General features: G+C 48.0%; 2 protein-coding genes across 3 annotated transcripts in view; one reads left to right on the top strand and one right to left on the bottom strand.

The window, feature by feature from the left end:
- The first annotated feature begins 12,304 nt into the window (after positions 1-12,304).
- On the top strand, positions 12,305-75,202 carry COQ8A (coenzyme Q8A). 2 transcript variants are annotated; one of them, XM_075339059.1, is made up of 15 exons: positions 12,305-12,420; positions 35,602-35,803; positions 35,956-36,330; positions 38,941-39,007; positions 40,875-40,952; positions 48,033-48,155; positions 53,309-53,394; positions 53,611-53,751; positions 65,583-65,664; positions 65,923-66,016; positions 66,130-66,271; positions 68,824-68,931; positions 69,911-69,976; positions 70,094-70,180; positions 72,558-75,202. In XM_075339059.1, exons 2-15 carry the CDS (start codon positions 35,627-35,629, stop codon positions 72,846-72,848), a joined length of 1,917 nt encoding a protein of 638 aa, XP_075195174.1. In that variant the 5' UTR covers positions 12,305-12,420; positions 35,602-35,626; the 3' UTR covers positions 72,849-75,202. The 2 variants fall into 2 exon arrangements, with proteins under 2 accessions (XP_075195174.1, XP_075195175.1); XM_075339060.1 differs by lacking the exon at positions 12,305-12,420 and adding an exon at positions 20,382-20,629.
- Positions 75,203-105,995: 30,793 nt separating this feature from the next.
- The window catches only part of CDC42BPA (CDC42 binding protein kinase alpha), a 165,393-nt gene continuing 145,163 nt past the window's right edge, over positions 105,996-126,225 (bottom strand). Inside the window, 8 exon segments of the mRNA XM_075341427.1 lie at positions 105,996-108,123; positions 109,443-109,597; positions 109,732-109,849; positions 112,224-112,409; positions 114,637-114,754; positions 115,921-116,044; positions 116,707-116,791; positions 117,033-117,130. Of these exon segments, the coding sequence (XP_075197542.1) occupies positions 107,992-108,123; positions 109,443-109,597; positions 109,732-109,849; positions 112,224-112,409; positions 114,637-114,754; positions 115,921-116,044; positions 116,707-116,791; positions 117,033-117,130 (1,016 nt within the window). The 3' untranslated portion in view covers positions 105,996-107,991.

Below are 126,225 nucleotides of genomic sequence, written 5' to 3'. Positions count from 1 at the left end.
TGCGGGCGGATGGCTGGCTAGCTTTGCGGGCGGATGGCTGGCTAGCTGTGGGGGCGGCTGGCTAGCTGTGTGGGAGGCTGACTAGCTGTGCAGGCGGCTGACTGGCTAGCTGTGTGGGCGGCTGGCTGTGTGGAGCAGAGCGGTGCGGCCGAGTGTCCTAGATGCTCTGGCTTCAAATAATGGCGCCTGGAGTCGGTGCGTGTGCAGAAGGAACTCTTTACTCAAGATCTCATATGCACACGCACTGCCTCTGGGTACCATTTCTTTGAAGCCTGCACCGCCAACAGAGCATCTGGGACACTCACTGCACCACTCTGCTCCACAGCCCCCACCGCTGCCATCACAGCCCCCACCGCTGCCATCACAGCCCCCACCGCTGCCATCACAGCCCCCACCGCTGCCATCACAGCCACCACCGCTGCCATCACAGCCACCACCGCTGCCATCACAACCCCCACCGCTGCCATCACAGATCCCACCGTTGCCATCACAGCCCCCACCGCTGCCATCACAACCCCCACCGCTGCCATCACAGCCCCCACCGCTGCCATCACAGCCCCCACCGCTGCCATCACAGCCCCCACCGCTGCCATCACAGACCCCACCGCTGCCATCACAGCCCCCACTGCTGCCATCACAGCCCCCACCGCTGCCATCACAGCCCCCACTGCTGCCATCACAGCCCCCACCGCTGCCATCACAGCCCCCACCGCTGCCATCACAGACCCCACCGCTGCCATCACAGCCCCCACTGCTGCCATCACAGACCCCACCGCTGCCATCACAGCCCCCACTGCTGCCATCACAGCCCCCACCGCTGCCATCACAGACCCCACCAATGCCATCTGGTAAGACACCACCAGAGTATAAGATGGACCCCATTTTTTTTTTTTTTTACCTTTTTCATCTTTAAGTTTGGAGTGTTTCTTATAATCCAGTGCAGCTTATAAAACGAAAAATACGGTAAGCCTATGGGACCAGAATATGGCACTTAAAAATTGTGGTGGAAAGGATAGGGGGATTGGAGCAGGAATGCCATACGTATCAAATCACCGGCGCGGGAGCAGGTGCAGAGACTGGTAAAGTTTAGCGCGCTTGCTTTATTTATACTTTATTTTTTTATTATATGAGTGCCAGATGCAGGTCAATCCCAGCCCGGGCCCGGCAATCAGCTACTTTTGAAACCCCGTGGGCCTGGACTTGGTCTTGCCATCACAGAAGTGCAAAAAAAAGCTGTAAAAACACCATAAAAACCACACCAAAAGCTGGGCCAAAAACCATACGAAAAATACAGAAAACCACCAGGAGACCTCTGCCACAAGATCAGGTTTTGGTGAGGAAAAAAAAAACGCACCAAAAACACCCTGTGTGAACATAGCCTATTTCTTCCCGTTGGGCCGCATTCAGATGTACGGTTTTCACATAATTGTTCTATCTCTGCTTTCATGGATTGAACATATACCCATTACCCTCTATGGGGATGTTCAGGTCTAGTATTTTGCGGACTGAGTCATTTGCAGAAAATAACAATTCACTGATTAAAATTACCCATACAAATATATGGGTCCGTGAAAATCACCAACAGCAAACATCAACTCTCGACTGTGATTAACATTACAATGTACAGGTGAAGCTTTACAAGTGTGAATGAGGACGAACTCTCACCAGCTCCTGAAGCTGAGATGTACGGAGCTGATTTTTGGGATCCATAGATTGTATAGAAGGATCAACTGTATCTCTGCTACCTGTGACATGAGGGCAATCTGGGCTACTGGCCGGGGACAGCTTGTCCTCGCGACATTTTTTTCATCACCATTAGGCGGGGAGTATCCAATGCCGAGTGCAGTGCAGCTACCGGGAGCCATTCTTGGCTTCCTTCCCGGCACTCTCTCTATTGCGCGGGGATCGTCTGGAGAGGTGTTATTGTGTAAAACATTATACTCACCCAATGAATGAGCATCCTACTTGTTTTTTGGGTGATCGACAACATGGGTACACAACAAGAGAATTATAAATATCACGATTATCTATCAGTTTAAATGCATCTTTACTTGTAGAGAGTTGATGGGAGTAGTTAGTTTATTTTTAAAAGAAACTCCTTTATTATGTATAGCGCCATCCCTTAGTATATAGCATCCCCTGTTATGTATAGCGCTGTCCCTTATTACACAGTGTCCTCTATATATGTCCCTTATTACACAGTGTCCTCTATATATGTGTTACGTCGCCACCGGAGTCTGCTCCAGCGACTTCTGCTCCGATCGCCAGGCAACGCCGTGTTCTTGCCGTGGATAGTGCGGGTGATGGGAGAGGAGTCGATGCCAGCGGCACCGGTGGGCGCAGGCTCCGATCATCCACTGGGCTGGGTTATCTTAGGATCTGCAGTACCACTGGCTGACTGTGGGTGGCGTGTGTCTTCCAGCTGAAGTTGCCAGCGTTCAGCTACAAACAATGGGAAGACACCACACCCTTCTTATTCCCCCTCCTGTCTGCTGACCTCTGCCAGAGATAGTTCTGATTTCCTGGTTCCTGGTCCGCCCTATTCTGTTTAGTGATTCCTGTGTGCTGACTTCTGCGTGTTTTCTGACTACCCTTCTGCCTGCTGTTTTTGTACCTCGCTGCCCGATCCGGATTTGACCTCTGCTACGTTTTCTGTTTACGCCTTTGCCTGCCAATTCTGTCCCTGTTCCACAATTCCTGGTTTGACCCTGCCTGACGACTACTCTCATAGGACTGCAGCCTTCCACAGGTAGTGATCTCCAGGGCCCTGTGTAATTCCAAATCCCTGTATAGGGGTTAAAGGGTTTCAGGGTTCTGGGGGTCTTGCTTGGTGAGTGGCTTCCCTCTAGCCTCCCCATTACAGCCCATCTGAGTCTGTTGATCCAGGCAGACGTTACAATATGTCCCTTATTACATAGTGTCCTCTTTTATTATATTTAGTGCCATCCTGTTTTACATTCCGTCTTATATATAGTGCCATCCCTTATTATATAGCTTCCACTATTGTATATGTATAGCATCATCCCTTAATACATAGCATCGGATCTTGTTGTGTATAGTATTATCCCTTATTACATAGTGTTCTCTCTTGTTATGTATAGCATCATCCCTTATGACATAGTGGCCTCTCCTGTTATATATAGTGCCATCCCTTATTACATAACATCCTCTCTTGGTATGTATAGTATCATCCCTTATTACATAGCATCCTCCCATTATATATAGCAACATCCCTTATTACATAGTGTCCTCCCTTGTTATATATAGTGATGCCCCTTATTCTATAACATAATCCCATATTACATAGTGTCCTTTCTTGCTATTTATAGATAATGCCATATCTCATTATATAACATCCTTTCCTTGTGTATGTATAGCATCATCCCTTGTTACATTGCATCCTCTCTTGTTATGTACAGTGCTGTCCTGTAATATATAGCACCCTCTCGTTATGTACACTGCAGTCCCTTATTACATAGCATCCTCTCTTGTTATTTATAGTGTTGTCCCCTACTATAAAGCATCCTCTCTTGTTATTTATAGTGCTTTCCCCTACTATATAGCATCCTCTCTTGTTATTTATAGTGCTGTCCCCTACTATATAGCATCCTCTCTTGTTATTTATAGTGCTGTCCCCTACTATATAGCATCCTCTCTTGTTATTTATAGTGTTGTCCCCTACTATAAAGCATCCTCTCTTGTTATTTATAGTGCTTTCCCCTACTATATAGCATCCTCTCTTGTTATTTATAGTGCTGTCCCCTACTATATAGCATCCTCTCTTGTTATTTATAGTGCTGTCCCCTACTATATAGCATCCTCTCTTGTTATTTATAGTGCTGTCCCCTACTATATAGCATCCTCTCTTGTTATTTATAGTGCTGTCCCCTACTATAAAGCATCCTCTCTTGTTATTTATAGTGCTGTCCCCTACTATATAGCATCCTCTCTTGTTATTTATAGTGCTGTCCCCTACTATATAGCATCCTCTCTTGTTATTTATAGTGCTGTCCCCTACTATATAGCATCCTCTCTTGTTATTTATAGTGCTGTCCCCTACTATAAAGCATCCTCTCTTGTTATTTATAGTGCTGTCCCCTACTATATAGCATCCTCTCTTGTTATTTATAGTGCTTTCCCCTACTATAAAGCATCCTCTCTTGTTATTTATAGTGCTGTCCCCTACTATATAGCATCCTCTCTTGTTATTTATAGTGCTGTCCCCTACTATATAGCATCCTCTCTTGTTATTTATAGTGCTGTCCCCTACTATATAGCATCCTCTCTTGTTATTTATAGTGCTGTCCCCTACTATATAGCATCCTCTCTTGTTATTTATAGTGCTTTCCCCTACTATAAAGCATCCTCTCTTGTTATTTATAGTGCTGTCCCCTACTATATAGCATCCTCTCTTGTTATTTATAGTGCTGTCCCCTACTATATAGCATCCTCTCTTGTTATTTATAGTGCTGTCCCCTACTATAAAGCATCCTCTCTTGTTATTTATAGTGCTGTCCCCTACTATATAGCATCCTCTCTTATTATATATACTGCCATCCCTTATTACATAGCATTCTCTTTTGTCATGTATAGCATAATCCCTTATTACATACGTGTGTTGCTCCCTCTGTCTCCTTACATCTACAGACGTGTACAAGAGTACCGGTGTGTTCATCACATGCTCTCCAAAAATATATTGTAACATGTCACATGATATATCAGGTGCTTGGGGGCCCATTCACTCTAAATTACGCATGGCCCCGGCTACCATAAATACCGCTATGGCACTCCATTATGGGTAAGCCATTTTCTTATGATATTATGGAGCGATGCTGACATACGTATAGTCATATAAACTCGATTTCAGCTTTGCTTTTAGTTACTACATCAATTTTTTGCACAGCTGTAATCTAGAATCATGTTATTCGGACATAATGGTGACATTTTGTATTGCGCTTGTCGGCCCCTTACACTTTGGATTTCTGTAGACTGCTTCTATTTGTGTCTATTGTTTTTTTTTTAGCAAAATTTAATAAAATTTAGTTTTTAAGCCATTTCTGCTGGATTAGGGCCTGTTCACACACAGAGTTTTGGCAGGGTTTTTTTTTTAGTTTTTTTGAGCTGCGGATGGTGCATGTCCATACTTTCAGTGTATTTGCTGCTTTTTTTTACCCATTAAATGTAAAAAATTGCTTTTTTCCTGCCAAGACTCCACAGTTTTCATGCACAAAAAAAATAAAAATAATAAAAAGTACCATGAGAACATAGCCTTAGTGTTTTTTTGTAGATTGCTATTTATGCTGGAGGATTCATCGGATATGTTTTCTTGTTTGTTTGCTTTTTTGTGCATTTTTAGCAGTTTGATCTTAGCCTTGAACTGTAAGATATGAATGGTGAATGTATACAAGTTGCACAAAGAGGAAAACTGGAAAAACAAAGCCTAAATCTGCACTTTCAGCTTCTCATTGGCAAAAATAAAATGTTTTTAAAAAAAACAACAAATAATACAAATAATACTGTAAAAAAAAAATGTCTTAAGTAAACACCTCTTCGTCCAACCTGCTGGACTAGTTCCCGGCCCGGGCTCTAATACTGGAGCCGTCATAATATTAGCACAAGGTGGTGCTCTGCATTATCTTGTGTGCCACGTCCCCGCCGGCCACTTATCTTACACGAGGCGCGGCAGTGGCAGCAAAAACAAAAAAACTTCCCAATCCGATGTAACTGTAGCAAACCCTCAGCTATAAGATGTATTCAGCCAGAACAGGTTTTAAGTCTTTAAATATAAACAAGACATTACCATTCACTGACAGCAAGCAGAGATCGTACAGTGAGAAACTGAAAGATGGGGCCATATGAAGACTGATCACGTGACCGCAGCGGTCAATCGCGAACTTTCAACTCCTGCAACATCAGTGCGCACAACAATGTACATCTTCTTGTGTGCGAGTGCCTGCAGCATCGGAGAGCGCGGTCTGGGCCGGCGGAGCAGCCATGACTCTGGTGTATACTGTCAATCATCAGGGGCGCAGGAAGAAGGGAGGCGGAGGAGCGGCGCTGTACTGACGAGAGAAGATGTGAACAACCCAAAATACAACCACTAAGGAGGATATTACCACCATACAGTGCCCATATAACAGCAAATATTGCTTCTATCGTACATCAATCATATACAGACCCTCTCTGTGCCTCCACATAACAATAGTACCCCTCTGTGCCTCAATATAGTAACAGCACCTCTCTCTGTGCTTCCATACAGTAATAGTGCCCTCTCTATGCCTCCATATAGTAATATTGCCCTCTCTATGCCTCCATATAGTAATAGTGCCCCCTCTATGCCTCCATATAGTAATGTTGCCCTCTCTATGCCTCCATATAGTAATAGTGCCCCCTCTATGCCTCCATATAGTAATATTGCCCTCTCTATGCCTCCATACAGTAATAGTGCCCCCTCTATGCCTCCATATAGTAATATTGCCCTCTCTATGCCTCCATATAGTAATATTGCCCTCTCTATGCCTCCATATAGTAATAGTGCCCCCTCTAAGCCTCCATATAGTAATATTGCCCTCTCTATGCCTCCATATAGTAATAGTGCCCCCTCTGTGCCCCCATATAGTAATAGTGCCCCCTCTGTGCCCCCATATAGTAATAGTGCCCCCTCTATGCCTCCATATAGTAATATTGCCCTCTCTATGCCTCCATATAGTAATAGTGCCCTCTCTATGCCTCCATATAGTAATAGTGCCCTCTCTATGCCTCCATATAGTAATATTGCCCTCTCTATGCCTCCATACAGTAATAGTGCCCTCTCTATGCCTCCATATAGTAATATTGCCCTCTCTATGCCTCCATATAGTAATAGTGCCCCCTCTATGCCTCCATATAGTAATAGTGCCCCCTCTGTGTATCCATATTGTAATAGTGCCCCCTCTATGCCTCCATATAGTAATATTGCCCTCTCTATGCCTCCATACAGTAATAGTGCCCTCTCTGTGCCCCCATATAGTAATAGTGCCCCCTCTGTGCCCCCATATAGTAATAGTGCCCTCTCTATGCCTCCATATAGTAATAGTGCCCCCTCTATGCCTCCATATAGTAATAGTGCCCCCTCTATGCCTCCATATAGTAATAGTGCCCCCTCTATGCCTCCATATATTAATAGTGCCCCCTCTATGCCTCCATATAGTAATAGTGCCCCCTCTATGCCTCCATATAGTAATATTGCCCTCTCTATGCCTCCATATAGTAATAGTGCCCCCTCTATGCCTCCATATAGTAATAGTGCCCTCTCTGTGCCTCCATATAGTAATAGTGCTCCCTATGTGCCTCAATACAGTAATAGTGCCCTCTCTATGCCTCCATATAGTAATAGTGCCCTCTCTATGCCTCCATACAGTAATAGTGCCCTCTCTATGCCTCCATATAGTAATATTGCCCTCTCTATGCCTCCATATAGTAATAGTGCCCCCTCTATGCCTCCATATAGTAATATTGCCCCCTCTGTGCCTCCATACTGTAATAGTGCCCCCTCTATGCTTCCATACAGTAATAGTGCCCCCACTGTGCTTCCATACAGTAATAGTGCCCCCTCTGTGCTTCCATACAGTAATAGTGCCCCCTCTATGCCTCCATACAGTAATAGTGCCCCCTCTATGCCTCCATATAGTAATAGTGCCCCCTCTATGCCTCCATATAGTAATAGTGCCCCCTCTATGCCTCCATACAGTAATAGTGCCCCCTCTAAGCCTCCATATAGTAATATTGCCCTCTCTATGCCTCCATATAGTAATAGTGCCCCCTCTATGCCTCCATATAGTAATAGTGCCCCCTCTATGCCTCCATATAGTAATAGTGCCCCCTCTGTGTATCCATATTGTAATAGTGCCCCCTCTGTGCCGCCATATAGTAATAGTAACCCTTCTGTGCATCCATATAGTAATAGTGCCCCCTCTATGCCTCCATATAGTAATAGTGCCCCCTCTATGCCTCCATATAGTAATAGTGCCCCCTCTATGCCTCCATATTGTAATAGTGCCCCCTCTGTGCCGCCATATAGTAATAGTAACCCTTCTGTGCATCCATATAGTAATAGTGCCCCCTCTATGCCTCCATATAGTAATAGTGCCCCCTCTATGCCTCCATATAGTAATAGTGCCCTCTCTGTGCCTCCATATGGTAATAGTGCCCCCTCTATGCCTCCATAAATTAATAATGCCCCTAGTCTGTGTCTCCATATAGTAATAGTGCCCCCTCTATGCCTCCATACAGTAATAGTGCCCTCTCTGTGCCTCCATATGGTAATAGTGCCCCCTCTATGCCTCCATACAGTAATAGTGCCCTCTCTGTGCCTCCATATGGTAATAGTGCCCCCTCTATGCCTCCATGCAGTAATAGTGCCCCCTCTGTGCCTCCATAAATTAATAATGCCCCTAGTCTGTGTCTCCATATAGCAATAGTGCCCTCTCTATACCTCCATATAGTAATAGTGCCCCCTCTATGCCTCCATACAGTAATAGTGCCCCCTCTATGCCTCCATACAGTAATAGTGCCCCCTCTGTGCCTCCATATAGTAATAGTGCCCTCTCTGTGCCTCCATATAGTAATAGTGCCCTCTCTGTGCCTCCATATAGTAATAGTGCTCCCTATGTGCCTCAGTACAGTAATAGTGCCCTCTCTGTGTCTCCATATAGTAATAGTGCCCCTCTATGCCTCCATACAGTAATAGTGCCCCCTCTATGCCTCCATAAATTAATAATGCCCCTAGTCTGTGTCTCCATATAGCAATAGTGTCCTCTCTATACCTCCATATAGTAATAGTGCCTCTTCTGTGCCCCCATAGAGTAAGAGGGAATCCATATAGTAATAGTGCCCCCTCTATGCCTCCATACTGTAATAGTGCCCCCTCAATGCCTCCATACTGTAATAGTGCCCCCTCTATGCCTCCATATAGTAATAGTGCCCCCTCTATGTCTCCATACTGTAATAGTGCCCCCTCTATGCCTCCATATAGTAATAGTGCCCCCTCTATGCCTCCATACAGTAATAGTGCCCCCTCTATGCCTCCGTATAGTAATAGTACTCCCTCTATGCCTCCACATGGTAATAGTGCCCACCTCTGTGTCTCCATATAGTAATAGTACTCCCTCTATGCCTCCATATAGTAATAGTGCCCCCTCTATGCCTCCATACAGTAATAGTGCCCCCTCTATGCCTCCGTATAGTAATAGTACTCCCTCTATGCCTCCACATGGTAATAGTGCCCACCTCTGTGTCTCCATATAGTAATAGTACTCCCTCTATGCCTCCACACAGTAATAGTGCCCACCTCTGTGTCTCTATATAGTAATAGTGCCCTCTCTGTGCCTCCACATAGTACCGTAAAATGTCACCCTCATATAGTATTAAAGCCCCCCTGTGCATCCTCATTTTAAAAAGTAAAACATCATATCCTTTTCCCACAATCGCGGATAAGATTTCTCCCGTGCCTCCCCCATACTCTGGAACGCTCTACCTCAGCATATCAGACTCTCTCCTACCGTGGAAAGCTTCAAGAGGAACCTGAAGACCCACCTCTTCCAACAAGCCTACAACCTGCAATAGCCCTCAGTCCAGTAGACCACTGCGCAACCAGCGCTGTCCTCACCTATTGTACCATCATCCATTCCCTGTAGACTGTGAGCCCTCGCGGGCAGGGTCCTCTCTCCCCCTGTAGACTGTGAGCCCTCGCGGGCAGGGTCCTCTCTCCCCCTGTAGACTGTGAGCCCTCGCGGGCAGGGTCCTCTCTCCTCCTGTAGACTGTGATCCCTCGCAGGCAGGGTCCTCTCTCCCCCTGTAGACTGTGATCCCTCGCAGGCAGGGTCCTCTCTCCCCCTGTAGACTGTGAGCCCTCGCGGGCAGGGACCTCTCTCCTCCTGTAGACTGTGAGCCCTCGCGGGCAGGATCCTCTCTCCTCCTGTAGACTGTGAGCCCTCGCGGGCAGGGTCCTCTCTCCTCCTGTAGACTGTGATCCCTCGCGGGCAGGGTCCTCTCTCCTCCTGTAGACTGTGATCCCTCGCGGGCAGGGTCCTCTCTCCTCCTGTAGACTGTGATCCCTCGCGGGCAGGGTCCTCTCTCCTCCTGTAGACTGTGATCCCTCGCGGGCAGGGTCCTCTCTCCTCCTGTAGACTGTGAGCCCTCGCGGGCAGGGTCCTCTCTCCTCCTGTAGACTGTGAGCCCTCGCGGGCAGGATCCTCTCTCCTCCTGTAGACTGTGAGCCCTCGCGGGCAGAGTCCTCTCTCCTCCTGTAGACTGTGATCCCTCGCGGGCAGGGTCCTCTCTCCTCCTGTAGACTGTGATCCCTCGCGGGCAGGGTCCTCTCTCCTCCTGTAGACTGTGATCCCTCGCGGGCAGGGTCCTCTCTCCTCCTGTAGACTGTGAGCCCTCGCGGGCAGGGTCCTCTCTCCTCCTGTAGACTGTGAGCCCTCGCGGGCAGGGTCCTCTCTCCTCCTGTAGACTGTGAGCCCTCGCGGGCAGGGTCCTCTCTCCTCCTGTAGACTGTGATCCCTCATGGGCAGGGTCCTCTCTCCTCCTGTAGACTGTGATCCCTCGCGGGCAGGGTCCTCTCTCCTCCTGTAGACTGTGATCCCTCGCGGGCAGGGTCCTCTCTCCTCCTGTAGACTGTGAGCCCTCGCGGGCAGGGTCCTCTCTCCTCCTGTAGACTGTGAGCCCTCGCGGGCAGGATCCTCTCTCCTCTTGTAGACTGTGAGCCCTCGCGGGCAGGGTCCTCTCTCCTCCTATACCAGTCTGTTTTGTACTGTTAATGATTGTTGTACGTATACTGTCTTTCACTTGTACATCGCCATGGAATAAATGGTGCTATAATAATAAATAATAATAATTATTATATGCTCCTGCCCAGACCCCACCACTAATTTCTCATAGACCTGCCCCTCATATGTCATAGACCTGCCCCTCATATGTCATAGACCCGCCCCTCACCTGTCATAGACCTGCCCCTCACCTGTCACAGACCCGCCCCTCACCTGTCACAGACCCGCCCCTCACCTGTCATAGACCCGCCCCTCACCTGTCATAGACCCGCCCCTCACCTGTCATAGACCTGCCCTTCGCCTGTCATAGACCCGCCCCTCACCTGTCATAGACCCGCCCCTCACCTGTCATAGACCCGCCCCTCACCTGTCATAGACCTGCCCTTCGCCTGTCATAGACCCGCCCCTCACCTGTCATAGACCCGCCCCTCACCTGTCATAGACCCGCCCTTCGCCTGTCATAGACCCGCCCCTCACCTGCCATAGACCCGCCCCTCACCTGTCACAGACCCGCCCCTCATCTGTCACAGACCCGCCCCTCACCTGTCATAGACCCGCCCCTCACCTGTCATAGACCCGCCCTTCGCCTGTCACAGACCCGCCCCTCACCTGTCATAGACCCGCCCCTCACCTGTCATAGACCCGCCCTTCGCCTGTCATAGACCCGCCCCTCACCTGTCATAGACCCGCCCCTCATCTGTCACAGACCCGCCCCTCTCCTGTCATAGACCTGCCTCTCACCTGTCACAGACCCGCCCCTCACCTGTCATAGACCCGCCCCTCACCTGTCACAGACCCGCCCCTCACCTGTCATAGACCCGCCCCTCACCTGTCATAGACCCGCCCTTCGCCTGTCATAGACCCGCCCCTCACCTGTCACAGACCCGCCCCTCACCTGTCATAGACCCGCCCCTCAGTCATAGACCCGCCCCTCACCTGTCACAGACCCGCCCCTCACCTGTCCCGCTCTTACCTGTCATAGACCCAAAAATGAGTTGGCAAATAATGTTTTTTTTCCCATAAAAAAACCCCCACTGTTTCCCATAGCAACCTATTACAGTGCAGCTTTCATTTTACCACAGCAACTTTAGAAATGTAACCTGAGCTCTGATTGGTTGTTACAGGCAACAAAGCCATTTTTACTTTTACAGTGTTGCTGGATGCGGCTCCACCTTCCGCGCTCCAGCGCTGGCTGACAACAACTCTCAGACCTTGTATTCCAGGCTCTGACAACTTTGTTTTTTTTTTTTGTTGGCACCTGGGGTGTTTTTAGAACCGCCGCTTTCTGATTGGCTCACGGACTTGTTGTTGCTCTCCCGCCTGACACGCCCATTTATGGTGACAGCCGACCTTCTGATTGGCTGAGCCGCCGTGCACACGCTCTGGACACGCACGTTCCGTGACTGACACTAGAGTTGACCAATTGCTTTCTGGCTTAGACTGTCTGCCGACCAATAGGATTGTTTAAAGTGAGAGAGAAAGTGGGCGTGGCCGCTGTGGAGGGACTTGTGTGGAGGACGGCTGGTAAACAGTGAGCACCTCGTGTGAGAGGGCGGAGGAGGACGGGAGAAGAGCGGAGCCGAGGCGGCGGGGCCCGGCGGTGTGCGCGGTACGTACTGCCCGGGGCTGCGGGAGCCTGCATGTGCGGCAGTGGGCCGGCGCTGACACAGGCTGCACTGCCTCACTCCGCCGCCCGCAGGGAGGGGCAGCACGTGGACTGTCACCCCCGCACAGCGCACAGTTATGCACTTTTTTTTTTTTGTAACTTTACAGACTGTTACAATATCAATATTATGTGTAAATGCAACATTGTAGCAGTGTTTACTGTACAGGAATCATCAGCTGCCGCAGGCGGAGGAACATTGCTGCACGTTCACACTACACCGGTTTTTCTATTGCAAAACTGCAGAATCTGAGTTATTTTACAGGAGCCAGAGACTGGTGATTGGGGGGTTATATGCAGACCCCCCTGATCCAGACTATATATTCTGTGCTACAGGAGCCAGAGACTGGTGATTGGGGGATTATATGCAGACCCCCCTGATCCAGACTATATATATTCTGTGCTACAGGAGCCAGAGACTGGTGATTGGGGGGTTATATGCAGACCCCCCTGATCCAGACTATATATTCTGTGCTACAGGAGCCAGAGACTAGTGATTGGGGGGTCATATGCAGACCCCCCTGATCCAGACTATATATTCTGTGCTACAGGAGCCAGAGACTGGTGATTGGGGGGGTTATATGCAGACCCCTCCTGATCCAGACTATATATTCTGTGCTACAGGAGCCAGAGACTGGTGATTGGGGAATTATATGCAGACCCCTCCTGATCCAGACTATATATTCTGTGCTACAGGAGCCAGAGACTGGTGATTGGGGGGGTTATATGCAGACCCCTCCTGATCCAGACTATATATTCTGTGCTACAGGAGCCAGAGACTGGTGATTGGGGGACTATATGCAGACCCCTCCTGATCCAGACTATATATTCTGTGCGATGGGAGCCAGAGACTGGTGATTGGGGGATTATATGCAGACCCCTCCTGATCCAGACTATATATTCTGTGCTACAGGAGCCAGAGACTGGTGATTGGGGGATTATATGCAGACCCCCCTGATCCAGACTATATATTCTGTGCTACAGGAGCCAGAGACTGGTGATTGGGGGGTTATATGCAGACCCCCCTGATCCAGACTATATATTCTGTGCTACAGGAGCCAGAGACTGGTGATTGGGGGATTATATGCAGACCCCCCTGATCCAGACTATATATATTCTGTGCTACAGGAGCCAGAGACTGGTGATTGGGGGGTTATATGCAGACCCCCCTGATCCAGACTATATATTCTGTGCTACAGGAGCCAGAGACTAGTGATTGGGGGGTCATATGCAGACCCCCCTGATCCAGACTATATATTCTGTGCTACAGGAGCCAGAGACTGGTGATTGGGGGGGTTATATGCAGACCCCTCCTGATCCAGACTATATATTCTGTGCTACAGGAGCCAGAGACTGGTGATTGGGGAATTATATGCAGACCCCTCCTGATCCAGACTATATATTCTGTGCTACAGGAGCCAGAGACTGGTGATTGGGGGGGTTATATGCAGACCCCTCCTGATCCAGACTATATATTCTGTGCTACAGGAGCCAGAGACTGGTGATTGGGGGACTATATGCAGACCCCTCCTGATCCAGACTATATATTCTGTGCGATGGGAGCCAGAGACTGGTGATTGGGGGATTATATGCAGACCCCTCCTGATCCAGACTATATATTCTGTGCTACAGGAGCCAGAGACTGGTGATTGGGGGATTATATGCAGACCCCTCCTGATCCAGACTATATATTCTGTGCTACAGGAGCCAGAGACTGGTGATTGGGGGATTATATGCAGACCCCTCCTGATCCAGACTATATATTCTGTGCTACAGGAGCCAGAGACTGGTGATTGGGGGATTATATGCAGACCCCCCTGATCCAGACTATATATTCTGTGCTACAGGAGCCAGAGACTGGTGATTGGGGGATTATATGCAGACCCCCCTGATCCAGACTATATATTCTGTGCTACAGGAGCCAGAGACTGGTGATTGGGGGATTATATGCAGACCCCCCTGATCCAGACTATATATTCTGTGCTACAGGAGCCAGAGACTGGTGATTGGGGGATTATATGCAGACCCCCCTGATCCAGACTATATATTCTGTGCTACAGGAGCCAGAGACTGGTGATTGGGGGGGTCATATGCAGACCCCCCCCCCCCCCCCCTCCTGATCCAGACTATATATTCTGTGCTACAGGAGCCAGAGACTGGTGATTGGGGGGGTTATATGCAGACCCCTCCTGATCCAGGCCAGACTCACACTATATATTTTCTGTGCAATGCCACGTTTACAGCTTTTCTTTCAAAAAAATAAAATGCATATTTTATTTTATTTTTTTTTTGCATTTTTATGGGTTGGAGCACACTTCATTCTTATGAAGGTGACTGCACTGCAGCTTTGCTTTTTTATTTTATTTTTTACTTATTACTGTGAATTTCCCATGTCTGTGGATTGGGCTCTGTTCACATGTCGGATGCATACGTTGCATTTTTTTTTTCCCTTCTAGGAACTGTCAAACTTTGCATTAGTTCTGCAATTGAAAGCAGTGGGCTCCATACGGTATTTGCCCACGATCAGGACTTGCTGCGTTCTGGATGCGGTGGGTCCTGACTTGCGGGGCTGTGAGTCTCTTCCACAGGAGAATGCAGCTGCTCGTACCCACAATCAGGGTTCAGTGCGCTGCGGTCTCTCACATTTGCAATTCCGCAGAAAACAATTGACATGCTGCGGTCTGGAAACACGCACCGCAGGTCAGTGATTGCTGCGGAAAAAAAGTAAAGTGGGCAGGAGATTTCTAGAAATCCCATCCTCTATGCTTCTACTTTACAACGCAGTGTTTTAGACGCAGCTGAAGCGTGCTACATCCAAAACGCTGCAAACACTGACCGTCGGCACGCAGCCATGTGCTATCTGTTTTTGTTTTAATCTGTGAGAGAAATAACCCGGTAGTGGAACATTTGGTTCCCTTTAAAAACATTAATTTATGCATTCAGAATTAACATGATAGACTGTCTGTGCGCACTGAGTTTTATGGTGCAGTTTATTGCCCAAATCTACATTCCTATCCTTCTCCCAGCAAATTGAATGCGAATTCTGTAGTGTTGTGCGCATGTTGCTTTTTATTTCCTTGCAGTTTTGGGTGCAGAAAAATCTGCAGCATGTCAATTGTTGGTGCGGGGTTTTTTTTTTTGTAGCCCTTCCAGCTATTTATTTCACACAAAAAAGCACCAAAAAGACAAGTGTTCTGTTTTGGGTTTTTTTTTGGTGTTTTTGTGCCACAAGTGCATTTTTTTTGGTGCAAAAAATTTCTGCACCTAATCTGCAGTGTGTGCATGGCCTTAAGGTGCAAATAAAATCCTGGCATTTTATTAAAAAAACACCAAAAATGAATATAAGGCGCAAACAATAAAAATCCTGTGCATTTATTATTTACACATTAAGGCCCCCTTCACACGTCCGTGATACACGTGCGTGTTTGGTCCGTTTCCGTATATACCGGAGACACGGCCAAACGTGCACCAATGTTAATCTATGATTGTGGTCACACGTCCGTTATTTCATTATGTCCGTGTGTGCGTGTCCGTGATCCGTATGTGTTTGCGTTTGGCACGGATGCATGTCTGTTATCTGCACGGAGCACGCACACGTGGACACAATGAAAGTCTATGGGTATGTGCACACACGTTAGTAAACACGTATGCATATACCTATAGTCCGTGTCCGTTTGGTGTTTTTATTTCTAGTGATGTCGGCTATTCTTTCTATTTCTGTGTATGTCGGTCAATCTCCCTGAGTCCGTCGGTCAGTCTCTCTGTCGGTCTCTCTGTCTGTCTGTCCCTCTCTCACAGTCTGTCGGTCAGTTTCCCCCCCTCTCTCATACTTACCGTTCCCCGATCTCCGGCGCAGCGCTGCACGGCATTCACACTGCTGCGGCGGCTTTTACTATTTTGAAAAAGCCGGCCGCCCATTAAACAATCTCGTATTCCCTGCTTTCCCCGCCCACCGGCGCCTATGATTGGTTACAGTGAGACACGCCCCCACGCTGAGTGACAGGTGTCACACTGCACCCAATCACAGCAGCCGGTGGGCGTGTCTATACTGTGCAGTAAAATAAATAAATAAATAATTAAAAAAAAACGGCGTGCGGTTCCCCCCAATTTTAATGCCAGCCAGATAAAGCCATACGGCTGAAGGCTGGTATTCTCAGGATGGGGAGCTCCACGTTATGGGGAGCCCCCCACCCTAACAATATCAGTCAGCAGCCGCCCAGAATTGCCGCATACATTATATGCGACAGTTCTGGGGCTGTACCCGGCTCTTCCCGATTTGCCCTGGTGCCGTTGGCAAATCGGGGTAATAAGGAGTTATTGGCAGCCCATAGCTGCCAATAAGTCCTAGATTAATCATGTCAGGCGTCTATGAGACACCTTCCATGATTAATCTGTAAGTTACAGTAAAAAAACACACACACCAGAAAAAATCCTTTATTTGAAATAAAAAACACACAAATTCCCTCATTACCAATTTATTAACCCCGACAAACCCTCCATGTCCGGCGTACTCCACGGACCTCCAGCGTCGCGTCCAGCTCTGCTGCATGGAGGTGACAGGAGCAGCAGAAGACACCGCCGCTCCGGTCACCTCCACACAGCAAATGAGATGAGTAGCGCGATCAGCTGCTGTCACTGAGGTTACCCGCGGCCACCGCTGGATACAGCGGTGGCCGCGAGTTACCTGACTGACAGCAGCTGATCGCGCTACTCATCTCATTTGCTGTGTGGAGGTGACCGGAGCGGCGGTGTCTTCTGCTGCTCCTGTCACCTCCATGCAGCAGAGCTGGACGCGACGCTGGAGGTCCGTGGAGTACGCCGGACATGGAGGGTTTGTCGGGGTTAATAAATTGGTAATGAGGGAATTTGTGTGTTTTTTATTTCAAATAAAGGATTTTTTCGGGTGTGTGTGTTTTTTTACTGTAACTTACAGATTAATCATGGAAGGTGTCTCATAGACGCCTGACATGATTAATCTAGGACTTATTGGCAGCTATGGGCTGCCAATAACTCCTTATTACCCCGATTTGCCAACGGCACCAGGGCAAATCGGGAAGAGCCGGGTACAGCCCCAGAACTGTCGCATATAATGTATGCGGCAATTCTGGGCGGCTGCTGACTGATATTGTTAGGCTGGGGGGCTCCCTATAACGTGGAGCTCCCCATCCTGAGAATACCAGCCTTCAGCCGTATGGCTTTATCTGGCTGGCTTTTAAATTGGGGGGAACCGCACGCCGTTTTTTTTTAATTTATTTATTTATTTATTTTACTGCACAGTATAGACCCGCCCACCGGCTGCTGTGATTGGGTGCAGTGTGACACCTGTCACTCAGCGTGGGGGCGTGTCTCACTGTAACCAATCATAGGCGCCGGTGGGCGGGGAAAGCAGGGAATAGGAGATTGTTTAATGAGCGGCCGGCTTTTTCAAAATAGTAAAAGCCGCTGCAGCCGTGTGAATGCCGTGCAGCGCCGGTGATCGGGGATCGGTGAGTATGAGAGAGGGGGGGACACTTCAGTCAATCGGGGGATTAGCGGTCACCGGTGAATCCTTCACAGGTGACCGCTAATCAGTACTCGACACAGACAGAGCCGTGGTATGAGGATGAAGTCGGGTGAAGTTCACCCGAGTTCATTCTCATCGCGCAACTCTGTCTGCTGTCAGCCGACATTTATAAACGACATTGTGCATCACACACACGGACATTACACGTACACATACACGTTAATTCCACACGCACACACGGACGTTCTGCACACAAACACGGCTAGCATACGCAATTCAAACAGGTGCCACACGGACCATAAAAACGGACACAAAAACGGGACACGGACCCGAAAAACGGCCCGTAACACACGTGCGTGTTTTTCACGGACGTGTGAAGGGGGCCTAAGGCTGCGTGCCCATGATCAGTGTTTGCAGTGTTTTGGATGTAGCACGCTTCAGCTGCATCCTAAACGCTGCGTTGTACAGTACAAGCATAGAGGATGGGATTTCTAGAAATCTCCTGCCCACTGTGCTTATTTTTTCTGCAGCAAACACTGAGCTGCGGTGCGTGTTTCCAGACCACAGCAGATCAATTCTGTGCTGCGGATTCACATGCATCCTCCGTAGGGAGAACACAAGCGCCCCGAACCCTGATTGTGGGTACAAGCAGCTGCGTTTTCCTGCGGAGGAGACTCACAGCCCCGCAGGTCAGGACCTGATTGAGGGCACATACCCTAAATAATAACTACACCACGGCCCCCCCGAGGAAGCTAACGAAACGTGCGCGTCGGGGCACGTTTTCCCACACTGGCATCCATCCCACTATGGGTGAGTGAATCCCACCAGCGAACAGCTTATTAGACTGTTGGTTAGTTTTATTGATCAATCATCATATGTTATATGAAATGTCATCAGTCTATTGGTAGAAATTTTAGTCCACCTTCTCATTAATATACCTAATTGGAAATACAGAGTATTAATGTAAATTTCAGTAAACGCCTGTTTATGGTTGTTGTTAATATTGATGGACATTCTGTGTTACATTTTGGATAGTTGAGATGATCATGTGGACTTCTATTGTCACCCCCACATTAGTGGTGATTCGACCATAGTTCTTTGGCAGGATCTCCCTCTTGTTAATTTACCTGTATTCTATGCACTTTATAATTTTCTCTATATTATTGAGTCTTTTACTATGTTAATTGTAATAAAATCTTTTATACTTTTGCATCACTCTTTGAATCATCATTGTTATTTTGGACTATGATTCCCATGTTCTCTGGTTAGTGATATGTTGTTGGGTTTAGTCCCATAATATGAGATAATGGTCCTTTATTCTGTCCCTCCTTGTTATACCTAAATAATTTTTGTAGCATTTGTTTTAATGCATATTATTAAATTGTTTTTGGGTGGACGTTAGATCTCTATGGAGGACTTTATACTGTAGTTTCTGCTTTAAAAATGATCAATGCACTCCCTCTGCGTCCGGTGACTGATGTTACAGATCACTTGGGCTACTTTCACACATCAGTTTTCTGCATTCAGGCACAATCTTTTTTTTTTTTTCCTGATCCAACGGATCCGGCTAAAAACCGTATCCGTTTAACGGATCCGTTATGCCGGATGCGTAAAAAAACCGTATCCGTTTTGCATCCGTTTTGTCCATTTTTTTTTTTTTTTTTTTTTGCTGGATCCGTTTTTTCAAAACATTGGAGCATGCTCAGTTTACAAAAACGGATTCGGCAGCCGCATCCCTTTTTTGCTTCATTACGCCGGATCCGGCGTCTATAGGCTTCCATTGTAAAACGTGCCAGATCCAGTGCGATGCGTTTTTTTTTTTAAGGGACCAAAAAACGTTACATGAAACGTTCCGGCCGCCGCATTAATTAATTTTGCCGCGTATGGAAAAAAAACGGATGCAACGCAAAGCAATCAGGCACAATTCGGTAACAATGCAAATCTGTGGGGATAAAACGGATGCGGTACCGGATCCGTTTTACCCGTTTTTTTTCCGGATTGTGCCTGTTGGAAAAAACCTGATGTGTGAAAGTAGTTGTCTGGATCAATGTGAACAGAGCCCAATATAAACTTGCTCTTGACTTCCCCTGATCTTTGAGATATATCACGTTGTGCAGTGACTTCCAGTCCCAAAAGTGCATGATACAGAAGGGGCTTCATACAGAGCAAACCTTATCCAGACCAGACGTGCCCTTTGTACAAAGACCCCCTTTTTATTGCACCTGTGATTGGGGGGGCTTTCATATTATTGGAAATGCTCAGCACCTGTCACTATAGCTGAGTTTTCGGTGGCTTTTTATTGTTGTTTTTGCTCTGGTATCAGTTGGTTGCACAAGTTTTGGCTGCTGGGAAGTTTCCCTCTGACTTGGCACAGACCCCACCAGCCGGAGGGAGGGCTGTGAATCTAGGACGCTCCATTGTCCGATCCCCGGGGACTTTCTGTTGCGGATCCTTCCTTCGTTTTTGCTACTGTAGGTGAATATAGATGACCGGAGGGGGTGGTGTGGACTGTGCCCCCTTGGTGCCAGCTGCACTCTTACACCTGTTGATGCCCCGTGGCCGTGACCTTGGCAGTGACCTTATTTATATGGCGCTCAGGGGAAGCATGGATTAGATTGTCAGCTCTGCATAGAAACGAGCAACACCCGAAAGGTGAGTTATCATTTTGGAATAGTTTCTGAAACACCCCACAGGCTTTGTGCTTTTTGTCACAGCTGTCATACATGACCACAAGTTTTTTTTTCTTGCACCAGAGATTGTGCCAAACTTTGCATAGATAATCTTTGCTAAATTACTTTATACACGTTGCAGAATAATTTTGCTCGTTCCAGCTTTGTTTGATATCAGTGACCGTAATCCGTGCATTCAATGGCAGAAATCCTGCGCAGCCCCTAATGTCACACAGTGGGGAGCTTGTTACAGTTTAACTAGTTTTGGATCCAATAACGAGAACTAAACAGTCTGAAGGGTAAACCTGCGCTGATACATTGTAGCAGACAAGAAGGATTGGGGGGGAATTAAGTGCCTGTGCACATTGTAGATTTGTTGCTTTTTCAGTACAGATTTGTCATAAAACCTAAAGGATTTCCTGGTCCCAGTAAAGTGAAGGGGAATCCTGAAGTCTCATGTCGAGCATTTTCTCCTTGAAGATGTTATCTGCAGCTTGTCATTTGTTTCATTGAGTGGGGAATAATCTGCACCAAAACTATGTAAAAAAATAAAATGATAAAAAATGCACTTTTGCCTAATGGTTTTCCTGCAGAAATGACTGCACCAAATACTTAATGTGTGCACATTGCCTAAGGATATGTTCACACAGAACTTTTTTGCAGCAATTTTTTCCTGACCAAAACCTGATCCTTTGGCAGGATGTCTGCTGGGAGTAATCTGTGGGTTTTCTACAGTTTTTCTATACTGTGGATGGTTTTCAGTGCAAAACCATGGCAAAAACACTGCATAGAATTGACATGCTCATTGAAAAACACTGCAAAAACCAAGGAGGTTGACAACAGTCAGTAAAAAGTGTGTGTGTGTCCTGAAATCTCAGACTTTCCTGGGACTGTGAAAGGCAGCGTTATAGTAACATGGATTTGCTTAAAAGAAAGGCAAAAACCATGTTATGCTGTGTGCCCACGTTGCGTTTTTTCATGTTTTTCAACTGCACCTTTTTAATACCAAAATGCATGCGTTTTGATTTTCCAACAGTCTATGAGAAATAGGGATTTCTTGTGCACACCATGCTGTTGTAAACGCTGCGTGAAATTTGCATATTTTTGGGCAAAAACTCTGCTTTTAAAGAAGCAACATGTCAATTGTTTTTGCCATTTTTGGCTGCGTTTTCCATCCATTTAATTTAATACAAAATTGCAGCGTTTCTAAAAGCACTAAAAACTCATGAAAACAGCAAGGTGCGCATAGGCTACTTTCTTTGCGTTTTACATGCGTTTTTTTTTTTAAGCTAAAAGCATTGCCCTTTCTGCCAGAGGATGCTTTTTGAACTGCAACTACCTTGACGCAACGTGGGCACATAGCGTTAGGCTATATGCGCACGATGCGGATTTGCTGCAGAAAATGTATCTAACATTGCTGCAGTCATTCCCCAGCAAAAGCTATGGGCATAAAAAAATGCTATGCACACACTGCATTTTTTTTTTTTGTTTTTTTTATACCTGTAGATTTTCCACTGAGTAATTAATGTGCATGTCACTACTTTTCCGCAGGTACCTGCATTTTTTTTTTTACGTAGTAGTAAAAATTTGCAGGGACCAACCTGTGGAAAAAACGTAGCTAAAACGCACTAAACCGTGGCAAAACCACATGCGGATTTCGTTGCGGTTTTGGTGCGTTTATTTACCGCTGGTGCTGGATTCTTTAAGAGGGTCTGGATTTTCCTTCAGAAAGTCACTTTGTGCACACATGGCCTTAAAGTGAACCTGTCAGGTGCAATATGCACCCAGTACCATGAGCAGTGTGGGTGTATCTAGTAGCATAGATAAAGGGATCATTAGAAAAAGTATTTCTAAAGATCTTTTATCTTCTGCTAATGAGCACGGGAACTAGTCCCAAGGGCGTTATATCCCCTAACTAGTCTCTTAGCATGTTAGCACGCCCACAGAGGGTGTACTACCATGCTATTCAATGCAGCGTCACCAGCGGTGAATGCTGGGCACTAATGATCATGTGCAGTATGAAGCTGGGTGTATGTGTCCCGGCTTCAGAGAGGTCCACTGCATATTCAGAACTGCGGTCACAGCAAACTGGTGACGCTGCATTGAAAAGCATACTCATGGTTCTGGGTGCATATTGCACCTAACAGGTTGCCTTTAAAAAAAAAAAAATGCTGCAAAAACACTGTGTGAACATGGCCTAAGCATATGAGCACACGTATTTGGTGCAAAAAGTTCTGCACAATTTCTGAATCTCTTGGCAGGAAATGCATTGCGTGTTTTTTTTTTTTTTTTTGCAGCTGACTTGCTGCAGATTTATTTCTGCACCAAATCTGCAAGGAGTACACAGGCAACATGTGCACAACACATCAGTCTTGGGCATGGGGATTTTCATGCAGTTTTGTGACAACTGCCCTCAAACAAACAATAAAATGCATAAGTATTTGTAGAAATTTCTGCATCTCTTGGTAGGAAAAACATACATTGTTAGTGCAGGTTTTTCCCAATCATTAATATATTGCAAATCTGTAGCAAAAAATGCTGAAAGAACTGACAAACTGTAGATAAAATCTGCAAGGAGAAAATACTCAGTGTGCGAGGCTTGAGTTTTGTCACTCACTTTGCAGGCATTAGGAAACCATTCAGATTGTCTGATAATTCCGCGCTGGGAAAAAAAGGCTTAAAAGAAAAAAGTGACAAATCTGCAACGTGCGCACGCAGCCTTAGGCTACAGGCTTATTATATACATTGCTACATAAACAAAGTTCCCATTCACAGGATGTAAACAGATCTTGAAAACTAAACTTAAACAGGTGGATCCCACAGCCAGAGCGATCTGGTATTGTGCGCGTGTCGCAACCTCCATGCTTTCTATGGGTTGGGGAGGGCACAAGGTCATGGCCAATGGCAATTTTGTCAGTTGCATTGCTAAGCTCAAAATTTACAAGACCTTTCATACAAGATCTTTCGACTTTTCTGCTATTTAAAAGGATGCGGAGATCTCCACGAAGAGGAAGTCGGCGGATTGCAAAACTGATCTGACATTTACAGCCGGTGATTCTACAGGGGGGGGGGGGGTTACTTATTATATGTAAACACCTTGTATATGGCTGATCCAGGCCGCGCACCAGTGTCCTCTCCACCAGCCTCAGTGCGATGCCTTGTATCTAGGTAGGATTCAGTCTGTGGGATTATACTAAATGTATGTTCTGCTTTTTGTGGCTTCTGTCCTCTTCTGTGTCAGGGACATCCCGGCTGTAGGAGGTGAGCTTTTGACAAGTTAATTGTTTTTTTTTTTTCCCTTTTTAACCTTTTCCGCTCCCAGAGAGTCTGCCCCTTCTTGTTCCACTTTTTGGCTGCAGGAGGCTTCCTTGTCTTCCAGGTCTGTATTGTTGTTGTTGGCTTGATGCCTTTTTCAGCTCATAAATGTCTCTGCTTGTTTAGATGAGATATGTTATAGCAGCATGTGCTACAATGTGCACCAGCAATTAGATTATCTCTTAAAGAAACATAATCTTTTTTTTTTATTTTATTTTAAAGGTAATCCTAATATTGCCCCTATGTACAAGAATATAGCTACTATAATACTGCCCCTATGTACAAGAATAGAACTACTATAATACTGCTCCTATGTACAAGAATATAACTACTATAATACTGCTCCCTATATACAAGAATATAACTACTATAATACTGCCCCCTATGTACAAGAATATAACTACTATAATACTGCCCCTATGTACAAGAATAGAACTACTGTAATACTGCTCCTATGTACAAGAATATAACTACTATAATACTGCTCCCTATATACAAGAATATAACTACTATAATACTGCCCCCTATGTACAAGAATATAACTACTATAATACTGCCCCTATGTACAAGAATATAACTACTATAATACTGCCCCTATGTACAAGAATAGAACTACTATAATACTGCCCCTATGTACAAGAATAGAACTACTATAATACTGCCCCTATGTACAAGAATAGAACTACTATAATACTGCCCCTATGTACAAGAATAGAACTACTATAATACTGCCCCTATGTACAAGAATAGAACTACTATAATACTGCCCCTATGTACAAGAATAGAACTACTGTAATACTGCTCCTATGTACAAGAATATAACTACTATAATACTGCCCCTATGTACAAGAATATAACTACTATATATACTGCCCCTATGTACAAGAATATAACTACTATAATACTGCTCCTATGTACAAGAATATAACTACTATAATACTGCCCCCTATGTACAAGAATAGAACTACTGTAATACTGCTCCTATGTACAAGAATATAACTACTGTAATACTGCCCCTATGTACAAGAATATAACTACTATATATACTGCCCCTATGTACAAGAATATAACTACTATAATACTGCTCCTATGTACAAGAATAGAACTACTATAATACTTCCCCCTATGTACAAGAATATAACTACTATAATACTGCTCCTATGTACAAGAATAGAACTACTATAATACTGCCCCTATGTACAAGAATAGAACTACTATAATACTGCCCCTATGTACAAGAATAGAACTACTATAATACTGCCCCTATGTACAAGAATAGAACTACTATAATACTGCCCCTATGTACAAGAATAGAACTACTATAATACTGCCCCTATGTACAAGAATAGAACTACTATAATACTGCCCCTATGTACAAGAATAGAACTACTATAATACTGCCCCTATGTACAAGAATAGAACTACTATAATACTGCCCCTATGTACAAGAATAGAACTACTATAATACTGCCCCTATGTACAAGAATAGAACTACTATAATTCTGCCCCCTATGTACAAGAATAGAACTACTATAATACTGCCCCCTATGTACAAGAATAGAACTACTATAATACTGCCCCCTATGTACAAGAATATATCTACTATAATACTGCCCCTGTGTACAAGAATATAACTACTATAATACTGCTCCTATGTACAAGAATATAACTACTATAATACTGCCCCCTATGTACAAGAATATAACTACTATATATACTGCCCCTATGTACAAGAATATAACTACTATAATACTGTCCCCTATGTACAAGGATATAACTACTATAATACTGCCCCCTATGTACAAGAATAGAACTACTATAATACTGCTCCTATGTACAAGAATATAACTACTGTAATACTGCCCCTATGTACAAGAATATATCTACTATAATACTGCCCCCTATGTACAAGAATATATCTACTATAATACTGCCCCTACGTACAAGAATAGAACTACTATAATACTGCCCCTATATACAAGAATAGAACTACTATAATACTGCCCCTATGTACAAGAATAGAACTACTATAATACTACCCCTATGTACAAGAATAGAACTACTATAATACTGCCCCTATGTACAAGAATAGAACTACTATAATACTGCCCCTATGTACAAGAATAGAACTACTATAATACTGCCCCTATGTACAAGAATAGAACTACTATAATACTGCCCCTATGTACAAGAATAGAACTACTATAATACTGCCCCTATGTACAAGAATAGAACTACTATAATACTCTTATCTAGTGTAATCTCTTATCTTGGCAGACACTTCCAGACCTCTCATAATAAACGTCCATTGTTTTATTACTTGGGTCTGTTCAGTTCTTTATGCTAAATATGCAAAACTTTATAGAATAAAATGGTAATACAGTAGTGACCTTCCAAGACAAATGGACAATACAAGATACTGTAGTTTTCACTCTGAGGTCAGAGATTTGACCGTTCTGTATAACTCCAGTCTGAAGTTTGCATAATTAATGCTGCGCTCCTCCATCTAGATAAACTGGTGACCTCATTGTGCGGATATCCCCTAGCCATGTTGGCCCTTGTATGTGAGGACCCCCATATTTATCCTGGGCGCTGCTGGTGGTGACGTCGCGGCTTTCTCTTTTTCCAATGCTTCGCATTCTTTAAATAGCCTGTAATTGTATAATTCCTGAATAATCTGACTTTGCGCTGCCTGATGTAAAGCCGCTTAACAGGATTACTGGGGCATGAGGGTTTTTTTTTTTTAATTGACTGCATAGTAATGAGGTGCAGGAGGCTCCCACATTCCTCCTCCAGGGGTGCAGGTAATTTTCACACCTTTTACATGTCCTGTAACATTTCCTACAGTATCTGGCGACTCCTAGGAAAACAGAACCCACAAAACATCAGGATTCCCATAATGATCGCACAATTCTGCTCACTCCTGTGACTCCTTGCAGTGTTTTCTTGCGTTTGCAACTTTGTGTTTAATAGTAAACATTTGTTTCTTCCTTACTATTTCATCCTAGAATTTGCAGTGACCACCTCTCTGCATGCAGCTCAATCTGCTATATAGGAGACTGCCTGCTCAGGATGCACAGACCTGCTTTAGTGCACAGATTAAAACTGAAAAACAGATCTAGACCTTTTATAATACCAAGTTCTGGCTGTTATGAGATTCTTTTTAAGTAGCACATTTTTTTTTTTTTTTTATAGGGCAATAGAGTATTGCAGCAAGTTTGTTTCCAATTAAAAACTAGTAGAGATTGTCACTAAACAAATGTGAATGATTGATCTTATCCTGAGTGGAAAATCATCAGTCCTGAAGGAAAGAGTTGAATGGGGACAATTATGGAATAGCTAGTAACTAGTGATGAGCGGGCACTACCATGCTCAGGTGCTAGATACTTGTAACTAGTGATGAGCGGGCACTACCATGCTCAGGTGCTCACTACTGGTAACTAGTGATGAGCGGGCACTACCATGCTCGGGTGCTCTGTACTCGTAACTAGTGATGAGCGGGCACTACCATGCTCAGGTGCTCAGTACTTGCAACTAGTGATGAGCGGGCACTACCATGCTCTGGGTCTCAGTACTCGTAACTAGTGATGAGCGGGCACTACCATGCTCAGGTGCTCAGTACTTGCAACTAGTGATGAGCGGGCACTACCATGCTCAGGTGCTCAGTACTCGTAACTAGTGATGAGCGGGCACTACCATGCTCAGGTGCTCAGTACTCGTAACTAGTGATGAGCGGGCACTACCATGCTCAGGTGCTCAGTACTGGTAACTAGTGATGAGCGGGCACTACCATGCTCAGGTGCTCAGTACTGGTAAATAGTAATGAGCGGGCACTACCATGCTTGGGTGCTCAGTACAGGTAACTAGTGATGAGTGGGCACTACCATGCTCGGTACTTGTAACTAGTGATGAGCGGGCACTACCATGCTCAGGTGCTCACTACTGGTAACTAGTGATGAGTGGGCACTACCATGCTCAGGTGCTCAGTACTTGCAACTAGTGATGAGCGGGCACTACCATGCTCGGGTGCTCTGTACTCGTAACTAGTGATGAGCGGGCACTACCATGCTCAGGTGCTCAGTACTTGCAACTAGTGATGAGCGGGCACTACCATGCTCTGGGTCTCAGTACTCGTAACTAGTGATGAGCGGGCACTACTATGCTCTCAGGTGCTCAGTACTCGTAACTAGTGATGAGTGGGCACTATCATGCTCGGGTGCTCAGTACTGGTATCTAGTGATGAGCGGGCACTACCATGCTCAGGTGCTCAGTACTGGTAACTAGTGATGAGCGGGCACTACCATGCTCGGGTGCTCAGTACTGGTATCTAGTGATGAGCGGGCACTACCATGCTCAGGTGCTCAGTACTCGTAACTAGTGATGAGTGGGCACTACCATGCTCAGGTGCTCAGTACTGGTAACTAGTGATGAGCGGGCACTACCATGCTCGGGGGCTCAGTACTGGTAACTAGTGATGAGCGGGCACTACCATGCTCGGGTGCTCAGTACTGGTATCTAGTGATGAATGGGCACTACCATGCTCAGGGGCTCAGTACTGGTAATTAGTGGTGAGCGGGCACTACCATGCTCAGGGGCTCAGTACTGGTAATTAGTGGTGAGCGGGCACTACCATGCTCGGGGGCTCAGTACTGGTAATTAGTGGTGAGCGGGCACTACCATGCTCGGGGGCTCAGTACTGGTAATTAGTGGTGAGCGGGCACTACCATGCTCGGGGGCTCAGTACTGGTAATTAGTGGTGAGCGGGCACTACCATGCTCAGGGGCTCAGTACTGGTAATTAGTGGTGAGCGGGCACTACCATGCTCAGGGGCTCAGTACTGGTAATTAGTGGTGAGCGGGCACGACCATGCTCGGGGGCTCAGTACTGGTAATTAGTGGTGAGCGGGCACTACCATGCTCGGGGGCTCAGTACTGGTAATTAGTGGTGAGCGGGCACTACCATGCTCGGGGGCTCAGTACTGGTAATTAGTGGTGAGCGGGCACTACCATGCTCGGCCACATTTTCCAACAGAGATCAGAATAATTTGAAGAGGTTCGGTGAGGTGTTACCGGGGTAAAGTTTCATCTCATGAGAGGTTTTGTAGTAATCTCATGGAGATTAGCATTTATTGAACTAGAATGTCACCTTTATTGCTTTCTGCCATTTTTCTGGGCTGAGCTGTGTATTGAGATCTTTCCCAGCTAATTATGCACTAAAGTTTAAGAATAAGGTGTCATTGTTGTGTAAAAAATATTCCTGGATTCCAGAGATTATCCAATTCTCTTAGAGAAACCATTTCTTTTGGTAATAAGGGGGAAATTATATTTGTTGCTTAAAGGGGTATTCCTATCCCATTATTTAGTAGGAATAATAATGCAATTAAAAAAATTAGTTCAAATAGAAATGTAGTATAGTTCTCCTAATTAGCTGTATCCCTTACCTCATGTGCAGGGCATTACAGCTTAGGTATCCATGGTTACAACCACTCTATTGATACAGTTTGCTACTTAGTTGCTAGTGGTCATAATTAAGAATAAATAAGATACTGCAATGCCCTGCACATGAGGTAAGAGACATGGCTAATCAGGAGAACTATACTATGTTTCTAATTGGAGGTATTTATTGTTGTCTTTATTCTATCTTGGAGATGGGGATACCACTTTACATTTATCTAGCAATCAGAAAATACCTATTTTTCTTCTTCGGGGAGGTTATACGCTGATTTTAAAGGGAACCAACCAGCAGGATTTTCATATATAAAGTAAAATCAGTGCTGTGCTGGGATGCTGAATCCAGGTATACCTTCAGTTCTGAGATTGGAGGTTTTATTATAATATTTGCAAATAAAGTTCCAGCAATGCACTGCTATTTGATTGGCAGGTGCAACAGGAAGGTCGGGTCTTGCTAACTATTCCCGCCCCGGTCTGGCCTTCCTCCCCTGCCGCCATCATAGACTTTGATTCCGGCACCTGCTTGTTAGCTTTTTATCACGATCATCCTTGTGAAGACTCTCTTCTTTCATGGGACTGATGGATGCACAATTTGAGGGTTGCGCATGCGCGCTCACGTCCACAGCTCTCATTGTGGCCGCGCACGCTCCCGCGGGTACAACAGAACTGGAGATTTTTCTCTATTGGCTCAACCAGTCTTGCCTATGGCTGGCTATAGATACAACCATATGGCTTTTGGTTGACTTCGCCCATACACATGCACTCTGTTTTGGAATGCACATTTTTTTTTTTTTTTTGTAGGAAGTTGAGTGAGCTGCTGTTGGACAACAGTGGCTTATATCAAACTATCAGCTCTTGAATTTTAGCATATTAACACCCCCAACCCCCCCCCCCCCCTCACCCTCCTATGTGCCTTCGTGGGAGGGTCCCTAGTCCTCGTACACGAGGTCTCTTGTATCCAGTGAAGTCAGCATGTTGTCCTATGTACATTTGATGTTTAACCAGATGAGGTCCAGCTGCAGTTTCTTGCTTTGCACCCAGTGGGGTCTGTTTGCATTTTTTGCTGTCTGACCACTGGTCATGAGCATAAAGGTACCGCAGCACTGATTGAGTAGTTTTTGGTCTTTTCTTGTGCAGTTGTGCAGGGGAACTGCGACCCCCTTCATTCTCAGGGTCAGCAGGGACCCAGGTGGGCTCCCATTATAGGATAGTAAATCCCTTCTTACCACCTCTGTGGATACAGCATGTCAGGGGAGTCTGTTACTATTCACCGACAGCAAGCAGAATTGTACCAGTGTTACAGTAAACCAGGACTGGAGCGTCTCTTATCACCAGTTAGTTCGGTCACCATCACTGCGCTTTATTTTCCTGCCGGTCTGACCTGGGAATATGGTGCGATGTGAGGCCGCTGCCTCTCACCAAGGTCAGCGGGGAAAAAATGGTTTACTTTAATGGAACGGTGCCACTTTTGGGAGCGTTACCAAGGACTTTGGTAGGTTACGTTTGTAACAGGTTGTTTGTTTTGTTTTTTCTTTTTTTTTTCTTGGATGCCTTGAGGATTAGTCATTGTGTAATGTTACGGGCAATTAGAGGTCCTCTATAAAGGACATTTACAAACTTTTAATCGGGGCACGTTTTCAGACACTTGTTTTCATTAAAAAAAAAAATTGCCATAAGATTTTCATGATGAATTTGACCAGTCCAGTGTGTGATCTGTCTGCAGTTTGCTCCAGAGCTCCCTCTAGTGTCTGACCAGTCCAGTTCGTGGTCTGTCTGCAGTTTGCTCCAGTGCTCCCTCTAGTGTCTGACCAGTCCAGTTCGTGGTCTGTCTGCAGTTTGCTCCAGTGCTCCCTCTAGTGTCTGACCAGTCCAGTTCGTGGTCTGTCTGCAGTTTACTCCAGTGCTCCCTCTAGTGTCTGACCAGTCCAGTTTGTGGTTTGTCTGCAGTTTGCTCCAGTGCTCCCTCTGGTGGCTGCCGGCAGACAGAATATTAACATTCAACCGTGTGGAGAATCAGCTGAGAACTGGTTTTGGACCTGACAAGTCCTCTTTAAGAAAAGTGTGTTTTCATTATTATTTTTTTTTTTTTTTATTAGGTAGACCTGAAAAGGAGGTTCTAGCATCTGTAGTGTTGGCAGAATCCTGAACAGCTGTGTGCCTTAAAAGTGGATAAGTTGTATAGCAGAAGAACTGTGACTTCTTCGTATTAGGCTGGTGTATGCACTATAAGCAGTTTTATCTTATTCTGGGGCATGAGGGCAGCAAGGCCACGCTTTGGATGACATGGGTGCACTTAAAGTGCTGCTCAACACATACTCTATTCTTTAAAATTGTTTTTTACATCTGTTGCTCAGGAGGCGAGAAAATGTTAAGACCTTAATGAAGCCTGTCGCGTTGTACATGCCTTCCTATTGGAGGATGGCGCGAGAAGCTGAGCAGAATGAGGCAGGTGTCAGAAAGGATGCAGTGTAACTTGGGCTTTATTCAGTCAAAGCAAGTCCTCTTTAAGAAAAAAAATGTTTTTTCCCTTTTTTTAAGCAGATGTGAAAAGGAGGTTCTAGCATCTATAGTGCTGGCAGAATCCTGAAAAGCTGTGTTGTCCCATTTTTATTAAGGAGGTTCTAGCATCTATAGTGCTGGCAGAATCCTGAACAGCTGTGTTGTCCCATTTTTATTAAGGAGGTTCTAGCATGTATAGTGCTGGCAGAATCCTGAACAGGTGTGTTGTCCCATTTTTATTAAGGAGGTTCTAGCATCTATAGTGCTGGCAGAATCCTGAACAGCTGTGTTGTCCCATTTTTTTTATTAAGGAGATTCTAGCATCTATAGCTCTGGCAGAATCCTGAACAGCTGTGTGCTTTGAGTGGATACATTACATAGCAGGAGAACTGGGACTTTTCCTGGTGTTTGCATAATAGTCCAATGGGCGGTCCCTGTATGACTGTGCAGGAGGAGATGGCTGTCAATCATGGATTAGGCCCGCCCCCTGGACATCTGTGAATATAAACACTGGGATGTCAAACAAATTACTGATTCGCTAACATCCCAGAGCTGTTCATCCCTAGCGGCCGGACTCCGAGCTTCGGGTCCTCCCTCGTGCAGTCACATCCGCCTCGCTTACCCCTCAGTTTGCAGACTTGCTGTCATACTTGCTGACTGGCTCCCTTTATTTGATTGATCTGTTTTAGGTTAAAAAAAAAAGGTAAAACCCCCCTCCCTGTTAATTCTGTCTGAGGCTGCACATTCCCGTTCAGCACAAGCCTTGGAGCCACTTTCATATGTGCATTTTGCAGAGGTCTCATATTTCAGCCCCTTGTAGACCAGGTAACCTGAAGTGACTCCCCATCATCCGGCCCCCCCATCATCCGCCCCGTGCACGGCCCTCGGCAGCGGAAAGGCTGCAAATTACAAGGAAACACACATTCCAGCCCAAATCTGTAACTCCCGTGGATCACTCCCTGCAGGTCTGTGTATGGGGCTCCGTGCAGATCTCATGCCGTCTGGTAAGAAGCGTGAATTGGGTGTAATAGATTCACTTTTCTTCTTCACGGGTTGGTCACCCAGCTTTCCCAGAAAATATGGGCTAAGCAAAGCCCATGTTAGATCTCCAGTCTGGTGCGGTGATTAATGGGAACTGGATTATCGTGACCGGCGCAGAAGGCTCCTGACTCTGCCTGCTGAGCACAAAGGGTTTATAGGATCTTCCTGAGGTCGGCGGAGCTGCGGGGAGACGAGGCGCTGGCTGTGTAAGTTATTATAACCCTCAGCATGTGAGCTCTGTATGTGGGTGTAGTAGTAGTTTTGACTCTTGCCTATAGCTAATGCATAGGTCATATCGTGCAGTTTGCAGTATTTCTAGTACGACCATGTTACCGCTCCATAGTGCACAAAATGTCCCATTTTTGACCAATGCACAGGTTTGTTCACACGGTGCAGATTTGTCCAGGGAAGTCCACAGCAGAATAGCAGTTTAGATTTTTTTTCACGTGTTTTTATATCTAAAGAAGATTTAAATCTGAATACATAAACAAATTTACTAAGCGCCTGCTGCAAAGTGGATGAAATGAGGAAACGAGTGGTGGAAGGAGAAAAGTGGAACAAATGTCTCATACAGTATAGGATGAAATAGGGGAGGGGGTAGAGGGAAACTATGATAAATCTTCCTTAATTTTTGGTGGAAACTCATAAAGGGTATTTCAGTCTTTTTTTTTCTTTTTTTCCCTTGTTTCAGTTTTGTACACTTTGGCTCCCTGTACTCGCCCTCTTCAGTGCAGGGAGCAACGTCACAAACCTATATTCTTGACTGTAGATCTGCTTATCTGAAACGTGCAACTTGCATTTGTTTCCCCCCCCCACCCCTGATCTGTATGGATTACATCACAAGAGGGAATCCTCCCTGCACTTCTAGGGAATCCTAAATATAGGAACGTTGAAAAAAGATTGTAATCGCCCCCCCCCTTTTTTTTTTTTTTTTTTTTTAGGGGAGGGGCGGTGGGGGCGTAAATGTGCTGCAGTTTGACATTTTCACAGTGGGGGGGTTTCACTTTATTGGGGGTGAGGGGGCATTTGTGTTTCCTGTATGAATGAAGCTCCCCCTAGTGGTGGCTTTAGATAGGTAACGTTTTTTTTCATATTTGGTGCATAATTTTAAAGCAATGAACATTTATTTTGTATATTTCTATGTACCTAAAATACTGTGTGTGGCCTCTGCCGCGACGGTGTGTGGCCTCTGCCGCGACGGTGTGTGGCCTCTGCCGCGACGGTGTGTGGCCTCTGCCGCGACGGTGTGTGGCCTCTGCCGCGACGGTGTGTGGCCTCTGCCGCGACGGTGTGTGGCCTCTGCCGCGACGGTGTGTGGCCTCTGCCGCGACGGTGTGTGGCCTCTGCCGCGACGGTGTGTGGCCTCTGCCGCGACGGTGTGTGGCCTCTGCCGCGACGGTGTGTGGCCTCTGCCGCGACGGTGTGTGGCCTCTGCCTTCCCAGTAGGTCACACGATCCCCTTTCCTAGTGATCTCACCTGGACGATCATGGATTATGAAAGCCTTTAAATATGTCTTGATAACGTGATATCGGCATTGTCCTCCTCGTTTATCAGATCCATCACAACACGACTACTGAGCAGCACCAACTTAAAGGGAACCTGTCACCACTTTTTTGCGTATAAGCTGCGGCCACCACCACCGGGCTCTTATATACAGTAGTCTAACATGCTGTATATAAGAGCCCAGGCCGCTGTGAGAACATAAAAAACACTTTATAATACTTACCTAACTGTTGCACGGTTGGCCATATGGGCGTCCGGTGCCGGCGCCTCCCCTTTCAGCCATCTTTGCCTCTTTCTGAAGCCTGGGTACATGACGCGGCTACGTCATACACACTCGCCGGTCCTGCGCAGGCTCCGGACCTGAATGCCGGCGAGTGTGGATGACGTTGGACCAGTCACGCACCGCGGCTAGAGAAGAACAAAGATCGCTAAAAGAGGAGGCGCCGGCACCGGAGAAGAGAGACGCCCATATGGTATTAAAGTGTTTGTTCTCACAGAGGCCTGGGCTCTTGTATACAACATGTTAGAATGCTGTATATAAGAGCCTGGTGATTGTGGCCACAGCTTATAGGCCAAAAAAGTGGTGACAGGTTCCCTTAAAAGGGGTTGTCCCCTTTTCAGGGAAACTGTGCAGTTCTCCCCTTCCCCAGGTCCATTGGTAAGTCTCTGGAGGGAGACCACCCATTTTAAATTCTAATTACTAGTCCTAACCTATTGATCCAAAACTCAAAATCCATCTTAAATTTATCAGTAAATTTATCGGATCACTGAGGGACCAGGTTACAAGCTTTGGGGAAGTCTTGGCATACGGGAGGAAGAGACAAGCAGCTGCAGAGTCGGTGTGACTACTTTCTGGTGTTTTCTCCCCGGTGCTGGATTCACAGCTGCTCTGCTCAGTATGTGCTCTGCATGTGAGCTACATAGACAGGAGAGCAGGGCTCTCGTCTGTGTGTGCTGTGCGTGGGAGACATCATATCGGCTATTCTCCACCCACCAGCTCAGAGACGAGGAAGCATTGGAGAAGGCGTCTGCAGGGGTGACATGCCGGATACAAGTCGTGTTATGGTCACAGATGGCGTTTTCTCATGTACACACACCGAGGCTGCACTGATCTCGCTCTGATGTGACCGCTCTCTCTCTCGGCAGGTGTAGGACGCTGTGATCGGCCATCATGGCGGCGGACGCGATCATGCTGATGAGGGGCCTGGCTAAGCTCAGTAAGGCGGTGCTGGAGGTGCAGGCCGGGCAGCTGAAGCAGGCGGTGATGGGAAAAGATGCCGTCAACTTGGCAAGAAGTTTGCAAGTAGCCGCCGAGGAAGGTTTCAGCTCCACCATGGGGAGAGTCCAGGTAAATGGTTGGATGAGCGGTGATACGTCGCCTCTTGTGTCCTGGTGACGGCAGTTCTCAGCCGGGGCATGCTTGAGGTTGTAGTTCTCCACCAGATCGGTCAGTAAGTGATTGATTATTGCATTAATATGGCTTTTTCTCTTACACTTCAGGATTTGGGGAAGCGGCAGGAGAACCTCTCTGGGGAAGGGATGGACCTCTTTGAAGGTGCGGACTCGGAGATTGCCGGCATGGATTGCTCCACTTCTCCCGATGAGACTTATACCCAGGAGTCCAGTATTCCCAGCACAGAAAGCGACTCCAGCAGCCGAGGGCAGGAAACCCTCACCTTCCGTCCAGACCCTGCCCGGGACAATGGGCCGTTATTTGGTCAGTTCAGAGACCCTGCCGGACCTTTTTCAGCCGCTGGTCAGAAAAGGGCGTTTCACCAGGACCCCACATCTTCAGTGGGGGGTCTTACAGCGGAGGACATTGATAAAGCCCGGGAGGCCAAGTCCAACCCGGAGCAAAAGCCTCATAAACAAATGGTATGGCACCTTCTCCTCTCTGCATTGTAGCTCCTGGTATTTTGTATTTATGCACCAGGAGGCTCTGGATGAATCCTGCTTTGGGTTTTAGAGATGCAGAAAATTTGCAAGTTGCTTCAATAAACTTCTGGCTGAAATGGCAGCCCACCAGCACCCCCTACCCCCAAATCGCAAGGCCTAAATGCTATAGTCAGATTTAGCGACCTATAAAGGGATTATCCCTTTTCCAAAAACTTTTGGATATAAGCTTCAGTAGTTACATTTCTTCATATGCACACCCTCCACACCTCATTACACCTTATTAGTAAGAGTTCAGCGCTCCTCCTATATGAGTGGCGTTACTTGTGTACGTGAACCCCCTGTACGTGCCGGGCAGATTACCAGCCTGATGGGGGGGGGGGCTGCGGACGTGTGTCTGTCTGCACGTCCCGGGGCCACATCATGTATGTCTGCAACAGTCAGCGCGGTGTGAAATCTGCTGGATGATGGGATTAACCTGGAAGAGCTCAGTCAGTGTATATAGCCTGCGCATCACCTGTGCTTAGTGTGAGAATTACCCATGGCTTGCTTTATAAGCTACTTGTGACTTCCAGAGACTTTCAGTCAGTTTCTTGGGGGGAAAAAGTATTATACTTCAGAGCTGCACTCACTATTCTGCTGGTGTAGTCACTGTGAATATGCATTACATTACTGATCCCGAGTTACCTCCTGTATTATACTCCAGAGCTGTACTCACTATTCTGCTGGTGTAGTCACTGTGAATATGCATTACATTACTGATCCCGAGTTACCTCCTGTATTATACTCCAGAGCTGTACTCACTATTCTGCTGGTGCAGTCACTGTGTACATACATTACATTACTGACCCTGTATTATACCCCAGAGCTGCACTCACTATTCTGCTGGTGCAGTCACTGTGTACATATTACATTACTGATCCTGAGTTACCTCCTGTATTATACTCCAGAGCTGCACTCACTATTCTGCTGGTGCAGTCACTGTGTACATACATTACATTACTGATCCTGAGTTACCTCCTGTATTATACTCCAGAGCTGCACTCACTATTCTGCTGGTGCAGTCACTGTGTACATACATTACATTACTGATCCTGAGTTACACCCTGTATTATACTCCAGAGCTGCACTCTCTATTCTGCTGGTGCAGTCACTGTGTACATACATTACATTACATTACATTACTGATCCTGTATTATACCCCAGAGCTGCACTCGCTATTCTGCTGATGATCTGGATTTCATTGTCTTGTACAGAATGACACACAGCCCCTTTTGCTCTTGAGGTGAATACACAAATATATTTTTAGACCAGTGATAATGCTGTGATGTGACCGCTCTACTAAACGGAGTCATGTCTGATGGTTTATCCCCAGTGTCAGGACTCCGATCAGTATTTACTTACTAATAATTGTTTCTCTGTTCATTCCGTATGAGATCGGTGCTGTGCACAGACGCTGTAATACTTGATCTCCCCTGTGGGGGTGCTGCAGGGAAATGTATCACTTGCTGTGGTTGCCTTATTGCCCTGCAGACCCTCCTGTCAGTGTCTGTGCCTTTTAAGGGGTTCTCCACTTTACACTCTCTATTTTAGCAGACTTCTTATTTATGTGGACAACCCATTTAAAGGCATTGATACATTTTTACATTATGGGAATATTGGCTTTTAAGGGCTAAGGGTCTTGAAGGACGCCACGCTCAGTGTGGACAGGCTGAACGCTGCTCTATGTTCTGTCCTGACCTTGGCGTCACCTGTGACTTTCCCATGTGGTCACAGCTGATTATTTAAAGGGGTTGTCTGCTTTAGACAACCATTAACCTGTGGACATAGGGACTGGTTGTTTACTGGGACATTTGCCCTTCCCCCATCCTAATCCCTTTGGGAACGTTATCCATTTTTCACTTTTTGATGTGAAGGAATCAATATCTTTGTTTGCTTTGGTTCTTTGCTCTGACTATAGGGTCCCTACTGTGCAGGATTCCTCCCTAAATGCAGCCCCTCGGGTACCCTGAGCATCGGGCTAATTCCATGGGGTGTCCACTGTGCAAAAATAAGGTGCATCTAGAAAAGCGGACACCTCCATTGTAGCAGTAGTGACCGCTGTAGTCTCACTGATGACTTATCAGTTTCCTCTGGGGTACTGTCCCTTCTTAAAGGGCTTAATCTTGTGCTTATGGATTAAATCGTCCGTGCACCAAACTGTCCGTTGGTCGTCTCCGGACCGTGCTTGGCACTTGCACTGCAAGCTTGCAGATGGCATCCAAATTTTACACCGATGCTTTTAGAAAATTGGTGCATGCACAGGAGAACATGGAGCATGTTGTGCATGCGCCGGTCTCACCAGACTTGGACGTCCCCTGCAACATCCACCCATTAAAGGCGTTGACAGGTGCACATTGGGCACGGAGCATGGGTTGGAGATGCCACTTGTGCTAATCAAACCACGGATGCAAATATATTGAACGTGTTTGGTTCTAAATAGCCGTGTATCAGTAAGTCACTGAATATTCTGACTCGTTCTGTGCGGTAAAGCCGGCACTGACAATGAGACTACTTCTTCCTTTTTCATGAAATCCTGTTTTTGTTTTTTAGCTCAGTGAGCGAGCGCGGGAGAGGAAGGTGCCGGTGACACGGATCGGGAGATTGGCAAACTTCGGAGGTAAAGATATTGTGCTGCAGAAGAATAGAGGAGTGGAGTAAGAATAGTGCTGTGCATTGTATGATCAATCGGGGGAGAGGGTAGGACAAGGGTGGGGGGGGGGGTGGAGCAGGTGAAGATTTAGTCATTACCTCTATTGAGCTTCATTCGATAACATTCTGATCTGAACCGCCGATGGTTGCTAATATGTGCTTTATGGCAGCTGCAATAAATGGTGACGACTCTACATATTCTGTCCTAGTCTGTACAGCAAAGCTGACAAGCTGCAAAAAAACTGAAAATGTCACCATCAGCACTCCAGTCTGATTTACAGTATTTTATTTTTTTTAATTATCACTGACTCCTCTGCTTGCAGATGGTGAATGAAAACAGCCAGTTTCAGATCTGTTTGCTAAACTTTTGTCAAAAAACCTGTGCATCAATTCACTGACGGCATGTAGAGGCCTTTGAAAAAGTTTGAAACTTTTTTTTTTTTTTTTACCTTTCTCCATATAAAATGTTCAGGGCTGACAAGTTTAACTTTCCAACAAACCTTGTGCATGTATGATTTCCCGGTTTGCTGTCAGTGAATGGGAACCTTCCTCTTAACATCACAAGGCTGAAAATCCATACAGGCCAATACTCGCAGATGTCGGCTTGTTACAATCGTATCCAGGGTAGACAATGGTCTGTGAATGGAGACAGAGGAGCTGCAGCAATTGTGGCTCTGTACAATGGATGTCAAGAACGTTTCCATTTACTGACTGCAAGCGGTGGTTTTGCAAATGATTTCAATCACAAAGTTTATTAAAGTTGCAGAACGTTTGGTCGCTGAACATTTATTGTGCCCTGTAATTGCCAGTAATGTGTTACATCCTGAGGAATCTGTAAAACAATGGCGTCCTTTCTGCTGCGGGGGCTGAATGCTGTAGATCAGCTGCTGCCCCTGATGATAGACACAGCCACTAATTATAGGGGATAACATGCTGAAAATGGCTGTGGTCAAACAAGTGACCAAGACCATATGTAAAGCTTTGTAGTGTAAAGAGGCAAAAGTGTAGTAAGAGGAGGGTACGCGTGTCCAGTGTAATGTCAGTGTATGATTGCAGCGTCGTGTCCTACAGTCACTAGGTCTCATATCTGAACCCCACATGGGATTGCAGGGGCCGAGCTGAAAGTTTAGTCTTTTAGCATTTGAAAGCAGGATTCAGTCTTTTTTTTTCTTGGAATTCGTGGAGTGAGCAAGACTCGCATTCTCTGTGGGGCTGGGTGAAGGGAGCGAGGCTCGCAGACTCTGGAGGATCACGTGGAAGTGGGGTGTGAGAGACTTGCAGGTTCTGGAGGGAATGGGAGTGAGACTTGCCAAGACTCTTGGGTTGGGTGGAAGTGAGAGGGGTTGGGAGCGAGACTCGTGGGCCCTGGAGGGGAGGGGGTTGGGAGCAAGACTCGTGGGCTCTGGAGGGGAGGGGGTTGGGAGCAAGACTCGTGGGCTCTGGAGGGGACGGGGGTTGGGAGCAAGACTCGTGGGCTCTGGAGGGGAGGGGGTTGGGAGCAAGACTCGTGGGCTCTGGAGGGGACGGGGGTTGGGAGCAAGACTCGTGGGCTCTGGAGGGGACGGGGGTTGGGAGCAAGACTCGCGGCCTCTGGAGGGGACGGGGGTTGGGAGCATGACTCGCGGCCTCTGGAGGGGACGGGGGTTGGGAGCGTGACTCGCGGCCTCTGGAGGGGACGGGGGTTGGGAGGGTGGAAATCTTAGCAAAACTTTTAAATTTTTTAAAAAAAAAAAAAAAGCCATAGAGATTAGATACTGAATAAAATTCTATAAAACCTTTTATCCCTTCACTAAGCCCCTTTATTTTTTTTTTTTTTTCCCTCCCCTCTTGTCCAGGTTTGGCGGTCGGTCTAGGCATCGGAGCTCTTGCAGAAGTGGCGAAGAAAAGCTTAAGCCCTAAGGGTGAAAACAATGGTGAGTGATCTGCGGTCACTTTGGGAGTGTGACTGCGCCTGTCCATCTGCCAGGTTTCCAGCATTCACCTCCTGCTGGTGCAGCGTCTGCTAAGTGGTTGCTGCTTGCTGCTGCCATTAATGTCAGATTAAAGGGGTTTCGTCATCATTAATCTTCAGGAGCGCACCGCTCACCTTCCTCCCCTGACTGCCGTGGAGTAGTGCGCTCCTGAAGATTCAGTTTGGACCCTCTGCGTGGAGTCACGGTCTACTGGTAGAGATGGAGATTTACTCTATTGCAAAGGAGAAGAACAAGGGAACCGAGCCGGTCTGGATCCTGCCAGTGTTGTAACGGCACCATCAGGCTCTACAGTGCAGGTAACCAGCCATTATGATACTGTAGGGGCTGATAACCTTAGCAATAAGTTGTAGGCTATAAAAACTAAAAAATCCTTCTGAACTAAAGACTTCCAAGAGTCGTCTGCTCCTGAAGACACCTCCTTAATTCAGAAGCCTCCAGAAAATAAAAGCAATGGGTGCACTTAAGAACCTTCAAGCTTTAGCCAGCAAAATCTTAACTGCAGCTTTGGATGTGATTGGAGTATAATCCCAATTTGACTGTGCAGAATGTTTCTGAATCCTGGCAATCCAGTGCAAAAAAAAATAATCCACCAGAAAAACATAATAGTTTATATGTAATCTGGGATCGCTGTGGGTCGGACACCGAGGAACGGCCTGACTCCGTGCCCAGGAGCTTACACAACCTCAGAGGTTGCGGCTTTCTGCCGGATATGATTTCTGATTACACTGCATAAAAAAAAGGTAAGAAAGTGAAGCATTTGCCAAGTGCAAAGGTTAAAAGGTGCACTCTGGACAGGTCCGGGCTGTGGTTGATTGTTGATATGTGCAGAAGTGACCCTCCTTATGTAATATCCCCAAGTAGTGATTAATTACTGCGGCAGGAAAGCACAAATTATCCGATTTTAATCTAGGGAGTGTCGGAGCTCCTGGTTTCTGCCCATCTTTGTCATTGGCCCGCAGGGAGACGGGGGCGGGCGGGCGCAGGGAGACGGGGGCGGGCGGGCGCAAGGAGACTGGGGGCGGGCGGGCGCAAGGAGACTGGGGGCGGGCGGGCGCAAGGAGACTGGGGGCGGGCGGGCGCAAGGAGACTGGGGGCGGGCGGGCGCAAGGAGACTGGGGGCGGGCGGGCGCAAGGAGACTGGGGGCGGGCGGGCGCAAGGAGACTGGGGGCGGGCGGGCGCAAGGAGACTGGGGGCGGGCGGGCGCAAGGAGACTGGGGGCGGGCGGGCGCAAGGAGACTGGGGGCGGGCGGGCGCAAGGAGACTGGGGGCGGGCGGGCGCAAGGAGACTGGGGGCGGGCGGGCGCAAGGAGACTGGGGGCGGGCGGGCGCAAGGAGACTGGGGGCGGGCGGGCGCAAGGAGACTGGGGGCGGGCGGGCGCAAGGAGACTGGGGGCGGGCGGGCGCAAGGAGACTGGGGGCGGGCGGGCGCAGGGAGACTGGGGGCGGGCGGGCGCAGGGAGACGGGGGCGGGCGGGCGCAGGGAGACGCGGGCGGGCGCAGAGACCCCAAGTCCTGTCCTAATATGGACCCCACTCCCGGACCCTGGCACTCGTGGTAATAGGTGGTCTCCGTGCGGCACGTGCTGGCTCAGTTCAACCCCAGTTAACCGCCTGCATCTTCATCCTCTTCACCTACATCTTGTAGTAGATCAGGCGGCCGCCGGCACCTGTTGCTTCATCCGGGCGGCTGTCTGGCTTCTTCTGGTCGCTGCGTCTCTTCCTGACCCACGTAATCCTCCTTTCTGCCACTTATGCTTTATAATCTCTGGCTGTGAACTCTTCAGAACACTTTTGTCCATGTGGAGACCCCTCATCTGTTTCCCTCCCTGCACCCTTGAGGGCGTTGTATGAATATGCCAAAATATATTCACCCGTCCTGGTGAGAATCTGCAGCGTGTGTAGAGTACGTCCCGTGCTCACCATCTGAAGCGTACGTCCAGGTCACCCGGCGAAGTGTCGGCTTTATCCTACCTTAGGGGGTGAATACTTCTGCACTGCTGCTTTATTCTATTAATCTCTTAATGACCTCCCTCGCCTGTTCTCAGGTCACAGCTGGTGCCGGCTGCGGCTCTAGCGGTGCTCGGGATAGAAATGAGCAGTTTCTTTGGTTCAACATGAAGCTGCAATGTCCTCTTACGGTTCAGATGTGAGAACTAAGTGTAAAATTGGCAAACTTTTTTTTTTTTTTTTTGCAAAATCTTTTGGTTCCGCACAAAATTTACGCCTCCCACTGCAAAATATGGATCGGCCATGCAATTTGTCATCCACGCAGCATATTTTTATCATTTGGATTCTCCCCCAATGCATTGGGTGGAGGCTCTGGTTCATCAACAGCAAACCTCATTATTTGCTGCAGATTTTACCCCTGTGACAAATCCAGAGGATGAGCCCAGAGACTCAGAGCTTCAAAAACTGTTATTGGGGACCCAATGGATGATCCCAGCTTCACTTCTTCATGTTTAACGTTTCGGCCCTGCCTCCTTGTTGCAGACTTGTTTGAGGACCACGGACTCGGGGCTGATAACTTTTGCCAGGGGTCGTAGTAATGGCCTCCCCTGGCTCTGAGGATGTTTATTCAATTGTTTACTTTTGTTTAAAAAAAAAAAAAAAAAAAAATGTCATGAAAACATAATGTGCAGCCAGTAACTGTTACTTTTCAATACCAAACGGGGAAACATTTTTGTAATCACTCAGTTATGAGGAAAAAATTATGGAATCATGAAAAACAAACAAAAGAACCCTCAATACATCACTAGTATCTTGTTGCACCACCTTTAGCTTTTATAACAGCTTGCAGTCTCTGAGGCATGGACTTAATGAGTGACAAACAGTATCTTCTGGCTCCAGTGTTCTCTGATTGCTGTTGCAGATTGGAGCCTTTTCATGGACCATTTTCTTCAACTTCCACCAAAGATTTTCAATTGGATTGAGATCCGGACTATTTGCAGGCCATGACATTGACCTTATGTGTCTTCTTTTAAGGAATTTTTTCACAGTTTTAGCTCTATGGCAGGATGTATTATCTTGATAAATTATTTCATAATCCCCAAACATCCCTTCAATTGATGGGATAAGAAAAGTGTCCAAAATTTCAATGTAAACTTGGGCATTTATTGAAGATGTAATGACAGCCATCTCCCCAGTGCATTTACCTGACATGCAGCCCCATATCGAGTGTGTAAAGTTTACTTCAGGCAGTCATCTTTTTATTGTTTAGCTTATCTGTATGTAAATCCCATTTCCTTTAGGCGGTTTCTTACAGTTCGGTCACACATTGACTCCAGTTTCCTCCCATTCGTTCATTTGTTTTGTGCATTTCCTGTTTTGGAGACATATTGCTTTCTTTCCTGTCTTGACGCTTCGATGTCTTCCTTGGTCTACCAGTATGTTTGCCTTTAACAACCTTCCCATGTTGTTTGTATTTGGTCCAGATTTTAGACACAGCTGACTGTGAACAACCAACATCTTTTGCAAAATTGCGTGATTTACCCTCTTTTTTTAAGAGTTTGTAAATCCTCTCCTTGTGATTCATTTGACATCTCTCGTGTTGGAGCCATGATTCATGTCAGTCCACTTGGTGCAACAGCTCTCCAAGGTGCGATCACTCCTTTTTAGATGCAGATTAACGAGCAGATCTTATTTGATGCAGGTGTTTTGGGGATGAAAATTTACAGGGTGATTCCATAATTTTTCTCCGTTTGGTCTTGAAAAGTAACTGTTACTGGCTGCACATTATGTTTTCATGATTTTTTTTAGTGTTGTATATGACAAGTTGGAGATGGTAATAAACACTGGCAGAGAAATGGCCGCCGCTCTACTCGGCGGTTTAGTGATTCCTGTTCACTTTTTGCACAATCCATGAACAGAAGCCCGGCACAGGGATCCACGGACACCCCTGGTTGTTTTCTTCCCAGGAATGTGCCCTCTGTGGCAGCGGCGTGGGCGTCTGGAGTCCGTTGCTGGGCCGGCGCTGGGTGACTGTTCCGGAGTAGTGATTTGTGCACTGATGCCGGCAGCGCACCCACCTGAGCAGCACAGGCTGGAGCTGGATGCCAGTCTTGTCGCTTTACTCCTCCACTGATTAGCACGTAGACCTTTTACTGACAAAGATCAGACTTTCTCTGCAATCCATTCCTGATATTTGGGGGTCAGAGAGCTCCGGATGAAGGGGTTTTATTGTCCTCCCTTTCTGGATGCGCTGATCACTTTGAGAAACCCCAGAATGGCTCATTGTACCAAACCTTCAGCTGTGATATGCTTTTTTTTTTTTTTTTTGGTATCCTCTCAAATGCAAATTTACTAACAGCAAGCAGAGGTATTTAAAGCTGCACAAGTCTTCACTATACAGTTGTGCTCAAAAGTTTACACACTCTGGCAGATTTTTGCTTTTTTTTGGCCTTTTTTCAGAGAATATGAAAGATAACACACAATTTTTTTTTTCACTCGTGGCTAGTGGTTGGGTGAAGCAATTTGTCAAATTGTGTTTTTTTTCAAAAATCAAATGACAACCAAAAACATCCAAATGTCCCTGATGAACAGTTCATACCGTGCCCCCCCTCTAACATCAATGACAGCTTGAAGTTTTTTGTGGTAGTTGTGGATGAAGCTCTATTTTCTCAGATGGTAAAGCTGCCCATTCTTCTTGGTCACATGGTAAAGCTGTCCATTCTTCTTGGTCACATGGTAAAGCTGCCCATTCTTCTTGGTCACATGGTAAAGCTGCCCATTCTTCTTGGTCAGATGGTAAAGCTGCCCATTCTTCTTGGCACCTAGTTGCTGTAAATTCCAGGGCTTTCTTGCATGAACTTCGTGCTTGATTTCTCCCCAGAGTGGCTCAATGATATTGAGGTCAGGAGACTGAGGAGGCCACTACGGAACCTTCACTTTGTTCTGCTGCAGCCAATGACAGGTCGATTTGGCCTTGTGTTTTGGATCGGTGTCATGTTGGAACAAGTACATCCCATGCACAGCTTTCAGGCTAATAAGCGCAAATTTGCCTCCAGTATTTGCTGATAACGTGCTGCATTCATCTTTCCTTCAGCTTTGGCCAAGTTTCTTATGCCTTTGTAGCTCACATATCCCCATATCAGTTGGCCACCTCCATGCTTTCTTTTTATAAATCATGACAACCAAAAACATCCAAATGACCCCGATGAAACGTTCACATACCCTGGTGATTTTGGCTGAGAACATGCACAGAAGTTGACACAAATGGGTGGCTAATAAAGGTAACATCCTCACCTGTGGCCTGTTTGCTTGTAATCAATGTGTGTGCATAAAAGCGGAGTGAGTTTCTGGGATCCAGACAGACACTGGCATCTTTCATCCACCCACTGACGTTTCTGGATTGTGAGTCATGGGGAAAGCAAAAGAATTGTCAACGGATCTATGGGAAAAGATAGTTGAACTATATAAGACAGGAAAGGGATACAAAAATATATCCAAGAAATTGATAATGCCAGTCAGTAGTGTTCAAACTGTGTGATTAACAAATGGAAAATCGGGGGGAGGGGGGGGGGGTGTTGGGGGTTCTGTAAAAACCAAACCGCGATCAGGTAGACCTACAAAAATTTCGGCCACAACTGCCAGGAAAATTGTTCGGGATGCAAAGAAAAACCCACAAATTACATCAGCTGAAATACAGGACTTACTGTAAGCTAGTGGTGTCTGTTTCAAGATTCATAATAAGGAGGCACTTGAAGACAAATGGGCTGCAGGGTTGAGTCACTAGAAGAAAGCCATTACTGCGTAAATGCCACAAAGTATCTCGCCTACAATACGCCAAACAGCACAGAGACAAGCCTCCAAACAGCAGAGACAAGCCTCCAAACTTCTGGAACGAGGTAATTTGGAGTGATGAGACAAAAATTTAACTTTTTGGCCACATTCATAAATGTTACATTTGGAGAGGGGTCAATTATGAAAGGAACACCATTCCTACTGTGAAGCACGGACGTGGATCGCTGATGTGGGGATGTGTGAGCTACAAAGGCACAGGAAAGTTGGTCACAGTTTAAGGAAAGATGAATACAGCAAGTTATCAGCAAATTCTGGAGGCAGATTTGCACTAATCAGCCCCGAAGCTGCGCATGGGACGTCCTTGGACGTTCCAACATGACAACGATCCAAAACTCAAGGCCAAGTCGACCTGTCATTAGCTACAGCAGTACAAAGTGAATGTTCTGGAGTGGCCGTCTGTCTCCTGACATCAATATCATTGAGCCACTCTGGGGAGAACTCAAGCACACAGCTCCTGCAAGAAAGCCCTGGAATTTACATAAACTGAAGGCGCCAAGAAGAATGGGCGGCTTTACCATCTGACCAAGAAGAATGGGCGGCTTTACCATCTGACCAAGAAGAATGGGCGGCTTTACCATCTGACCAAGAAGAATGGGCGGCTTTACCATCTGACCAAGAAGAATGGGCGGCTTTACCATCTGACCAAGAAGAATGGGCGGCTGTACCATCTGACCAAGAAGAATGGGCGGCTGTACCATCTGACCAAGAAGAATGGGCGGCTGTACCATCTGACCAAGAAGAATGGGCGGCTGTACCATCTGATCAAGAAGAATGGGCGGCTTTACCATCTGACCAAGAAGAATGGGCGGCTTTACCATCTGAGAAAATAGATCTTCATCCACAACTACCACAAAAGACTTCAAGCTGTCATTGATGTTAGAGGGGGGCAATGCACGGTATGAACTGAGGTATGTGAACTTTTCATCGGGGACATTTGGATGTTTTTGGTTGTCATGATTTTAAAAAGAGAACACAGTAGATGACAATAAATGGCTTCACCCGACCATGAGTGGAAAAAGATTGTGTTATCATTCATATTCTCTGAAAAAAAGGCCAAAAAAGCAAAACCTCTTCCAGGGTGTGTACACTTTTGAGCACAACTGTATAAATCAGTCTACTTCTTTTTTTTTTTTTTTTTTTTTTTTTTTAATGCTAGCGTTGCTCTATTTGGCAGCGATCATCGAGGTCTAAATGTATTTGTATTTTTCTTCTAATTTCCAGGTAAAAAGTCTGTTATGGAATCCAGCCCCTTCTTATCAGAAGCCAACGCGGAGCGGATCGTGAGGACCTTGTGTAAGGTCCGCGGCGCTGCGCTGAAACTCGGCCAGATGTTGAGCATTCAAGGTAATGTCGCACCTCGCGGACACGTCGTTCAGGGTGGTCTGTAACTGTACAGTTATCACTGCAGCCTGTTGTGGGGGCCACCTCCAAGATGTGAACGGGACTTATTGGTCTGTTCATCCTGAGCCTTCTGATTCATAAGAGAATTCCTAAAGTTCTGGCAGACTGTCCAATAGGGGAGCGTTGTATCTGACTGTGCAAATTTACATGGTTATTGGACACCGAGTCCTAAAAAGGGTCCCGCAGGACGTCACGTGGGTTTATGGACCGGTGCAGTCTGCTACATGGCGACCCTTGTGCTTGCACCCATTATTGCATTTTATCCACTTACATGGGCAGAATAAAGAATGCAGAAAATAAACAAACATATTTTTATCTAAAAGTTCATAAAAATATTAACTTTAATATTTATTTTTTTTTATCCCTTTTCCTGAGTGTCAGCATTTGCCAAGCACGGCGAGCGCTCCGTGTTAATGATACTTAGTTGGCTCCACTTCTAGTTTTTCCTTCAAGAAGCTTTTTGACCTTGGCGTTTCCTAATTTGCCCCTTCGCATCGGGCACAACCACATAATCGGTGGAAAGTCACCCATCAGCATAATTGGAGAACAGTAACTCTCCTCTCCAGAGCTGCCGCTGTGCCGCTCTTAATCCGTGCAGAATGTTTCCCGTTCTGTGTTTACAGCAGCGATTTCTGACCCCGCTGGCTCCCCGTAGTCAGGTCTTGTAATATTAAATCTTGGCAGATGCCGGCACTCAGAAATCACCCGCTCATACTGATATATTATAAACTACACACAGCTTTGTATCGGATATTGCCCCCATCATGTCACCTCTAGTAATCAATTTCTGCAGAATGAAGGCAGCGATTAGACGTTTAAATATGCTAATTGGATTCTCTGTGCATTCTGGGTGTGGCTACGAGCTCTGCACAGCTCCATCCACAGGTTCTGCATGCCCGCCTCCCTCACTGGTGATGGACAGCACTGGCTTGCCTGGAGAGAGACCAGTCTGCAAGAATTTAGGCAAAGCTGGTGCTGTCAATCAGTAGTGAGGGAGGTGGGGCATGCAGAACTAGTGGGTGGAGCCTCTTGGCCACACCCAGGCTGCACTGAACAGCTTAACCCTAGAACGCGCAACCATAGATATCTAGCATAGAAAACAAGTAACCTAGCAGGCCTGCGAGGCCCCAGGTATGCGTTCTAGGGTTAACATATGGGTTTAGACCATTTCTCTTCCTGTGATTGACCCGAGTGACCCGGTAACACACCAGCCCCATATGGTTCAATGTGGAGGGATCAGCTGCTGCCTGTTGCAAAATTTTGGAAACTGCAGCGGAGCAGGTTGGTGCAATCCAGGCTCCGCTTTTGGGAGTTTGCGAATGGTGCATTAGTTCAGGGATATGGTGGTGTAATCTGGATGCCCTAAAAAGTCACTTGCAATAAATGGTGCTATAATTATTTATTATGAATAATATTAAATTATTATTATATAAATATTTTTATTAGTTCTATTTATTATTATAAATATTTTTATTATTTCTATTATTGACGACGACGACGACGACGACGAAATAATATTATTATGCAATGGCCTTGCCTTCCAATTATAGGGAGGTTTCTAGTGGGAAAATGTGCAAACGATGCTCTAAAGTGGCTGATACCAGAGAGTGATGGCAACCATGCTACAGATGAGAAGCAGCTGGGACCTGTAGTTACTGAACAGGCAGTATGTTTGCATAAGTGTTGGCACACCGACAATATAGGAACCGGACCCCCTCACCCCCCCCCACCCCTGTTCTCCCGGGAAGCAACTGCTCTTTTATTAGCGGTGGGGGGTGGAATTATAGCAGTTGTCTCTTATTGAAGCCCCCCCAGCCCGCACTGGCTGTTCTCGGAGGGAACGCTCTGCTCCGCTGCCAGCTCTTCATGTCCTCACATACTGAACTTCTGACATCACCTTTCCCAGGAGCGGAGTGACCCGGAATCTGGCAGAAAGGAATAACTGAGCGAGCGCACGACTCGATGGACGGGACAGGGGCTGAGCCATGAGATATTCTGAGTTATTAGAGTTACAGAAACATTTGACAAGTTTCAAGCAGTTATTGATCCAAAATAAGATGCTTAGTGTGACGGTGACGGAAGGAAAAGTCCTGCACCAGCCCCTCAGTCTGAGCAGGCCAATATGTAGATGTGACCATTAGATTGTATTGTGAGTCTCCTCTTCCTTCCTTCATGATTAATTTTTTTCTTTTTTTAGGATGTTCAGTGGTTACATTTGGATTGCAGGTTTTAGGGTTTTGTTTTTTTTTTTTCCTCCCTAAAATCTTGTATGCATTTGCAGCTGCTGCTTAACATGGAGTAGAATTATTTTTTTTAATGAGGTTGTTGAGAATGACATATTGATACCAATCTGATAAGTGGGGATCTGGCACCAAATTGTCTGTTTGCAGGTACTGTGGTGGTGGAGCGTAGGGAGCCAGATCTGCTCAGCTCCATACACCGTGTAGTGGCCGTTCTCAGTACTGCAGTCAGCTCCATACACCGTGTAGTGGCCGTTCTCAGTACTGCAGCTCAGCTCCATACACCGTGTAGTGGCCGTTCTCAGTACTGCAGCTCAGCTCCATACACCGTGTAGTGGCCGCTCTCAGTACTGCAGTCAGCTCCATACACCGTGTAGTGGTCGTTCTCAGTACTGCAGTCAGCTCCATACACCGTGTAGTTGCCGCTCTCAGTACTGCAGCTCGGCTCCATACACCGTGTAGTGGCCGTTCTCAGTGCTGCAGTCAGCTCCATACACCGTGTAGTGGCCGTTCTCAGTACTGCAGCTAGCTCCATACACCGTGTAGTGGCCGTTCTCAGTGCTGCAGTCAGCTCCATACACCGTGCAGTGGCCGCTCTCAGTACTGCAGCTCAGCTCCATACACCGTGTAGTGGCCGTTCTTGGTACTGCAGTCAGCTCCATACACCGTGTAGTGGCCGTTCTTGGTACTGCAGTCAGCTCCATACACCGTGTAGTGGCCGTTCTTGGTACTGCAGCTCAGCTCCATACACCGTGTAGTGGCAGTTCTCAGTGCTGCAGTCAGCTCCATACACCGTGTAGTGGCCGTTCTTGGTACTGCAGCTCAGCTCCATACACCGTGTAGTGGCCGTTCTTGGTACTGCAGCTCAGCTCCATACACCGTGTAGTGGCTGTTCTTAGTACTGCAGTCAGCTCCTACTGAAGTGACTGTGATCTGAGCTGCAGTACAGAGAACGTCCACTCTTCAGTACATCCCTGTGCTCTTCTGGCGACTTCTTTTTTTTTTTTTTTTTTCCTCGTAGACTCGGCTCAGTACATTTCCACCATTGATAGCCGGCTTCTTGTTATGTAGTATAAATAAATGCTGCTGGCACCGTACCCTGGTATGCCGCCCAGAGTGACTGAGCAAGTGGCCTCATCCGTACTGATGAGCTGCAGCGCGGGGACTGCTCGTCTTTCACTCTTGCGGGTTTTCCCAACAATGACCTGGACCCTCCCCATCCATCTACATCCGTCATCTATTGTTACCGTACAGACTCCAGCTGCTGTAATAAGCCCCGGCCTCCAGATCCATCCGGGGGGAAGCCCGGCTGCTCAAAGGGAGGACAAGAATAATTTGTCAGGCTTTAAAAATAGAAGAAGAAAAAATTCCCTGCTCAACGAAAACGTCCGACCCTGAAATATCAATGTCTGGGGGGATTCAGTTACAGAAAACATTGTGATAACTGATCAAAAGTAAATCCTGATTGATGACAAAACACATAACAAAGCACAGGGTGACTGCAAATATTACAGCTGGTATTTTCATCTCAATGAGAAGATTAAAGATCCAGTTAGTCTTTTATTAGAGCAATTAAAGTGATTTTTTTTTTTAATTTTATATTTGGTTCTATTTTTATAGGGTATGAACACTTTAAATTATGTCAAATAATTTATCCCATGTCAGTGGTTAGCTTTAGTTAATCAGTTTCATTCTGCAGTCTTCACTTTCTTTCTTTTGCACACTCTTTAGTTTATAGCCTCATTCAGCCAAGTTTCAAACTTTCCCTTTTGGGAGTTTCCCTCCCTGTAATATAGGCTGGGTGTGAGGTCTGTGTGTCTCTCCCAGTAATATAGGCTGGATGTGAGCTCTGTGTCTCTCCCAGTAATATAGGCTGGATGTAAGGTCTGTGTGTCTCTCCCAGTAATATAGGCTGGGTGTGAGCTATGTGTGTCTCTCCCAGTAATATAGGCTGGATGTGAGCTCTGTGTGTCTCTCCCAGTAATATAGACTGGATGAGAGCTCTGTGTCTCTCCAGTAATATAGGCTGGATGTGAGGTCTGTGTGTCTCTCCCAGTAATATAGGCTGGATGTGAGGTCTGTGTCTCTTTCTCCCAGTAATATAGGCTGGATGTAAGGTCTGTGTGTCTCTCCAGTAATATAGGCTGGATGTGAGGTCTGTGTGTCTCTCCCAGTAATATAGGCTGGATGTGAGCTCTGTGTGTCTCTCCCAGTAATATAGGCTGGATGTGAGCTCTGTGTGTCTCTCCAGTAATATAGGCTGGATGTGAGCTCTGTGTGTCTCTCCAGTAATATAGGCTGGATGTGAGGTCTGTGTGTCTCTCCCAGTAATATAGGCTGGATGTGAGCTCTGTGTGTCTCTCCCAGTAATATAGGCTGGATGTGAGCTCTGTGTATCATCAGGATGTTAGTATTTTTATTATATAATTTATTTTGGCAGAACATCTTTCCTGCACATATTTGCTCTTCATGTACTTTCCTTCTGATCTATATACTTTTCTATTCTTTCTCTGCCCTCCCTGAGACTGCACATGCTTTCTCCTTTCAATACCTGTGTACATCCCCTCCCTGCTACACTCTATAATGTAAGGATTGTGAGTAATCAAACAGGATCTCTGCAAAACTATTAAAAATAATTTGCTTGGCTAGATAAAAAACAAAACTAAACAGCAAAGTAAAGAATTGTCAGCCATTGTCATAAGTATTGAAAAGTTAAGTGAAATAAAAAATAAATAGGTTTTCATTATATTATCAGAATAAAAGAAAATACAAATAAGCTCCAGAGTGCTGAGAAATATCTTTTTCTATATATTACATGCTGTCTCTAACTACGGTTCTGTATCTTTGTCTCTGCAGACGATGCCTTTATTAATCCGCAGCTGCAGAAGATCTTTGAGCGGGTGCGTCAGAGCGCAGACTTCATGCCCATCAAGCAAATGATGGTAAGTCTCCGGATCTGCCCGCTATGTGGCCGTAATATTGGGGAAATTTTATCTGAACCACCCCTGCTGCTGCTGCAGAGCAAAGACAATGACTGAGGCTCCTGCTCCGGAGGATCGTGCTCACTGTTATATTGGGGGCTCGGTATGTAGAAAGTGTGTTTTAACCGGCATCAGCGCCCCCCGGCCAAAATCACCCAGAACTTTTCTTATCCACAGAAAACGCTGAACGCTGATCTGGGGCCCAACTGGCGGGACAAGCTGGAGTCCTTTGAAGAACGGCCATTTGCTGCCGCCTCTATCGGACAGGTCCATCTGGCTCGTCTGAAGGATGGGAGAGAGGTCGCCATGAAAATTCAGGTCCGTTTCATAAGCTCCTCTGTTCCATTAGGCTACGGCTACATGGCAATATTATGTATGTTTAATTTTTCTTTGTTTTATTCATTTTTTTTTTTTCCATTCTTTGGATTTTTTTTTTATTGGATATTTTATTTTATTATATTTTATTTAATTTTGTTGGTATTATTTTTATTTGTATTGTTAATAGAATTAATTCTAATAGAATTATTATGATTTATGATTATTTATTATGATTTATTATGATTAGTTATTAATTTATTATTTTGTTATGATTAATTTATTAGTATTATTATTTTCTTTATCGTTCCTTATGGGAGACCCAAACCATGGGTGTATAGCTTCTGCCTCCGGAGGACACACAAAGTACTACACTCAAACGTGTAGCTCCTCCCTCCGGGCTATATACACCCCCTGGATGACAATCTACCCAGTTCAATGCTTTGTGTTTCAGGAGGATCACACACACATGCATTCTCTGATATTTTTTTATTTTAATTTTAAAGATTTGGAAGAAAAGCGGGTCCAGTCTGGACTCCCGGCATGTCCCTTCACACCCCACTCTGTCGGGTGCTGTTAAGGTTGACTTTATAAGGCTGGAGCCTTCACATGCCGCGCTCCTTCACATCCTCTGTCGAGGCTCTGTTTGAAGTGGGAGCCTCCACGGTCCTCTCTGCTTGCAGAAGGCCGGTCTCCATCCGCAGCCCTGTCTGGTCCCTGCTGGAAGGAGCGTTAACCCCCACTCAGGGACATGGCCCTGCGTCTCAAAAGCTAAGTATTGAGACGTTTTTTCAGGGGTCCCGGGTACTTTTATTGGGGGGACAGTATGTGTTTTAGCGTTACTGTAAATTCCGGCCGGTTCTGGGGGTTTCCCCTGAGAACCGCGCCGAAGGTGCCTGCTCGTCGGCCGCATTTTAAAATCTAGGCCCCGGCTTCAGTTTGGGCCTAGTTTCGGTTTCGGCTTCTCTGCATGTTTTGCATACAGCGCCGCCCACCGCCCGACCAGCAGAGGGGAGGGCACTCCTCTCTGGGGAGATGTTCCCTCCCCTGTATCTCTTCCTGTATCTCTCTGCCCTCTGTTTTTCCCGCTCTTGGGCTTATACACGCCCCCCCTCCTTCTCCCAGCGCCATTTTCTCAGCGTTCTTACACTGCTTCCAGTGGATGCTGCAGCTGCTGCTGTTTAGGAAGGCTGACGCTTCACAGGGTCTTTGAGCGGTGGAATCCGGAGGGCACACAGAGAGCGGGCTGGTAAGCCACAACCTTCGGTTGTGGACTTTTATTACACTCTCAGGGCATTCTACAGGAGTGTATTCTTGCTGCAGAGCTTCCACCTCAGCAGCATGTCTGTCACCCGAAGCAAGGCTGCAAACATGTACGCTATATGCACTGCATGTAAGCTCATTCTGCCGGAACCGAGCACATATCCACATTGTGATGTTTGTGCTAACATGTTTGTGTCTCAGCCTAGAGCCTCCTCAGGGGTCCCTCCGGCTGCTCCGGCCCCGGTGGCTGAACCCCCGGCTTGGGTAGCTTCCTTTTCACAAGCTATTTCCCAGTCTTTTGCCGACTCCATGGGGCAGCTGTCCCGGACACTGCTGTCCATGCATCAGCCCCCTTCTCAGGGTGCCTCTGCGGCTCCGAGCTCTGCAGAGCCCTCAGAGCATGTCCTAGGACCCCGTCCCCCTAAACGGAGACGCAGGGAACCTTCTCCTTCCTCGTCCCACGGCTCTGATTCACAAGCCGAGGTGCAGGGCGAGGAGGATTAGTTTACTGTGGGCTCAGACGCTACCTCTATGTACCCCATTGACTTGTCTGAGGGTGATGCGGATGTTAGTGACTTGATTGCGTCCATTAACTCCGTACAGAACCTCAACCCACAAGAGTCAGAGGAACAACCCTCTCTGATAGAGGTACACCAGTTTACCTCTCCTAAGAAACCTAGGAGTATGTTTTTTAACCACTCCAGCTTTCACACCACTGTTAACAAGCCCAGGGCCTGTCCTGACAAACGTTTTCCGAAGCGTAGTTCTGATGACCGTTTTCCTTTTCCACCAGAGGTGGTTAAGGACTGGGCCCAGTCCCCAAAGGTAGACCCTCCGGTGTCCAGAATCTCAGCCCGCACAGTCGTAGCTGTGGCTGATGGCACTTCTCTTAAGGATCCCACTGACCGCCAGGTTGACCTTCTGGCCAAGTCTGTATATGAGGCGGCAGGAGCCTCGTTCTCCCCGTCTTTTGCGGCAGTGTGGGCTCTTAAGGCAGTCTCTGCCTCTCTGGCGGAGATTCATTCCCTCTCCAGGGACTCTATTCCTGAGACGCATGCCTTAACTTCTCAAGCTTCGGCTTTTGCATCCTACGCCATGTCTGCCATCCTGGAGGCTTCTCACCGCACGGCGGTGGCCTCCGCTAACTCCCTCGCTATCCGCAGGATCTTGTGGCTTCGAGAGTGGAAAGCAGACGCTTCCTCTAAGAAGTACCTTGCGAGTCTCCCTTTTGCTGGGTCCCGGCTGTTCGGGGAACAGCTGGATGACATAATTAAGGAAGCTACTGGCGGGAAGAGTACTTCCTTGCCACAAACTAAAGCCAAGAAACCTGTCCAGGGCAGGAACCAATCGAGCTTTCGTTCCTCTAACTGGTCATCCTCTAAGCCCTCGGCCTCGTCCACTACCGCAACCAAGGATCGTAAATCCAACTGGCGCGCAAAGCCGCGTCCTCAAAAGACCGGAGGAGCCGCTGCCACTAAGGCAGCCTCCTCGTGACTATCTGGCCGCGCCAGCAACGTCCTTGGTCGGTGGCAGGCTCTCCCACTTTGGCGACGTGTGGTTGCAACACGTCTCCGATCAGTGGGTGCGGGAGATCATCTCCCACGGCTACAGGATAGAATTTTCTTCCAGCCCGCCAAACAGATTTTTTCTGTCCACCCCCCCCTGCTCCAAAGCCGCCGCCTTCTCTCAGGCCATGGCATCCCTGCAGGCCAACGGTGTAATTATTCCGGTTCCCGCCCGGGAACGGTTCAGAGGTTTCTACTCAAACCTCTTTCTAGTCCCCAAAAAGGACGGTTCCTTCCGGCCCATCCTGGATCTCAAGCTTCTCAACAAGCATGTTCAGGTGCGGCACTTTCGCATGGAATCTCTGAGATCGGTTTTTGCCTCAATGACCCAAGGAGATTTTCTGGCATCCATCGACATCAGAGATGCCTATCTGCATGTGCCTATTGCGGTTTCACACCAGCGTTGGCTACGCTTTGCGATCGGAGAGGAACATTTCCAATTCGTGGCTCTCCCCTTCGGCTTAGCCACGGCCCCTCGAGTATTCACCAAGGTCATGGCAGCAGTGGTTGCGGTCCTGCACCTCCAGGGGTTGGCAGTGATTCCTTACCTGGACGACCTTCTAGTCAAGGCCTCATCCAGTGCAGACTGCCAGCGGAGTGTCTCTCTCACTCTCGCCACGCTAGTTCAGTTCGGGTTGCTTGTCAACCTGCCCAAGTCCACTCTGACCCCGACCCAGGTGCTTTTGTACCTAGGGATGCAATTCGAGACTCCGCCGGCACTTGTCAAGTTGCCCTTAGTCAAACAGCAGTCCCTTCGTCTGGCGGTGCGCTCTCTGCTGAGGCACCGCCGTCATTCCATCAGACACCTCATGCAGGTGCTGGGTCAGATGGTGGCGTCCATGGAAGCGGTCCCCTTTGCTCAGTTCCATCTGCGTCCCCTGCAGCTGGACATTCTCCGCTGTTGGGACAAGCGGATCTCTTCCTTGCACAGGCTAGTGGCTCTGTCGTCACAGACCAGGAGCTCCCTTCAGTGGTGGCTTCGGCCCCTCTCTCTGTCTCAGGGACGCTCCTTCCTGCCTCCGTCCTGGGTGATCCTCACCACGGATGCCAGCCTCTCCGGTTGGGGAGCAGTATTTCTCCATCACCAAGCACAGGGCACTTGGACTCCGTCCGAATCAGCCCTCTCGATCAATGTGCTGATGATCAGAGCTGTGTTCTAGCTCTCCTAGCCTTTCACCACCTGTTGGCGGGCAGGCACATTCGAGTTCAGTCGGACAACGCGACAGCGGTTGCCTACATCAATCACCAGGGCGGGACTCACAGCCGTCTGGCGATGTTGGAGGTTCAACGAATCCTCCAGTGGACGGAGGACTCCAAGTCCACCATGTCTGCAGTCCACATCCCAGGCGTGGAAAATTGGGAGGCCGATTACCTCAGCCGTCAAACCGTGGACAGCGGCGAGTGGGCCCTGCATCCGTCAGTGTTCAGATCAATCTGCCACAAGTGGGGCACTCCGGAAGTGGATCTAATGGCATCCCGGCACAACAACAAGGTTCCGGTTTACGTGGCTCGCTCCCACGATCCTCAAGCCTTCGCAGCAGACGCACTGGTTCAAGATTGGTCTCAGTTCCGTCTGGCCTATGTGTTTCCCCCTCTAGCGCTCTTGCCTGCTCCGTCTGTCGGTAGAGGTGCCGTGGCATCTCCCGGACCGCCCAGACCTTCTCTCTCAAGGTCCGTTCTTCCGCCAGAATTCTGCGGCTCTCAGATTGACGGCGTGGCTCTTGAGTCCTGGATCCTGACGGCTTCAGGCATTCCCTCTGAGGTCATCTCCACCATGACTCAGGCTCGGAAGTCTTCCTCGGCCAAGATTTACCACAGGACTTGGAGGATTTTCCTGTCCTGGTGTCGCTCTTCCGACCATGCTCCTTGGCCGTTCTCCTTGCCGACCATCCTGTCTTTTCTACAGTCCGGTCTACAGCTGGGACTGTCCCTCAATTCCCTCAAGGGACAGGTGTCGGCTCTGTCGGTATTGTTCCAGCGGCGTATCGCCCGACTGGCTCAGGTGCGCACCTTCATGCAGGGCGCATCTCACATCATTCCTCCTTACCGGCGGCCCTTGGATCCCTGGGACCTTAATCTGGTCCTCACGGCCTTACAGAAACCCCCCTTTGAGCCTTTCAGGGAGGTTCCCTTGTTTAGACTTTAACAGAAAGTTGTTTTTCTAGTAGCCATAACTTCTCTCAGGAGAGTTTCTGATTTGGCTGCGCTCTCTTCGGAATCCCCCTTTTCTTTGTCGCTCCATTGGGAGACCCAGACAATTGGGGTGTATAGCTTCTGCCTCCGGAGGCCACACAAAGTATTACACTTAAAAGTGTAAAGCCCCTCCCCTTCTGCCTATACACCCCCCGTGCATCACGGGCTCCTCAGTTTTTATGCTTTGTGCGAAGGAGGCTGACATCCACGCATAGCTCCACATCTTAGTCAGCAGCAGCTGCTGACTATGTCGGATGGAAGAAAAGAGGGCCCATATAGGGCCCCCAGCATGCTCCCTTCTCACCCCACTTTGGTCGGCGGTGCTGTTAAGGTTGAGGTACCCATTGCGGGTACATAGGCAGGAGCCACATGCTGTTTTCCTTCCCCATCCCTTAATGGGCTCTGGGTGAAGTGGGATCCTATTCGGTCTCCAGGCACTGAGGCCGTGCTCCCTCCGCAGCCCCTGGGGAATCTGCTGGACAGGAGCCGAGTATCGTCAGGGACAAGGCCCTGCTACTGTGAGGTACTCTGTGTCCCCGTGGGGACCGCGCATGGAGCGCTGGTGCCATATACACTGCAGCACTGCTGGGTGTGTTAGTGCGCCGGGGACTACCGCGCCGGCCGCGCTTATATGCCGGCCGCGCTTATAACTTTAGTCCCCGGCTTTTGCGGCCTAGTAGCACATATTCCCGCCCCCAGGCCTGTCAGTCAGGGGAAGGGCGGGATGCTGCACAGAACGTCAGCGCTGAGGGCTGGAGCATACTCTGTATCCTCCTCCCCCCTCATTCAACTCAGTGGGGCTCCAGATTCCCGCACTTTCTAGGGCACGCCCACGGCCCCCTCCTCCCCACAGAACGCCGGCAGCCATTCCTGTCAGCTCTTCTGACGCTGGAGAGGAGAGAAAGCTCTGGGAGGCCCAGGCAGGGAAGCTGGTGATCACACAACCGCTTTGAGCGGTCGGTAAGCAGCACCTGAGGTGCTGGCCCCACTGAGTGCCGGAGTGTACATATATATATATATATATATATATATATATGCTTATTTGCTATACATCTACACTGTACGGTCGCACTGTTGATTTTTGGCTATATACCCTCCTGGATTGTACTCAGAGGAGACAACAGCATGTCGTCCGCAAAGAGCAAGGGTGCCAAGGCACAGGCTTACTTTGCAACCTGTACCTCATGTGCGGCTATACTACCGGCAGGTTCCACTGACCCTCATTGTGTGCAATGCTCGGCCCCTGTGGCACTTACTCAGCCGGAGCCTCTGCTACTGGTGGCCCAGGTGGAACCACCTGCTACCACTGTCCAGGTGACAGGGACGGAGTTTGCAGTATTTGCTGACAAACTGTCTGAGACTATGGATAAATGGTCTGCTAGGATACTAGAAGCCTTACAGTCCAGACCGGTAACTCAGGCCCCGGGCACTGTTCAATCATTGACCCCAGGCCCCCCTCATTTGGAGCTGCAAAGTGCTCCTGGGGTGAACCATGAGTCCCAGGGTGAGGTCTCTGACATGGACCGCAGTCCCAGGCCGCCTAAACGGGGTCGCTGGGAAATTCCCTCGACTTCATCACATTGTTCAGTGTCTCCAGACTGGCGGCTAGATCTATAGTTGCAGTGGAAGATGGGGCTTCACTCAAAGATGCCACTGACAGACAGATGGAACTATGGTTGAAATCCATCTATGAAGCTATCGGCGTGTCTTTTGCTCCAGCATTCGCAGCCGTATGGGCACTCCAAGCTATCTCAGCTTGTCATGCCCAGATTAATGCAGTCACACGTACATCTGCTCCGCAAGTGGTGTCCTTAACCTCTCAGGCGTCGGCGTTTGCGTCCTACGCCATTAATGCTGTCCTGGACTCTACGAGCCGTACGGCGGTAGCATCCGCCAATTCGGTGGCAGTCCGCAGGGCCATGTGGTTACGGGAATGGAAGGCAGACTCCGCTTCCAAAAAGTTCTTAACCGGTTTGCCATTTTCTGGCGACCGCCTGTTTGGGGAACGATTGGACGAAATCATTAAACAATCCAAGGGAAAGGACTCCTTACCCCAGTCCAAACCAAACAGACCTCAACCACGGAAGGTACAATCGAGGTTTCGGTCCTTTCGGCCCGCGGGAAGGTCTCAGTTCTCCTCGTCCAAAAGGCCTCAAAAGGATCAGAGGAACTCCGATTCATGGCGGTCTAAGTCACGTCCTAAAAAGACCGCCGGAGGAACCGCTCCCAAGGCGGCCTCCTCATGACTTTTGGCCTCCTCACTCCGCATCCTCGGTCGGTGGCAGGCTTTCCCGCTTTTGCGACACCTGGCTGCCACAGGTCAAAGACCGATGGGTGAGAGACATTCTATCCCACGGTTACAGGATAGAGTTCAGCTCTCGTCCTCCGACTCGATTTTTCAGAACATCTCCGCCCCCCGAGAGAGCCGATGCTCTTCTTCAGGCGGTGTGCACTCTGAAGGCGGAAGGAGTGGTGATCCCTGTTCCTCTTCAGCAACAGGGTCACGGTTTTTACTCCAACTTGTTTGTGGTACCGAAAAAGGACGGATCCTTCCGTCCTGTTCTGGACCTAAAACTGCTCAACAAACACGTAAAAACCAGGCGGTTCCGGATGGAATCGCTCCGCTCCGTCATCGCCTCAATGTCCCAAGGAGACTTCCTGGCATCAATCGACATCAGAGATGCTTATCTCCACGTACCGATTGCACCAGAGCATCAGCGCTTCCTGCGTTTCGCCATAGGGGACGAACACCTTCAGTTCGTGGCACTGCCTTTCGGCCTGGCGACAGCACCACGGGTCTTCACCAAGGTCATGGCAGCAGTGGTAGCAGTCCTACACTCTCAGGGACACTCGGTGATCCCTTACTTAGACGATCTGCTTGTCAAGGCACCCTCTCGAGTGGCATGCCAACGCAGCCTGGACGTCGCTCTGGAGACTCTCCAGAGTTTCGGGTGGATCATCAATTTTCCAAAGTCAAATCTGACACCGGCCCAATCACTGACATATCTTGGCATGGAGTTTCATACTCTCTCAGCGATAGTGAAGCTTCCGCTGGACAAACAGCGTTCACTACAAACAGGGGTGCAATCTCTCCTTCAAGGCCAGTCACACCCCCTGAGGCGCCTCATGCACTTCCTAGGGAAGATGGTAGCAGCAATGGAGGCAGTTCCTTTTGCGCAGTTTCATCTGCGTCCGCTTCAATGGGACATTCTCCGCAAATGGGACAGGAAGTCGACGTCCCTCGACAGGAACGTCTCCCTTTCACGGGCAGCCAAGGCTTCCCTTCAGTGGTGGCTTCTCCCCACTTCTCTGTCGAAGGGGAAATCCTTCCTTCCCCCATCATGGGCTGTGGTCACGACGGACGCGAGCCTGTCAGGGTGGGGAGCGGTTTTTCTCCACCACAGGGCTCAGGGAACCTGGACTCCGACAGAGTCCTCCCTTCAGATCAATGTTCTGGAGATAAGGGCAGTGTATCTTGCCCTAAAGGCGTTCCAGCCGTGGCTGGAAGGCAAGCAGATCCGAATTCAGTCGGACAACTCCACAGCGGTGGCATACATCAACCACCAAGGGGGAACACGCAGTCGGCAAGCCTTCCAGGAAGTCCGGCGGATTCTGATGTGGGTGGAAGCCACGGCCTCCACCATATCCGCAGTTCACATCCCGGGCGTAGAAAACTGGGAAGCAGACTTTCTCAGTCGCCAGGGCATGGACGCAGGGGAATGGTCCCTTCACCAGGACGTGTTTCAGGAGATCTGTTGCCGCTGGGGGATGCCGGACGTCGACCTAATGGCGTCCCGGCACAACAACAAGGTCCCAACATTCATGGCACGGTCTCAAGATCACAGAGCTCTGGCGGCAGACGCCTTAGTTCAGGATTGGTCGCAGTTTCAACTTCCTTATGTGTTTCCTCCTCTGGCACTGTTGCCCAGAGTGTTACGCAAGATCAGGTCCGACTGCCGCCGCGCCATCCTCGTCGCGCCAGACTGGCCGAGAAGGTCGTGGTACCCGGATCTGTGGCATCTCACGGTGGGCCAACCGTGGGCACTACCAGACCGACCAGACTTGCTGTCTCAAGGGCCGTTTTTCCATCTGAATTCTGCGGCCCTCAACCTGACTGTGTGGCCATTGAGTCCTGGATCCTAGCGTCTTCAGGGTTATCTCAAGAGGTCATTGCCACTATGAGACAGGCTAGGAAACCAACGTCCGCCAAGATCTACCACAGGACGTGGAGGATATTCCTTTCTTGGTGCTCTGATCAGGGTGTTTCTCCCTGGCCATTTGCCTTGCCCACTTTTCTTTCCTTCCTTCAATCCGGATTGGAAAAAGGGTTGTCGCTCGGCTCTCTTAAGGGACAAGTCTCAGCGCTCTCTGTGTTTTTTCAGAAGCGCCTAGCCAGACTTCCACAGGTACGCACGTTCCTGCAGGGGGTTTGTCACATAGTCCCTCCTTACAAGCGGCCGTTAGAACCCTGGGATCTGAACAGGGTGCTGATGGCTCTTCAGAAGCCACCTTTCGAGCCAATGAGGGATATTTCTCTCACGCCTTTCGCAGAAAGTGGCCTTCCTAGTAGCAGTCACATCACTTCGGAGAGTGTCTGAGCTAGCAGCGCTGTCATGCAAAGCCCCTTTCCTGGTGTTTCACCAGGACAAGGTGGTTCTGCGTCCGGTACCGGAATTTCTCCCTAAGGTGGTATCCCTCTTTCATCTCAATCAGGATATCTCCTTACCCTCTTTTTGTCCTCATCCAGTTCATCAGTGTGAAAAGGATTTGCACTCGTTAGATCTGGTGAGAGCACTCAGACTCTACATTTCTCGTACGGCGCCCCTGCGCCGCTCGGATGCACTCTTTGTCCTTGTCGCTGGACAGCGTAAAGGGTCACAAGCTTCTAAGTCAACCCTGGCTCGGTGGATCAAGGAACCAATTCTTGAAGCTTACCGATCTTCTGGGCTTCCGGTTCCCTCAGGGCTGAAAGCCCATTCTACCAGAGCCGTGGGTGCGTCCTGGGCTTTGCGGCACCAGGCTACGGCTCAGCAGGTGTGTCAGGCGGCTACCTGGTCGAGCCTGCACACTTTCACGAAACACTATCAGGTGCATACCTATGCTTCGGCGGATGCCAGCCTAGGTAGGCAAGTCCTTCAGGCGGCGGTTGCCCACCTGTAGGAAAGAGCCGTTTTTACGGCTCTATTACGAGGTATTATTTTACCCACCCAGGGACTGCTTTTGGACGTCCCAATTGTCTGGGTCTCCCAATGGAGCGACAAAGAAGGGAATTTTGTTTACTTACCGTAAATTCCTTTTCTTCTAGCTCCAATTGGGAGACCCAGCACCCGCCCCTGTTCCCTTCGGGCTGTTGTTTTTTGTGTACACATGTTCATGTTGAATGGTTTCAGTTCTCCGAAATTCCTTCGGATTGAATTACTTTAAACCAATTTATAACTTTTCTTCCTTCTTGCTTTTGCACCAAAACTGAGGAGCCCGTGATGCACGGGGGGTGTATAGGCAGAAGGGGAGGGGCTTTACACTTTTAAGTGTAATACTTTGTGTGGCCTCCGGAGGCAGAAGCTATACACCCCAATTGTCTGGGTCTCCCAATTGGAGCTAGAAGAAAAGGAATTTACGGTAAGTAAACAAAATTCCCTTCTTTGGTGTTTCACCAAGACAAGGTGGTTCTTCGTCCGTCTCCGGACTTTCTCCCTAAGGTGGTGTCTCCTTTCCACCTTAACCAGGACATTTCATTGCCTTCTCTTTGTCCGGCCCCTGTGCATCGCTTTGAAAAGGCGTTGCATACCTTGGATTTGGTGCGGGCGCTCCGAATCTATGTGTCACGCACCGCCGTTTTTAGGCGGTGCACCTCTCTTTTTGTGCTAACCACTGGTCAGCGCAAGGGTCTCGCTGCTTCTAAACCGACCCTAGCTCGTTGGATCAGGTCGGCTATCACCGATGCCTACCAGTGTTCTCAGGTGCCTCCCCCGCCAGGGATTAAGGCGCACTCGACCAGAGCTGTCGGTGCCTCCTGGGCTTTCAGGCACCAGGCTACGGCTCAGCAGGTTTGTCAGGCTGCCACGTGGTCCAGTCTGCACACTTTTTCGAAGCACTACCAAGTGCATGCTCATGCTTCGGCAGATGCGAGCTTGGGCAGACGCATTCTTCAGGCGGCTGTCGCCCATTTGTGAAGTTAGGTTTCGCCTACTTCTCAGTTTGGTTTATTCCCACCCATGGACTGCTTTGGAACGTCCCATGGTTTGGGTCTCCCATAAGGAACGATAAAGAAAAAGAGAATTTTGTTTACTTACCGTAAATTCTTTTTCTTATAGTTCCGACATGGGAGACCCAGCACCCTCCCTGTTGCCTGTTGGCAGTTTTTTTGTTCCGTGTGTTTCACCGGCTGTTGTTAGTAGTCAGAGTTACGGTTATTCCGAGTTTTACTCTATCTCTACTTATCGGTGGATGTCCTCCTTCAGCTTTTGCACTGAACTGGGTAGATTGTCATCCAGGGGGTGTATATGCTAGGAGGGAGGAGCTACACGTTTGAGTGTAGTACTTTGTGTGTCCTCCGGAGGCAGTAGCTATACACCCATGGTTTGGGTCTCCCATGTCAGAACTATAAGAAAAAGAATTTACGGTAAGTAAACAAAATTCTCTTTATTACCATTACTACTATTACTATTATCAGCAGCAGATGAATATTAATCATATAAAATGATAAAAAATATTATTAAAATTAGAATTAATAATTGAAAAAATATTCTAATTTTGAAGAAAATAATATATAGTTTTTGTTTTATTTTTTATAAATATATTTATTTTATTTAGTATCCTGGAGTGGCTCAAAGTATTAACAGCGATGTGCATAATCTCATGACAGTCCTGAATATGAGCAACGCTCTGCCTGAAGGTAAAACAGAAAAAAAAAAAAAAAACCCCAAAACCTCTTCTATGTTGTGGATTTGCCACCCCCCATCGTTCGTAGTTGGTCTCTTCGGCTGCCGGCACATGACGACTACTTCTCCTCCATTCCAGCGTCTCGCTGGTTAATACAGCTGTGTCCGCTTTTCCGTGACTCCTATGATGCCCCCGTTTTGCGGTCGCCCGGTGATCGCACATCCTGTGGGCTCCGGACGTTTTTATATATTTTTTTTTGCTTTTCTTAAAGGTTTGTTCCCTGAGCACCTGATTGAAGTCCTCAGCCGAGAGCTGGCCCTGGAGTGCGACTACAAGAGGGAGGCCGCATGTGCCAAGAAATTCAAGTATGTGGTGGGAGACTCCATTTAAAGGGATTGTCTGTAAATATTCTGCTAGGGTCTGGCAGGGCGTCACTTAGCGCTCCTCACTCCTGCACTGACTTTCTTTTTGATTGTAGGGAGCTGCTGAACGATCACCCCTTCTTCTACGTGCCGGCCGTCGTGGACGATCTGTGCAGCGCACACGTCCTGACCACAGAACTAGTGACTGGATTCCCACTGGATCAAGCCGAGCAACTCAACCAGGAGACGCGCAATGAGGTGTGTAGTGGGAAATGAGGGTGACACTTCAAATCTATCCGACATAATGGATCCCCAAAACTCATACACCGAGCTAAAGCTTCTCCTCCCATCCCCCCAATATGGCATTTAGGTTATATCTGCTGAGGTGTTGCTCTTTTCTCTAGGCCAGTTGTGGCCACTAGGGGGGCTGTGTATATTGCCCCTACTGGTCGTAAACTCTGCCTATTGGCGTCACAGATCGGATGATGTTTGGTTGCTTACAATGCAAAACAATTGATGTTCAGGGCATAGAGGAGGAGTAAAAAATAAATTTGTAAAAATTCTTATCTTTAGATATTTATATCTCCCCTCCCCCCTCCCCCCACTTCACCATTTTTGCCCTATGCAAAAAAATAATAAAATAAAATTGAAGTACCACTTTGTTTTTTTTCATTCAGCGCTGGAGTGCTGCTTTAAATCTAGGCCCTCTGTGATATGTTTTTCAGATGTCCATCCAGGCCTGTGGCACCATTTTGTAATTTCTGACTGACTAAAGTGAGAAGTTGCATCACAAGCTCTCAATGCAAGTCTATGAGAGCCAGAACGTGGCTCTCATAGACTTGCATTGAGTTGTGACCTGTGGCGCATTCTATGAAATATTGGAGCTGCCGGCAGGTCACAGTGCAGACCGGAGCAGCACTAGAAACAGATTAAGACAGTGGAAAGTGAGTAGAAGACAGGGGGCTTGCATATGAAAGCACCACTCCAGCGGGGAAATAATAAAAATAAATATAAATATAAAAATATATTATATGAAAATAATTACAAAAACAACAAAGGCTAAAGGGGATTTAAGTATCCAATAAGTGAAAATGGCGCATATACAAAATTCTTTAAGCAGGAAACACTGGCATTTTTATTTTATTTAGTTTGGGCACCACCACAAAAAATGCAATTAATAAATGCTCAAAACCTAATCCAAGTTGTACCCCAAAATGGCATTAATAAAAAAACAAACAAAAAAAAAAACCTCAGACCACAAATGTCTTCACATTGCTCCATGGACACATGTTGACAAACTTTTCGTTTCCACTTTTATAATAATAATATAATAATAATATTAATAATATATAATAATATATAATATATAAACAATAAAAATTATATATAAATATTGATAAATATATATATATGAATAATATTGAATATATATATATATATATATATATATATATGTAATATAATATAATATGATATGTATGTGTGTGTATGTATGTATGTATATGTATATATGTGTATATATATATATATATATATATATATATATATATATATATATATATATATATATATATATATATATATATATATATATATATATATAATATGTGTATATATATGTGTGTGTGTGTGTGTATATATGTGTATATATATAATATAATCTCTATCTAGCAAAAACAAATTCAGTAAGTGAAGTGGTGGTAAAAACTTAAACTGCTACTTGTCCCACAAAAAAAACAACCCTTGTATAGCGCCATCAAGAGGAAATTGGTGTTAATGCATTTGGAAAGGGTGAAAATTAAAAAGAATAAAATGGCTAGCATCAAGGGGTTAAATTCCCAGAATGTCGTTGCTGCCGCCTCTGTCCGGGAGTTTCCTTTTTGTTTTTTATTTTCTCGTTCTGTTCATGATTTATTTTAGGAGAAACATGTTTTTACATTACACAATCTGTCGTCTGTGTCCTGGCGAGTGGATTTCCCCCCCCTCCCATTGGTATTAGTATATGGGGGTGGTCATACTGGATGGCGGAGGTCTCTGGGGTGGGACAGAGCGTTCTGCTTATATTGAGCTTATATGGGTTGTTTGCTATATACCTTGTATACCTGCCATCAAATATTTAAAGGGGTTGTCTGCTATTAGATTTTGATTTGCTAATTGCTTCATGTTGGTTTAAAAAAAAAAAGAAAAAAACAACAAACCCCCAAAACACTGGAAACCTAAATGTAAAGGGGAGCCCCCCACATACAGGAGACAGAGCTGGTGCCTCCCGGTGCTGTCAGTTCCCGTCTCTGCTGTTGACAGTGCACACAGCGGCGTCACCTTCAGTGACCTTGGAGCGTCTGTGGGACGTGTGCCGGGAACGTGTCTGACAGATCCGGCTCTACAGCTGCTGCCCTGGAGCTCGGCCACGTCCCACCCCCCGGCTGGCATCACCTCCCCAAAATAACTTCCTTACCCTTTCTATGTGACACAAGGGTCCTGGAAAGTTACCGCCGGTAAACAAGGAGAACCGGCCGCAGTGCGGGACCATGGGGCCGGAGCGCAGCTCTCATTAAGTCATGGAACGTCCAGAAAAATAAATTTATAAACTTTTTTTTCCTCCTAATGCAAATCTTTAATAAATAGTCCAATATACTTTTTTTTTACGATATACTGCAGATTTTAGGGTTATTGTTCCCTTGATATATTGGGGTCCCCTTTTTGGCTCGGAGGTGCCACCGATGGGGATATCCGCAGGTATAATAAATCTGGGCTGTGCCTTCATTATGAAAGGTCATGGAATAACTCTCATCATTGTGTTCTGCCTCCAGATCTGTGAGAACATCCTGATTTTGTGCCTCCGGGAGCTTTTCGAGTTCCGCTTCATGCAGACCGACCCAAACTGGTCCAATTTCTTCTACGACCCTGAGCTGAAAAAGGTAATGACACCCCTTGCACCCCACGATCAGCGGATCTACACCATTCTATTTGTTCTTGCACAACAGGAACTGTCAGTAAGCTGCTGTTGACTGATCTGGTCTCGCATTTCTTTTGATGCTTGTGCAACATGTAAACTCTTATATTGTGTTGGCACCAAGATTTTTTTTTTTAATACATATGCGATCTGGAAACCACCAGCAAGTAGGCTTGCTGATGATATTTAGTTGTTTGGTGTTTTTTTTTCATTTTTTTTTTGGTCATTTTGCTCCTGAGATGTGCCAGCTGATGACAGATGATCAAAATATATTGTTAAATTGGGCTCCACGGTACAGAACCGCAGGGGTGGGGTGTCCTACCGCTATATATCAGGTCTACACATGGCTTCATGGAAAAATACAATTATGGGTGACAGGAAATGATGACCAAAAAACCCTTCAGTTTTTAACACTAAAATGCTAAATAAAACCGTGCACATTTGATATTTAGCGGTCATTGCATTGACAGAGAAAATTGGTGTCTGGTCATTTTTATTGCACAATGAACGCCATAAAAACAAAGTGGGGAAAAAAAAATAATTCTGCAATTTCCCCTTAATTTTTAGTTTTCCATTCCATTCATATTTTTTTTTATATCCACATTTTCATGATTTGGAAATTTATGAATTGTCACCCACAAAAAGTAATTTTCTATCAACATGGCTGTATGAGGGCTTAAGCTTTTTTAAATTTTTTGAAGAAACGCGCCAAAATAAAACATTCCTGAAGGGGTTAAATAAGATTAAAAAAATAAGGGGCATCAGTTTCCATCAGATGCCTATTGACTTACATGGGCTCCTGTTCACACTTTCTTTCCGTGGCCATTTTTCCTGGCAGTTGTTGTTGTTTTCTGGGGCTTGAGGTTTCCTTTACATTGCCCCATGTTTTTGCTGCCCGCCCTCAGTCTATAGTAACCCATCAATGACCCTCCGTGTATCCGCAGGTCGCCCTCCTGGACTTCGGAGCCACCCGCGGCTTTGATGAAGAATTCACAGACATGTATATTGAGGTGAGACCTCGTTGCCTGTAGTCTTGTGCAGCTTCTGTTACTCCTGGGCTTATCACTGGGGGGGGATGCACCCCGCTCCCCTTATTGACGCCCTCCACCATATTTTTGGTTTTCCAGGTCATTCGAGCAGCAGCCGACAAAGATCGAGAGAAGCTCCTGAAGAAGTCGGTTGAGATGAAGTTCCTCACCGGTTACGAGTCAAAGGTAAACTAGCTGCAGCCAATCACAATCCAGCGTTTACTCCTCCAGTTCATACAGTTTTCCAAATTATGCAAATGCCTTTTTTTTTTTTTTGATTTTGCTAAATTGCAGATAAGTCAGTATAATGTTCTAATCAAGAGTAAGAATGAATCGCATTTTATTGGACAAACCTCACAATAACAGGATTTGTTTGGGCTGTTACAAATTTTTCCAAACATTTTAAAGGTTGTAAAAAAGAAAATACTGAATGTTCATACTTAAATTTGCTGCACTGAGAGGTCATATTTACTCAAATCAAAAGCTTTTCTAATCAAAAACACCTTAATCAGCCAAGTTACATGTAACCTCAGATGCTTCTTTGTCACCTTAACAATTCTTCCATCCGTTGAACTTGAATTTTTGGATCATTTCCGCTTCAATTTTTTGCAAGATGTCAGAATTGGATCTTTTGCTTGCAGATACTCCAAAGGTTCTCAATAGGGTTGAGGTCAGGGGAGGCCGGTAGCCAGATGGCGTTTCTCACCTTTTCAGGATACTCCAAAGGTTCTCACTAGGGTTGAGGTTCACAAAATTTTTCGCCTTTAAAAGCCAATTATTCAGATGTTTTCTTTGCAGCATGAAGAGTATTTTGCTGCAGATGGCAGGGATGTTCTTTTTGTTCCATGGAAGAAAGTGGTCAAATGGTTCCCCCTGAAAATAAACCCTAGCATGATTTTTCAGGAGTTTTATGGAAGCTTGAAGCCCTAGTTACAGTTGATAAAAATAAATTGCAAGTGTCCAAGCAGTAATACATGGAAAATCAATTAGCAATAGAACGCAGCAGAAAGATAAGACCCTTCAGTAAAGAATCACACTCAAAAGACCCCACAAGACTCCAAGCAATCAGTGTCTGCGCACGCAACTCATTGCTTTGGGACTTTTCAGTGCAATTCTTTCGGGGGGTGTACCTTACTCGGTGACTGGTCTGTAAATCGTATAGTACCGTATGTAAACAGATGAGCAAGAAATATTAGTATATTGACCCCCAGACAACATGAGGGAAAAAAAGAAAGTGATTCCATAGAGTCCAAGAAAAGACTGAATCATGCAGGACTTAGGACAAAAATCTTACGGATTGTCTGGGCTCGTTGCAGTAGTTTGTACTGGTCAGTGCTGTTTTAGGGGCAGGTTATGCACTACTGCAGTCTCTGGATGCTACACCTTCAGGTTCATGGACTACAGCAGCTTCAGATACCTTTTTACCGCTTTGTAATTGGATTTTAGCGGCTGTTCTTTTAATCCGATTAATTTGTCTGGCATAAACCTTAAAATAAAAATCTTTATTTTTATATAGCGCTAACCTATTCCGCTGCGCTTTACATACATCAGGAACACTGTCCCCATTGGGGCTCACAATCTAAATTCCCTATCTGTATGTCTTTGGAGACCTAAACCTTCCGCATTATGCCTTTATCTGCACGCACCCTTCTGTGCTGTGTATCAGCCACAAGTGTCTTCATAGTACAATGATCATGATTAAGTTTTGGTGACATATTTAATGAATCTGATGCTTTTTGGCAGCAGAGATTTTAATTTTTTCCTTTTAATTGGGCTTGGCTGACAAATTTAGAGATATGAGAGTTCAGTGATCCAAACATCCTGAGACGCAGACCATCCAGGAGGTTATTGAAAAATATAAAAAATGTACTTTTTGACACTTAAAATCCAATTTGCATAATTTGGACTGTTGTGGTTGTCCTAGATGTTAACATAGGGCATAAAACGATCATAGGACACCCAATATGTGGGAGTGCGATACCCGGTATACCACCAATCAGCTGTTCCTGGTGCCGCCGGCTGAAACTACCATTACAGAGCTGCACAGCTGTGACCACTGTATAGTGAACGCAGCCGGGTTCTGCACATCCGCCCATTATTGGAATAAATTGGGAGCAGATGTGCAGTACCTGACCGCAGCCACTATTTGGTTGTTGGCGCTGTGCAGCTCCACAAATGTGTACCTTCAGCCGGCAGCATTGGGAGCAGCTGATTGGGGTGGGTGCAGGGTGTCCTATTACCACCATTCAGACCTTGATCTACCAATTTTTACCACCCAGACTACCCCTTTTAATAATTAAATCTGGTTAAAATCTAATATTCCATTGGCCAATAGTTGAGACCTTTTTATAAAGGGCTGCTTCCATCTTTAGGGCTGTGCTGCTTCCATAGAAGTTCATGGGAATTATGGAAAGCTCAACCGCAGGCTAGAGAAGGAACTCGTGGATGCAGGATCTGACTACACAGGGTTCTTTTGTAGTCTGTAACCATGGCAACACATAGGTCTGCACAGGAGCTGCGTACACAGATCTACAGGAAATGTACTATTTGTCTGTCTTCACAGGCCATGGAGAACGCCCACCTTGAAGCGGTCCTGATCCTCGGAGAGGCCTTTGCGTCGGACGTACCCTTTGACTTTGGCTCCCAGAGCACCACGGAAAGGATCCATCGCCTGATCCCCGTCATGTTAAAGCACCGGCTCATCCCGCCGCCGGAGGAGACCTACTCCCTGCACCGCAAGATGGGGGGATCCTTCCTCATCTGCTCCAAGCTGAAGGCTGCAATCGCCTGCAAGGATATGTTCGAGGAGGGGTATAACAATTATTGGAAGGGGAAGGAGCACAAGAAGCCTTAAAGGGCCCAGACTTTTTTTTTTTTTTTTTAATCCATCCCCGTATTTGCACTCTAATCACCCCGCCGCTTTTATTAGAGCGCAACAGGACAGGGCGGAGTCTCGGCGGCCGTCGCGATCAACTCAAACTCGGACATTTTTGATCGCCGGCTCCTTACGAGCCCGGAATAGGAAATAAACTGTGGAAATTTAATGGAGAAGGAACTTCCAGGAGGGTCTCATGATGACGGGAGAGGCGGCGGTTTTCCCCGAAGGCGGGGGACCTCGGAAGGGTTTTGTATCTCGGCTTTTTATCCAAGATGGAATGATCTGTAATCTCGCTTTTGTTTTCAAATTATTTTTTTTTTTTTCTGGCGATTAAGTGGAATTAAAATAACGCTTTTTGTACTGTAATCACCAGATTTGTATGATCTAATGAGTCTAAGGGGGAAGGGATCAACGTGAGGTTTTGATGTGATTGAATACAAGTATGGTACACAAAGGGTTAATCACCTCTTCACTGGGAATACTCTCATACTGTTAGTCACCACCAGAGGGCGCCAGCTCGTTACGCTATTTTAGGGTGCCCTTGGACCTGCGGGGTCCGGGGCAAATGTTGGTCTGTTTTCTATTAATAGGATTAATTAAAAAGAAAAAAAAAATGTCCTGCTCGTTTTTTAAAAAGCTGAAGAACCACCACTAAGGTCACCATTACAGCTCGCACGTGCGGGGAGAGTCAACTAATCCCTGATAATCTGACTAGGTAAATTACGAGCTGTGGTGACCAAGAACGGAGGATAATGAGGGGAAAAGCGCTGAAATAGCACTGGTACCGCTATGTGGGCGGAGTCTTAGTCACGCTACTGTCCTAACGTACAGTGATTGGTTACCTGGACTGGAGCTCCGCCTCTGCAGTGACTGATCCAACCTGTTATATGGACGCAATCTCAACTAATCAAACTATTATACTCCAGAGCTGCACTCACTATTCTGCTGGTGCACTCACTGTGTACATACATTACATTACTGATCCTGAGTTACCTCCTGTATTATACTCCAGAGCTGCACTCACTATTCTGCTGGTGCAGTCACTGTGTACATACATTACATTACTGATCCTGAGTTACCTCCTGTATTATACTCCAGAGCTGCACTCACTATTCTGCTCGGCTTCAAATGCAAGATGGGAGTACAGCTCTGGAGTAGAATACGGTGTACACACTTAAATTTTTCGGGGTTACATCCTGTGACATTTACCAGCAGAATAGTGAGTGCAGCTCTGGAGTATAATATAGGAGGTATTGCAGGATCAGTACAGGATAAGTAATGTATGTACACAGTGACTCCACCAGCAGAATAGTGAGTGCAGCTCTGGAGTAGAATACAGGCGGTAACTCAGGATTAGTAATGTATGTACACAGTGACTGCAGCAGCAGAATAGTGAGTGCAGCTCTGGGGTATAATACAGGATGTAACTCAGGATTAGTACAGGATAAGTAATGTATGTACACAGAGAGTGCAGCTCTGAAGTTACATCCTGTGAAGTTTGCACTACTCTGCTTCTACATTGCAGCATTTTACTGAAAGGAAACACAAGTCACTGAAAGAACAAAACCTGAGGCTATGTGCGCACGTTGCGTACAGTCACTGCAGAAATTTCTGCAGCGATCTGAAGAGCACATGTGCGCTTTAAATCGCTGCAGAAATGTCTGTAGTGAAAGCCGATTCCATGCGCTCTGCCTGCAGCTCCTGCCATAGACAGAGCAGGAGCTGCCGGCAAAGCGCACGGAAGAAGGGACATGTCACTACTTTTTGCGCAGCGCTTCGGCAGTAGCCGAAGCGCTGCGCTCTAAAACGCCACGTGCGCACGGCCCCTGCACAATCTCCATAGACTGTGCAGGGGACGCATGCAGTTACGCTGCGCTACAAAGCGCAGCGTAACTGCATGTATTTACGCAATGTGCGCACATAGCCTAAGACCCCAGATATTTGCCTTATGCAATGATGTAGCAGAGTGTGATCTGTGGCTGCCATCACAGGGTATATGGGGCTGTGGGTTTTTTCTCTTGCTCAATTAACCCCATGATGATTTTCCTTTCTATGATCCAGTTACATGTGAGAGCTCTGACGTGTGGGATTGTTACTTTCTCCTCCCCCCCCCCCCCGGGAGCTTTTGCCCATAGGGAAGCATTGACTATTGGATGTATTGTGTGATGTGCAGATTGTATATCTGCCCCGTCCCAGGCTCGGTGAATCATTCAGGACTTTGGTGTCGCTGTCATTTGTCTCTGGATCCTCCGCGTTCTGATACTTTCTCATCAATTGTCTGATTTTTGATTTTTTTTTTTTTTAATTAAACAATCTCTATTTTCTGTGTACTATTGTCTTTTCTTCATATAGATCCAACGAATGTGCCAGTGATGAAACTGGGGAAGCCCAAACAGCCACTATAGAGTTAAACCCTTACACGCCACCTTTTGTAATCTAATCTGAAATATCTGCCTCTGTTCCTCAAGTTTAAAGACTGTCGGCATAGAATGACTGTCCAAAGCCACCCCCCCCACCCCCACCCCATGCGGTACAGGAAGGGCGCATAGGAAAGGTGGTACCCCATGGAATAGCCTATTTAACCCCTTTTTGGCCCTTACCCTTGTTACTGTTTTTTTTCCCAAATTTTTTGTGGTTAAAGTTAAATAGAATTTTGCTACAGTGCGGAAAAGAAAGTCAGCCCCCAATTGTGCAGGTTCTCCCACTTATACAGATGAGATTTGCCTGTAGTTGACGTCATGGGTGACCACAACTGAGAGACAAAATGAGAAAACAAATCCAGAAAATCACCGCGTCTGATTTTTTTGCAAGATTTTTTTTTTTTGCAAATTATGGTGGAAAATTGAAGTATTTGGTCAATAACAAAAGTTAATCTCAATATTTTGTTCTATATCCTTTTGTTGGCAATGATAGAGGTGAAACATTTTCTGTAAGTCTTCACAAGGTTGGGACACACTATTGGTGGTATGTTGGCCCATTCCTCCATAGCAGTAATATTTTGGACCTGTCACTGGGCAACATGGACTTTCAACTCACTCCAAAGGTTTTCTATGGGGTTGAGATCTGGAGACTGGCTAGGCCACTCCAGGACCTTGATATGCTTCTTACGAAGCCACTCCTTCATTGCCCTGGTGGTGTGCTTGGGATCATTATCATGCTGAAAGACCCAGCAACGTTTAGTCTTCAATGCCATTACTGATGGAAGGAGCTTTGCACTCAAAATCTCACGATACACGATTCATTCTTTAATGTACACTGATCAGTCGTCCTGGTCTCTTTGCAGAGAAACAACCCCAAAGCATGTTGCCACCCCCATGCTTCACAGTAGGTATGGTGTTCTTTAGATGCAACTCAGCATTCTGTCTCCTCCCAAACACGAGTTGTGTTTTTACCAAACTGTTCTAGTTTTGTTTCATCAGACCATATGACATTCTCCCAATACTCTTCTGGGTAATCCAAATGATCTCTAGTAAGCTTCAGACTGGCCCGGACATATACTGGCTTAGGCCAGACTCACACTTGTGAGTAACTCGCGCGAGTCTCTCATTGAATCACCCTGCACGGCCGCACTCTCCGGACAGGAACATCTCGGCTGCATAGAGATACATGCAACCGACCCGCTCCTGTCAGGCGAGTGTGAGGCCGTGCCGGGTGATTCAATGAGAGACTCGCACAAGTTACACGCGTGGCACTTGCAAGTGTGACTCTGGCCTTAAGCAGGGGAACACGTCTGGCACTGCAGGATAGGAGTCCCTGGCGGTGTAGTGTGTTACTGATGGTAGCCTTTGTTATGGTGGTACCAGCTCTATGCAGGTCATTCACAGTCCCCCATGTGGTTCTGGGATTTTTCCTCATCGTTCTTGTAATCATTTTGACCCTACGGGGTGCTATCTTGCATGGAGCCCCAGATCGAGGGAGATTATCAGTGGTCTTGTATGTCTGCTATTTTCTTCCAGTTTATTTCATCACACCAAGCTGCTTGCCTATTGCAGATTCAGTCTTCCCAGCCTGGTGCAGGGCTACAATTTTGTTTCTGGTGTCCTTCAACAGCTCTTTGGTGGAGTTTTGAATGTGACTGAGGTTGTGGACAGGTGTCTTTTATACTGATAACAAGTTCACACAGGAGCCATTACTACAGGTAATGAGTGGCGGACAGAGGAGCCTCTTAAAGAAGTTACAGATCTGTGCGAGCCAGATATCTTGCATGTTTTTATATGACTAAATACGTATTTTCCACCATAATTTGCAAACAAAATCATGCCAAATCAGACGCGGTTATTTTCTTCGGCGCTCCATTGGGAGACCCAGACGATTGGGTGTATAGCTACTGCCTCCGGAGGCCACACAAAGCACTACACTAAAAAGTGTAAGGCCCCTCCCCTTCTGGCTATACACCCCCCGTGGGATCACGGGCTGCTCAGTTTTATGCTTTGTGCGAAGGAGGTCAGACATCCACGCATAGCTCCACGGTTTAGTCAGCAGTAGCTGCTGACTATGTCGGATGGAAGAAAAGAGGGCCCATACTAGGGCCCCCAGCATGCTCCCTTCTCACCCCACTTTTGTCGGCGGTGTTTGTTAAGGTTGAGGTACCCATTGCGGGTATGGAGGCTGGAGCCCACATGCTGTTTTCCTTCCCCATCCCCCTGAAGGGCTCTGGTGAAGTGGGATCTTACCGGCCTCCAGACTCTGAGGCCGGGCTCCATCCACAGACCCGGAGATCCTGCTGGATACGGAGCTGGGTACCGTCAGGGACAAGGCCCTGCAACATTCAGGTACTCTGTGTCCCCGTACAGACAGGCACAGACACACGCCAGCGTTGCTGGGTGTTCTAGTGCGCCGGGGACAGTAGCGCTGCGCGCTTGGGTTATACTCACTGCAGCTTTGCTGAGTGAGTTTATGTGTGGGGAACTACCGCGCCGGCCGCCATGGTGACTGCGGCGCGGCTGAGACTTGTGGTGCGCCGGGGACTTCGCGCCGACCGTGCTTTTACGACGGCAGCGCTTATAAATCTAGTCCCCGGCTTCTGCGGCCTAGTTACGCTTCGTTCCCGCCCCCAGCCCTGTCAGTCAGGGAAGGGGAGAGATGCTGTACAATAGTCAGCGCCGAGGGCTGGAGTCTTATTTACATACTCCAGCCCTCTCACTGGGCACAGTGGGACGCCAGTTTCCCGCTCTTTGTCTGCAGCACGCCCACGGCCCGCCCCTCTTCACAGGACGCCGGCAGCCATTCCTGCACGCAGTCTGAGCTGGAGAACGGACATAGCCCTGGGAGACCCAGACAAGGGATTCTGGCGACCACACACCCGCTGTTAAGCGGGCGGTAAGCAGCACCTAGGTGCTGACCCCACTAGTGCCACAGTGTTGTTTTGTGTACTTTTGTCTGTACCTATATATTGCACTGTACGGTCGCTTCTTGGCTTATACCCCTATATTGCTCTGAGGAGACAACAACATGTCATCCGCAAAAAGCAAGGGTGCCAAGGCACGGGCTTCATATGCTGCCTGTACCGCATGTGGGGCTGATCTACCGGCAGGTTCCACTGACCCCCATTGTGTGCAATGTTCGGTCCCTGTGCCACTTCGTCAGCCGGAGTCTATGCTAGTAGTGGCCCAGGCAGAGACGCCTGTGAACCCTGCCCCGGTGACGGGGACAGAGTTTGCAGTTTTTGCTGATAAGATGTCTGTGACTATGACAAAAATTCTAGAAACTTTGCAGTCCAGGCCGGTCACTCAGACCATGGGTACTGCTGATTCAATGTTCCCCGGTCCCCCTCAGTTGGAACTAATCCGTGCTCCAAGGGGGTCCCACGCATCACAGGCTGAAGGCTCTGACTCGGACGACAGTCCCAGGCAGCCTAAGCGAGCTCGCTGGGAGAGACCCTCGGCGTCATCACGCTGGTCAGGGTCTCAGCGAGAGGATTCTCTGTATGATGAGACAGAGGAGGGTGATCAGGAGTCTAATCCTGAGACTGCTCTCAACCTGGATACCCCTGATGGTGACGCCATGGTGAATGATCTTATAGCGGCCAGCAATAGACTGCTGGATATTTCTCCTCCAGCGGAGGAGGCAGCAGCACAGCAGGAGAAATTCCATTTCAGGTATCCCAAACGTAAATTGAGTACTTTCCTGGACCACGCTGACTTCAGAGAAGCAGTCCAGAAACACCATGCTTATCCAGATAAGCGTTTCTCCAAACGTCTTAAGGATACACGTTATCCCTTTCCCCCTGACGTGGTCAAACGCTGGACCCAGTGTCCAAAGGTGGACCCCCCAATCTCCAGGCTTGCGGCTAGATCCATAGTTGCAGTGGAAGATGGGGCTTCACTTAAAGATGCCAATGACAGACAGATGGACCTTTGGTTGAAATCTGTCTATGAAGCTATCGGCGCGTCGTTTGCTCCAGCATTCGCAGCCGTGTGGGCGCTCCAAGCTATTTCAGCTGGTCTGGCGCAGGTGGACTCTGTCATACGTCCAGCAGTGCCGCAAGTGGCGTCCTTGACCTCGCAAATGTCTGCGTTTGCGACTTACGCTATCAATGCGGTCTTGGACTCTACCAGCCGTACGTCAATGGCGTCCGCCAACTCGGTGGTTTTACGCAGAGCTTTATGGTTAAAGGAATGGAAAGCAGATTCTGTTTCCAAAAAATGCTTAACCAGTTTGCCATTATCTCAAGACAGACTGTTTGGTGAGCAATTGGCGGAAATCATTAAACAGTCCAAGGGTAAGGACTCTTCCTTACCCCAGCCCAGATCAAGCAAACCTCAACAGTGGAAGGGACAGTCGAGGTTTCGGTCCTTTCGAGGTTCGGGCAGGGCCCAATTCTCCTCGTCCAAGAGGACTCAGAAGGAGCAGAGGAGCTCAGATTCCTGGCGGACTCACTCACGCCCAAAGAAAGCAGCCGGAGGAACCACTTCCAAGCCGGCTGCCTCATGACTTTCGGCCTCCTCTCTCCGCATCCTCGGTCGGTGGCAGGCTCTCCCGCTTTTGCGGCATTTGGCTGCCACAGGTCAAAGACCTGAAGGTAACAGACATTTTGTCTCACGGGTACCGGATAGAGTTCAGTTCTCGTCCTCCGCCTCGGTTCTTCAGAACTTCCCCACATCCCGACCGAGCAGATGCCCTTCTGCAGGCGGTGGGCTCTCTAAGGGCAGAAGGAGTGGTGATCCCTGTTCCTCTTCAGGAACGAGGTCAAGGCTTTTACTCCAATCTGTTTGTGGTGCCAAAAAAGGACGGCTCTTTCCGTCCTGTTCTGGACCTAAAACTGCTCAACAAGCACGTGAAAACCAGGCGGTTCCGGATGGAATCTCTCCGCTCCGTCATTGCCTCGATGTCTCAAGGAGATTTCCTAGCATCAATAGACATCAAAGATGCTTATCTCCACGTGCCGATTGCTCCAGAGCACCAGCGTTTTCTACGCTTCGTTATAGGAGACGAACACCTTCAGTTCGTAGCCCTGCCATTTGGTCTGGCGACAGCCCCACGGGTTTTCACCAAGGTCATGGCAGCAGTGGTAGCAGTCTTGCACTCTCAGGGACACTCGGTGATCCCTTACTTGGACGATCTACTTGTCAAGGCACCCTCTCAAGAGGCATGCCAACACAGCCTGAACGTTGCGCTGGAGACTCTCCAGACTTTCGGGTGGATCATCAACTTTTCAAAGTCAAATCTGTCACCGACCCAATCACTAACATATCTTGGCATGGAGTTTCATACTCTCTCAGCGATAGTGAAGCTTCCGATGGACAAGCAGCGTTCACTACAGACAGGGGTGCACTCTCTCCTTCAAGGCCAGTCGCACCCCTTAAGACGCCTCATGCACTTCCTGGGGAAGATGGTGGCAGCAATGGAGGCAGTCCCGTTTGCGCAGTTTCATCTGCGCCCACTTCAATGGGACATTCTCCGCCAATGGGACGGGAAGTCGACGTCCTTAGACAGGAAAGTCTCCCTTTCCCAGACGGCCAAGGACTCTCTTCAATGGTGGCTTCTTCCCACCTCATTATCACAGGGAAGGTCCTTCCTACCCCCATCCTGGGCGGTGGTCACGACAGACGCGAGTCTGTCAGGGTGGGGAGCAGTTTTTCTCCACCACAGGGCTCAGGGTACGTGGACTCAGCAGGAGTCCACCCTTCAGATCAATGTTCTGGAAATCAGGGCAGTATATCTTGCCCTACAAGCCTTCCAGCAGTGGCTGGAAGGAAAGCAGATCCGAATTCAGTCGGACAACTCCACAGCGGTGGCATACATCAACCACCAAGGCGGGACACGCAGTCGGCAAGCCTTCCAGGAAGTCCGGCGGATTCTGATGTGGGTGGAAGCCACGGCCTCCACCATCTCCGCAGTTCACATCCCCGGCGTAGAAAACTGGGAAGCGGACTTCCTCAGTCGCCAGGGTATGGACGCAGGGGAATGGTCCCTTCACCCGGACGTGTTTCAGGAAATCTGTCGCCGCTGGGGAAGGCCGGATGTCGACCTAATGGCGTCCCGGCACAACAACAAGGTCCCAATTTTCATGGCACGGTCTCGCGATCACAGAGCTCTGGCGGCAGACGCCTTAGTGCAAGATTGGTCGCAGTTCCAGCTGCCCTATGTGTTTCCCCCTCTGGCACTCTTGCCCAGAGTGCTACGCAAGATCAGGTCCGAGTGCCGCCGCGTCCTGCTCGTCGCCCCAGACTGGCCGAGAAGGTCGTGGTATCCGGATCTGTGGCATCTCACGGTCGGCCAACCGTGGGCGCTACCAGACCGGCCAGACTTACTGTCACAAGGGCCGTTTTTCCATCTGAATTCTACGGCCCTGAACCTGACTGTGTGGCCATTGAGTCCTGGATACTAGCATCTTCAGGATTATCCCAAGGGGTCGTGGCCACCATGAGACAGGCTAGGAAGCCCACGTCTGCTAAGATCTACCACAGAACGTGGAGGATTTTCTTATCCTGGTGCTCGGCACAGAGAGTGTCCCCCTGGCCATTTGCATTGCCTACTTTTCTTTCCTTCCTGCAATCTGGTTTGGAAAAAGGCTTATCACTCGGCTCCCTTAAAGGGCAAGTCTCAGCGCTATCGGTATTTTTTCAAAAGCGTCTAGCACGACTTCCTCAGGTACGCACGTTCCTGCAGGGGGTTTGTCACATCGTCCCTCCGTACAAACGGCCGTTAGATCCATGGGATCTGAACAGGGTACTAGTTGCTCTCCAGAAGCCGCCCTTCGAGCCTCTGAGGGATGTTTCACTTTCTCGACTCTCACAGAAAGTGGCCTTTCTGGTAGCGGTCACGTCTCTTCGGAGGGTATCCGAGCTGGCAGCGCTGTCATCTAAAGCTCCCTTCCTGGTTTTTCACCAGGACAAGGTAGTGCTGCGCCCCGTTCAGGAGTTTCTCCCTAAGGTGGTATCCTCTTTTCATCTCAATCAGGATATCTCCTTACCTTCCTTTTGTCCTCATCCAGTTCATCGGTTTGAAAAGGATTTGCATTTGTTGGATCTCGTGAGAGCACTCAGAATCTACATTTCCCGCACGGCGCCCCTGCGCCGCTCGGATGCACTCTTTGTCCTTGTCGCTGGTAAGCGCAAAGGATCGCAGGCTTCCAAATCCACCCTGGCTCGATGGATCAAGGAACCAATTCTTGAAGCCTACCGTTCTGCTGGGCTGCCGGTTCCATCAGGGCTGAAAGCCCATTCTACCAGAGCCGTGGGTGCATCCTGGGCATTACGACACCAGGCTACGGCTCAACAGGTGTGCCAGGCAGCTACCTGGTCGAGTCTGCACACTTTCACCAAACATTATCAGGTGCATACCTACGCTTCGGCGGACGCCAGCCTAGGTAGAAGAGTCCTGCAGGCGGCGGTTGCCTCCTCGTAGGGGAGAGCTGTTTTGCAGCTCAAACTTGAGGTATTAATTTACCCACCCAGGGACTGCTTTTGGACGTCCCAATCGTCTGGGTCTCCCAATGGAGCGCCGAAGAAGAAGGGAATTTTGTTACTTACCGTAAATTCCTTTTCTTCTAGCTCCAATTGGGAGACCCAGCACCCGCCCTGTTTCCTTCGGGATTTTTGGTTTTTTCGGGTACACATGTTGTTCATGTTGAACGGTTTCAGTTCTCCGATGTTACTTCGGATTGAATTTGTTTAAACCAGTTATTGGCTTTCCTCCTTCTTGCTTTAGCACTAAAACTGAGCAGCCCGTGATCCCACGGGGGGTGTATAGCCAGAAGGGGAGGGGGCCTTACACTTTTTAGTGTAGTGCTTTGTGTGGCCTCCGGAGGCAGTAGCTATACACCCAATTGTCTGGGTCTCCCAATTGGAGCTAGAAGAAAAGGAATTTACGGTAAGTAACAAAATTCCCTTCTTTCTGGATTTTTTTTTCTCATTTTGTCGCTCATAGTTGTGGTCACCTATGATGTCAATTACAGACCTCTCCTCTTTTTAAAGGGAACCAACCATCAGGATTTTCGTGTATAAGCTGCAGCCAGTGCAGTACTGGCACTATCAGGCACAGTGTGTACATACCATCAGAGGGCAGCTCGGGTGTTTAGGCAGTGAAATACAACTTTATAAAGTTTGAAATTTCGTGCACTTTTTGATTGACGTGTGCACCTCTGCAGATAATGTCCGGGCGGGTTATGCAGGAGTTCCCCGCCCCCCACCAGCCTGTTCCTCCCTCTCTCCTGATGTCCGGGCGGGTTATGCACGTGTTCCCCGCCCCCCTGCGCCGCCTGTTCCTCCCTCCGGCTGTATGTAAATATCTAATCTTCAGAAACATGGCGCCGGAGTGGGCCTCTGCGCATAGCGCTCATCTCTGGCGCCATGTTTCTGAAGCCCCCGCATTACACAACTTGATGTCTGAGAGGGCGGCGCATGCGCCCTCGTTTCTTCACAGCCCGTTGTGACCGCGGGAGCGCGCGCGATTAGAACAGGACAGAACAGCTGACCGGAGGACGCGATTACCTGCTGCTCCTGTATCGTGCCGCCCCAGGACACCGGGCCAACACACCAGCCGGTGTGACATCGCTGTGGCGCCGCCCTCTCAGACACCAAGTTGTGTAATGCGGGGGCTTCAGAAACATGGCGCCGGAGATAAGTGCTATGCGCAGAGGCCCACTCCGGCGCCATGTTTCTGAAGATTAGATATTTACATACAGCCAGAGGGAGGGAGGGAGGGAGGAACAGGCGGCGCGGGGGGGGGCGGGGAACACGTGCATAACCCGCCCGGACATCAGGAGAGAGGGAGGGACAGGCTGGTGGGGGGGCGGGGAACTCCTGCATAACCCGCCCGGACATTAGCTGCAGAGGTGCACATGTCAATCAAAAAGTGCACGAAATTTCAAACTTTATAAAGTTGTATTTCACTGCCTAAACACCCGAGCTGCCCCCTGATGGTATGTACAGCCTGTGCCTGATAGTGCCAGTACTGCACTGGCTGCAGCTAAGTTAAGAGATCAGGCCCTTCTCCCATTCACCCTCAGCAAATAAATCTGACCGCTCTTCAAATCCTACAGTGCAACACCACTTTTTGGCATTATTCATTATTATATATTGTTTTTCATTTATTACAGTGGGGAAAAATAGTATTTAGTCAGCCATCAATTGTGCAAGTTCTCACACTTAAAGGGAAGCAAACATCAGGATTTTCGTTAAGCCGAAAGTACCAAAAATGCTTCCCTGAGGTTACATACACTGGGCATGTGTGTCAGATCTGTGGAAAATCAACAGGAAAGGATAGTCAACTGGAAAACAATCTAAATTTTTTTTTTTTTGAATGAACTGAAAAGAAACTAGATATTATGGTTAAACCCTTGGACAAGGGGTGCAATCTGGTTCTTCTGGATCCTCCAGTTTACCAATTGATGTTGTTTTCAATCTTGAAGGCACTTCCAATTTATTTTAGTGCACAATTATTCCTTTTTGATGGCAAGTACCGTATTTTTCGCTTTATAAGACGCACCTGATTATAAGACGCACCCCCAAATTTGGTGAAGGAATAGAGAATTTTTTAATAAATGGGGTCCGTCTTATAATGCCAGTGTCCGTCTGACAAATCATATAGGGTATATGTCCCTCATAGCCCCCCCCATCCTAAAATTAGCCCTCTGGATATGGCCCAGTGATGCCACATGTCCCCTATGCCTGGCACACATCCTCTATGGCTGGCACACAGCCCACTGTGGCTGGCACACGGCCCACTGTGGCGGGCACACGGCCCACTGTGGCGGCACACGGCCCACTGTGGCGGCACACGGCCCACTGTGGCGGCACACGGCCCACTGTGGCGGCACACGGCCCCATGTGGCTGCACACGGCCCCATGTGGCTGCACACGGCCCACTATTGCTGGCACATGGCCCCATGTGGCGGCACACGGCCCCATGTGGCGGCACACGGCCCCATGTGGCGGCACATGGCCCACTATTGCTGGCACATGGCCTCATGTGGCTGCACACGGCCCACTATTGCTGGCACATGGCCCCATGTGGCTGCACACGGCCCCATGTGGCTGCACACGGCCCCATGTGGCTGCACACGGCCCCATGTGGCTGCACACAGCCCACTATTGCTGGCACATGGCCCCATGTGGCGGCACACGGCCCCATGTGGCTGCACACAGCCCACTATTGCTGGCACATGGCCCCATGTGGCGGCACCCGGCCCCATGTGGCGGCACACGGCCCCATGTGGCGGCACACGGCCCCATGTGGCTGCACACAGCCCACTATTGCTGGCACATGGCCCCATGTGGCGGCACATGGCCCCATGTGGTGGCACACGGCCCCATGTGGCTGCACACAGCCCACTATTGCTGGCACATGGCCCCATGTGGCGGCACATGGCCCCATGTGGCTGCACACAGCCCACTATTGCTGGCACATGGCCCCATGTGGCGGCACCCGGCCCCATGTGGCGGCACACAGCCCCATGTGGCGGCACACGGCCCCATGTGGCGGCACACGGCCCCATGTGGCGGCACACGGCCCACTATTGCTGGCACATGGCCCCATGTGGCGGCACACGGCCCCATGTAGCGGCACATGGCCCACTATTGCTGGCACACAGCTCCCTGTGTTATATATCGCCCCATGCTGCTGCTTTTAGGAAAATAAACTTTCCTTACCTTCTCCAGCATTGTCCTGTCTGTGTCCCCCTCCTCGGGGTTGAGCTCCGGCCTCCTGCATTTCCTGGTTCTCGGCCGGTCATGTGATCGGCACGGCAGAGTGAAATCTCTTGTGACTTATCACAGCAGCAGGAGGGAGGCCTGGCAGACAGCTGGAGGAGGTGAGTAAAAAGTTTATTATTTTACTGTTTGCAGCAGCATAGGGGACATAGCTAACACGGGGGAGGGGGCATGTGCAATCAAAGAAGGGGCAGGCAGATATAATATACACTGCTGCCCCAGCCTATCGCCGCGGTGCACTTTCAGCACCATGGTGGTGGACAGCAGCTGTGCATATTATATGAGCGGGTGCAGGAGATCAAAGTCTGCTGCTCCCAGCTTTCACAAGATCCCCAGCAGAGCTCCAGAGCTGCCCGCACCTCCCCTGGACTCTGTAGTGTGTGTATATATATATATATACACCCCCCCCCGTATATTCGGATTATAAGACGCACCCCCTACTTTCCCCCAAAATTTGGGGGAACAAAAGTGCGTCTTATAAAGCGAAAAATACGGTACTTCCACCACCTCGGGAACTGCAATGGGGTGTTCCTATACCCCATTATATGCAAATCTCCTCCTGGGCTGGTGGGAGGAAAGCTTTGTCTTTCAAGATGATGTAACATTGTGGGCATCCAAAATTCTTTTCTGAGGCAGATTCATAGAACATATAAAATGGTGGATTCATAGAATATATATCATCGGATATGTTCTATGAATCTGCCCCAGAATTTTTTTTTGGATGCCCACAATGTTAAATCATCATGAAATACAATGCTTTCTTCCCACCAGCCCAGGAGGAGATTTGCATATGATGGGGTATAGGAATACCCCATCGCAGTCCCTGAGCAGATGGTAGTACTTGCCATCAAAAAGGAAATAATTGTGCGCAAAATCGATTTTATTTTTTAATTTGATGTTCTGAATTCTAGGAACAATTTTCCCTTTAATGGAATTTTTAAGATTAGTTATTACCGTAGTTTGAAATTTACCACAGAAATGAATAAGTTCCAGTTACCATTTTTAGATATTCTATTCAGTATCGATTTGGATAGGAATTTCTCAACCAATAATAATCTGGTTAATTGGGATAACCATCATCCTGTCTCATTGGAACAACATAATAAAGGGGCAATATTTGATAAGGAAGGGAAATTATTCCAAAATAAAGGAATTCTATAAACCAGAGACCTTAATCGCAGATTTTCCTAAAAAGGATATCCTAGCTGGGTCCTCATCACAGCTGTAATCCTGCACTAGGGGAGAGAGATGGTTAATCCTCAATCCAGCTCCACAAACAAGTCAAGGGATCTATACGGATCATATGAAAATTGGACTAATTGTGTATTTTAGGTCCTAAAACGTAAACAACCCATTTTTGATGGATGCGGCTCTTGAGGATATGTTCCTCCTCCCAAAAGTTACATTTATATAGGCTGTCGACTAACTAATCTCCCCAATGGATCCATCCTTTCTAGGAGACCAAAACAAGAAGGTACTCTGATGGATGGTGGACTTACAGATGTGGTTGTAGTTTTTCTCCTTGGATTAGACCATTCAAATATTTCTCCAGCTCATCAACTAGACAGAACTTTTTCGTTAAGAACTTTGCCAACTGTAGGACAACAGGGGTGGTATATGTGGCCATGTGCTCTTGTCCCATAGATTATGTCGGCAGGACCAAATGTGGATTTAGGACTGATAAGGGAGCACCTGGGGGACATCAGACAGAAAAGGCACACCCCACAGGTTCTCATGTATGGAAATACCATCAGGGAACTCTTAGGTCCAGGTGTTCTTGTGCTGTGGAGGTGCTGAGCGAGCACAAGAAGGTGACTGGAATAAGAGCATCCGGCAAAAGGAAGGTCAGGGTTTTGTTTCATCTGGATTCTTGGACCCCTCGGGGTCTAAATGAATATCTGATCTTTCGATGCTTTATTTAAATATTCCCTCAGCGGAGATTTACTGTCTCCATTGGTTATGATGTGCCAATCGGAGACATTTTTCCTTCCACTTGAGGAACTGTGCCGGGACACTTTTACTAAGCTCAATTGATGTAGATGCGTGTAAATTACTGACCGGAGGCCACAGCCTTGTTTTTGAGAATCTGTCTCTAGTGTTCTTAGATGCCGTTAGTAGTAAATGTGCCTTTAAATAAAGCGCCGGTTAATGAGCTGATAGATACCCTGGCATCTGGATGGCACAAGACTGATTCCCCCAAGTCTTTGGTTATGGATTATTTTTAAGCCTTCCCATTAGGCTATGTGCACACACTGAGTATTCAATTGCAGAAATTTCTGCATCTCTTGCCAGCAAAAAAAAATGCACTTTTTTGCCGAGTTTTATTATGTTTTTTGCATGTGTCTTTTCAATGCATTTTTCATGCATTTGGGGTGGAAAAATGCTGAAAGAATTGATGTGCTGCAGATTACCGGTATTTCTTCGGCGCTCCATTGGGAGACCCAGACGATTGGGTGTATAGCACTGCCTCCGGAGGCCACACAAAGCAATTACACTAAAAAGTGTAAGGCCCCTCCCCTTCTGGCTATACACCCCCAGTGGGATCACTGGCTCACCAGTTTTCTGCTTTGTGCGAAGGAGGTCAGACATCCACGCATAGCTCCACTGTTTAGTCAGCAGTAGCTGCTGACTATATCGGATGGAAGAAAAGAGGGCCCATATGGGGCCCCCAGCATGCTCCCTTCTTACCCCACTTGTGGTTTGTAAGGTTGAGGTACCCATTGCGGGTACGGAGGCTGGAGCCCACATGCTGTTTTCCTTCCCCATCCCCCTGAGGGGCTCTGAGGAAGTGGGATCTTACCGGCCACCAAGCCCTGAGGCCGGGCTCCATCCACAGACCCATAGAACCTGCTGGATGTGGAGCGGGAGTGCCGTTCAGGGACAAGGCCCTGCAACTTTCAGGTACTCTGTGTCCCCGTATGGCAGGCCACGCACACCCCAGGCTTGCTGGGTGTGCTAGTGCGCCGGGGACTGTAGCGCTGTGCGCTGGGCTTATAGTCCCCGCAGATTACTGGGGGACTTTATGTGTGTGGATCGCCGCGCCGACCGCCCCTGGAGCGGCGGCGCAGCTGCGACTTGTAGTGCGCCGGGGACGCGCCGACCGCGCTTTTACGGCGGCGGCGCTTCTAACTTTAGTCCCCGGTTTTTCTGCGGCCTAGCTCCGCTTCGTTAACGCCCCCCACCCTGTCAATCAGGGTAGGGGAGAGACGTTGTTCAATCGGCAGCGCCGAGGGCTGGAGCACGATTTACATGCTCCAGCCCTCTCACTGAGCACAGTAGGACACAGGCTTCGCGCTTTTTCTCTGTGCACGCCCTAGGCCCGCCCCCAGGCTTGCAGCTCCCCAGGACGCCGGCAGCCATTATACATATGCAGTCTGGCTGGAGAACGGACGCAGGCTCTGGGGGACCCAGGCTAGGGGTTTCTGGCGACCACACACCCGCGCTAAGCGGGCGGTAAGCAGCACATACGTGCGGCCCCACTAGTGCCACAGTGTTATATTTTTCGCTGTACCAGATATATTTATATACTGCACTGTAAGGTCGCTTCTTGGCTGTACACCCTATATTGCTTTGAGGAGACAACAGCATGTCATCCGCAAAACGCAAGGGTGCCAAGGCACGGGCTGTATACACGGCTTGTACAGCATGTGGGGCTAATCTACCAGCAGGCTCCAACGACTCTCATTGTGTGCAATGTTCAGTACCAGTGGCACTTCGTCAGCCAGAGCCTATTGTGGTGGTAGCCCAGGCAGAGACGCCTGTGAACCCTGCCCCGGTGACGGGGACAGAATTTGCAGTCTTTGCTGATAAAATGTCTGTGACTATGACAAAAATCCTGGAAACCTTGCAGTCCAGGCCAGTTGCTCAGACCATAGACACTGCTGTGTCTATGTTCCCCGGTCCCCCTCAGTTGGACCTAATCCGTACTTCAAGGGGGTCCCAGGCATCACAGGCTGAGGGCTCTGACTCCGATGACAGTCCCAGTCCGCCTAAGCGAGCTCGCTGGGAGAGACCCTCCACGTCATCACGCGGATCAGGGTCTCAGCGAGAAGGGTCCCTATATGATGGTTCAGAGGTGGGTGATCAGGAGTCTTGTCCTGACGCCGCACTCAATTTGGATACGCCAGATGGTGACGCCATGGTAAATGACCTTATAGCGGCCATCAATAGGCTGTTGGATATTTCTCCCCCAGCCCCTTCAGCAGAGGAGGCAGCTGCAGAGCAGGAGAAATTCCATTTCCTGTATCCCAAGCGTAAATTGAGTACTTTTCTGGACCACTCTGACTTCAGAGAATCCATCCAGAAACACAATACTTATCCGGACAAGCGTTTTTCTAAACGCCTTAAGGATACACGTTATCCCTTTCCCCCTGACGTGGTCAAACGCTGGACCCAGTGTCCAAAAGTGGACCCTCCAATATCCAGGCTTGCAGCTAGATCCATAGTTGCAGTGGAGGATGGGGCTTCACTTAAAGATGCCAATGACAGACAGATGGACCTTTGGTTGAAATCTGTCTATGAAGCTATCGGCGCGTCGTTTGCTCCAGCATTCGCGGCCGTGTGGGCGCTCCAAGCTATTTCAGCTGGTCTGGCACAGGTGGACTCTCTCATACGTCCAGCAGTGCCGCAAGTGGCGTCCCTAACTACGCAAATGTCTGCGTTTGCGACCTACGCTATCAATGCGGTACTGGACTCAACGAGCCGTACCTCAATGGCATCCGCCAACTCTGTAGTTTTGCGCAGGGCCTTGTGGTTAAAGGAATGGAAAGCAGATTCTGCTTCTAAAAAATGTTTAACCAGCTTGCCATTATCTGGAGACAGACTGTTTGGTGAGCAATTGGCGGAAATCATTAAACAGTCCAAAGGTAAGGACTCCTCCTTACCCCAGCCCAGATCAAGCAAACCTCCACAGAGGAAGTGGCAGTCAAAGTTTCGGTCCTTTCGAGGCTCGGGCAAGCCCCAATTCTCCTCGTCCAAAGGGACTCAGAAAGAGCAAAGGAGCTCTGATTCCTGGCGGGCTCACTCACGCCCCAAGAAAGCAACCGGAGGTACCGCTTCCAAGGCGGCTGCCTCATGACTTTCGGCCGCCTCCCTCCGCATCCTCGGTCGGTGGCAGGCTCTCCCGCTTTTGCGACATTTGGCTGCCACAGGTCAAAGACCGGTGGGTAACAGACATTTTGTCTCACGGGTACAGGATAGAGTTCAGTTCTCGGCCTCCGCCTCGGTTCTTCAGAACTTCCCCACATCCCGACCGAGCAGATGCCCTTCTGCAGGCGGTGACTTCTCTAAGAGCAGATGGAGTGGTGGTCCCTGTTCCTCTTCAGGAACGAGGTCAAGGTTTTTACTCCAATCTCTTTGTGGTGCCAAAAAAGGACGGCTCATTCCGTCCTGTTCTGGACCTAAAACTGCTCAACAAGCATGTTAACGCCAGGCGGTTCCGGAGGGAATCCCTCCGCTCAGTCATTGCCTCAATGTCTCAAGGAGATTTCCTAGCATCAATAGACATCAAGGATGCTTATCTCCACGTGCCGATTGCTACAGAGCACCAACGCTTTCTACGCTTCGTGATAGGAGACGACCATCTTCAGTTCGTAGCTCTGCCATTTGGTCTCGCGACAGCCCCACGGGTGTTCACCAAAATCATGGCGGCAGTGGTAGCAGTCTTGCACTCTCAGGGACACTCTGTGATCCCTTACTTGGACGATCTACTGGTCAAGGCACCCTCTCAAGAGGCATGCCAACTCAGCTTGACTGTTGCACTGGAGACTCTCCAGACGTTCGGGTGGATCATCAACTTCTCAAAGTCAAATCTGTCACCGACCCAATCACTAACGTATCTTGGCATGGAGTTTCATACTCTCTCAGCGATAGTGAAGCTTCCGCTGGACAAGCAGCGGTCTCTACAGACTGGGGTGCAGGCTCTCCTTCAAGATCAGTCGCACTCCTTAAGACGCCTCATGCACTTCCTCGGGAAGATGGTGGCGGCAATGGAGGCGGTTCCGTTTGCGCAGTTTCATCTGCGCTCACTTCAATTGGACATTCTCCGCCAATGGGACGGGAAGTCAAAATCCCTGGACAGGAAGTCTCCCTTTCCCAGACGGCCAAGGACTCTCTGCAGTGGTGGCTTCTTCCCACCTCATTATCACAGGGAAGATCCTTCCTACCACCGTCTTGGGCGGTGGTCACGACAGACGCGAGTCTGTCAGGGTGGGGAGCAGTTTTTCTCTACCACAGGGCTCAGGGTACGTGGACTCAGCAGGAGTCCACCCTTCAGATCAATGTTCTGGAAATCAGAGCAGTGTATCTTGCCCTACTAGCCTTCCAGCAGTGGCTGGAAGGAAGGCAGATCCGAATTCAGTCGGACAACTCCACAGCGGTGGCATACATCAACCACCAAGGGGGGACACGCAGTCGGCAAGCCTTCCAGGAAGTCCGGCGGATTCTGATGTGGGTGGAAGCCACGGCCTCCACCATATCCGCAGTTCACATCCCCGGCGTAGAAAACTGGGAAGCAGACTTCCTCAGTCGCCAGGGCATGGACGCAGGGGAATGGTCCCTTCACCCAGACGTGTTTCAGGAAATCTGTCGCCGATGGGGAAGGCCGGACGTCGACCTCATGGCGTCCCGGCACAACAACAAGGTCCCAACCTTCATAGCACGGTCTCGCGATCAAAGGGCGCTGGCGGCAGACGCCCTAGTGCAAGATTGGTCGCAGTTCCGGCTCCCTTATGTGTTTCCACCTCTGGCACTCTTGCCCAGAGTGCTACGCAAGATCAGATCCGATTGCAGCCGCGTCATACTCGTCGCTCCAGACTGGCCGAGGAGGGCGTGGTATCCGGATCTGTGGCAGCTCACGGTCGGCCAACCGTGGGCACTACCAGACCGACCAGACTTACTGTCCCAAGGGCCGTTTTTCCATCGGAATTCTGCGGCCCTGAACCTGACTGTGTGGCCATTGAGTCCTGGATCCTAGCGTCTTCAGGATTATCCCAAGGGGTCGTTGCCACCATGAGACAGGCTAGGAAGCCCACGTCCGCTAAGATCTACCACAGAACGTGGAGGATATTCTTATCCTGGTGCTCTGCTCAGGGAGTGTCTCCCTGGCCATTTGCATTGTCTACCTTTCTTTCTTTCCTGCAATCTGGGTTAGAAAAAGGTTTGTCGCTCGGCTCCCTTAAAGGTCAGGTCTCGGCGCTATCCGTCTTTTTTCAGAGGCGTTTGGCACGCCTTCCTAAGGTGCGCACGTTCCTACAGGGGGTTTGCCATATCGTACCCCCGTACAAGCGGCCGTTAGATCCATGGGATCTGAACAGGGTACTAGTTGCCCTCCAGAAGCCGCCCTTCGAGCCTCTGAGGGAGGTTTCACTTTCTAGACTATCACAGAAAGTGGTTTTTCTGGTAGCGATCACATCTCTTCGGAGAGTGTCTGAGCTGGCAGCGCTATCATGCAAGGCTCCCTTCCTGGTCTTCCACCAGGACAAGGTAGTGCTGCGCCCCATTCAGGAGTTTCTCCCGAAGGTGGTATCCTCTTTTCATCTTAATCAGGATATCTCTTTGCCTTCGTTTTGTCCTCATGCAGTTCATCGGTATGAGAAGGATTTACATTTGTTAGATCTGGTGAGAGCACTCAGAATCTACATTTCCCGCACGGCGCCCCTGCGCCGCTCGGATGCACTCTTTGTCCTTGTCGCTGGCAAGCGCAAAGGGTCGCAGGCTTCCAAAGCCACCCTGGCTCGATGGATCAAAGAACCAATTCTTGAAGCCTACCGTTCTGCTGGGCTTCCGGTTCCATCAGGGCTGAAGGCCCATTCTACCAGAGCCGTGGGTGCGTCCTGGGCATTGCGACACCAGGCTACGGCTCAACAGGTGTGCCAGGCAGCTACCTGGTCGAGTCTGCACACTTTCACCAAACATTATCAGGTGCATACCTATGCTTCGGCGGACGCCAGCCTAGGTAGAAGAGTCCTGCAGGCGGCAGTTGCCTCCCCGTAGGGGAGGGCTGTCTTGCAGCTCTAACATGAGGTATTCTTTACCCACCCAGGGACAGCTTTTGGACGTCCCAATCGTCTGGGTCTCCCAATGGAGCGCCGAAGAAGAAGGGAATTTTGTTACTTACCGTAAATTCCTTTTCTTCTAGCTCCTATTGGGAGACCCAGCACCCGCCCTGTTGTCCTTCGGGATTTTTGGTTGTTTTTCGGGTACACATGTTGTTCATGTTGAACGGTTTTCAGTTCTCCGAGGTTACTTCGGAGTGAATTTGTTTAAACCAGTTATTGGCTTTCCTCCTTCTTGCTTTTGCACTAAAACTGGTGAGCCAGTGATCCCACTGGGGGTGTATAGCCAGAAGGGGAGGGGCCTTACACTTTTTAGTGTAATTGCTTTGTGTGGCCTCCGGAGGCAGTGCTATACACCCAATCGTCTGGGTCTCCCAATAGGAGCTAGAAGAAAAGGAATTTACGGTAAGTAACAAAATTCCCTTCTTTCTGCTGCAAGTCTGCAAAGGGGGAAAAAAAAAAAAGAGCGTGCACAAAATGTCAGAATTCTCATCGCCTTTGCTGGCAAAAGGATTTGCTTGCAGATTTTACAAAACTGCACCAAAAAAATTGCACCGTGTGCAAGCGCCTTCACTCGTCAACATTTATTTACAAAGAAAAAAAAAAAGCGCTGCCCTATTTTCTGCTGATTTAACCCAAATAAATACCAATTTTCAGATTTCTTAAAGAAAGGAAAAAAATTCAGTACATCACATTTTTTTCATAAATGAGACTATGTCTGGGTGTCCACCTGCAGAAAGCTTATACACCCGAAAATTGTGTAAGACCGAGCACACGCTGACTCCGTCTGCTCCATTATAGTGAACGTTTTGCAGGAGTGTTTGGACGGAAGCTCCGACGGGACCACCGAACGTAGGTTAAAATGAAATGTGAAAGCGGCCTTAGATTTCTATTGTATTTAATAGTTTCCTTAGGGGACTTGAAGCTGCGATCATCTGATCACGTGTGCTGTACAGAGCAGAGCGTCAGCGTCTCAGCATCGCCTGTATAGCTGAAGTTATCTCCCATGAAGGTCACTCACCCCTGAATGTCATGACAGCTCATCGGAGCCCCGCGATCATGTTATGGTACTGCCAATGGGAGCTGGGAATTACGCGCTCACATTCGGCGTGCGTTAAATCCCAATGTCGGCGTGAATTAACTTAAGAGTGGTGGGTGAATCCCTGATCCACCTGCGCCTGGTAGAGGCAGATGATGACCAGAGCAACCGACGGGCAGGGAAACATGAGGGCTTGGCGGGCGAGCCCACATCAAAGGCATGGAGACAACCCATAATGTACCAGTACGGCCAAAGTCATGAAGGCGTTAAGGCCATGTGCACACGGCGGGTATTTGGTCGGTATTTTACCTCAGTATTTGAAGCCAAAACCAGGAGTGGGTGATGAATACAGAAGTCATTCCTGTGTTTTTATTTTTACTTTTCCTCTGCTTGTTCCACTCCTGGTTTTGGCTACAAATACTGAGGTAAAATACTGACCAAATACTGTGTGCACGTGGCCTTAAGTATTGAGGTAAAACACTGACCAAATACTCACCGTGTGCACGTGGCCTTACAGATACGGAGGTAAAATGCTGACCAAATACTCACCGTGTGCACGTGGCCTTAGATACTAAGGTAAAATACTGAACAAATACCGTGTACATCTGGCATTACAGATTCTGAGGTAAAATACTGACCAATACCGCATGCACGTGGCCTTAGATACTAAGGTAAAATACCTGACAAATACCGTGTACATCTGGCATTACAGATTCTGAGGTAAAATACTGACCAATACCGCATGCACGTGGCTTTAAGCTTTTCAAGTTGAATATCGGGGGTAATAAGAAATACTGAAGAAACTATAGCACGTAATATATTTTTTCATGGGAAAAAAAAAAAAGTGTCATCTAACCAAGAGAGTGATAGTTGTGTAAATTGTTAGGGAGAAGTTTTCTTTTTGGATGCTCTGGACTAGTTATGCTCAGGGTTATCACAGTGTAAGGAGGAGTCAGCCATTTTGTTTGTAGTCCTTTATGCTCCATGGTCCGCATGTCTTGGTGAAAGCTTCTTCTCCAAACTTGGAGCTATGAATGAACACAAGGAGACGTTCACGAGCTTATGAAGGAAATGCAATTTGACTCATGTTTCCTCCTTTGTGTTATAAAACAAAAAGAAATGTAACAGACTATATCAGGATCATTCCTGCACTGTCCACGAACTGATTGTTAGATGACATATTCAACAAAAAAAAAAAAAAACACTCAAGAAAAACCTGTTAGGCCCCATCACACGTCAGTGATTCCGGCACGTATGACATCAGTTTTCTAACATACCGGAGACACGAACACACATAGACCCATTAAAATCAATGGGTCTGCGCACACATTCCTGTTTTCTCACAGGCGCGTCTGGGTGGAGCACGCGTGTCCGTGTGCTTGACACGGCAACATCTCTGGATCTCACACGGCTTGCACACTGATGTGATCCGTGTGACGTCAGTGTGGCACATAGAGAAAACACGTGTCTTTGAAATAAAATGATTTTTCAATACTCACCTGTCTTCGGTGCTGCTGTCACTTGCTTCCGGGCCCACTCATGATCCTCATACATATTCACTGCACCGCGGACCTAGAAGCAGCAGCAACAGCAGCACTGGAGACTGTAGCGTCAAGGACAGGTAAGTATAGAAGTTCCTGATGTCCGTGTGCGTGTTCAGCATGCACACGGACAGCAGGAACGTCTATACTCATGCACCCACACCAAGGATCGTGATATTAGGGACGTCTGTTTTTGTGCTGCTTTTAAAGCCATAAAATTCTGATGTTGGCCGTTTTTAACTTCTTATTAAGCAGTATTCCTATTAGTTACACCAACTGCAACCAATTTCCTTTTGCATATTCAGCATATCTATATAATGTAGCAATAACGATAACTTATCATCAGGTCTATAAAAGACCCAGAGTCACCATGTTTCTACCCGGAAATAGTGTAGGGACTAGGAACAGATTCTGCTGGAGAAGGGACAATACCTGATGGTACAGCCATAAACCAACTGTACTTTCCAGGGCTAACTGAAAGCTATTCTATTTTCTAATAATACTGCTGTTAGCTGCATTTTGTATAGGGAAAGCTGATGTAGAAGGGATAGTTATTAGAGGCCTGTAGGCAGTAATTCTAGCCTTACAGACCTTGCTGCTACCAAAAAAAGAAGGGAATTTTGTTACTTACCGTAAATTCCTTTTCTTCTAGCTCTTATTGGGAGACCCAGACGATTGGGTGTATAGCACTGCCTCCGGAGGCCACACAAAGCAATTACACTAAAAAGTGTAAGGCCCCTCCCCTTCTGGCTATACACCCCCAGTGGGATCACTGGCTCACCACTTTTAGTGCAAAAGCAAGAAGGAGGAAAGCCAATAACTGGTTTAAACAAATTCTCTCCGAGTAACATCGGAGAACTGAAAACCGTTCAACATGAACAACATGTGTACCCGCAAACAAACCAAAAATCCCGAAGGACAACAGGGCGGGTGCTGGGTCTCCCAATAAGAGCTAGAAGAAAAGGAATTTACGGTAAGTAACAAAATTCCCTTCTTCTTCAGCGCTCTATTGGGAGACCCAGACGATTGGGACGTCCAAAAGCTGTCCCTGGGTGGGTAAAGAAATACCTCATGTTAGAGCTGCAAGACAGCCCTCCCCTACGGGGAGGCAACTGCCGCCTGCAGGACTCTTCTACCTAGGCTGGCGTCCGCCGAAGCATAGGTATGCACCTGATAATGTTTGGTGAAAGTGTGCAGACTCGACCAGGTAGCTGCCTGGCACACCTGTTGAGCCGTAGCCTGGTGTCGTAATGCCCAGGATGCACCCACGGCTCTGGTAGAATGGGCCTTCAGCCCTGATGGAACCGGAAGCCCAGCAGAACGGTAGGCTTCAAGAATTGGTTCTTTGATCCATCGAGCCAGGGTGGCCTTAGAAGCCTGAGACCCTTTGCGCTGACCAGCGACAAGGACAAAGAGTGCATCCGAACGGCGCAAGGGCGCCGTGCGGGAAATGTAGATTCTGAGTGCTCTCACCAGATCTAACAAATGTAAATCTTTCTCATACCGATGAACTGCATGAGGACAAAACGAAGGCAAAGAGATATCCTGATTAAGATGAAAAGAGGATACCACCTTCGGGAGAAACTCCTGAATGGGGCGCAGCACAACCTTGTCCTGGTGGAAGACCAGGAAGGGAGCCTTGGATGATAGTGCTGCCAGCTCAGACACTCTCCGAAGAGATGTGATCGCTACCAGAAAAGCCACTTTCTGTGATAGTCTAGAAAGTGAAACCTCCCTCAGAGGCTCGAAGGGCGGCTTCTGGAGGGCAACTAGTACCCTGTTCAGATCCCATGGATCTAACGGCCGCTTGTACGGGGGTACGATATGGCAAACCCCCTGTAGGAACGTGCGCACCTTAGAAAGGCGTGCCAAACGCCTCTGAAAAAAGACGGATAGCGCCGAGACCTGACCTTTAAGGGAGCTGAGCGACAAACCTTTTTCTAACCCAGATTGTAGGAAAGAAAGAAAGGTAGGCAATGCAAATGGCCAGGGAGACACTCCCTGAGCAGAGGACCAGGATAAGAATATCCTCCACGTTCTGTGGTAGATCTTAGCGGACGTGGGCTTCCTAGCCTGTCTCATGGTGGCAACGACCCCTTGGGACAATCCTGAAGACGCTAGGATCCAGGACTCAATGGCCACACAGTCAGGTTCAGGGCCGCAGAATTCCGATGGAAAAACGGCCCTTGGGACAGTAAGTCTGGTCGGTCTGGTAGCGCCCACGGTTGGCCGACCGTGAGCTGCCACAGATCCGGATACCACGCCCTCCTCGGCCAGTCTGGGGCGACAAGTATGACGCGGCTGCAATCGGATCTGATCTTGCGTAGCACTCTGGGCAAGAGTGCCAGAGGTGGAAACACATAAGGGAGCCAGAACTGCGACCAATCTTGCACTAGGGCGTCTGCCGCCAGCGCTCTTTGATCGCGAGACCGTGCCATGAAGGTTGGGACCTTGTTGTTGTGCCGTGACGCCATTAGGTCGACGTCCGGCACCCCCCAGCGGCGACAGATTTCCTGAAACACGTCTGGGTGAAGGGACCATTCCCCTGCGTCCATGCCCTGTAGACTGAGGAAGTCTGCTTCCCAGTTTTCTACGCCGGGGATGTGAACTGCGGATATGGTGGAGGCTGTGGCTTCCACCCACATCAGAATCCGCCGGACTTCCTGGAAGGCTTGCCGACTGCGTGTCCCCCCTTGGTGGTTGATGTATGCCACCGCTGTGGAGTTGTCCGACTGAATTCGGATCTGCCTTCCTTCCAGCCACTGCTGGAAGGCTAGTAGGGCAAGATACACTGCTCTGATTTCCAGAACATTGATCTGAAGGGTGGACTCCTGCCGAGTCCACGTACCCTGAGCCCTGTGGTGGAGAAAAACTGCTCCCCACCCTGACAGACTCGCGTCTGTCGTGACCACCTCCCAAGACGGTGGTAGGAAGGATCTTCCCTGTGATAATGAGGTGGGAAGAAGCCACCACTGCAGAGAGTCTTTGGCCGTCTGGGAAAGGGAGACTTTCCTGTCCAGGGATGTTGACTTCCCGTCCCATTGGCGGAGAATGTCCCATTGAAGTGGACGCAGATGAAACTGCGCAAACGGAACCGCCTCTATTGCCGCCACCATCTTCCCGAGGAAGTGCATGAGGCGTCTTAAGGAGTGCGACTGACTTTGAAGGAGAGCCTGCACCCCAGTCTGTAGAGACCGCTGCTTGTCCAGCGGAAGCTTCACTATCGCTGAGAGAGTATGAAACTCCATGCCAAGATACGTTAGTGATTGGGTCGGTGACAGATTTGACTTTGGGAAGTTGATGATCCACCCGAACGCCTGGAGAGTCTCCAGTGCAACATTCAGGCTGAGTTGGCATGCCTCTTGAGAGGGTGCCTTGACCAGTAGATCGTCCAAGTAAGGGATCACAGAGTGTCCGTGAGAGTGCAAGACTGCTACCACTGCCGCCATGATCTTGGTGAACACCCGAGGGGCTGTCGCCAGACCAAATGGCAGAGCTACGAACTGAAGATGGTCGTCTCCTATCACGAAGCGTAGAAAGCGTTGGTGCTCTGTAGCAATCGGCACGTGGAGATAAGCATCTTTGATGTCTATTGATGCTATGAAATCTCCTTGAGACATTGAGGCAATGACTGAGCGGAGGGATTCCATCCGGAACCGCCTGGCGTTCACATGCTTGTTGAGCAGTTTTAGGTCCAGAACAGGACGGAAGGAGCCGTCCTTTTTTGGAACCACAAAGAGATTGGAGTAAAATCCTCGCCCCAGTTCCTGAGGGGGGACAGGGATCACGACTCCTTCTGCTCTTAGAGAGTCCACCGCCTGCAGCAGGGCATCTGCTCGGTTGGGGTGTGGGGAGGTTCTGAAGAACCGAAGTGGAGGTCGAGAACTGAACTCGATTCTGTACCCGCGAGACAAAATGTCTGTTACCCACCGGTCCTTGACCTGTGACAGCCAAATGTCGCAAAAGCGGGAGAGCCTGCCACCGACCGAGGATGCGGAGGGAGGAGGCCGAAAGTCATGAGGTAGCCGCTTTGGAAGCGGTTCCTCCATTTGCTTTCCTGGGGCGTGAGTGAGCCCGCCAGGAATCTGAGCTCCCTTGTTCTTTCTGAGTCCTTTTGGACGAGGAGAATTGGGCCTTGCCCGAGCCTCGAAAGGACCGAAACCTCGACTGCCACTTTTTCTGTTGAGGTTTACTTGCTCTGGGCTGTGGTAAGGAAGAGTCCTTACCCTTGGACTGTTTTATGATTTCAGCCAATGGCTCACCAAACAGTCTGTCTCTAGATAATGGCAAGCTGGTTAAGCATTTTTTGGAACCAGCATCTGCTTTCCAGTCCTTTAACCACAAGGCTCTGCGCAAAACCACAGAATTGGCGGACGCCATAGCGGTACGGCTCGTAGATTCTAGGACAGCATTGATAGCATAGGTCGCAAACGCAGACATTTGCGAAGTTAGGGACGCCACCTGCGGCACTGCTGGATGTATGATAGCATCCACCTGTGCTAAACCAGCTGAAATAGCTTGGAGTGCCCACACGGCCGCGAATGCTGGAGCAAACGACGCGCCGATAGCTTCATAGACAGATTTCAACCAAAGGTCCATCTGTCTGTCGTTGGCATCTTTAAGTGAAGCGCCATCCTCTACTGCGACTATGGATCTAGCCGCAAGCTTGGAAATTGGGGGATCCACCTTTGGACACTGGGTCCAGCGTTTGGCCACCTCAGAGGGAAAAGGATAACGGGTATCCTTAGAACGTTTAGAGAAACGCTTGTCTGGATGAGCGTCGTGTTTCTGGATCGATTCTCTGAAGTCAGAGTGGTCCAAAAAAGCACTTAATTTACGCTTGGGATACAGGAAATGGAACTTCTCCTGCTGTGCCGCTGCCTCCTCTGCAGAAGGGGCTGGGGGAGAAATATCCAACAGTCTATTAATTGCCGATATAAGGTCATTAACCATGGCGTCACCATCAGGGGCATCCAGATTGAAAGGAGCCTCAGGATTAGAATCCTGATCACCGTCCTCAGTCTCCTCACAGAGAGACTCTTCTCGCTGAGACCCTGAGCAGTGTGATGACGTGGAGGGTCTTTCCCAGCGAGCTCGCTTAGGCTGCCTGGGACTGTCATCTGAGTCAGAGACTTCAGCCTGTGATGCTTGAGACCCCCTTGAAGTACGGATTAGTTCCAACTGAGGGGGACCGGAGAGCATAGACACGGCAGTGTCCATGGTCTGAGTAACTGGCCTGGACTGCAAGGTCTCCAGGATTTTTGACATAGTCACAGACATTTTATCAGCAAAAACTGCAAAGTCTGTCCCCGTCACCGGGGCAGGGTTCACAGGCGTCTCTGCCTGGGCTACCACCACATTAGGCTCTGGCTGACGAAGTGCCACTGGGACTGAACATTGCACACAATGTGAGTCTTTGGAGCCTGCCGGTAGATCAGCCCCACATGCAGTACAAACAGTGTACACAGCCTGTGCCTTGGCACCCTTGCGTTTTGCGGATGACATGTTGCTGCCTCCTCAGAGCAGTACAGGGTGTCCAGCCAAGAAGCGACCTTACAGTGCAACTATATATATATATGGTACTAAGAAAAAAGTACATTAATATAACACTGAGGCACAAGTGGGGCCAGCACTAAAGTGCAGCTTACCGCCCGCTTAGGAGCGGGTGTGTGGTCGCCGAAATCCCTTTAGTCTGGGTCTCCCAGAGCCTGCTGCCTTTCCCCAGCCAGACCGCATGTGTAATGGCTGCCGGCGTCCTTGTGGAGAGGGGGGGCGGGCCCTGGGCGTATACAGACGAAGAGCGGGAAGCCTGCTTCCCACTGTGCCTAGTGAGAGGGCTGGAGCATGTAAATAAAGCTCCAGCCCTCGGCGCTGCCAATTGAGCAGCATCTCTCCCCTACCCTGATTGACAGGGTGGGGGCGGGAACGAAGCGGCGCTAGGCCGCAGAAGCCGGGGGCTAAAGTTAGAAGCGCCGCCGCCGTAAAAGCGCGGTCGGCGCAAAGTCCCCGGCGCACCACAAGTCGCAGCTGCGCCGTCGCTCCAGTAGCGGTCGGCGCAGTAGTTCCCAACATGTAACGTCACTCAGCAAGGCTGCAGTGACCTAACCCCAGCGCACAGCGCTACTGTCCCCGGCGCACTATAACGCTCAGCAAGCCTTGAGAGTGTCCGTGCCTGCCGGGGACACAGAGTACCTGAAAGTTGCAGGGCCTTGTCCCTGAACGGCACTCCCGCTCCAAATCCAGCAGGTTCTCTGGGTCTGTGGATGGAGCCCGGCCTCAGGGCTTGGAGGCCGGTAAGATCCCACTTCCACAGAGCCCTCCAGGGGATGTGGAAGGAAAACAGCATGTGGGCTCCAGCCTCTGTACCAGCAATAGGTACCTCAACCTTACAAGCACCACCGCGGGTGAGAAGGGAGCATGCTGGGGGCCCCATATGGGCCCTCTTTTCTTCCATCCGATATAGCCAGCAGCTACTGCTGACTACAAACAGTGGAGCTATGCGTGGATGTCTGACCTCCTTCGCACAAAGCAGAAAACTGGTGAGCCAGTGATCCCACTGGGGGTGTATAGCCAGAAGGGGAGGGGCCTTACACTTTTTAGTGTAATTGCTTTGTGTGGCCTCCGGAGGCAGTGCTATACACCCAATCGTCTGGGTCTCCCAATAGAGCGCTGAAGAAAAAAAAAATATTACGGTAAATAAATAATAAAAAAAAAAAATCTATTCTATTCTCTTATAATACCACTATTAGCTGCATTCCGTGTAGGGATGGTTTTGGATTAGAGGCATATAGTCAGGGTATATTACTTTACAGTCCTTTTATAGGTATACTGCTGCTGCAACCTAACTGACTTGGTCGGGGAATAAGTGAGGACATGGGACACGTATAGGTAGGTGTAAGGTGGGGACGGCACACCGGTAAATATATTGGTGGCTGGGGACCGAGTACCGCAAGACGGCCGCCACCATCAGATTGCGAAAAGCCGCAGAGGAACCATTTCCAGGGTAAGCAGTGAGGACATGCAGCACATAGCACCCTGTGTACTTTATCACCACAATCAAAGCTGCCTCTTTAATTTTAAGCAGCGAGCATGTGAGTTGACGCAGAAGTGGGACGGTTACTCAGATTATGGCGTAATTGCCGCTCACCACCTTGGTTGCTTCCTCAAAGTTTAGTCAATCAAGTGAGGGCCGGCTGCTGGCCTTCTAAAAACTATATGTGGGGGATTGGCTGATGGCCCTGAAAGGTTTATGAGTGAGGGTCACCTGATGGCCCTTAAAGGATTTGAAGCTATGTTGACATGGTGGAGGAGGACCAGAAAACAAAGAAAAAAAAAAAACATGAACCAAAACATGATCCTTTTTCGGGTGGGACGGGGTGCATACACTAGAAAAAGAAAACCATTTGATTTGGCTTTATATGTTCCGCTGTTGTCAAAGTCGGGGCCAATCCAGGCCTTCATTTTGAGAACAGTCAGTGTTTTCAGTTGATCAGTTGTGCCCCTGACGGCACTAAACCCGCTCAGACAAATCGCCAGGGGCAGGACAGGTCAGCATCTCCAGCGCGTAGAAGGACACTTCATGCCACATGTCCACCTTAGATACCCAATAGTTGTACGACACAGAGGAATCATGGAGGCCGCTGGTACGCTCTGCTAGGTACTCTTTCACCATCTTCATTAACTCTTCCCTCCTTGTCAGACTACCCCGCACATCAGGGCCTGGCTGCTGAGAGGGTCTAATGAACCTGTCCCAGATCTTTGATAGTCTTCTCCTGCCCCTGTTGGATCTGGTGTGTGTCTACCTCATATCTCCTCCTTAGTTGCCCAAGGAACTAAGACCGCCGCAGCCAGCGATGTGAGGTGGGAAATTTGTGTGTGAGTTGTTCGACTAGGGCCTTCTGTTATTGCCCCATTTTAGTAGCCCTCTCCACCTCAGAAATGAGATGGATGGAAAGTTCTGCTTGTACAGTGGGTCGGGAAGGATGATCAACCAGTAATCCGTGATGACTAAATTGTGTATATCGTGAGGGTCACGAGAAAGGCTGCGGGACATAAATGGGGCATCTTTACAAGTAACTCGGACATATCTGGGGAGGTTTTCAGAAACCACTGACCCACTGAGTACATCAGCCAGGTCTGGTACCGTGTGTGAGCTTGTCAAGCTTCAGAGCTGCCACGATAACGGCCATTGTCGCACATCACCGTGCCTGCGTGGAGGTTCAGCGGCAGGAGTCACAATTCTGTCTAGTTTCTGCGGCGCTGTGCTGTTTGTCACCTAAGGAAATTAGTTTCCTCATAGCTAGAGTTGAGCGGATCGTGAAAAATCCGGGTCCGGCGGGTTGACAAAGAAGTCCGGATCCGATATCCAGCCCCATATATGTCAATGGGGGAGCGGAATCCTGGGACGAGAAAGAGAGAGAAAAAGAGAAAAAGAGAAAGAAAAAAAAAAAAAAATCGGATCCGGATCGTGCACCCGGAATCCCGCATCCGGTTCGGACTTGGATCTGCCACTCAAACCGCGCGGATCCGGATTTTGCCGATCCGGGTCCGCTCAAAACTACTCATAGCCTGTTGTCCCTTCAGCGAGGCAGTGCTTACAGCTGGTGACGGATATGGACGTCATGCTCAGAGGTGACAATTCAGAGATGGAGGAGGAGGAGGAGGAGGAGAAGAAGGAGGAGGAAACCCTGATAGAACTAAAGCCCACAATCCTCAGTGTAAGACCATCCTAGGGTCCAGCTCTGTCCTGGGCTCCACAAGGTTCACCCAGTGCGCCGTCAGGGGAATGAAGCGCCCCTGGCCACAAGCACACGTCCACGTATCGGTGGTTAGGTGGATGTTCCACTAAAACATGGGTGATGTTATTGGACATGTGCTGTGTAAGGTGGGGGCGGCGTTCCGGGAAAAATAGTGGTGGCTGGTGACAGTACTGAGGGCGGCTGCCACCAAAAGGTTGCAGAAAGCCTCAGTGTCCATTATCAGCAGCAGATTATCACTGGAGGACTAGAAAAGCTGCTGCCATGTAGTCCTTTATATTCACGAGCTCTATATAACTCTACCCCATCACTGATTGGCAGCTTTCTGCCTATGCATAGTGCATACAGAAAGCTGCCAATCAGTGGCGTGGGCTCAACATTCACAGAACTGTAATATCTGCAGCAAAGATGTTATCACAACTGCAGCAAGCAGCCCAGTAAACAACACATCGCTGGAAGAACAGAAGAATTATAAAGTAAACCTTCAGTTGTTTTTCTGAATTTTCTTCCAAGTCTCAGGATGAAGCAAAATATTTCTGCAGCAGTATATCGAAACATTCATAAAAATAATCATCCAAATTTTAATTTTTGACTTTTTTTTAATATTTCCATCTTTTTTTTGTATAGCATTAATTGTAAAAACAAAAAATACCAGCATCGTGATTATAAATATTATATTAACAGATAAAATGACATCTCGATTGTAACAAACACAAAAGAAAAAAGAAAAAAAAAAAAAAGGAAAAAAAAAAGTTTTTGCGGAGACTGCGCAAAGCACAATACGTGGATTTATACAACGCGGGGGAGGGGCATCAGAATACTTTGGTGGGGGAGGGGGACGGTGACAAAAAAAAACAAAATAAAAACCCTGATAATAAATAAATAAATACAAACAAAGCAGATGGGAGTAAAATACAAGGACCTACATGCAAAGGGGTGAGGAGCGGGACCTGAACCCTCTTCCTAAAGAGTTTTTCAGGTGGTGTTTGAATGCATCTGAGATTTTAATAAAATCTTTTTTTTTTTTTTTTTTTTCCGGTCAGACAGGAGATATTATTGGGCAGCACCGATGAGACCTGTAAAACGCCCCTATGATATAGTGTAGGCACAGGAAACTCACTAAAGGCGCCACCAAGTGGTCAATAGTGGGAATTGCAGATCAATGTGCTTCACCTACACATCCAAAAGTAGCAAAATTCTGCTCTTTGGGCTACTAAAACTGGCAAAATGACTACAATTTTTTTTTTTATGGATCTGATTCCCAATTTTTTTTGTATTTATTAGCAATTGTAGTGGAACAAAGCGATTAATCAGCAGCTTAAATAAAGTCCTCAGGCAGTCTCCATCCTGCTTCCAAGCAAAATGCTCAGATTTTTTTTTCTTCTAAAGACAACCCCTCCCCCCCCACCCCCTCGTTTTAAAATCTTACCTACAAGGGCATATGTGCAAAAAAAATAAAAAATAAAATGTCAGTGTAGATTGGACGTTAATACTTCACTCCTTCTATTAATAAACTCTTATTATTGTGTAATTACCCATCCTGATAAAAAAAAAAAAAAAACAAAAAAAAAAAAAATTCTTCCGGCTGAAATTGTAAATTACAACTCACAGCCAGCAGGTGGCGATGTTTCCCTATAGGAAAACAGAACACTTTCCGCAACAGTGCCATCAGGTGGCCAAAAGTGAGTACTGCACCATCCTATTTCTTGCTATGCATTTCCTTCTGCATATAAACTTCACTAAAATGAACTGTAAACAGATAACATGGTTAAATATAACCATAACGGGGGGAATAAGGGGCTTCCTAACAGCTAAGCCTTTTAATAATATGGAAAGATGGCAAACAATATAATTTCCTGAGAAATTAAATCTTCCTGTGGAATGGTGAACACCAGTGACGTGTGAAGTCTTTAAGCAATGGCTGCAAGATCACGGATGATATAGAATAAAAATATATATATAATGACGGTGGGGAAATAAAAGAAAAATGAGTATAACCTGGAAACGTGATTGACTGTGTGAAGCAAAACGTGAAGATTACGTGATCGTAGGCCACGTAGTCTGATCCGTGACGCTGGTTTGTCCCATATATCAGTTATGAACGCAAACAATCGATCATTAAAATGACAGAATCTCTTTAAATATGCCTCTAATACTCCATCCTTATATATACATATGCAATGTACTATTTAGATTAAACTCTGTAGTAAAATACGTTATTGATGACAGCGGGGGTGCAGTCACACATCGGATGTGTCCTCCCGTGGGGGCAGGCGACACGGCAGACTTCCCCTCACCCGCCCGGACTTCCTACAATGGTTCCTTTTCCTGTGTCCGCCATCTGTGGCTCATGGAAATCACTTATAAGCCATAAGAAGAGTGACCGATCCTATGCTGAAGCAGGTCTGTCCGCAGGCACGCTGCTCGCCGGAGGCAATGCGGTGCTGTGATGGTGGGTAGTGTCCTGTTGGCCCCCTCTGACCAGCTGGGTATAAGCCAGGACAGGCGGCGGGTGGTGGTGGTGGTGGTTGGGGGGTACGGAGATGCTGAGAGCAGCGGGAAGGGGCGACAACGTTCATGCGTCCCAGCTGACGTGGTCCGAGCTCTCTAAGGAACTGCTCTTGGTCTTGTGGGGCGACACCGGGCTCGGGGGGCTGCTTAGGTTGGAGCTATTTGAGGCTGTTGAATGTCTTGGCGAATCGGAGTCCTGAGGACGAATAAAACATAAGGGGTTAAAGCTCTGAACACAACACCCGGGTGCAGAGTTCTCTCTAGTCACATTCGGAGCTGCATAGAATTTCAGATTGTGGCAGACTGAGCCTTAAAGGGAAAAAGTGTCACTTTTTTTTATTTTTGCATTAATAATAGTGATTATGGAATCAAGTATTTTTAATACAAAATTAAACTCACTGTTTTCGTTTTTATTTAATTCTAGTTTTACTGAAGCACTGGGGGCGGCCATCTTGGATTTACTATGAGTAACGACAGTTACCTCCTTTATGGCAGCCCCCTGTGCATAGGAGACCAGTGTCGGACTGCGACCCTATAATTAACACAGAAACAGCGTCTGCTGTGAAATGGACGTGTCCCCTGGGCTGTCCAGATCACAGCAGAGGGAGGAGATCAGCGCCATCTTTGTGGAGCTCACAGCGTATGCTTCCCCACTGTCACCCGCCGGGATGGATGGGGTGAGTACCGGTGGCGGGCAGCGATGATTGCACCGTAACTGATCCTGGCGTGCTGCTCCCCACTCTACCGCTCACCCCCCCCCCCCACTCTGCCGCTCACACCCCCTTCGCTCATTCCCCCCCTCCCGCATGGGCTCACCTCAAGCCTCCGTTGCTCGCTGCTATGTACTGTGATCTCTGACCGGACAGGCTGCCGGGGGCACAGGTCTGAGGAGAGTGCATGCGGCTGGGAGCGGTGATCGCGGCGTGACATCTGCAGCCTGAGCGGCACTGCACTACAGATCACCACTCCTTGCCGCATGTCACCTCGGACCTCCGATCCAGGCTGGCAGCACAGTATATGGGAGCGTGGGATACAGTGAGGCTTTGGGATACAGTGCGGTGCGGGATACAGTGGAGCACTATGCAGCTGGCTTTAGTGACACTTTAGTCATATTAGGATCACTTTGCGGTCACCAACAAAATGGCTCCGCACTATGATCCTAAATTTCATCTTTCCTTATCCTTTTGGAAACACCCAGATTGGGAGGAGGTGACATCACACACAGGAGAGCAGACTCCGTCCACTTTTACTGCAGCTGTAATGTGAGCTAGTTCTACAGCAGGATTTCAGCAGCTGCTCCCCCTAGTGTTTAAGAGTGGAAAATATCAAACTTTTATTTTTTTTTTTTTTATAAATAGTACTATTTAAACATTAAAACATTATTATTTTATATTTTTTCAGTTATTGAATTTTTTTTTTTTTGACGACACCTTCCCTTTAAAGAGGTCCTCCGATGTCGTCCAGACCCCACACATCCGCCGACCGTGCAGAAGTCTCCGCACCGATCAGTCTCACCTCTCGCTCATAATCCCGCGCTGGCGCGTCACTTCCTTGGTCGGGTCCTCCAGAAGATAAGGAGCCGTCAGATGGGGACGTCATGGGCTGTCTTTTGGCTCCGTAGCTACTTCCGGAGAATTCTCGCCGTAGAGCGCTGCCGTTCTGCGACGACCCTGCAATGTGAATAGCGGAATGTACGTTTTGACAATATTGGCTTCTCCTCCCCGGGGAACGCAGTTCTGAAACTTTAATACATGAGTAGGGATCAATGACTGCGCCGTCGGCTTGTGGCGCTGCCGTTACTTACGTGCAGCCAGTCCGCTGCTGGCGCTCATAGAGCGGCCGGGCTCCCCGCGGGACTTGTTGATTGAGGGAATACTGACGGAGCCGCTGAACATGGACCGACTATCCTGGGGCCGGAGGTTCTGTACAGGGCAGAGAGGGGACACAGTTATGGGGGATAGAGCAGAAACATAAACCACTGGAAAAACAGACACAATATTCATAAGCACCGCAGACGATAAAGCTCCAGGAGGCGGAAGCCGACACGATCCAGACTGAAGCTGAAACCAACATGGAGACGGCACCAGGCGAGCACGACAACACACCATGTGCGGATCGGATCCGAATGGGATGATATGGCGTCATTGTGGAGGGAGATGGGAAATGCAAAGGGACTGCTGGGTCAGAGGATGAACCACGAGGACCCCGAATATCAGCCCCCATCGCCCAAGGGATAAGATGTAAATTGGAACCATTTCAAACTGAAGGCTGCAAACAGTGGAGAAGGGGGTCCGCAGAGAGGGGTACATAGTGTCTCCCCTTCAGTATGAGCAGTGTTACAGAGCGCTGGACCCACTCTCCACAGTCACTGTAGGAGGACGATTAAGGGCTCATGCACTCGGCAGAGCGGGGTGTACAGCTCAGGTCAGGAGCCCGATTATAGGTCTGTGCAAAACATACACAGGAGCCCCAACCCCGTACACTGCATATATGCTGCAATAGAGAAGAGAACAGTTCTCAGGGGGAGCAGGACCCCAGAAGCGGCCACAGCGATAACCCCACAGCCGGCAAACAGATGGTGGTGCAGCAAGCAGGTGAAAGTGTGAGGAGCAAGGACATGAGGAGGGAGGGTTGAGGAGCAGTGACGGGGAGGATCGAGAAGAAAAAAGTGCAATGACGGGGAGGAGACGAGGAGCAATGACGGGGAGGAGACGAGGAGCAATGACGGGGAGGAGACGAGGAGCAATGACGGGGAGGAGACGAGGAGCAATGACGGGGAGGAGACGAGGAGCAATGACGGGGAGGAGACGAGGAGCAATGACGGGGAGGAGACGAGGAGCAATGACGGGGAGGAGACGAGGAGCAATGACCGGGAGGAGACGAGGAGCAATGACCGGGAGGAGACGAGGAGCAATGACCGGGAGGAGACGAGGAGCAATGACCGGGAGGAGACGAGGAGCAATGACCGGGAGGAGACGAGGAGCAATGACCGGGAGGAGACGAGGAGCAATGACCGGGAGGAGACGAGGAGCAATGACCGGGAGGAGACGAGGAGCAATGACCGGGAGGAGACGAGGAGCAATGACCGGGAGGAGACGAGGAGCAATGACCGGGAGGAGACGAGGAGCAATGACCGGGAGGAGACGAGGAGCAATGACCGGGTGGAGACGAGGAGCAATGACCGGGAGGAGACGAGGAGCAATGACCGGGAGGAGATGAGGAGCAATGACCGGGAGGAGACGAGGAGCAATGACCGGTAAGAGAGAGGAGCAATGACCGGTAAGAGAGAGGAGCAATGACCAGGAGGAGAGAGGAGCAATGACCGGGAGGAGAGAGGAGCAATGACCGGGAGGAGAGAGGAGCAATGACCGGGAGGAGAGAGGAGCAATGACTGGGAGGAGACGAGGAGCAATGACCGGGAGGAGACGAGAAGCAATGACCGGTAAGAGAGAGGAGCAATGACCGGTAAGAGAGAGGAGCAATGACGGGGAGAGGCGTAATGACGGGGAGGAGAGAGGCGCAATGACCGGGAAGAGAGAGGAGCAATGACGGGGAGAGGAGCAATGACGGAGAGAGGCGCAATGACGGGGAGGAGAGAGGAGCAATGACCGGGAAGAGAGAGGAGCAATGACCGGGAAGAGAGAGGAGCAATGACCGGGAAGAGAGAGGAGCAATGACGGGGAGAGGCGTAATGACGGGCAGGAGAGAGGCGCAATGACGGGCAGGAGAGAGGCGCAATGACGGGCAGGAGAGAGGCGCAATGACGGGCAGGAGAGAGGCGCAATGACCGGGAGGAGAGAGGAGCAATGACCGGGAGGAGAGAGGAGCAATGACCGGGAGGAGAGAGGAGCAATGACCGGGAGGAGAGAGGAGCAATGACCGGGAGGAGAGAGGAGCAATGACCGGGAGGAGAGAGGAGCAATGACCGGGAGGAGAGAGGAGCAATGACCGGGAGGAGAGAGGAGCAATGACCGGGAGGAGAGAGGAGCAATGACCGGGAGGACTGAGGAGCAATGACCGGGAGGACTGAGGAGCAATGACCGGGAGGACTGAGAAGCAATGACCGGGAGGACTGAGGAGCAATGACCGGAAGGACTGAGGAGCAATGACCGGAAGGACTGAGGAGCAATGACCGGGAGGACTGAGGAGCAATGACCGGGAGGACTGAGGAGCAATGACCTAAGTGACAGATGAGAAGCAGGAACCTAAAGGAGCAAGAAGCAGTCATAAGCAGCGGTGACATGGAGGCAGGCACACCACACAGGTTAGTCCAGGACGGGGCTCGGCTGTGCATACCCTGTGAGAGCTAGGGGTAGTGCTGAGAGACGGGGAGGAGTAGGAGGAGGTGGCGGGGTGGACGGGGTCAGAGGACAGAAAGTTTTCAGCAGAATTTGCAGTCATGTGATAGACGTGCTCGAAGTTGCTTGGAGTGGAGATCAGGCTGGAGTGATGGCGGAGGGGGGATGGATTAGGGGACCTGGACTAGTAAAAAGACAGAATAAAGAAGACACAATCAACAGGAGAAAGACTCCAGTATCACCAGTAACACACTGCACTGGAAAACTGTATCAACATGGACACTGGAAAAAAAAGAACATATCAGACGCACACATCTTTCTCCTGTGCGGATAGTTTGTTACAATGTATCAGTGCAGAAAAGAGAAATCATCAGTCTGGAGTCCAGGAGAATATGGTCTACCCTGGATGAAACTGTAACAAATCTGCATTTTTGAGAAGAATTAGGTCTGTAAAAGATGTTTTACTCAAAGTAAACAGTGTTCCTCTTCACTTACAGCAAGCAGGGATGTTGAAAAGAGTGAAGAATAGAAAAGCACAAAGGTTCAGGACTTTTCATTATGCTTTGTTTATAGATTCATAAAACACGAAAAAGACTGCCCCTTAGGCTATGTGCGCACGTTGCAGCTTCGTGGTGACCACAAAAATGTACGTTTTTGGCTCAAAAAAAAGCACCCAAGGCACAAACGCTCCATCTGAAGCTCACAGCGAGTGCCATAGAACATGACTGCCCGCTGTGAGCTCCATGCACATGATTTGCTGTCACAGGTGGAGGACTCCAGTCCAGCTGCGGCTATGGGTAACCTGAGTGACGTCACAGATGACCGTGCCGCTCACTTTTGTTGCGTGGAGCTCACAGCGGGCAACCATGTTCTATGGCGCTCACTGTGAGCTTCAGATGTAGCAGTGCTGGAAGCGTTGTGGGACCTTGTGTGGATTACGTTGGACCTGGAGGGGTGTTTGGGTGGTTAATAAAGTGGTGAAAAAGGGTGCTTTTTTGCCTTTTATTTCAAATAAAGGATTTTTTTGGGGTTTGTGTTATTTACTTTCACTTACAGATTAGTGATAAAGGGGTGTTTCATAGACGTCTGCTATCACTAATCTAGGGCTTAGTGGCTGCCATCAACTCCCTCACTACCCCAATTGCTACCGCACCAGGGCAATGGGAAGAGCTGGGTAAAGTCCCGGGACTGTCACATCTAATGGCTGCGGCAATTCCGGGCGGCTGCTGGCTGATCATTTTAGGCTGGGGGGGCTCGTAATAACCATGGGTATCTCCAGCCTGAGAATACCAGCCCCCAGCTGTCAGGCTTTACCTGTGCTGGTATCATAATATGGGGGGGATCGTACGCCAATTTTATTTTAATTTATCTTACTATACAATATAGACACACCGTCCCCCGGTGTCTGTGATTGGAAGCCTCAGACGCACTGTCACTAAGGCTGGGGGGGCTCGTCTAACTGCAACCAGAGCCGCCGGTGGGCTGGAGAAGCAGTGAATATATATGGGCCTAATGAGCGGCCCAGGAAGATGAATGAAAAGCAGTGTTGACAGCCGCCCCGGTGATCGGTGAGTATGAAGTGCTTGCTCCTACCCGATTTCGCTGGATTCTGGTCCCCGGCATCTGGCCAGATGACAAGGATCAATCCCCCGACAACCCCAAGTCAGAAAGGGATTGATCTGCCAGTCCGTCGAAACGCAGGGACAAAATGCAAAAAGAACTGACGTGCTGCATCTTTTGTGGACCCGACAAAAATGCAGCCAAAAAAAAAAAACTGCAACGTGCGCACAGCAACAATGAAATCTCAAACTTTGCTGGGGAAGGAAATGCATGCAGTTCAGGGACCAAAACTGCACCCGACGCGAGTAAAAATGCGTGTGCGCACAAAGCCTTATAGTACCAGAGATGCGGTAATGCTGGGGTCCGGCTGCTGGGGATCGGCCGGATGTAAGTGGTCAATGACTTCAAGATTTCACACATAAGAAACCATTCACCTCCCAGGGAAAAGCTAAGGGATCGACCCTTCTGTCTGGTATCAAGCTGAAAAGGACAACTGGGAGAAATGTCACCACAAGGCTCCTCCCACATGTATTTTTCAGTTGGATGCCAGCCAAAGCACACACCCACCAAATTTAACTCCAGAATAGGAAATATTCAGCCCCGATTCATTTAACCCCCTTATAACTATATTATAGATAAACAGTGCATCTTGTAGCACTAGTACCGCCACATCGTGCTTTTGGATTAAGAAAGTCTCATAATTCGATAGAGATCTTTCTGAAGTTTGGTGTAAGAATTTCTAGATAATCATATGCTGGATTTAATTAATTTTACCAAAACATGTTAATTTATGAAGCCGTCAGCACCGGAGAAGAACGGATCTACTGCTCTGGCAGCCACGCCTCGCTCACCATAGGTAGATCCTTCAGTATTTGGATACCGTCTCCAGGCCCCATGTGTGCTATGTGGTTGAAGTTTGTCGGGTTGGAAATGAGCTTATTTCTCATCTCTGGGTCTCGTAACATCTCCCTGCAAAAGAGAAACAGTCAGTGAAGAAACCGCACGGATAACAGTAAAGGGGATAAAAGAGACAGAGAGACATTTATACTTCATGTGTGGAAGATCACAGGTGGATTCCCATCAACCACCCAGAGCTGCACTCACTATTCTGCTGGTGCAGTCACTGTGTACATACATTACTGATCCTGAGTTACATCCTGTATTATACTCCAGAGCTGCACTCACTATTCTGCTAGTGCAGTCATTGTGTACATACATTACATTACTGATCCTGTATTATACTCCAGAGCTGCACTCACTATTCTGCTGGTGCAGTCACTGTGTAGATACATTACTGATCCTGTGTTATACTCCAGAGCTGCACTCTCTATGCTGCTGGTGCAGTCACTGTGTACATACATTACATTACTGATCCTGAGTTACATCCTGTAATATACTCCAGAGCTGCACTCACTATTTTGCTGGTGCAGTCACTGTGTACATACATTACATTACTGATCCTGAGTTACATCCTGTAATATACTCCAGAGCTGCACTCACTATTCTGCTGGTGCAGTCACTGTGTACATACATTACATTACTGATCCTGAGTTACATCCTGTAATATACTCCAGAGCTGCACTCACTATTTTGCTGGTGCAGTCACTGTGTACATACATTACATTACTGATCCTGAGTTACATCCTGTAATATACTCCAGAGCTGCACTCACTATTCTGCTGGTGCAGTTACTGTGTACATACATTACATTACTGATCCTGAGTTACCTCCTGTATTATACTCCAGAGCTTCACTCACTATTCTGCTAGTGCAGTCACTGTGTACATACATTACATTACTGATCCTGAGTTACCTCCTGTATTATACTCCAGAGCTGCACTCACTATTCTGCTGGTGCAGTCACTGTGTACATACATTACATTACTGATCCTGAGTTACCTCCTGTATTATACTCCAGAGCTTCACTCACTATTCTGCTGGTGCAGTCACTGTGTACATACATTACATTACTGATCCTGTATTATACTCCAGAGCTGCACTCACTATTCTGCTGGTGTATATATATTACCTATCCTGCACCGCCTGTATTATACTCCAGACTAAATGTAACATATATTTAGCACGATTGTTGCTGGATCACTTCTGACATCAGGGGAAGTTATCACGTTTCCTACCTTCTCTGCTGCATTCTCTCCTCCTCTGGCACGCGGAAGGAGTACCTCCGTTTGTTGTTAATATTCCGCACCATTTGCTTCCGGCTATTGTCCGACGTCTCGGGAACAACTAGCTCGTCCCCTTCTAGAAAACAAAGTTAAGGTCAGAGGGGGGGGGGCTATGTGGTCCCTGGGGTGGGGGCTATGTGGTCCCTGGGGTGGGGGCTATGTGGTTCCTGGAGTGGGGGCTATACGGTCCCTGGAGTGGGAGCTATACGGTCCCTGGAGTGGGAGCTATACGGTCCCTGGAGTGGGAGCTATACGGTCCCTGGAGTGGGGGCTATACGGTCCCTGGAGTGGGGGCTATACGGTCCCTGGAGTGGGGGCTATACGGTCCCTGGAGTGGGGGCTATACGGTCCCTGGAGTGGGGGCTATACGGTCCCTGGAGTGGGGGCTATACGGTCCCTGGAGTGGGGGCTATACGGTCCCTGGAGTGGGGGCTATACGGTCCCTGGAGTGGGGGCTATACGGTCCCTGGAGTGGGGGCTATACGGTCCCTGGAGTGGGGGCTATACGGTCCCTGGAGTGGGGGCTATACGGTCCCTGGAGTGGGGGCTATACGGTTCTTGGATTGGAAGCTATATGGTCCCTGGAGTGGGGGCTATATGGTCCCTGGAGTGGGGGCTATATGGTCCCTGGAATGGGGGCTATATGGTCCCCGGAGTGAAGCGTTAAGATGGTGATGGACACCAAGATTTGCCCCTTCTGCTCAGATTAAATAAATAATTTTGGAGATTGTCTCTCACCGGCCATTTTATTCTTGAAATATATGAGTCGTATGGTTTCCAATCCCAGAAGATTGAGAGACCCTTCTGCATTCAGCGGCCGCACCTGAGAACGGAAGGGAAGAGGCTCAGTGTCTTATAAGGCTCGTCATCCAGCTAGAAAGAACAGCAGTGGGAGGAGGCAAAAGAATCCTGTCAGCCAATCAGCAATGCTAACGTCACTCACATTTATTCTGATTGGCTGACAGACAGCAGCTCACAAGGCTCCTCCCCAGTGTTCTGTTCAGCTGGATGCCAAGATTCTTAGATGTATATGGTGGAAACGCCTTCCCCCCGATGAACGTTACCTTCTTAAGGGGAATAGTCTGAATCCACTCCATGGAATTAATGTCATAGACGTCAACTGCGTTTTCACTGTACACGGAGAGGTAGGGGGCATTATAGCCTGCAAGAAGACGAAGGCAACACACTGGTCAGTGATAAAAGCAGCTTTCCTTAGTATACCCTGAGGATAGGACTACGGGACAATAGAACAGCAGCTAGCACCAGTAACCAGGGGGGTGCTGTGCCAGGTACTGCTTCTCTACCTAAGCAAAGGCCATATCAGAAAATGCCTTTACACTATTTTATGTGAGTGTCATGAAAGCATTCGGCTTTATTTTTTTCCAATTCACAAAGGTCGAAAAATTCTGTTCTAAAAGTCTCTAGAGGGGTCAAAGCAGCCACCTCTAAGGGACCCAGGACCTTACTAAATTCTAATTTATTACTCATTTCAGTGAAATCCAAAAAAATATATATGTAGTGCGCTCCCTCTAGTGGTGGCTGTATAAATCTGTATGTAGTGAGCTCCCTCTAGTGGTGGCTGTATAAATCTGTATGTAGTGAGCTCCCTCTAGTGGTGGCAGTATAAATCTGTATGTAGTGAGCTCCCCCTAGTGGTGACTGTATAAATCTGTATGTAGTGCGCTCCCTCTAGTGGTGGCTGTATAAATCTGTATGTAGTGAGCTCCCTCTAGTGGTGGCTGTATAAATCTGTATGTAGTGAGTTCCCTCTAGTGGTGGCTGTATAAATCTGTATGTAGGGAGCTCCCTCTAGTGGTGGCTGTATAAATCTGTATGTAGTGAGCTCCTCCTAGTGGTGGCTGTATAAATCTGTATGTAGTGAGCTCCCTCTAGTGGTGGTTGTATAAATCTGTATGTAGTGAGCTCCCTCTAGTGGTGGTTGTATAAATCTGTATGTAGTGAGCTCCTCCTAGTGGTGGCTGTATAAATCTGTATGTAGTGAGCTCCCCCTAGTGGTGGCTGTATAAATCTGTATGTAGTGAGCTCCCTCTAGTGGTGGTTGTATAAATCTGTATGTAGTGAGTTCCCTCTAGTGGTGGCTGTATAAATCTGTATGTAGGGAGCTCCCCCTAGTGGTGCCTGTATAAATCTGTATATAGTGAGTTCCCCCTAGTGGTGGCTGTATAAATCTGTATGTAGTGAGCTCCCTCTAGTGGTGACTGTATAAATCTGTATGTAGTGAGCTCCCTCTAGTGGTGGCTGTATAAATCTGTATGTAGTGAGCTCCCCCTAGTGGTGACTGTATAAATCTGTATGTAGTGAGCTCCCTCTAGTGGTGGCTGTATAAATCTGTATGTAGTGAGCTCCCTCTAGTGGTGGTTGTATAAATCTGTATGTAGAGCGCTTCAGTAGTGGTGGCCCTATTTTTGATATCTAAGGTAAAAAAAAAAAAAACAGCTGGGGGCGGCTATTATCTGGCTGTGAAGATCCATGGTTATTTGGCCCTTCTCAGCCTAAAAAGAGCAGTTCACAGCTGCCCCAGAAGTGGCGCATCCATTAAATGCTCTTCACAATTGCCCTGGTGCAGTGGCAATTGGGGTAATTGTATTTGATGTCAGCAGTGAATTGCCCAAAAAAACAGCTGACATCAAGCATAGGCGTTAGAAATGGAGAGGCGTCTACAAGACACCCCCATTACTATCCCTGTATTTATATAAAAAAAAATAAAACAAAAAAAAAAACACTCCCCAACACTTTCACACCCCTCATTTGTCATTATTTAAAAACAATAAATAAACAACAAGCAGGTCTGCCGCAGTCTAGGGAATCCGCTGTAGTCCACATGTGCAGAAAATCAGAAACAGAAAAACAGTAAAATAATACAAGATACCTTCCCACATTCCCCAAAAAAAGGAAAAAATCCCCAACAGGTCCAACATAGTCCAGAGGAAATCCAACAAAGTCTATGGAGCCTCGTTCTGACACTCCATAGACTTTGCTTACAGGCGCTCATGCCTCACGTTGTGCTGTGGGAGACCTGGTGTCTCTGAACAGCGGTGACATCAGTAACGCTACCGGTCTTCAGATGTCACAGGTGATGCTGCGCTGCTTATGACTTGGCGCTCTTCAGAGGCGCAGAGTCTCCTGCAGCGCAGCGTGAGCCAGGAGTGGCTGTTACCAAAGTCTACAGGGTGTCAGAACGAGGCTCCATAGACTTTGTTCACCAGATTCGCTCTGGACTACATCGGACCTGTTGGGAAATTTTTCCTTTTTTTGGGAATAAAGTGGTGAACGAGGTAAAGTGTCTGGTTTTATCTCTTTATTTTTTGCTGCAAGTTTCCATTTGTGGAATATGACGGATTCCCTGGAATACGGAAGACCTGCTTGTTTTTTGTGTTTTTTTCTTCTTTTAATAAAGTGGTGAGCGAGGGGGACGGAAATAGTCAGGGAGTATTTTATTTTCAATAAAGAATTTTTTTTTTGGTGTGTGTGTGTGTGTGTGTTTCTTTACTGTGTTAGTAAATGGATGTCTGATAGGCTCTCCATTACTAACACCAGGTCTTAATGTCAGCTTTTTTCTTGGACAAGTCACAGCTGACTTCAACCCCCAAAACAATTACCTCGATTACAAACGCACCAGGGTAATCAAGAAGAGTCAGAAAAAGAGCCATAATTTGCGCATCTAATGGACACGCCACTTCTAAAGAGGCTGCGGGCTGCTATTTCTAGGCTGGGAAGGACCAAATAACTATGGACTTTCTCAGCCTGATAATACCAGCCCCCAGCTTTCTACTTTACCTTGGTTATCAATAATGGGGTGGACCATATGTCGTTTATTTCTTTCAATTGTTTAGTTATTTGATTAATAGCCATAAATCCTATCTATTACCATTGCACATATTTAATGAATAAAAATCCATTAACTTTTAAATGCATTTAATTCTGGTCCTTATTACACGGACAGCTTATAGAGGTCACCCGTGTTTTATACGTGTTTTTCACAGACCCATATATTCTATTGGCCCTTTTCATCAGCGCCGATGGTAAAAAGTGGACATATCTTCTTGTGGATCACAGGGACACACGTTCTGTGTGAACACAGAGTTGTGAAGATCAACAGAGAATTTAATGAGTATGTGTGTGAACAGGTTTCTAGTATGTGTGAAAACAGACGCAACATGTACTGGAAACTTTGATCCGTCAAGGGGGCTTAAATCTGTATGTAGTGAGCTCCCCCTAGTGGTGGCTGTATAAATCTGTATGTAGTGAGCTCCCCCTAGTGGTGGCTGTATAAATCTGTATGTAGTGAGCTCCCCCTAGTGGTGGCTGTATAAATCTGTATGTAGTGCGCTCCCCCTAGTGGTGACTGTATAAATTTGTATGTAGTGAGCTCCCTCTAGTGGTGACTGTATAAATCTGTATGTAGTGAGCTCCCCCTAGTGGTGGCTGTATAAATCTGTATGTAGTGAGCTCCCCCTAGTGGTGGCTGTATAAATCTGTATGTAGTGCGCTCCCCCTAGTGGTGACTGTATAAATTTGTATGTAGTGAGCTCTCCCTAGTGGTGGCTGTATAAATCTGTATGTAGTGAGCTCCCTCTAGTGGTGGCTGTATAAATCTGTATGTAATGAACTCCCTCTAGTGGTGGCTGTATAAATCTGTATGTAGTGAGCTCTCCCTAGTGGTGGCTGTATAAATCTGTATGTAGTGAGCTCCCTCTAGTGGTGGCTGTATAAATCTGTATGTAGTGAGCTCCCTCTAGTGGTGGCTGTATAAATCTGTATGTAATGAGCTCCCTCTAGTGGTGGCTGTATAAATCTGTATGTAGTGCGCTCTCCCTAGTGGTGGCTGTATAAATCTGTATGTAGTGAGCTCCCCCTAGTGGTGGCTGTATAAATCTGTATGTAGTGAGCTCCCTCTAGTGGTGGCTGTATAAATCTGTATGTAGTGAGCTCCCTCTAGTGGTGGCTGTATAAATCTGTATGTAGTGAGCTCTCCCTAGTGGTGGCTGTATAAATCTGTATGTAGTGAGCTCCCTCTAGTGGTGGCTGTATAAATCTGTATGTAGTGAGCTCCCTCTAGTGGTGGCTGTATAAATCTGTATGTAGTGAGCTCCCTCTAGTGGTGACTGTATAAATCTGTATGTAGTGAGCTCCCTCTAGTGGTGACTGTATAAATCTGTATGTAGTGAGCTCCCTCTAGTGGTGGCTGTATAAATCTGTATGTAGTGAGTTCCCTCTAGTGGTGGCTGTATAAATCTGTATGTAATGAGCTCCCTCTAGTGGTGGCTGTATAAATCTGTATGTAGTGAGCTCCCCCTAGTGGTGGCTGTATAAATCTGTATGTAGTGAGCTCCCTCTAGTGGTGGCTGTATAAATCTGTATGTAGTGAGCTCCCTCTAGTGGTGGCTGTATAAATCTGTATGTAGTGAGCTCCCTCTAGTGGTGTCTGTATAATCTGTATGTAGTGAGCTCCCTCTAGTGGTGGCTGTATAAATCTGTATGTAGTGAGCTCCCTCTAGTGGTGGCTGTATAAATCTGTAAGTAGTGAGCGCCCTCTAGTGGTGACTGTATAAATCTGTATGTAGTGAGCGCCCTCTAGTGGTGGCTGTATAAATCTGTATGTAGTGAGTTCCCTCTAGTGGTGGCTGTATAAATCTGTAAGTAGTGAGCTCCCTCTAGTGGTGACTGTATAAATCTGTATGTAGTGAGCGCCCTCTAGTGGTGGCTGTATAAATCTGTATGTAGTGAGCACCCTCTAGTGGTGGCTGTATAAATCTGTATGTAGTGAGTTCCCTCTAGTGGTGGCTGTATAAATCTGTAAGTAGTGAGCTCCCTCTAGTGGTGACTGTATAAATCTGTATGTAGTGAGCTCCCCCTAGTGGTGGCTGTATAAATCTGTATGTAGTGAGCGCCCTCTAGTGGTGGCTGTATACATCTGTAAGTAGTGAGCTCCCTCTAGTGGTGGCTGTATAAATCTGTATGTAGTGAGCTCCCCCTAGTGGTGGCTGTATAAATCTGTATGTAGTGAGCTCCCTCTAGTGGTGACTGTATAAATCTGTATGTAGTGAGCGCCCTCTAGTGGTGGCTGTATAAATCTGTAAGTAGTGAGCTCCCTCTAGTGGTGGCTGTATAAATCTGTATGTAGTGAGCTCCCCCTAGTGGTGACTGTATAAATCTGTATGTAGTGAGCTCCCTCTAGTGGTAGCTGTATAATTCTGTATGTAGTGAGCTCCCTCTAGTGGTGGCTGTATAAATCTGTATGTAGTGAGCTCCCTCTAGTGGTGGCTGTATAAATCTGTATGTAGTGAGCTCCCTCTAGTGGCGACTGTATAAATCTGTATGTAGTGAGCTCCCTCTAGTAGTGGCTGTATAAATCTGTATATAGTGAGCTCCCCCTAGTGGTGGCTGTATAAATCTGTATGTAGGGAGCTCCCCCTAGTGGTGCCTGTATAAATCTGTATATAGTGAGTTCCCCCTAGTGGTGGCTGTATAAATCTGTATGTAGTGAGCTCCCTCTAGTGGTGACTGTATAAATCTGTATGTAGTGAGCTCCCTCTAGTGGTGGCTGTATAAATCTGTATGTAGTGAGCTCCCCCTAGTGGTGACTGTATAAATCTGTATGTAGTGAGCTCCCTCTAGTGGTGGCTGTATAAATCTGTATGTAGTGAGCTCCCTCTAGTGGTGGTTGTATAAATCTGTATGTAGAGCGCTTCAGTAGTGGTGGCCCTATTTTTGATATCTAAGGTAAAAAAAAAAAAAAACAGCTGGGGGCGGCTATTATCTGGCTGTGAAGATCCATGGTTATTTGGCCCTTCTCAGCCTAAAAAGAGCAGTTCACAGCTGCCCCAGAAGTGGCGCATCCATTAAATGCTCTTCACAATTGCCCTGGTGCAGTGGCAATTGGGGTAATTGTATTTGATGTCAGCAGTGAATTGCCCAAAAAAACAGCTGACATCAAGCATAGGCGTTAGAAATGGAGAGGCGTCTACAAGACACCCCCATTACTATCCCTGTATTTATATAAAAAAAAATAAAACAAAAAAAAAAAACACTCCCCAACACTTTCACACCCCTCATTTGTCATTATTTAAAAACAATAAATAAACAACAAGCAGGTCTGCCGCAGTCTAGGGAATCCGCTGTAGTCCACATGTGCAGAAAATCAGAAACAGAAAAACAGTAAAATAATACAAGATACCTTCCCACATTCCCCAAAAAAAGGAAAAAATCCCCAACAGGTCCAACATAGTCCAGAGGAAATCCAACAAAGTCTATGGAGCCTCGTTCTGACACTCCATAGACTTTGCTTACAGGCGCTCATGCCTCACGTTGTGCTGTGGGAGACCTGGTGTCTCTGAACAGCGGTGACATCAGTAACGCTACCGGTCTTCAGATGTCACAGGTGATGCTGCGCTGCTTATGACTTGGCGCTCTTCAGAGGCGCAGAGTCTCCTGCAGCGCAGCGTGAGCCAGGAGTGGCTGTTACCAAAGTCTACAGGGTGTCAGAACGAGGCTCCATAGACTTTGTTCACCAGATTCGCTCTGGACTACATCGGACCTGTTGGGAAATTTTTCCTTTTTTTGGGAATAAAGTGGTGAACGAGGTAAAGTGTCTGGTTTTATCTCTTTATTTTTTGCTGCAAGTTTCCATTTGTGGAATATGACGGATTCCCTGGAATACGGAAGACCTGCTTGTTTTTTGTGTTTTTTTCTTCTTTTAATAAAGTGGTGAGCGAGGGGGACGGAAATAGTCAGGGAGTATTTTATTTTCAATAAAGAATTTTTTTTTTGGTGTGTGTGTGTGTGTGTGTTTCTTTACTGTGTTAGTAAATGGATGTCTGATAGGCTCTCCATTACTAACACCAGGTCTTAATGTCAGCTTTTTTCTTGGACAAGTCACAGCTGACTTCAACCCCCAAAACAATTACCTCGATTACAAACGCACCAGGGTAATCAAGAAGAGTCAGAAAAAGAGCCATAATTTGCGCATCTAATGGACACACCACTTCTAAAGAGGCTGCGGGCTGCTATTTCTAGGCTGGGAAGGACCAAATAACTATGGACTTTCTCAGCCTGATAATACCAGCCCCCAGCTTTCTACTTTACCTTGGTTATCAATAATGGGGTGGACCATATGTCGTTTATTTCTTTCAATTGTTTAGTTATTTGATTAATAGCCATAAATCCTATCTATTACCATTGCACATATTTAATGAATAAAAATCCATTAACTTTTAAATGCATTTAATTCTGGTCCTTATTACACGGACAGCTTATAGAGGTCACCCGTGTTTTATACGTGTTTTTCACAGACCCATATATTCTATTGGCCCTTTTCATCAGCGCCGATGGTAAAAAGTGGACATATCTTCTTGTGGATCACAGGGACACACGTTCTGTGTGAACACAGAGTTGTGAAGATCAACAGAGAATTTAATGAGTATGTGTGTGAACAGGTTTCTAGTATGTGTGAAAACAGACGCAACATGTACTGGAAACTTTGATCCGTCAAGGGGGCTTAAATCTGTATGTAGTGAGCTCCCCCTAGTGGTGGCTGTATAAATCTGTATGTAGTGAGCTCCCCCTAGTGGTGGCTGTATAAATCTGTATGTAGTGAGCTCCCCCTAGTGGTGGCTGTATAAATCTGTATGTAGTGCGCTCCCCCTAGTGGTGACTGTATAAATTTGTATGTAGTGAGCTCCCTCTAGTGGTGACTGTATAAATCTGTATGTAGTGAGCTCCCCCTAGTGGTGGCTGTATAAATCTGTATGTAGTGAGCTCCCCCTAGTGGTGGCTGTATAAATCTGTATGTAGTGCGCTCCCCCTAGTGGTGACTGTATAAATTTGTATGTAGTGAGCTCTCCCTAGTGGTGGCTGTATAAATCTGTATGTAGTGAGCTCCCTCTAGTGGTGGCTGTATAAATCTGTATGTAGTGAGCTCCCTCTAGTGATGGCTGTATAAATCTGTAGGTAGTGAGTTCCCTCTAGTGGTGGCTGTATAAATCTGTATGTAATGAACTCCCTCTAGTGGTGGCTGTATAAATCTGTATGTAGTGAGCTCTCCCTAGTGGTGGCTGTATAAATCTGTATGTAGTGAGCTCCCTCTAGTGGTGGCTGTATAAATCTGTATGTAGTGAGCTCCCTCTAGTGGTGGCTGTATAAATCTGTATGTAATGAGCTCCCTCTAGTGGTGGCTGTATAAATCTGTATGTAGTGCGCTCTCCCTAGTGGTGGCTGTATAAATCTGTATGTAGTGAGCTCCCCCTAGTGGTGGCTGTATAAATCTGTATGTAGTGAGCTCCCTCTAGTGGTGGCTGTATAAATCTGTATGTAGTGAGCTCCCTCTAGTGGTGGCTGTATAAATCTGTATGTAGTGAGCTCTCCCTAGTGGTGGCTGTATAAATCTGTATGTAGTGAGCTCCCTCTAGTGGTGGCTGTATAAATCTGTATGTAGTGAGCTCCCTCTAGTGGTGGCTGTATAAATCTGTATGTAGTGAGCTCCCTCTAGTGGTGACTGTATAAATCTGTATGTAGTGAGCTCCCTCTAGTGGTGACTGTATAAATCTGTATGTAGTGAGCTCCCTCTAGTGGTGGCTGTATAAATCTGTATGTAGTGAGTTCCCTCTAGTGGTGGCTGTATAAATCTGTATGTAATGAGCTCCCTCTAGTGGTGGCTGTATAAATCTGTATGTAGTGAGCTCCCCCTAGTGGTGGCTGTATAAATCTGTATGTAGTGAGCTCCCTCTAGTGGTGGCTGTATAAATCTGTATGTAGTGAGCTCCCTCTAGTGGTGGCTGTATAAATCTGTATGTAGTGAGCTCCCTCTAGTGGTGTCTGTATAATCTGTATGTAGTGAGCTCCCTCTAGTGGTGGCTGTATAAATCTGTATGTAGTGAGCTCCCTCTAGTGGTGGCTGTATAAATCTGTAAGTAGTGAGCGCCCTCTAGTGGTGACTGTATAAATCTGTATGTAGTGAGCGCCCTCTAGTGGTGGCTGTATAAATCTGTATGTAGTGAGTTCCCTCTAGTGGTGGCTGTATAAATCTGTAAGTAGTGAGCTCCCTCTAGTGGTGACTGTATAAATCTGTATGTAGTGAGCGCCCTCTAGTGGTGGCTGTATAAATCTGTATGTAGTGAGCACCCTCTAGTGGTGGCTGTATAAATCTGTATGTAGTGAGTTCCCTCTAGTGGTGGCTGTATAAATCTGTAAGTAGTGAGCTCCCTCTAGTGGTGACTGTATAAATCTGTATGTAGTGAG

The sequence above is a fragment of the Anomaloglossus baeobatrachus genome, chromosome 3 (assembly GCF_048569485.1).
Source record: "Anomaloglossus baeobatrachus isolate aAnoBae1 chromosome 3, aAnoBae1.hap1, whole genome shotgun sequence".
Classification (NCBI taxonomy): domain Eukaryota; kingdom Metazoa; phylum Chordata; class Amphibia; order Anura; family Aromobatidae; genus Anomaloglossus; species Anomaloglossus baeobatrachus.
Note: the sequence above shows the minus strand (reverse complement) of the source record. Positions and strands in the feature narration are given on the sequence as shown.

Bases quoted from the DNA above. Each gene is read 5' to 3' on its own strand.
- COQ8A (XM_075339059.1), top strand. From the start codon at position 35,627: ATGGCGGCGGACGCGATCATGCTGATGAGGGGCCTGGCTAAGCTCAGT. The intron at 35,804-35,955 runs GTAAATGGTTGG...CTTACACTTCAG, and splicing joins CCACCATGGGGAGAGTCCAG to GATTTGGGGAAGCGGCAGGA. The intron at 66,017-66,129 runs GTATGTGGTGGG...TTTTGATTGTAG, and splicing joins GCATGTGCCAAGAAATTCAA to GGAGCTGCTGAACGATCACC.